This window comes from Bos mutus, chromosome 11 (genome assembly GCF_027580195.1).
Source record: "Bos mutus isolate GX-2022 chromosome 11, NWIPB_WYAK_1.1, whole genome shotgun sequence".
In the NCBI taxonomy this organism is placed as follows: Eukaryota; Metazoa; Chordata; class Mammalia; order Artiodactyla; family Bovidae; genus Bos; species Bos mutus.
The window spans coordinates 43634119-43778297 of NC_091627.1; the positions used below are offsets into that span (position 1 = coordinate 43634119).

A 144179-nucleotide genomic window follows, 5' to 3' on the forward strand; every position below is an offset into this window, starting at 1 on the left:
CACAGCAAGAGAAATATGAAATAGGCTTTCTGAAAGTATCATTAGCACACTCTTAAATGTAGTAGCATAGCCCACACTAGAAATGGAGCTGATTCTTCCCACAGGAGGGATTTAGTGTGTTTCAATCGTCACAGGGTGACCTGGCTAAGGGAACACAGCCTCCCTCCTGAATATCATTATGTCCTGGGATGATGATGCTGGCGTCCTTGCATTGCCAAACTGCAAAGAAGTTTCAACACAATGAGGGGCAATGCATACACAATCTGGGCACTATAGGAAGTGTGTAAGTTGGTTCATTTTCTTAGGTGGACTCAGGATGCAGGCTGACATCATGGAATAAGGCTAAAATCAGAAAGAGAAGAGGCAAGAGGTGTCAGGCTGAGTGTCACAATTACAGTTTATGGGAAGGGTCCCTATCTTAAAACAACAGTAATCAAGGAAAGCCTCCGTATGACTAGGGTAAGCCTTAAGGCTTATTGTTGACTTACTACCTCTCCTCTGAATTCCAGACCACTGTAGGTTTTACTCTGATAATCATGGGGAAAAAATGATCTTGCTCCCTTCAAGACCACAAGTCAATCCTGGGTCTCTCCAGTTGACTTGTCTAAAGAAAATGGATACTGAGTATTCTAAGTGGACTGGAAAATCTTTTTTTCTAGGGATGTGATACGTGATTTGTCTTTCCTTGGTTTTTTAAAGGAAGCAAATGTCATAAATTTCAATAACCTGCAGTAATGTCCCTTGTGGTTAAGAAGGTGGATTTTTGCCAGTGTATTTCTTTTGCCGGCACCTCTGTTCAGGTTCATTAGTGATCCCAGTTACTTTCAAGTACAAGTGCGTGCAGTGTTAAGGTGTGTACAATGATTCCTAGACAGTAGGCAAGAAACTGAGAAAAAGCCGTAGCTCCGGGGAATGAGCAGCGAGATCTAGTAGTGAGTACAAGGTGTCAGGGTCCAAGGTGAGGAGAGTGGGCAGAGAAGTGGGAGAAAAAGAGTAATGCATGCGGGAGCAAGGGCTGGAGGAAGCTGGTATTTACAAGCACAAAACCCACACAGCTTCACTCACGTCAGGTTAAGTACCTTTTCCAGAAACCCAATAAAGAAATGTTATGTATTCAGGAGGTGTTTCAACCTGTCCACACCCTACTCTGACTTCCCCAGAACACAGGGAAGCAAGGAGGGAAATGCCTCCGGTCTTGGCGTCCAGCTCCCTCGGCTCCCGGAGCACAGCCCCACAGAACGTCACACGGAGCTGTCTGCTAGAGTGGGCACAGCACCGACGGGAGGCAAAGTTTTGATCCGATTTACTCCACATCTGTCTGCCACTCGGGAGTGGGGTTTGGCCGCAGGGGCTCCCAGGCACCGCCGGGCAGAGGCTGAGCAGCAAGAGCAGCAGCCTGAAGGCTGAGTAAGGAGCCAGCCTTCTTCATCGCCTCCTCCGGTAGGTGCGGAGTCGGCAGCACAGCCAGTCCCTATCGCTGTCACGCCTTCTATAGCGCGGCCCTCCGCCGCCCCACCCCCCCGCCGCACGGCCCCATCCCTCACACTGTTATTTGCGTGACTGACCTGAACAGGGCGGGAGGGAGGACCCGGGTGCCGGAGGGAGGGGAGGACCTTGGCCCGCCCACTCCTTCCCCTGTGGCTCGGAGCGGCACCTTCTCTTCCTCATTGGGCACACGCTTGCGTCCATCACCCCCATGCGGCCCTCGGATTGGCAGAAGGCGCACTTCTGGAGCGAGGAGAGCTGAGTGACTCCGCCGGTCTCCGGTGCCTCATCTTTCTCTCCACCGCTCCCTCCCTACTTCAACGTCCACCCACCACTCCCCACCCCCCACTCCACTTCCCCCCGCCCGGTTAGCGGCAGTGTCCTTAGAAGACTCATTGGGCCAGGGGCGAAGCCTGCCGCCTATCGAGCCGCACCGTCATTGGCCGACCCCCACGCCCGTCGGAGCGGCGGGCTTCGGCATTGAGTGATTCCGCTTCGCTCCCCGCCCCCCATAACGCCTCGCCCTCTCACTCTCCTCCTCCCCTCCCGGCTCTTTCACAGCCCCCTTTCCCTAGCCGTCCCCACCGCATCTCCCCTGTCCAGCTGGGCGGGGACTGCTTTACGACTCTGTAAAGTCTGTGAGTCACTGCACAACCCATCAATCCAATTAAATGTCTTGAGCTAGCCGAGCAGGCGGTGCTGCTGCCGCGGCCGCTCGCCCCGCCGCGGCCGCCCCTGCTCGCAGCGCCCCTCTGATCCATGGCTGTCTGTCTGTACTTGTTACGGTGTAACCTCCTCCTCCGCCTCCTCCGCCTCCTCCTCGGGAGCCGCTGCAACTTCCCCTCAGCCAGCCTCCTCCTCCGCTTGGGGACTGCAAAGGCATGGGATAGACCTAGAGCCACTTCTGTCACCCCTCCAGACCTCGCTCAGTCTCCCCCCTTTAAATTAAAGTCTGATCCTTGCTTCTCATCGTTTTAGAGGTTTATTTGTCAGTCTTTTTATTTCCCCGGATTTTATTTTCCCTTCCTGGGGCAGGGGGGTCGCAGGGGCCGGTGGGCTTATTTTAGGGAAGGGGCTTTCTCCTCCATCCCCTCGTTGCTCCTCGTCCCTTTTCGGCAGTGACTTGGTTTCCCGGCTCCGCTCCACTCCCACCCCTCGAACTCACCGTCCTGCACTCTAGTGACGCACCGACACCCCCCGCCCACAGCCCAGACGTCCCCTCCCTCGCTGCCACCCCGACCCGTCTCGGAGCTGGACCGGGTGCAGACTTCGCTGAAGGGTGAGTGCTGTGTTGGGTTAGCGGGGGTGGGTGTTGGGGCGGAGGGAGGGTCTGGGCAAATGTAGCGGGTCCACTTTGGGGAGGGCAAGGGATCGCGCTGTGGACTGGAGGTTCCCGGTCCGGCGTGGATTTGAGGTGGCGACTGCCTTCCTCCCTCGCTCCCTCTTCCCCCGCCCCTCGACTCCTTATTCACCAGCCTTGCTGTATTTCTAGGTATTGCCAACGCTTATAAAATGAGCGGTAATGGCAAGCTTTCTTAGTGAGCGGTCATAATCAGCGAATTGAACTGATAGACTCTATGACCTGCAAAAAGTGTCAGACGGCTAATAATGGGTACGTTGTCTTCCAAATCAGAGTTAAACTTTTATTCAGTAAAGGCAAAGCAAAAGGTACGTCTGATTTGAATGAGATAGACCACGAGAAGACAGGTTGCCTAGTGGCATGTCTTGCTGTTTTTATTTTTAAATAGTTTCGTAGGTTCTCTTTTGGAAAAAAAAGAAAAGATAATTCAATATTAATGTAAAGATTACAAAGTCTTTGAACCTGTTGGAGGAAAACGAGGTAAGATGGAAATCCAGTTTGACACTTCATCTTTAGCTCACCTCTATTCTGGCCAGAAATTACAACACAGAATTTTTTATTTCCTGGTCACTGGGCACAGTGGGGTGTGTTAAAAGACAAATAGGGATTTTTTTATCTTTTGATAGCCCTTTTTTGTATACTAGATTGCTCTTGAGCAAAATTTTAATTTGGTTTCTTGGTTGCAGGCTGTTCAAAAGTACACATGCGTGGCCGTATATATGCTTTATAAGACTTGCCCTATGCATCTTTAGTATTTAATTTGAGGTAAAAATAAGAATTATGAGAAATACTTACTGTGAATCGCCTTCTGAGGTTACGTTTGAGAATTCAGCCTGTTTAAAATGGTACTTATTCTTTTTGAATCAAGTTCTGGTCTACTTGTCCACAAGATTCAAATTAGGCCAAACCAAACATCTTTTGAAATATTAAAGTACACGAAAGGCCTCTTAGTAGTTCATTCTCTCCTTTTCTTTCAGACTAACCAGAATAAGTTGTTGCTAAATTTAATTGTAAAGAATAGACTGTTCCTGTACTGAAGTCTGCCAAGTTTCTACAGAAAAATTTCTTTTTAAAGAGGAGCAATGTGTTTATGATCAGCCCAAAGTAGTAAAGTTGACTCAAATGTAAATGCTGTCATAAGGAAATGCTTGTCATAAGCCCCCAAACCTGGCAGAGTGTTTCAGGAAGACTTATACAAAGCCTTTCTGAATTGTTTAATACATTTCATCATGTGGCCTTTTTCATGAGTGTTTAAGACTGAAATCATTCAGAGGCCTTATAACACAGGGGAGCCATGCTGCCTGAGTTTGAATCTAGCCACAGTCACAGGATGGCTGACTGACCTTAGGCAAGTTCAAACCTGGCCTGTGAGGGTTTTCTCCTGTAAATGGGAGGGATGACTTTCCCCTCTAAGGGTTGCCTTAAGGGTAAGTGAGAGGGCACAGGTCACGGAGCACTTGGTGTTAGCTGCCCTACCTCCATCATCATCATCACCACCCCCTGAGAGGGTGTCTGGTCTAGTGGTTAAGAAGGGGACCTCCATAACCAGTCTCTGTAAGTTCAAGTCTCAGTATTTCCTCGTGCTATCTTTGTGATCTTGGCCAAATCAACCTCAGATTCCCCATCTATAAAGTGGGGATTAATAGCAAAATTTTCTTCATAGGGTTATCATGAGGTCAGAATGAGTTTAGACCAGTGTTTAGTGCTTATTTTCAAGTTTAATTCTTTGCTCTGTTCCTAGTACATCTAGAAATGTGAGTGACTGTATTTTTTAGAAGTATGCTTTTTGTAAAGATAAAGAATTATTACTGGCGGATTTACACTTTTAAGTAAAGTTTATATGAGTTTTTATGAAATTTAGTTATTGGATGAGTTGAGCTGATTACTTTTTGATTTTAACTTGCACAACAGAGTATGGATACCTCTATTATAATGATACATATCACGCATTTGCTGTTACATGTGATTTTCTCCTCTACTAAACACAAAGCTCTTTGAGAATAAGAGTAGTATTTCATTCATGATTTAATCTCAGGTGCCTAGCATTGTGCCTGGTACATAACAGTCTTGATAAATGTTGTGGAATGGATTAAACAATCTTGTTCTCGTAGTTAAACGACATTGTAAGTGATATTATGGAGAATACTATTATTTGTGTTGTTGAGTTGAATTTTTATGTTTTCAATTACTATTTTTGTAAATAGAAATGGAATTATAATGTTTTATTAGGAAAATAATTTTTATTTTGAAGATTAAACTTAAAATATTCTGAAAAGTACTTACCAAATATCTCATCTTAATACCTAACATGGTCTCTTTTTTAATTGAAAAACTTTCTGATTCCCAAACTTCCTTTCACTACATTGGATGTTATTATAATTAGTATAGATTATACAAATTAGATTTTGAATGTCCTTAATGATGATGTGATGTTATTATTGGCTTCAGAATTAATAATAATAAAAGTGAACTTATCAAACCAACACTGTGGAAATAAAATAGCATAATTTCCTTAAGGACCTAAGCTTTATTTCTTTTTTCATTCAAGAGTGAAATTCTTTCTCTTGAGCAGACTTAATAAATAATTAGCTTTTCAAATAGTTGTAGTAAATAGTATAACAGGAATCATAAAGAAGGTATATGTAATCAGTAAATAAAACACTTTAAACTTCATTACACACTTAATTAGCATTATACAACTGGGTAATACATATTTTTTCAATAAGCAAAATTGATGGGGCCTGCACCACCTGCTTCATTTATAGACTCATTCTGCTTTACTTGTCAGTAAAACCACTAATTACTGTGCCCTCTGAAAGTATAAAATGCAAGAAATGTCTTTCATGAAAGAGATGTCCTCGATAACAAAATCTGAATGCTCATCTACTCAGAAGTGTTACAGTGTTCATAGCATTGTTAAAACATTTCAAATGGGTGAACTATCTAGCACAATGTGGGTAATTTTATATACATAATCCTTTGTTTAACCAAATAATCAGTTAATCCATTTTAGTTGAATATATTCCATTTTCATTGGCTAAAACAATTAATTTTAAAAACTTGCCTTTTTTGTTCATATACTTTGAAAGCAGTTAATCTAAAATGAAACTTTAAACAATTAATTTATAGGCACTTAGAAACTACACTGAAGCATATATTCTACAGGATGGAAGGTCTAATTTTTTGCTTGACAGATTTCAACATGATTTCTATAGCTCACATCTTTTTCTTTTATTTAACATTTTTTGGTGAGGACAGTTGAGTACTTTTGGTATTTTACAGATATATAGGGTGTCCTCAGCTTTTAAAAAAACAAAGTTTCTGATGAAGAATTGTCTGGAAAGAAGAGGGAAAGAGGAATAAAAATAACCTTTAGGGCCTATCCGTGTCTTTTAGTATTAGGAAAATGGATAACAATATACTCTTGTCAGTGATCAAAAGGAGAAGAAAATTATTTTTGTGTTATGTGTTGCCATACACTTAGAATTAAAGTCCATGGAGGTCTAGACTGAGCCATGTTACCAACTGGCACGTGACCTTGAGCATTACACTTAACCTCCAAGACTCTCCCAGTTCTTTCAGTGTGAAGAGAGAAGGCAGTTGCCTGGCCCTCACTCACAGGGGACATTGTAGGGGTAATTTGTAAGTGCTTTTTAAAAGCACTGGAGAATGACAAAGTGCAAGCAAATACAAAGTAAACATTCACATTTAGAAATGAACATTTGTTTTGTCATTATTAAAAAATTGTGACTTTAGATCTTTTGTCTTAAGCCCATTTTTTCCTTTTAACTTTGTATTTATGGAGACTTCTTATTGGTATGTTAAGAAGAATGAATAAGGTACCTAAAGAGGCGAGGAACTTTGAAAGGGATTTTAAATGCTAACATTAAGTTTTGGTGTATCCTGGGTTGTAGCACATGTTGATGTTCTAAGATCAAACTTTATGTGTCTAGAAGATAATACATTTTATTAAAGATTGTAAAACTTGCATGTATAGGACCCCCTCCTGACGCTCATTTTGTACCTTGAGTACAATGAAATGTGCATGTGTCAGAATATAGTAGCTTAGAGGATTTCATTTATTCCATATAATCTTTTATTTAGGAAGGTGAGTGAAGACACGTATGGAAAGGCTGTATTTTAAGAAACTAGTTCTTTTTTTTTTTAACATCTTGTCCCAAAAAGTGAGTTCTGAGTCTTTAAAAATAGAAAGCCTAGAGTTAGCACATTATATCAGTTTCTTTGAATTCAGCTTTTCCTCTCTATGGTTATTAACAGAAGAGTTGTCACAACCTAATGGTATTATATCACTTTTTAAAGTAGAAATGAAATTCTGGTTTATTCAGAGTAAGACTTTATTAAAACAGGTGGGACATACAAAGAAATATTTCTTTTGTTCCAACTAAATATTAAGTATGGTGAACAGTGATCCTCAAATGCAAGGTTGCTAAGAAGAAAGCAACTTTTAAAAGTATATTATCCTTTTGTCCTTATTGCTGAACATTCAGTTGATGAAAACTCAGACTGATCAGATTTCTTTGCTACTTCTGAATGTATAGTCCGCACTGTTGTTTATAAAGTTTTGTGTGATGTTATGTACAATCCTTTAGTATTGAATGTTTGCTTTTAACTTACTAAATGGCCAAAACAGTCCACCTTTTAAATTTTATCTGATTTTCACAACCTTCTTTGTTTTGTTCTACCACTGTTTTTCAATTTTCTTAATATTACTGCATGAATTTGTCTTTTAACGCTGTGTCTTTCTCATTTTGCCCTTCTTCTCCACTGGTCTTTTTCCTTGATTACTGCAGGTTTTTTTCTTTGGCTCTCTTTTGCCTTTGCCTCTGTTTAAGGCATGGAAAAGGGGTTTTCATCTATTTCATTCTGCTTTTCTGAGACTGAGGCAAAGGCCTTCTATATAGAAAATTTGCTTTGCCCTATCTCAAAAGATGAACTTTCTGATCATCTTATCTACACAAAACTTAAGGAACCATTTTGTAAACCTAAAACCAAGTTTTAACTTATGTGAGGTGATAAAAAGGGACAATAATGATGTGTTTAGTACTTCTTGCTTTTCTGTTAATCTCTTTTTTGGAGAGATACCCACAGAATTTTTTATGTCTACATTACCTTAAAACATCTCAAGCATCCATTGCTTGGCACCCAGCGCCTGATGAGCACTGGTGGCTGTCTGAGCTGTGACTGTGGCCACCTGACTATTTGAAGGGGCGTGCAGGCCTGAGAACAGCACGTGAGACGTGAAAAGCAGGTCCTTTGTTTTGTTTTTAACTCTGTTCAAGCCAGACAGAACCCCAGACTCTGTCCACTGAGGTTTTCCAGGGTTCGCCATTGTTGAATGATTAATGGTTCCTGATGAAGTAACCATCAGCTTTATTGTGTTCCAATAATTTCAACTCAACTGAAATGTATCCCTTTGAGTTAACTTTTGTTTTGATTTTTAAGACTTCTTTTTACTGAGAAAATCAAGGAGTATGAAAATAAATATGTATTTTTAAATAAAAAAATTTACATAAAAATCCTTTGAGTAAAAAGATTTTCTAAGGACCCAAATCCATTGACTTGGAGAGAATGTTTAGTAGTTTCTTAAAATACTTCACATTATTCAGACATTAGTGGTAGAAGACCTTTCTATTTGATTAAATGAAATGAATCCCCCTTTTGATTTACAAAACAAATGCTCCATTATACTTTTATTTAAACAATTCAAATATGTGATTAGATAAACTGCATTTTGGAGTTGGTGAAATGAGACTTTCCAGAAATTATCCTTTGTAAAATCTATGCCTCTTAGAGGAAGTTTGGTCTTTTTTTTTTTTGTACACCGGTATCCCATTCCTGACTTCTGTTCATTTCATTCAACAGATTTATTGAGCATTTATTATGTGCCAGCTACTTTTACGAGGCAATACATTACAGCAGTGAAGAAAATGAACAAATATTATTGTCCTTGTAGAAATTACATTCTAAACTATTTTGATATATATTTAGAGCTAGTTGTCTACTACTTTGAGTAGTCACAGCTCCACATTGTATAATAGTGGTCTACAAAAATGTTAAGATTTCTTCATATGGATTTTATGCCTTTTGACTTAGTGTGAAAGTCTAAAAGTGAATCCTGAAACAACTGCATTCGAGTTGACCATTTTTATTTGAGTTTGAGATGAAACATTAAAAGCATAATGTTGCCGATGTTTCCACCAGAAATCATGAAATTATCCTCGTTTATGAACCCCAGGACACCTTACAGTGGACGTGGTCTGAAATTTCTCCTAGCTTTTCTTTACACCTTTGAAGTTGTTTTCTCCCTTTGCTTTGTTTTCTTTGTGACAGAGCCTGAAAAAAATGTGTAACACTGAAAATTGCACAATGGAAATGTAGTCCTCATAGCTGTACTGCACAGTTTACAGGAAAATCTTAAATTTCCTTTGTCTAGTGTATGTAAAGAACTAATCTTTTGTTTCCATTATTATAAAAACTATATAATTTCCTAAACAAGTAAAACCCTTAGGGTACGTTTCACCTCAAATATTAAAATAGATACATGTGTTTTTACAGTATAACTAGCACTAATCTCGAAGAAGGCAATGGCACCCTACTGCAATACTCTTGCCTGGAAAATCCTATGGGCGGAGGAGCCTGGTAGGCTGCAGTCCATGGGGTCACAAAGAGTCGGACATGACTGAGCGACTTCACTTTCACTTTTCACTTTCATGCATTGGAGAAGGAAATGGCAACCCACTCCAGTGTTCTTGCCTGGAGAATCTCAGGGTTGGAGGAGCCTGGTGGGCTGCTGTCTGTGGGGTCGCACAGAGTCAGACACGACTGAAGCTACTTAGCAGCAGCAGCAGCAGCAGCACTAATCTGAGATAATGACTTTTATTAATTATTTTATTTTTGTTTATAGATAACACTTGTCCCAAGTGCGTGGGGGTTGCTGCTGCTGCTACTGTTTAGTAGCTAAATCGTATCCGATTCTACAATCCCATGGACTGTAGCCCACCAGGCTCTTCTGTACATGGGATTTCCCAGGCAATAATACTGGAGTAGGTGGCTATTTCCTTCTCCAGGGGATCTTCCTGACCCAGGGATCAAACACTCATCTCCTCCATTGGCAGGTGAATTCTTTACCACGGAGCCACTTGGAAAGCCCTAATCAGAGACTGATAGACATGGCACCTGTCCATAATGGTGTTCACGGTCCAGATGGGAGAGAAAAGATCCCCACATGAAGATGGTCTCTTGTGTTGAACAATACACCATCTAACTTGATGGGAAGTCTGGGAGAGGCCACTACAGTAAGCTAGGTCAGATGGACTTGCCTCCTGGAAATCCTGGACAGCCTTCATGGGAATCCATCCTTCCTTTTTTTTTCATCCTTCCTTTTAAGTTTGGCAAAGAGGGCCTTCTTTGTGCATTAGACACCTAAGGGTAGAACAGTCCCTTTTCTGGCCACTGCAGCTAGCTGCTCAGGGAGGACGGAAAGGAAATGGAGCACGCGTCCTAGGCATTCATTACATTTGTTAGCTATCCCCATGGGAGGCAGAAACTGCACCCAGAAATAGAATACAGCTGAGCCAAATTACCGGGGTTCAGCTTCCAGTGATTTGACTTTACAGAGGTGTGAAAGTTCTACACATTCTGTAGAAACTGGAGTTTTGAGTTTTGACAGGTTTTCTGGACCAATGGTATGCTAAACGATGCTCTTGTGATGATAGTCATGAGGTAAGTAACCAGGGTACTTACAACCATTCTGTACCACACAGCCAGTCTGTTTTTCACTTTCAGTACAGTATTCAACAAATTACATGAGATATTTAATACTTAATTAGAAAATAGGTTTTGTGTTAAGTGTTTTTGCCCAGTTGTAGGCCAGTGGAAGTGTTCTCAGCATGTTTAAAGTAGGTTTAGCTAAGCTGTGGTAGTTGGTAGTTTGTTTTAATATATTTTCAACCTAGAGTATTTTCAGTTTACATGTGTCTCATCAGAATGTAACCCTCTTGTAAGTTGAGGGAGATCTGTGTATGGACACATAATGGATGTGGTTTGGATTCTTGAGAACAAAAATTTTTCCATAGCTTTGGGAGGGCTGGTACATCAGTGAGGGTTCTGTACACAAGGAGTGTTCCCTGAAAAATGGAAGAAACACTGAAAGAGGAGAAAAGAAGTAGAGAGGGAAGTTTTTGACAGTTACCAAAGACTCACTCATTTTCCCTCAGTTTTGCCCAGACCAGTCCTGCCTGGGAGATGGGCGTGTCCTGGGCCTAATATGCCAAAATTAGAAAGTCTGTATATTGCTGTAATATGTAGGTGTAATCTTTCTAAATTGTTTTGCTTTGCAGTCAGCTGAAATCCGGATGTGTATATGTTTAAATTCTCAAATATAATGCCTTGTTACTATGGCTTTTGTTTTCATTTTCCTGCACATTTGAAGATACCAAGATTTTCTTTGTTTTTTGAGTATATTTGTTTATTTGGACCTAAATCTAAGCTAGAATAATACAATATGTGCTTATCTCTTTAAGTTAGGGGAAAGAATCTAAAGCTTTAATGTTTATTTTATCTGTTGATGAAAATATCTGGACACTTGTGTGGACTCTTCTTTTTTTTTTTAAATAACAATTCTATCAAGAGTTTCTTTTCCTAAAAACTGCATCTGTGCTAGAACCATCATGTATCTATTTGACTTAAAGGCCACTTGGGATAGTTATGTTCATTATCCTGATTGCTAGTGGTTTCAAGGGTATATACCTATGTCATGACTTATCGAATTATACATTTTAAATATATGTATTTATTGCATATCAATGAAACTTAAAAAACAACCTATGTTGTAAGGTATGTTTTCAAGATAAAAATCTCTACTGTAAGATTATATTTTTAAAGTTGGTCATTTATTTTTTATTTCTTTTAAAATTTTATCTACTGTTTGTTTACTTCTATCCCATACCCAAGACACGTATAGTTTAAGAAAGACAAATGGAACCACGGAGACTCATGTGCCAGCTGAAATTTAGATATAGGACCTTAGAGAGCTTTTTACTCTATGTAATGCTCACTGGAGTATCTTTAAGTCATTTGCACAAATTTGAATTTGGAGAATTGGAGTTGTGTATTTTTCAAGGAATTCTCCTTTCCTTATAGTTTAACAAGATGATGACTCATCCTTGGCGTGGAATAAAGAGCATGATTTTAGTAAGACTTTTTTTTTTTTTTGAGAGGTTAAGTGGCTTAATACTTCTTCTTAAATATTGTTCCTTTTATAAAATTGCATTTTTGTAAGTCAAATTTTGGCATGTTGGACCGTAGACTCTGAATAGATTTGTTTAGGGAATAACCAAGTCTACTGTATTCTTCTTGCCCTCCTGGTCTTGAGCACAGCTTAGGACCCTGATGCTGGGAAATATTGAAGGCAGGAGGAGAAGGGGATGACAGAGGATAAGATGGTTGCATGGCATCACTGACTCGATGGACATGAGTTTGAGCAAGCTCCAGGAGTTGGCAATGGACAGAGAAGCCTGGTGTGCTGCAATCCATGGGGTTGAGTCAGACACGACTGAGTGACTGAACTGAGTCATATAGATCTGTTAAAGTCGTGGTCTAATTTTAATTTAATTTTCCTTCTCTCACTCAATGTATGTTTCTAGAGAAGTTTCTTTGTTGTTGGAATTAATATGTTAACTTTAAAACAGCAACTTTTTTAGGATAAAAAACATTCTAGAAAAAAATTCAGAATTGTTTTTCTGGGATTGGGACTGTCAGGGTATTAATGAGTTGTGACTTTCAAGCCCAGGCTCTTTCTACCATATAAGAGGGCCGCATTACAATCACCCTTCCCCAGGCCACAATCCAGGGTGGGGCCCTGGTTTCAGTATTTTTGAAAATCCTTAACTTACTCCAGTGTACAGCCACACTGTGTTCTGCAGCGCTGTTTCCCACACCATATTCCCCCACACCCAAACTTTCTATTGTAAAACTTTTAAGCCATGTATAAATCTTGAAAGAGTAATTCAATAAAAGACCCATATTTCCTCCACCCAGATTCAGTAATTCTTAATCTTTTGCTATATTAGTTTTATGACTGTTTGTCTCCCTTTCTTTATGTGTATACTTTTTTGTACCAGGTGAAATTAAATTTTAGACATCCTGACTCTTTTACCATTAAATATTTCAGTATGCATCTCCTGAGAATAAGGACATTTTTCCTACTTAACCACAGTACCATTATCACACCTAGGAAAATTAATAATAACTCAGAATGCTCTTCACGGAGAAGGCAATGGCACACCACTCTAGTACTCTTACCTGGAAAATCCCATGGATGGAGGAGCCTGGTGGGCTGCCGTCTATGGGGTCGCACAGTGTCAGACACGACTGAGCGACTTTGCTTTCAGTTTTCACTTTCATGCATTGGAGAAGGAAATGGCAACCCACTCCAGTGTTCTTGCCTGGAGAATCCCAGGGACGGGGGAGCCTGGTGGGCTGCCATCTATGGGGTCTCACAGAGTCGGACACAACTGAAGCGATTGAGCTGCAGCAGTAGCAGCAGAATGCTTTTCAAGAGCTCAATTTCATTTATTAAATGTGTATAAATTCACATTCTACTAAAAATTAAATGCAAATGGAGTGAGAAGTTCTGCAGAATATGAAAATCTGAGAATTTTTGCCAAAGATATGTGCAAGTAAGGTCACTACTTCAAACATTTCCATAAAGTAAATGCCTTTTTAATGTATGTTTGCGGTAAGATCCTTTTTTGGATCTAACATCATTTGATCTTATCATGAGAAAAAACATTTATGAAAGTTCAGCCACAGTGTGGTTTAGTGGAAGAAGCCCCATTTTGGGCCAGAATGACCTTGGCTCATTCTCGCTCTGCCTCTTACTGCAGGTGACCTTGGAGAAGTTAAATTCATGTATCAGTTAGGATGCTTTCAGAAACTACTCCCAAGCTTGTTAGAATCATCAGGAAATTCACTGTTTTACAACAAATCCACAGGCAAGGCAGGCTCCAGGGTTGGTCAGTTCTGAGCTCTGGTTCTTAGCTACGCTCAGCTCCCAGCTGGACTCCTTGCTGGCTCCTGCTTCTGTTTTGGCTCCTTCCTCAGGCTGGTTCACAGCCGTATGTTATGGTATTCAGAAGAAGTCAGAAACCTCCACAGGTGTGGACGGTAAGCAGGGCTGGCTGAGGTTCTCTCAGGGAGAGGAAGGGAGGAATGGATGTTAGGTATACCGCTAACGGTATTCATTACTCCTCTCTAAGTCTCCATTTTCCTTGCTTTTGACTAGAAACAGTGATATCTACCTCTGTGATTATTCCTTGATATATAATAGGTAAAGCAATAAACACATAACTGATTTTAATAAATGGTGATTCCTATTTTTTTCTTCTTTCCATTTTATGGCAAATCCTGTCTGCCTTTGACCCTGCTACACTACATTCTAGTAAGTATATACTAAGTGACTCTCTTTCAACTGGTTTTTTACCTGTCCTCTTACCTCAGTATCTAGGGTGTAGCATTTTATATGAATTTTTCACATTGGTCAGGAATCCTCCATTAATCTATCTTGGCCCTTCTTATTTTTTTCTTATATATTTCAGTTTATATTATTTCAAAGCCAGGGAAGGGAAACTGTCAACAGTGTATGTATGTTCATCAAAATACAGATCTGATGGGAACAAAAATCTCTTTAATTTCACTATTCATAAAAGCAGCAGAGTTGAAATAGATTTTTCCCTCTTTTATTCAAAGAAATGCACCATGTCCTGTGGAAAAATCAGCAAAAGTGCTGTACTTGAAATATAGTATCTTATTAGTTGAGGATGGACCAGGTCTTTGATGTTTTGGGGATGTCAGACTTATCATGGTAGTTTAGCTGCTCTGGTTTCTCTAGACCTTATTTTCTAAATACAATTGTGTCTGATTTACATGTCAGTCTTTTCTGGATTGTTTGGTCTTGAACCCTCTCTTACCTACCATGAGAAAACATCTAAACACATCTAAAGATGTGTTTTCCAGTATGTGTGCATGCTGGAGGGTCTTTGTTCAGGCATGCCCTTCTCAAAATATGTAGAGAAGGATTGTCACATTTTTTTTCCCCTATGGAATTTCTAAAGCACTCCTGAATCACCTATGAAGTCTGCATCACAACCCAATTACCTGGGAAGATCTTCACTTTTTTTTTTCTAAATTTTCTTCCTAAATGATGGGATCATTCTCAAAGAAGAGCTACTGGATTCTTCTTGACCCCTCAAGAGACTAATTGCTGCCAACCTCCATGGCAAGAATAGAAGAAGGGTGCAAGTCCAGTGTCTCTTTTGACTTGAAAGATGCCAAGTTTTGGCCTGTCCCTAAATTTTCAGTTAACAGTTTCTTCACTTTGTCTTTAAGTTTTAGATTTAGTGTTGATGAGATGTCTTATTGCTGTAGTAAGCTCTGTGAATACTGAAACCTCTCAGATTTTGAATCATTCCATCCATAATTCAAAGCTTCTGCTGGCATGAATTGTTTCAGCCAGAGGGATGCTTTTTAAAAAAACTTAAGTGTGTTTTGATGTTTCTTACACATCTCAAGTGAAAGTTCTATAAACTGTAAATTATGAAGCAGTACATTGAATGTGGAACTCTGAAATACATTTTATTTTATTAAAGAAACCAAGAAGGGACATTGTGGCTATAATTTTAGTTAAAAGTGCAAGATTTTGGGGGCAGGGGAGTTAGAGCTTGGTATTGCAACTCCTCAAAATGCTATTGGTTACTTTTAAAAAGGGTGACATAAGACTTTAACTTGTGAAGCCTGGTTTTGTTTGGCCAATTTTTAATTTTAGTACCTTGCAGAAAAGTTTAGTGGGCAAGATTCCCTTTGCTGTGTAACAAATGTTTTTACTGTTTAGCTAAGGTTTGCTCCCGATGGCTCAGAGGCTGAAAGGAAAAGTGAAATGGCTGTTGTTTCCCATCTGACACCAGATTTTGTTTTTATTTCCACTACCCAGTGTTAAAAAAAGAAATGAAAAGAAAGCAAAGATCAAGATCCAAAAGCTCAAACTAAAGTTTAATTTCCTAACTAGAATAAGGCTGGTTTTGCCATGATGTGAAAAGTCATGGGTAGGAAACATTTGTTAATAGCTAAACAGTTGGCCATGCTGATTGCTAAGATGAGTAGTTGGATGGGCATGTATTCCTGTCTACAGATACTGAATCAGGCAGGTAAAAACCAATCAAGGGTAAGCAGTTGGAGCCAACTCAATTGCTTTTTCTCCTTCCCACAGGTAAATGTTTCAACTATGCTTCTTGTCCCTACTCTTTAGTCTCCCTGAGAGGTTGAAACGAAAGTCCGGGTGACAAGTGGGTTGGAGAGCAGTGCATTATCTGTCTTACTACTCAAGACTTACATACTCTAATGATTAGAATAATTGCTAGAGCTTTGTCTTTTTTTCTTTCTTGATTCTATCATTTCTGCATTGCCTTGGAGCTTCTCATGCTGCTGCTGCTGCTGGTGCTAAGTCGCTTCGGTCGTGTCCGACTCTGTGCGACCCCAGAGACACAGTGCATGGGCGGGGTCTAAAGTTACGTGGAGTGGATTCTGAGGTCAAACTTCTTTGTCCCAGCTTATTTATTGTTTTCACTTTCCATAAGAAGTTCTTATTTTAGCTGAAAAATGGCAGTATGACCAACAAAAAATTGTTGACCAGCTAAGAAAAGTGTGTTTATAATAGTTTTGAAAAAATTATTTGGAAAAGAGATTATACTTAGAGAATGATTTTTATTATTATTTCTGAAAGACCCACATACCACGGAGAAATTTTCCAGCCATGAATATATTATTGTATTAACCATTTGTGCCGTTCAGTTTGTGCATTTTTAACTATACACTACATATTTGAACATGAAGCATTTGGGGACACTTCCTGGTCAACTTTGAGTTTTGAGAAATAATTCTTTTTAAATTTGCAGCTGGACAAAACCAAAGGATAGTTTGAGGGTATTATTGGAATTGTATCATGGTTAAAATTTTTTATTTATAGGAAATTTGCCTGTAATAGCCATGAATTTAGCTTTATTCTGGAGATGCAGCCCATCTTTCCTAACTTAGTGTGAAAACCTCGTGGTTCAGGGACTCTCTTGTCTTCTCAGCACTGTTGTCATGTTCTCCTGCAACCCGTGTCACCTGTTGTGGCCAGTATAGTGACTGCTGAGTGGTTAGCACACTAGGTCAGGGGGTTGTTTTTTGCAGTACTTATGCAATAAGAACAACATGATGAAAACGGAAACATTTTCTATTAGGGCTAATATATGATCACCAATAGACACATAGAGGCATTTGAACACTTCCCTTCCTCCCCCAGTTTTGCTCTTACCTGCTTGCTGGTTGGGGAGATGGCCATAGAATCCATGTTGAGAGGGGGTGGTGGAGGAGAGGTGCTTGGTACTGCAGCTTTTTGTTCATCTGTGTAGTAGTCTACTGATCATTTCATATGATCTTTGGCAACTGTTCTGGTGACAAGTTTCACTTCTTTTGAAGGAACTGTGATTTTTATTTTTGAATAATTATATGAGTAAGAAAATGGGTTTTTTCAAAACAGATTTCCTATTTCCTAAAATAAAGTAGAAGCCTTTTCTTTTGTTCTTCTGCTTCATCTTCTATTAGCCATTTGTACACTTATAAACATTATGGTGTGAGAATTTCTCTTTTGAATTCCTTCAAGTTGCTTTTTGGTTCAAGTTATTAACATCCTACCTGACAGTGTCCCTGCTTCTTGTTTTAGGAATACAAAAGGAGATGTACTTTAGATTATTTGTACTTGTGAATACTAGATGTAGGTATTAGTGCAAACTCAGTATGCCATTATGTGATGAGGGAAAAAAAAAGACATGTTTATGACTAGGAAAACATTCTTGGTGAAAGAAAAGTTCTGTCCTGCTCAGTTACTGAAATGAAACTGAGTTTTCTTTTATTATGTGTCTTGAAGTTGCAGTGACTCAGTAGTCATCTACAAGCATTAGAGTAGTAAGTTCTTGGGACTCTTTATACTCCCAAGGAGGCAGTTTGTGAAGCAAATGCATAATGCGTAAATGTATTGTGGCTTTTCTAACTACATGCTATAAGAGCAGATAATGTTTAGACTAGTGGGGAACAGCAGTTAAGCTGCAAGGTGTCAAGTGGAAACTTAGTCCCTTAGCCAATTCAGTTATCAGAGGCTTCCCTGTTGGTTCAAACGGTAAACAATCCACCTGCAGTGCAGGAGTATCTGGGTGGAGAAGATCCCCTGCAGAAGGAAATGGCAACCCACCCCAGTATTCTTGCCTGGGAAATCCCACGGACAAAGGGGCTTAGTTGGCTGTAGTCCATGGGGTCTCGAGAGTCAGATATGGCTTAGCGACTAGCCATCACCACCACTCCTCATATGCCCTCATTTTCTCAGTATGTATTTGTAATTGTTTAAAGTGATCCTATCAATTTGAAAACCAGAAAGAGTAATGGAAACAAAGCCCAAATAGTTGATTCTAGAGTTTTATAGAAGTCTCATAGGGGGAACATATTAAGTGTGAGGATAATCATCAATTTGATTTTTCTTACTCATCCTCTTCCTTATCACCTGGACTGACAAGTTGACTTCTTCACTTTATGTAAAGTTTTATTTCTTCTAAATTAAAAATAAACCTTCATGAACTTTGAACTGTAACAGGATGTGCGATGGGTGCTTTAATCACTGCTCTGTTCAGTCAGTAAAATTCCTGTACTTTTAAAACATTCCTGACTGTCAGACTGTCAGTGTTACTGCATGCTGCCATTTTGTTACCATTGTTTTGCCTCATTGTTGACTCGTGTGATCAGGTGTCCTTCATCACATAAAGGAATGAAGCTGGCAACAGCCATTTTATAATGGTGTGTATAAATGTATAATGTATAATCTACTCCATATCTTTCTACAAGATTTTCTCGCATCTTTTTTATCATTCATGTTTAGGAGGCACTCAGGATGGCCCTTCAGGTTTCTTGATGTGTTTAAGAATGGGTGGCCACTGTTACTTGCTGGAACCAGCCCTGGAAAAGTTGAACTGGTGCCATATATTTCTTGCTACTGTTATGTCTGACTACAAAATGAAGGAAGTGCTAATAACACTTCCTACTTGTTTAGCACGTTTTCCTCCCCAGCTTTCCAAGGAGTTGGCCAATATCAGGCAGGATTCCCAGCCTGTGTTTCTGTTATTTTCTAATTCCTGTAACATAAGGAATAAGGCCTCCACTCATTATCTTTTTTCCTATGTTCTCCTAAAGTTTGGAAAGTAGTATTTGCTAATATCATCCCCACTTCTCAGATGCTAAGAATAAGGAATATTTTGGCTAAGTATTTGACCTGGGATTATACTGTAATCAGCCGCAGTGCCAAAAACAGAGCTTGGGATTCTTCCTCGACTTCATTTTATTACTGAGCAATAGTTTTTCTCCTTCTCAGATGTACATTCTTACAACAGAACCAAAGAAAATACATTTCCAGGTTCCAAAAATATTTCCCACATCTCTTCTTCAGTGTTCGTTCCAATGTTAGGATTTATACTAGATTTATTGTCTGAAGTAAAGTTTCAGCGCCAGTTATAAACATGATCCATTCCCATATTATTCCTGATTTGACTGCTATCCCAGAAGGAACTGGATAGTTGAAGAAAGAGTGTAATGAATGCATCCCCTATTTTCTTTTTGCCCTTCTAAATTTGATTTAATATAAGGTTGCTTTCTGCCAGGAAATTTCATGAATGGGCATATGTTAATAAGCCAGATTTTTTTTTTCTACTATAGTAATAAACTAAACAAAATATCTCCCTGAAGTGGATTTAGTTAAAGTGTGTTAATACTTAAGCAAGTACTTCCTGAACTTACAGGAGGAAGCAACTCCAACCACTCTGAAAATGAAGTTGTTCCTATAAAACTTAAGTTACCGCAGTCTGAATATATTTTATGCTTTGAAGTATATCTTCCGTAATTCTTTTTGTTGGTGAATGTTTGTAGAACTTGAGGGGAAGTCTGTCAAAACTAAAAGAATTGACTGTTCTTGCTTTAAAAATGCTTTTTTAAAAAAATCTAACTGAGGATAAAGTTCCTGAGAGTGGCAGGTTTTTTTTTTTTCCCTTTCAGAGTAACAAAAGTGAAAGTTGCATTTTGATCAGTTTTGCTCGGCCTCCTTAGTGACAACTCCAGGCGCAGAGCGTGTGCTGGTGCACACACAAAGCGGGCTCCTTGTTTGGGTGCCCCGCACGTGAACCACTGCATGTCCACACAAGCCGCGCATAAAGAGTCCATTCTTGCTCACACGCAGCCAAAGGAGGCTGGCCGCTGCCGTCTTCTGCTCAGTGGAAATTGGCAGCCTTTCTTCTCCTGTAAACAACAGCCTGACGTCACCCCATGCAGCAGTGACAGTGAACCCACTTTAGAGATTCTCAGTTGGCAGATCTGCTGAAGGCCTGTCACTGGCTTTGATCTTCATTCACACCTGAATCAGTGCAGTGCAGAGAGATTCGTTTATGTCAGGAATACTAGCATAGCCCTTTAAAACAGTTTGCAAAGTACATGACCTTGAATTTTCACATATAATGCTAATGAAAAACCTGTGTGATTGGCAGGAGAATTGTAGTTATTTCTATTTTAGAAATGAGCTAACTCAGGTCCAGAGAATTCAAAAGTTAGTCAGGGGTAGAATGACTGAAATGTAGGCCTTCTAAACACTGTTTTGTCTCTCTTTTTACTATATTAAATCACTTCTTTAATAATTGTTAATTGTTCTGTTCTGTTACTTCCTCTCCCATCCAAAATGTGTGGGAAGATAATTTATGAGTTTTTTTTTTTTTCCCCAGTCAAGACATCTGTGCATTAAAATCAGATACAGTCTTGTTGCATTTGGGAACTCCCAGACATTACATTAACCCACTCCCTTGCCTCAGACAGAGCCTTTTGAAAAATCTAGCATAAGTCTACACTCACCAGCCTAATTGGGAAGATTTATTAACAAGGTGATCCTGTTCTTCATTTGGCCTCTGAAAGCTACATAAAATCATAATTCTTCTGTGTTGTTAACAGGAAGAGACAAAGCTGACATGAAGGGGCTGTTCTATTAGTTAGAAATCAGGATTTTATTGGGAAGGAGGAGAGAGTTGAGCTGCTGGTTAAAATATAATGTGCTTGTTATATAAATAGTTGTCTTTCTCATGTGCCCACTTCTAGTTTATTTTCAGACAGTTACAAAAAGTGAAAAAGAACAATGACCCTTCCTGATTTATAGTTGCATATGTGGTTTGGGAACACTTGAGGCTGTAGATAACTCTTGGTTTTCTCTTTTTGACTCCGAGTAGGTTTTTCAATGTGACATTGAAGAGTAGGCAGAAGGGTGTTTAGATGTGAGTGGACTATCCACGGTAAATTAGTGGGACCTTAACTTCTCTACTGAATGCCCCAACTTGAGCCAGCTCCCCTCATTTTGACGTGTGTGTTTAGGGAATGAAAATTAATGTTGATTTTAGCTTACCCCTGACAGAAAATGCATTTAAATCCTATGTATTAAAAAAGAAAATATAATTAAAAAAAAAACTGCTTTCTAAAACTGCATTTTGGTACATAGTGGGCACTCAAAAAGGAATTTTAAATGAAACTGTGATAATCAGAAATTAACTGTATTAGCAACCTCAATAAGTCTAGCATCTATATATAGTAGTTGACTAAACTATATCCAAGAAAAAAAAGTGCATTTGGGGTGAAAGAAATATATTTTATTGCATAACTTAAAATGAACCAAAGAGCTGTTTGTTTTGCTTTTTATTTCACTGAATAGAAAAAGTCGTTTTGCCTTTAAAAGACGGTACTGCTAGTTTTAAAAATTATAGCAGTTTGAAGGAATAGAGGGGTAGTACATCAGATCTACTTTAACACAAGTCACTACCTTCTTAGCATCTTTTGCTTCCTTCTATCTGTGACAGTGAATAAGGAGCAAAGTAACAGCTGCCAGTCAGAACCCCTCATTTCTGTTGGGGAGTGAAGTCTCAAAGTCTGGGGGTGCTGGGGGAGTGGAATGGCCAGGGCAGTGAGTGGCTCCCGCAGTGAGGGCAGTGCCAACCAGTGCGGGGCAGGCACCAGTGTGGGACTTCCCCAGTGCTGCCCATGGGGGATGCCCGTGCCCGCTGGTTACAGGAAAGGCCGCAGGGGGTCTGCCAAACCCAGCTTTAAGTTAAAGAACTGATGCCTAAGTGTCCCAGGCTATCACTTAACAGCATGGAGTTTCTCATCTCTGCAAGCGGCTGCTTGTAATTGTGAACGCACAGTAGCAAGGGCAGAGGACAGACGTTAGGTAATGAAGTCAGGGGAGAGCCAAGCTGGCCTTAGATCTTAACTCTTAAGTGATCATCTTGTTATGTGTCCCACAGTGCGTAAAACATGAGCAGAAAACAAGGTGGAATTTGAATTTTAGCCCTCCATAAGAGCACCAGGTTTTTATTTCAGCATTTCAGAGTTGGAAAATACCATTTTGGCAGATTTGGTACAAACGATTATGCCACCTGAATTTGTATGGTGTGTTGCGGTTTGTAATCACTCTCAGGAGCATTATTTTATTTTATTTAGCACCCGCAGCCTTGACCACCTCATGAGGAACTGCCCTTTCTCTTTATAAATGAGAAAACAGAATTCTGAGAGGTTTGACTGGTCAAAGGGCACCTAGCTAGTAGGCAGTACTAGAGTTCAACTGAAATCTCTGGCCTTTGACTCCAGTGTTCCCTTTGTGGAGCTAGGAAGGAGCACCTCGATAGCGCCCAGCTTTGTGGTCTTCCCACCTCTCGCTCTCGCATCTGCACAGAAAACCACAGGCAGCAAATCAAGCTTAGTGACCAGTTCCTGTTGCTCACAGTAAAAGTATATAATCAAAGGGCAGCTTCTTGATTGACTTTGAAGTTAATAATCCAATAAAGAAAGGGGACCCTCGTTATTTCTTACTCAGAATTAGAAGAGCTGTGTGGAGTGAACCGTAGGGACCATTTGGTTTTAATACACATTGTTTTACCCAGAGTAAAGCCCTGTATAAGGAAAGTGAAACTCCAGTTAATTGCAGAGAACTAGAGCCCATTTCCCAAGCCTCAGACCAGGTTGCATTTTCTCTTAAAAAGGACACCTCTTTCAACAGAGACCACAGTTCTCATCCCAGATATTTGAGTTGAGCTTCCAGCAAAAGCATTTATCCTGTGCAAAACCTTGTGCTGGAACCAGCTTTGTGAGAGTTTAGGATCTTTGCGGGAGACTTAATCTGGGTGAGACGCCCGCATGTTAAGTGTTTAGTCATTTAAGAGACTGAGAAGGTCACAGATAGATTCATGGATAACTCAGATTTGGCCTCAGTCTTCTGGAAACATATGAAGAATCCCTTTCTTACATGACCTCTTTGTAAGAAAAATGACAACTGTGGCCACTTTGGAGTGTTTCAGAGTAAGGTTGCCCATCTCTAAGAAGCTGAAGTCTGAAGATTAGAAGTAAATCAAATCGTGATTGTTAGCACTGGATTTCTCTGTTGGCATTGTCCCTAGAAGTTTTGACTGAGAAAATCGTATATTGTGCCTTGTTGTAAAAGCTCTGCTAATACCTTTGAATTCCTTGGCATACATTTTCAAAGAACCAGTGGTGAGTGAGTCCAGCTGAGAGCCTGAAGAGCCCTTTTGAACCCCCTGGTGATTTGGGCAGTCTCCAAGTCAGGCTGAATTGATAGGGGATGCAGAATTGATCAGAATAATTACAGGCTCCATTATGTAAAACTTTGCCAACAAACACGCTCGCGGAATGCCTTTATAGGACCTAACTTGCACCAGAATTAAACTTGTCTTTCTTACTAGTTACTTCCAAAGCCAAACAAACTACGTTGTGTAACTGGATCAGTTGGTGCAGTATTCTGCATGAAATGTTCAAGTGTACACAAAGGCAGCTGGGTTATAAAGGGCAAGTTAGCGTCCAGTATAGGAGGAAGCTATCTTATATTCTTAGAGAAAGAGAAAATTCTCTTTCATATAAAAGTGGCATTCTATAAAAGTGGCATTCAAGTTCCCAGTGTCTTGGCTCAGATCATGCTCACCCCTGTCAGCTTCAGGTTTGGCTCTTCAGCCAACCTCCCTTTACTCTCATGTTTCACCTCTAAGTCCTTGACTTGCACTCAGCTGTGCTTGCTTAAAATCAGGTGCCCCTGCCCTCACTTGGTTCTTAGGGCCTAAGAACTGGATGGAATGATTTGGGTTTAGCTTTTAAAAAGATAAACAGATATCCCATTGACTACAGTCTGAGTAGTACCTTTCTGCTGTAATGTGTTTCACTGCTTCAAATCAGGCCAAAGACAGAGGTAAAAAACTATAAATGGTATGTATGTAAACTTTGCGAAGAGGCTACAAGGGTTCTACCTTCATTTACCACATTTACTCAGAAGCGTCCCTCATTTCATTTAGTATTAAAGCCCAAAATTGAATTTCAATAACCATCTTTGTATATTTGTAGCTTTCTGTGAGTTGTGTCAATTTTTTCTCTTAGGTGATAAATGGTGGTGGTGATAAAGGGAAGTTCCATAAATTTTTAGGCAAGACCCCAACTCATTATTCATTTTGTTAATTATTCATCATTTAAATTTTCGTTCATCGTGTTAGTCCCCAAAACTTTAGGAGAAAAACAGGCGTTGCCTTTTCTGTTTGTTTGACGAAAAGTGTTAGAAACCTGTCAAACTAACTTGGAAAATGGAGACTTCCTGAGACTTACTGATTTGCCTTTTCGCCTGAGCCACCAGACTGTGGGAGCACCAGTACCCCAGTCAGCTTGAATATGGCCAGGACTCTCTCCGTCTTTCATCTCTGCCTGTTTTCTGCATGTTTGTCTCATTCCTTCTCATAGCTAGAGACATGGCCACTGATAGTTTATCTTATAGCTTATGTCACAGAAAAGTTCTCTGGATGCAAGGTTAGGAAAAAAATCGAGCTCAGATCTGTTTGTGTCTCGTGTTCATCCCTGAGTCACTCGGCAGAATCAGGGAAGTAGGGGTCATATAGAAACATGGCGGCACATAATGTTTGCCCATATTACTAAAAATGGATAGTTATTTCCCAGGATAAGAGATGATGGTTGGGAAGAAAATTCCCTAGCATATATATGCTCATTACAATATGTCAGACCACTGGCTTTTAAATATTTTGGCAGAAAACCATAGTGAAAAAAAATACACTTTACATTGAAGCACACATAAACTCACACGTTTAATTGGGGGGAAATGTTGTGAAACCTTATTTACCCTCACTATGTACAAGGCATTCTGATACTTTGTTACATTCTATTGTAGTTCATTTTTAACAAATATTGATCATAATCTACCTAATTGATTTCATGACTCATTCATGGTTAAGATCTGTAGTTTGGAAAATACTGTGCTAGATGTTTAAAAATAGCGGTCCTTGGGCAAGGATATTTGTTCAGTCTTGTTGAAGAAATAACTTACATTCTGTAAAGAGATAGGGTGACAGATATGTGATGTAAATGCCTTATCCAGATTCATGGTGGATGATATGATGGTAGTATTCCTACCGAGGAGAATTCTGGAGCCACTTCCTAGGCCTTTGTAAAGTAAGCAAGGTGAGTGCCATGTGCTGTCAGCTGCACTCCACTGTTTTGGACTTACCTTTTGCTGAGAGATACTGAAATCCTATGAACCTAGAAAATTTCCCGAAGTACTTTCAGTTCTTTCTTAAAACATCAACACTGCTTTCTTAAAAACTTTGTTGTGACAGTCTGAGAGGCAGCTTTATTGATCATGGTAATACTGTAAAAGGATGGATGAAATCTTACTTATCCAGAAGTCAGTTCAGAAACTAAGGCCTCTTATTTTTCTTATTTTCTACTGAAACATTTGATTCCCTAGCCTTTGATCTTTTAAGCTGAATTGAGAAATTCAGATGGAAACTTAACAGCAGTAGAGAAGAAGTCACTCCTTAACGAGACATTTGAAAATGCAGAGAAGAGTGGTGTAGAGTTCCTTCCTGCAGAAGCCCATGGAGATCCTATGTAACAGCTGATTAGCATGTGGTGCTGTGAATCTCACTGTGAGGTGCGCACCCATACAACATTTAGAAGAATATATTGGAGAATATAAAATTAGACGTACAGAGCGGTTTCATAAACAAGATACAAAAAATGCTGACCATCAAGGAAAAGACTGATAAATTTGACAACCGTTGATGAACTTTTATTCACTAAAAAGACTAGGAAAAGTAGATTAGGAAAAATATTTAGAACACACATAATAGACAAAGGACTCATACTCAAAATATATAAAGAACTGTTGATGGGACTGTAAACTGGTATAACCATGTTAGGAAAAAATTTGGCATTATGTAGTAAAGCTGAAGATAAGATACAATGTGATCCAGCAGTTTTGCTCCTACTAGATTTATAACCTAGAGCAATAGTTCCTCAAACCTTCTAATCTCACTTTACACTTTTGAAAATTATTGAGGACCTCAAAAAACTTTTGTTTATGTGGATTATGTCTGATGATATCTACCATATTAGTAAATAAAAATTTTAAATATTGTTTATTCATTGAAAAAATCATTATGTATTAACATGACATTGTTTATGAAAAATAACTAAATTTATCCAAAGCAAAAAAAATTAGGCATTCTGATAGTTTCTATTACATTCTATTGTAGTTCATATAATGCAAAAAAAAATTAGTGGGAATACCTATGGCTGATCCATGTTGATGTATGGCAGAAACTAACATGATATTGTAATTATCCTTCAATTAAAAATAAATTAAAAAATAATTGTTGGGAAGACTGGCATTGTTTTAGTTGTGTAGACCGATTTAATGGCTAGCTTAATAGAAGAGAGCAGGAGTCTCCTATTTGCTTTTGCATTTATCTGTTGTGGTGTGTTGTCTTGGTTGAAGTAGACAAAGACTATATAGCCTCACACAGTAATGTAACTGGAAAAAAGAGGAATATTTTAATAATCTTTTCAAACAATTGTGGATACTATTTGTAAAATCTGAAATCATATCAATAACCGTTTAGTTTACTTAAAATCTGTTAGTACCTTGCATATTTATTGAGTAGATCTTTCACTCATGCCTAATTTTGTAATGTCATACATTGATTATTTGGAAAATACTGTTTCACTGAGCTATGCAGATCTTTTCATTGTTGACACATTTCATTATACAATATTAAAATGTCACATTCTTTAACTTTATTACTGATCTCATCAGAAAAGTATTGAGATGCTATCAAGCATACTGTGGCAGATAAACAGTTTTCCAAAATTCTCATTTTCACTTGAAAGCCCAAATTTTATCACTGGCACCAAAACTCAGTTTTTCTTGAAGCGATAGGCTTCCTTGTCTGCTAGGTATTCAAGTCTGAATACCCACAGTTTGTCTGACTGTCATTCCTTCAGTAAGAATGGTGTCCCATGAAACAAGTGGCTACTGTTAGCTCAAAGGCAAACAATTGCCCAAGCCCTCTCTCCAGGCAACCTTCGTACCTTGGTATGTGGCAGGAGTGCTTTATGTGTACTCTCCCATTTTGTCACGTGGAACTTTAAAAAGGCATGTACTTAAGGGCTGAGATTTAATTGAATTAGTATTTTTCTCTGCTGTAGTGGGTGGAGGTCAGGAAAATAATGACTGCTAGTACAGTTTGGTGCTACTGTGTTTGTTCATGTCCTCCTGAATCCATCCAAGCTTTTCACTGTTTTTCCAATAGTAAAAAATGCAAATAATATCTTAGAATTATTATGAAAATAATTTGATTTTGTGGACGCTCTGAAGGGGTCTGGAGATCCCCAGGGATACTAGAACGTCCTTCCCCATCCAGGAGTTGGACCACACTTGAGAACTGTGCCTAAGAGAAAGCACGGCTCTTGTGTACCAGGACTGTTACACATCTGGGATACATGAGTGTGAGTGGAGGTCAGGTGGGGGCGTATGATCAAGAGGGGTATACGGTAAGGAAGATGCTTTCAGGATGTTGACAATGTTCTGTTTCTTGGCCTGAGTGAGAATGTTTGTTCTATGGTATGTGAATCTGTCCATTTTTATTTATATACTTTTCTGTATGTCTTTTACTTACAAGTCTGATTCTCTGACTTTTTTTAGCATCCTTAGTTAGTGATACAAGGGTGTTGAGAAGGGGAAACCACCCTCCAGTGCTCCCCTCTTTGTATTGTGTATGGGATGTATTTCTTCAGTTTTTTATGCATTTTGGGCTGTGGTTCCTTTGGTGATATTACAGCCGAGGTCAAGTACCTCTGGTGTGTTTCCCTCATCATAGTTTCTGACATGGCTAAGGCAGTGAAAATTATGAGGAGAGAGCTTTTCTCTTTTTTTTTTAATTGAAAACTTTATGTAGTTCTTAGTTATTTGAAACTTAGGAACCTTACTATAGAAGATACTCCCACATTCTTCTTTTCTGGGAGGGAAACAAAGTGAGAAGTAACTCATTAAGGACACAAGTAGAAAATAAAACCACTCCTTCTTTTGCTGTTATTAAATCATGAAACAATGGTGACCATACACGAAATAGGAAGTCATGATAAGATTTTGACATTTCTGGATAATCTTACTTATGGTCATGCTTTGGGAACATTTTCACTATAGTTGTCTAATTTTATCTCCACAACACTGATTTAAGCACAATAGATACTAATACTCCCATTTCATAAGTAAGAAAACTGAGGCACCGAAAAGATCAATGAATTAATTCAGTAGCAAAGTCAGAACTACACTGTACTCTAGTTCATGACTCCTAAGGAATTCAAGATAGTCATCAAAACTTGGACATTTTTGTCTTGGCCTTGTTGGTCCTCCTGCTGTAAACAAAGCCATTCCACTTTTGGCCAGGAAAATCAAGTCAGTGTTCTGATGTACATCAGTAAGTACCATGTACCTATCATGCTTCCTTATGCTCTGATACTTGGAGTGAGAACATTTAGAAAACTGCAAAGACTTAACTGAAATTTCAGTTTTGCTTGTTAAGAGACTGAATCCACTGAGGTGTGCGTTCTACGCTACTAATCTTGACGTTCAACCTGAACCCGTGTGCCATAAGTGAGAGGAGTGTTTATGCTCCTTTTATTAGCTCTCAGGGTAGGTAACTGGAGGGTGGAGGATCTGGAGTGCAGATGAAACCAATTCACTTTGAGATGTACCTGATGTCCCAACAGTACTGTCTTTTTGTTCCTTGGCTGAGGTTTACACACATGGGATTTATGTGTGCAAGAATGTATTTGCACTAACAGAAAAGAATGATCTCAGTTTGGGGCGTTAGGCAAAGATGATCTGGACTCTGGAGGATGTGGAAACTGGCCCATAGAACTGGCTTTGTCTTAAATGGACGAGTGGCAACACTTGTTGGACAAGTGGATCTATATCAGTCCATCTCAGACCTGTCTTTGGGTTTTACCTAGGAATGCAAAGGCACAGAAAAAAGCTGGAAAAAAAAATTTTTTTTGAAAACTACCCTTCCCCCTACTTGAAATTGAATGTCGTTTATTGGGGGAAATTGTTTAAAATAAGATGTTTCTGTTGCAACCTGCTCATAACTGCTGACTCCTCCCAAATTATTTCTAAAAATCTGGCAGTAGAAAGGACTTCTCTGAAAAACCATCTACAGCACTCACTTCCCTGAATCGCATTCTCCCTTTGTCAGGCAGTCTGTCTCATGTCCCAGATAAAATGAACTCTTTGGGAGAATCTGAGTGCATTTCCACTTATGAGCACAGAGAAATAGTTTATTTAGAGATAGGAAGGATTTTGTCATAAGCCAGTCCTTGTAGCAGCAGAGAGCTCCCATCCAAAAATTAAAGAAGGTGGGGATGGTGTGGGGGCACCTCTCCTGGATTTGCCTGGATTAGGCCTAGACTCAGAAGTCTGAGAAGGGACAGTGGTTTATGTTCTTTCCAGTTAATATAAATATGAAGAGTGAGAAGAAAGGCCATTGTTTAATTCTGCCTTAGAAATCAGATTAATTAGGCAGAACCACACATGGGAGAACTCTTACAAAGTTTCCTCCACTATAAAGAAACTAGAAAATTGATACAAATGGTAAATACAATAAAAAGACAATAGAATAATATTATTATAAGAAGTTTTTATTTTAAGAAAGACACATAATAACCATTAAACTGCCATTTTTACTTTTGACATCTGCCTTGTTTCATGTGTGTTTTATATATAGATATAAATAATATCTATACAATGATGTCAGGAATATATATGTATTTGAAATATAACAATAATTTTCTTGTATTTCTATAGCATTTTTATGATTGAAATTTAGTGTTATAAATATTCTATGTTGATAAATCATAGTTTACCAAAAAGTTATCTAATGCTGGGTATTAGATTGTTTCTTGTTTTGAGCCGGTAAAGAACCTGCCTGTCAATGCAGGAGATGCAAGAGACACAGATTTGATCTCTGGGTTCAAAAGATCCCCTGAGAAGGAAATGGCAACCCCCTCCAGTATTCTTTCCTGGAAAATTCCACAGGCAGAGGAGCCTGGTGGGCTATAGTCCATGGAGTGGCAAAGTCAGACACGACTGGGCAACTAGCGCATGCGCGCGCACACACACACACACACACACACACACACACACGCACTGTGTTGTGTGTCTTCTATACATGTGCCTTTTTGCTCTTATTCAACTATATCTCTAGAATACAGTTGTAAGAGTAGATTTATTTACTCAAAGGGTATAATATCTTTATGGTGCTAGTCTCAGTTCTTTTTTGAAAATGAGTACTTTCTATAACTGCTTAACACGCTAATGATAATAAACCTAGAAATATAAAACTTCATTACCACAATTTTGATTTCAGGTTTTTCATCTCAAATTGATAAAAACTATTATTCCCTTAAATTTCAGAAATACAGTTCCATCTGTAATATAAGTTAAAAATAAATTCCATTTGTGAATGTATAATTATCTAAATAAGCTCTATCCTTTATTATCTAAAATAAATCTCGCATATTCTCTTCTCTTTTTTTCAGTATTTCCAGGAGGTTTATATCACTAGTTTTTTAAAACTATAAAGCCCTATAAAATCTGAATTTTTCTTTTTTTTCATAATAATGCTAGATGATTTCAATCATATGAATATATACCTAGTATGTACCAGAATTTGCTTTTTAAAAATTGATGTTTGTGCATGAATGCATGTTTCTTTTGTTAATTTTTAAAAGGAAAAACCTAATTTTAATTTGCGTTATTAGATATCAGTGTGGAATATTAAAATAATGTTTTTCTGCAAGCTGCAAGTCATCTTGTGTTCAGGTGGGTCTTTTTCCGAGGACTTGTTTTCTGTGTGTCTGATATATAGCTGTGTTAAGACTAAAGTAAGCTTTGTGGCTTAGAATAGTCTCCTTGCCAGTCGGTTGCTGCCACACTTTTCTTTCCCCTTCAGTCCATCCTATTCATTACTCCCAGATTAATTTTCCCAAAACACTACTTACTGAAAAACCTCACTGGAAACCTTAATTGACTCCCTGTTTCTAGCTGAATTGAGTATAAACTTTTCACCTTGGCATTTAAGATCCACTACAAAACATGCCTTTGCAGACTTATGAGAACTACCAGCCAGAAGATGAGCATGCTACTGTGGTCCCCAATCCCAGATTTGCCTCATCATAAACTTCTAGATGTGGGAATTTCCAAAATATCTCTTTTTTCAAAGTCCCCCAGGTAAAGCACCACTGGGCAGGGGGATGCCCTCTGCCATTGGCAAAGGGGAGAAACAGATTTACATCCTGTCTTTGTCGCTTAGCAGCCCAGTGATTTCTAGCATGGGTGCAGACCACTACACCTAGACTTTCTTCTCTTTTCTTAAAATGGAGTCAAATAGCATTTTGTGAGAATAATCTCAATTATGCATACCAAGGTTGGTGTAGGGTAAGTACTAAACAAATGCTGGCTGCTACTGTTTATAGTGGCAGGTGTTCAGTCACCCAGTTGTGTCTGACTCTGTGACTCCATGGACTGCAGCACGCCAGGCTTCCCTGTCCTTCCTTCACCATCTCCTGGACCTTGCTCAAACTCACGTTTGTTGAGTCAGTGATGCTGTCCAACCATCTCGTCCTTTGTCGTCCCCTTCTCCTCCTGCCTTCAGTCTTTCCCAGCATCAGGGTCTTTTCTAATGAGTTGGTTCTTTGCATCAGGTGACCACAGTATTGGAGCTTCAGTTTCAGCATCAGTCCTTCTAATGAGTATTCAGGATTGTTTTCCTTTAGGATTGACTGGTTTGATCTCTTTGCAGTCCAAGAGACTCTAAAGAGTCTTCTCCAACACCACAGATCAAAAGCATCAATTCTTTGTCATTCAGCTTTTTTTATGGTCCAACTCTCACATCCATACATGACTACTGGAAAAACCATAGCTTTCACTATATGGACCTTTGTCAGCAAAGTAATATCTGTGCTTTTTAATACGCTGTCTAGGTTTGTCATAGCTTTTCTTCCGAGGAGCAAGTGCCTTTTAATTTCATGGCTGCAGTCACCATCTGCAGTGATTTTAGAACCCAAGAAAATAAAGTCTGTCACTGTTTCCATTGTTTCCCCATCTATTTGCCATTACGTGATGGGACCAGATGCCATGACCTTCATTTTTTGAATGTTGACTTTTAAGCCAGCTTTTTCACTCTCCTGTTTCACCTTCATCAAGAAGCTCTTTAGTTCCTCTTCACTTTCTGCTGTAAGTGTGGTATAATCTGAATATCTGAGGTTGTTGATATTTTTCATAAGAAATATCTTGATATTTCTTAAGATATTTCTCCAAGTAATCTTGATTCCAGCTTGTGATTCACCCAGCCTGGCATTTCACATGATGTACTCTGCATATAAGTTAAATAAGCAGGGTGACAATACACAGCCTTGATGTACTCCTTTCCCATAGTGGCAGTAGTAGTAATAAAAATCAGAAGCTTTATAATCAGGCAGATGTGGACTGAACTCACAACTCTGTTCCTCCTCTCTTTATCTTATCCAGATTGCATTATTCTCTGACCCTCAGACTCCTCATCTACAAACAGGGCTAATAATGCCTCCCTTATTTAATATGAGAAATAAAAAAAATAGGCTTCCCTGTTGGCTCAGTCGGTAAAGAATCTGCCTGCAATGCAGGAGACCTGGGTTGGATCCCTGGTCAGAAAGATCCCCTGGAGAAGGGACTGGCAACCCATTCTAGAATTCAATATCACATTGACACATAGAGGCACAAAATGATAGCAACTGTTTTTATTGTATGTCAGTTGGTGTCCTGGGGAGCTTCCCATGTGGCACAATAGTAAAGAATCTGCCTGCCAGTGCAGGAGACACAAGAGATGTTGGTTGGATCCCTGGGTCGGGAAGATTCTCTGGGGTAGGAAATGGCAATGCACTGTAGTCTTCTTGCCTGGAAAATTCCACAGACAGAGGAGCCTGGCAACTACAGTTCATGTGGTCACATAGAGTTGGACATGACTGAGTGACTGAGCACACACAATTACTGTCCTAATAAGCTCTTTGTGTTTTAACTACTCTTGTTATGAACCTTGTGAGGTGATACGACTATCATCATTATTTTACAGATGAAGAAAGTAAGATGCAGAGAAGTTAAATAACTTGCTTAAGGTCACACAAGCTATGGATTTGGACTCACTCCTCTGACTGCAGAGCCCATATCACCCACCAGGCGTTGTTCCTTCTCATTATTGCATTGCATTTTTATTGACTTTATTTCTCCCCATTTTCCTCCTCTGTGCTGTATCTATCTATCCCTTGTGCTTAATCACTCAGTCATATCCAACTCTTTGCAACCCCATGGACTGTAGCCCACCTGGCTCCTCTGTCCATGGGGATTCTCAGAGCAAGAATACTGGAGGACTGCCATGCCCTTCTCCAGAGATCTTCCCAATCCAGGGATCGAATCCAGGTCTCCTGCATTGCAGGCAGATTCCTTACCATCTGAACCACCAAGGAAGCCCGTCTATCCCTTTGGAAGGTGAGTAATTTTTCTTTATATCCCCTATAGCACCTGGCAAGTACCTCATCTGTAGAAGATAACTTTACAAGCATGTGTTCAGTTGAGCACAATAAGCATACCCATTTATCACATCTGGTCACAGGTGAACTACTCTTGGTTTTAGGCAACTGTCTTCTGGCAGTCTATCTTCCAGCCACAAATCAGGACTCTAATTTGCCCAGTTAGCTGCTTTCCCAGCCTCTTCCCTCTGAGCTTTAAAAATTGCTGTTCTGAGGAGGGGAAGAGGTATCATGGGTCATGGAACTTGGCAGGGACTCTCTGGAAAGAACCAGATACCTGGAAGCAGCTTAGCTGGAGTGCTGGGAGGTAAGAGGCCAGGCTCGGAAACAGGTGTCTCAGGAGCAGGCTGGTTCATATGCCACCCAGGTCTCCCCTCCCCGGTGACTGTGATTGTGCCAGGAAGAAGCTTCCTCCTGCAGTTAATCTTACTCCTCATCCATTGCTGACAGATGTTGCATTCATGTCTTCAAAGTATGACCCTGTTTTGACTTGCTGTTTTATTTACTTATTTTCTGATTCTTTAAACAAATGTTTTATTTATGTATTTATTTTTGACTGTGCTTGATCTTGGTTGCTGCGCGTGGGCTTTCTCTAGTTGCAGTGCACTGGTGTCGCTTACTGCAGAGCACAGGCTCTAGGTGCGTGGACTCAGTAGTTACAACGCATGGGCAGTTGCCTCATGGTATGTGGGATTTTTCCAGACCAGGGATCGAACAGTTGTCCCCTGCATTGGCAGGTGGATTCTTAACCACTGGACCACCAGGGAAGCCAGTGAGTCACTGTTTTCAAGGGTCCATTTCTGAGTTGATCATCTTCTCTGACCTCTTTCCCATTCTGTGGCATAATGAGAGTGTCAGTTACGTTCTTTTTTCATGCTGCTACACTTACTTCTATGGATTTCACACTTACCCCTTAAAGACCCTTTTATTTTAGTTTTTCTCCAAAGGAGAGGTTTAGGTGTACATCTTCCTTTATTTTATTACTTTTATTTTGATTGGAGAGTTCATCAAAATTGCTATTTCTTGAGTAATCTGAAATTATGTATTACAGTTGTGATTATTTTTCTTTGATACTAATGTTTTATCAGGATATTTGATTTCTGTTTTTCATAATACCTACTTTTGAATTTTTATTATTACAAAATCAATAAATATTCATTGTAGGAAACTGTTAAAAATTCAGGAAAGTGTAAGTTAAAATGTACAAACAGTTTTGCATTCTGGTATTGAGTGATATTTATTTTTAACAATTTGACACATGTTCTTCATGAAATTAGCATTTGACTATACATACTATATCTTAATTTTCTTTCATTGTATGATTAAGAAGTATGGTACTTTGACTTGTTTAGGAAAATAATGGCAATGAAAGACAGGGAGATGGTGTACATGGCCAATAATCAGCATTAGGCATTTTTTGCTAATGCATTTCTTGGGACCTAGGCAGCCTTTTGTCCAAGCTCCATTTGGAAGTCTGTCTCCATAGTAAGAGTGACTAAAAGAAAATGAGCTTGACGGGGCATTTTGAGGTGGTTCCCTCTGTGAATTGCCGGCACTGGCCTTTACCCTGCTGTTTGAGTCTTGTTACTGTAAACAAAGCTGGCTTTGGACTGTGCACTACTGTGTGTGGTACTGGGTTCTGTATGCCTTGGTTTTCCATATGCTTTGCCAAATTGGTTTCCTGACCATGACCTTGTAGTTCAGCATTTCCCTTTTCCTCCACCCATTTCCTGCCTTTACTTTGATCATCAGGCTTCTTTTTCACATGACTCCTACGGTAGTAAGGTATAGTAGTCAGACCCATAGTCAGGAGACCACCCCACCCTTGGTCTCCTGAAATTCGTTTTGGAAAAGTACATTTTCCAGGTCTGTACTCAATAATTGTAATTTCAAACTACAACACAATTTCTAAAATGTCTTTTTTGTTCTGTTCTTAGTAGCACATTTTGGAATAGACCATTTTTTTTTTCTTTCCTTTTATCAGTCCTGGCATTGACATTGCTCTTAAGGAGCTTTTTCAACTCTTACCTGTATGCACATGGTGAGTCCTACAGCTTGTTCAGTCCTCACATCTTCCCTCTGCTTCTGTCCTGTATTTCTGTTTACTTTTATTAGGACATCTCCAGTTAAGTATAACATTGTCACTATTTGACCTCATTATCTTGCATACAAACTTGCTTCAACTACCTTTTTTCTTTCCTGTGGAATCTAATACTCTTTCCCTCTCCCAAAGTACCAACTGTTAGAACTAGTAAGAGAAAACAGTAAAGCAGCCAGATGCAAAGTGAAGTATGCAGAATTCAATAGCTTTCCTGTACATTATCAGTGATAATGATGAAATAAGGAAAATATAATGATAAAAGATATATTTGAAAATATAATGAAATAAAGTCTCAATCACTATAGCCATTAAAGCTATATAATACCCAGAAATGATTTTAAATAATAGGTCTGCAAGACTTATAAATTTTTTTTTGCTAAAGGACTAAATATGGACAGAAACATATTCCTAGGTGAGAAGATGCCAGTTCTCCCCAAGATGATCTGTAGATTCAGTGCAGTTACAACCAAGGCCCTGATGGAATTTTTAATAGAATTTGATGAGCTAATTCCAGCATTTCTCAAAATTTGAATAGAGAAGAATGAAAAGCATAATTCTACCAGGTACAAACATCTACCTCAAATTTATAGTTATTTAAACGTGGCATTGGCACAGGAAGAAACCAACAGATCAAAACACAGAATAGAGCCCAGAAAAAAAAATGCAGAACCAAACTGAATATATGATAAATATAGCATTTACAATCAAAGGGAACAGGACAGACTCCAGTAAACTAGAGAGCACACGAACCTAGCAGAGACCCTCAGATGAGAGACCCGTGTGGTGCTTCTGTTGGAGCAAGAGATTCTCTTAACTGGAGAGGAGGAGTAGGGGCAGGAGAAAGAAATGATGTTAAGGAGATAAGCAAGGGTCTTCGTTTGTTCTTCCAAAGAGTTTAGGCCTTTTATTCAAGTACCTTATTCATCCTGCTGCTGCTGCTGCTGCTGCTGCTAAGTCGCTTCAGTCGTGTCCAACTCTGTGCAACCCCATAGACGGCAGCCCACCAGGCTCCCCCATCCCTGGGATTCTCCAGGCAAGAACACTGGAGTGGGTTGCCATTTCCTCCTCCAATGCATGAAAGTGAAAAGTGAAAGTGAAGTCGCTCAGTCGTGTCCGACTCTTTGTGACCCCATGGACTACAGCCTACCAGGCTCCTCCATCCATGGGATTTTCCAGGCAAGAGTACTGGAGTGGGGTGCCATTGCCTTCTCCAACCTTATTCATCCTAGCTTAGTACAAATTTTCTCATATATTTTCTTCTATATGCTTTTATGGTTTGTTTTATTACATTTAGATCTTTACTTCGAATTTATACCCATTCATTATATGAGGTAAGGGTACAGTTTTAATTTTTCCTAACTAAACAGCCAATTATCCCAATTCCATTAATTGAATCTTATTCCACTGCTTTTAAGTGCTGCTTTAAATGTCGTCATATATATTTTTCTGGATTTGTTTCTGAACTCCATTGCATCCCATAAATCTTTTTGTCTGTTCCCATGCCTATATAAAATGCACCATCTTGAATAGTCTTAAGCAGCAGAATGACATGATCAGATTTGTAGAGAGATCCAGAGAGCCGTCCCAGTAAAACTCAAACAAGAGATAGCCTCAACCTGAGCTGAACTGAAACAGTTGGGCTGGCATGGTACATGCTGGAATGTGGTGGGTTTCCAAAGAGAAGGGGATAAGGAAGACGCCACAGTTTCTCACTTGGGAAACTGGTTGGGTAACAGTGATACCTTTCACTGAGAAAGGGCATGAGCAGCAGCGTTTGAGAAGAGGATGAGTTCAGTCTCGGACACGTTGTATTTTAGAAACCCATACGACTTCTCACAGGGGAAGTAGAATCAGGCATTTGAATTTATAAATCTGAATGCCATGAAAGATCTGGATGGAAAATACTTGTGAGGCAGATTGACCTTAGGGAGTAGATGAGAGTGGAGAGGATGTAAGTGAGCAGGATAGTTTTTTGAGTTCCTTTTTTTTTTAAATGGGCATGACTTTACTATACTTAGATGCTGACGGGAAGGATCCAGAAGAGGGAAAAGGAAATAATTGATAAGTCCTGGACTCCAGGGTGACTGAGAACAAGAGCCCCAGAGATGTTGGGGTGCCAAGAAAGAGTGCATGTCTCTGTCACTTTCTTGGAGTGGGAAAAGTTAGGAGATTGTAAAGGCTTCTGTTTTCTCTGTGAACTAGGACTGAGGTTTTCTGCTATAAATAAGGAGAGATGTAGTGGAATGAAGGGTTTGAATGAGGGGTGGAATGCGAAATGTTTGAAACAGCTACTGTGTGGAATGGAGAGCAAGACAGCTAGCACAATGATAGGATTTTGGACATGTAGAGTCCGAATTCAGAGGGACAGTGTCTATGTGAGGTGTGGGTCTGGAGCTGAGGCTTGAGTTCAAGATTAGATCTGGAGATTTGAGATCTGGGATTGTTAGAAATCTTAAATTAAGGGTCTAGAGGAAAAGGAACAGTTGGCAGAGCAAATGGAATCAGAGAAAGAGCCTCCAGTCAAGGATATTGAAGAAAAAACACTAGGAGCAAATAGAAATACCCAGCAAGTGTGATATTGTGGTGGCCAAGGGTTTCAAATAGAAGGGGCAAGTTACTGAATGGAGTCAGTACTGTAGACTGTGGTTCTTCATCCTATAGAATCACCTGTGAAGCTTTAAGTGAGTACCCAGCCCTCTACCAACCCAAGACCAATTAAATTGGATTCTTCAGGTGGGGCCCTGGCATCAGTATTTTCTTCATAGTTCTAATTTGTAGCCAGGGTTAAGAATCAGTCATATACCAAGAGTTTGAAGACTGAGACGTAATTGGATTTGGCAACTAAGTCATCAGTGACTTTTGAGAGCAGTTTCAGTAAAAGGGTAAGCTGCTGCTGCTGCTGCTAAGTCGGCTTCAGTCATGTCAGACTCTCTGCGGCCCCATAGACGGCAGCCCACCAGTCTCTCCTGCCCCTGGGATTCTCCAGGCAAGAACACTGGAGTGGGTTGCCATTTCCTTCTCCAATGCATGAAAGTGAAAAGTGAAGGTGAAGTCGCTCAGTTGTGTCTGACTCTTCGAGACCCCATGGACTGCAGCTTACCAGGCTCCTCTGCCCATGGGATTTTCCAGGCAAGAGTACTGGAGTGGGGTGCCATTGCCTTCTCCAAAAGGGTGAGACTAGACCCCAAATTGTAGCAGGAGGGGCTGGATGAGGATACGGAGTTTTGTGGTAAACATAGACTAAATGGAGGGAATTGATGTCACATGGCCCCCATCTTCTTACAAAATAAATGTTGTCAGCTACTATATGAGTGGGGTGTGGATCTATTTGAGATTGTGTGCAGAGTAGGGAAGAAGGTGAACAGATGCTCTGAGGAATATAAGAGACTGCAAAGCCACAGTAATGGCCCAGACGAGTGTGAATTGCATTTTGTAATTGTCTGGCCTCTATTATTCATGGTTATTGAGGTAACACATGCAGTGCTGATACGTAGCATGGAGTTGCATCTAAGACAGGAGGTATGTTTTGGAGTTAGTATGTAAGGCAAAAAATGCATTTGGTCAAAGTTGTTCATGTAAATCCTTTAGGAAGGTGTGCAGTGGGGACTGCCATTCTGTCTCCCCAGAGAGCCAGTTTTCCCCTAGGAGCAGTGGAATTATCACTGTTTATTCCACTGAGCACCAGATGAAATAGTTGACTTGTATATAAATAAAATTATATAAAAAATGTCTCTTTACACTAAAACCACACTCAACTTAATTAAATATTCTCATTAAGGAGAAGTATTTGGGTCATTAAGCAAGAATACTTAAGTACTAAAATGGATTATGGGTACAAAAGAATTAGTTTCCCATATCTGCCCTGGGCATACAATGAGTAGAACAGGGGGTACTGTCCTATTCTACCTAAATTGTTATTTTCCAGTTTTTTTTTTAAATCAGCATATAGTAGTTGAACTTGCAGAAATTACATATGATAATGTAACTCACACTACTATATTTTTTTATTTCTTGCTTATCCAAAATCATCTTGAAAGAGTGTAATACAATGGTTATGGGCCCCGGTTCCGACCTGGGTTCAAACGATGTTACTGTCACTCACAGTATGTGCGACTTTGGTCACGTTGCTTAATCTCTCTTCTCCTCTGATTTCTTATCTATAAAGTCAGTATGAAAATAATATCTACCTCATAGATATATTGGGAGGACTGGTAAATAAGTCAATCCATGGAAAGCACCCAGTGCTGTTAGAAATTATTACTGTGAGTTGTAATAACAGTGGCGTGTGCTGATTCATAAGTGTGATTCGAAGTTAGGCTAGAGCTTACATCACAAGGTCAGATTTTTTATTAGATCTTAGACTGTGGCCAGGAGATGAAAAAGCTGCTGGCAAAATTCAGATGTTTACTACCAAAATTGGGGGCTGTATTTATGACTTGTAAATACTCAAACCTGCCACAAAAGCATCTCTCTCAAATCTCAAAATTAAACAAATACATCCTTGACTAACAGGTTACATCCTGATAAAACCATTGTAAGTTGAAAATATCATAAATCGAATAATGCGTTTAATACACCTAACATACTGAGCCTGTCTTAGATGTGCTCAGAGCACTTCCATTAGCCCACAGACGGGCAAAATCATTTCACACAAAGTCTCTTTTATAATAAAGAGTTGAGCGTCTTCTGTAATTTAGTGAATACTGTACTTCAAGTGAAAAACACACAATGGTTACAGGGTCCAGGGTAGTTGTATAGATGGTTTCCCCTATCTGGGAGATCTGGCTACCCCTGCCCAGTATCACGAAAGAGCGTATCACTAGCCCAGGAAAAGGTCCAAATTCAAAATTCGAAGTCTGGTTTCTACTGAAGGTATATTCCTTTCACACCATCATAAAACTGAAAAATCGTTAAGTTGAAGCATTGAAGTCAGAGACCGTCTGGACACCAAGCAACACTCAAAATCATGGTCTTTGCACTAAGATAAATGGCAACTATGTTGGGAGGTACTAGATTTCTAGAAATGTGGATTTTCTAGATTGTCTCTGTCAAAACCAACAGTGCTGTGTTTTAAAGACAGACTTTTTTTCTTCTATTTTTTACACTGACGTATAGTTGATTTACAATGTTATGTTATTTTTCAGGTGTACTAAATAGTGATTCAAAGGCACACTCTTTTATGTGAAATAATGAGTTGGATGGATTTTTAGACCTTATGATTTTTTTAAAAATTGGAGAGACATTTTAAAAGACCTTCCCTGTTGAAAAGGAACAATGAAATGATGTCTAATGATGTGTTAATGAAATTAAAGAATGACTAAAAGAAGAATGATAAAGAAGTAAGAAGAAAGAAGCTTCATTTTGATAGAGTGGAGGGATTTTTTGATAGAGTGGAGGGAGAAATGTACATTAAGATTAGAGCATTTCTTAATACAAGGTTTTTCATGTAGTTGAATTTTGTAATGGTCTCTTTCAAATTTGCAGTAATTACTGGCATAAACTCATTACCTCTCTTTTGAAGTATATGTGTCATGTTTGCAGAGATTTTTTTTTTTTTCCAGAATAAAACCTGCAACTGGTAAACGTACCCACTTTCAGAAATTATCTATCTGAGGAAAATAACACCATGTTTTGGCTCAGAAAATAAATAACTAGATTAAGCCTCTGGGTTGGGAAGATCCCCTGGAGAAGGGAAAGGCTACCCACTCCAGTATTCTGGCCTGGAGAATTCCATAGACTCTATAGTCCATGGGATCACAAAGAGTCAGGCATGACTGAGTGACTTTCACTTTCACTTTCAAACCTCTGAGCTCTTTGAAACAACTGTACTATATAACTTTATGAATAACATTTAGTTAATGCAAAGTGTTAAAGCATCTCAAAGGAAGAGAATCATTCACCACTTTTTTAAAAAGTCAGAACCATAATAAGTTGAATTATAAATGCCTTCAGTTCAGTTCAGTTGCTCAGTCGTGTCCGACTCTGTGACCCCATGGACCGCAGCATGCCAGGCCTCCCTGTCCATTACCAACTCCCTGAGTTCACCCAAACTCATGTCCATTGAGTCAGTGATGCCATCCCACCATCTCATCCTCTTTTGTCCCCTTCTCCTCCTGCCTTCAATCTTTCCCAACATCAGGGTCTTTTCAAATGAGTCAGATCATTTTAATTCAGAAGAGCATCATTTACAAGATAAAACAATTTCAATTCTTGGGATGCTTTACCTGGATAAACTGCTCTAGCCTCCATTTTTTCCCTTGGGTTTTATACCTCTGGAATGAAAAGGGGGATTGTATTCCCTATTAGGCTAATATGATAAATTTTTGGTTTACTTTCCCATAATGAAAAGATTAAGATTCTGTCATGTCTTTTGTGACTTCATATTAAATTTAATTCCTTTGGAAATTGCACTAAGTCTGTATATATGAATGTGTATATTGTTTTTATTATTCTGTATGTTTATAAAGAGATTAGATACTTGTTCAAGCAATCCAAAGTATAAAAGTATACCCCCTCTGACTAAAATCCCTCCATTCAGAATCTACTGGCACCATTTTAATGAATAAGCTTCTAATCCCTCCCCCCGGGAGATATAAAGAGATAAATGGCTTCATTAAATAAAGCCACACTAGAAATACTGTTTTGCTTTTTGTTATTTTCAGTCATGGGACTCTTTCCATGTCAATATAGATTATATTTTTAAATAGCAGCATAGTATTCCAATGTGAATGTATATATAATAATTTATTCAGTAAACCATTATTTCCAGACAGACATTTGTACTGTTTTTGTTTGTTCTCTTGGAAGTAGTATGCTGTCGGGAACAGCACTTATATCTTTGCACACCATTTTTCTCAGTAAGATAAGTTGATAGGTATGGGCTTGCTGAGTCTAGCAGCATATTAAAACACATGATAGATAGTATTGCTGATTTGCTCTCCAGCGTCTGTACCAGTGTGTGCTCCTAGTAGTGCATGAGAAGGTCTGTTTTATTACACTCAGTTGCTTCTTTCCTAACTGATTCACTTATTCAAAAAAAAAGTGAGTGCTTACTACATGCCAAGGTATACTAAGGTTTCAATAATGAATAATATAGAAAAGATACAGGATTTGTTTGGGGAGGCTAGTATCTGTTTTCTAAACCTTCACTTCTTTTCTTCTCATTAATTTGAATAGTTAAATATTGCATGTTTACAGACTTATTTTTCCTGTAATTTGTTCTTATTTTATTACTACTTTTAGCTTGTTCTATAGTCAGATCTATCTTTCTATGCAGGACTTCTCTACTCTTAAGACCACAAAATTGTTTGCTCATTGGACGAGCTAAAGTTCTTGGTTGGAAAAACAGAAACTGACCCTGTTCTTCGTAAGCCCAAAATGGTATGAGGTGCTCAGAGAATTGCCAGGAAAGCTAGAAACAGGTAGTCCAGAGGAGATGGGTGGCCTGCAGCTGAGTAAGAGCACATGGCTAAGACGGACTGGTAAGATCAACCTTCTCATCCTGAATCTGCTTCTGCTAAAATAATAATGTCAGGAATATGTAATCTTTTCTTGCTTTCCTTCATTCCTCTCCCCCGCCCCCTGCCCCCCATGGTAGCATCATTCTTAGGTATATTGTCCCCATGTGGTAGTAATGACAGCCAGAAGTGACTGTCTTACCTTTTTAGCATCCTTGGCAGAAAGAGGGCACTTCTTTACCAATTGTTTGTGCAGAAGTCTTGGATTGAATCTCATTGGCCTCTTTGGGGACACGTATGTATCTATGAACCAATCATGAGGGGTGGAATGCTTTGACTGGCCAGCCATAGGTCATGTGCCCTTCCCCTCTACTGGTAGTAGAATCAGCTGGATTGAGGAAAAAGGGAGGAGTGGTTCTCACAGAAACTTGGGGTTCTGTTATGGAAGAAGAGGGACAGATGCAGCAAAGCAGCAGATGTCCTCTGTCATCATGATGTTTGACATTTTCAGTAATACTGCATTCTGCATTCTTTCGGAGGAACAGAATTTCGCTGTGCAACTTATTGTTTCAGAAAATGAAAATTTCTTTTTATTAAATTAGTTATTTCTTATTGTACATCAGTCACTGTGCTGTGCTGTTTGCTTAGTCACTCAGTCGTGTCCAACTCTGCGACCCTATGGACTATAGCCTGCCAGGCTCCTCTGTCCTTTGGGATTCTCCAGGCAAGAACACTGGAGTGGGTTGCCATGCCCTCCTGCAGGGGATCTTCCCAGTCCAGGGATCCAACCCAGGTCTCCCGAATTGCAGGCAGATTCTTTACCAGCTGAGTCATCAGGGAAGCCCAAGAATACTGGTATGGGTAGTTTATCCCTGCTCTGGAACTTCCCGACCCAGGAATTGAACCGGGGTGTCCTGCATTGGCAGGCAGATTCTTTACCAACTGAGTTACCAAGGAAGCCCACAGGAAGAGGAAATATTAAAATCCCAATAAGGAAAGTAAGCTATATCCTTCATTTTAGAGTAGATTGTAGGCTGTAGCCCGTGGGGTCGCTAAGAGTCGGACACCACCGGGTGACTTCCCTTTCACTTTTCACTTTCATGCATTGGAGAAGGAAATGGCAACGCACTCTAGTGTTCTTGCCTGGAGAATCCCAGAGACGGGGGAGCCTGATGGGCTGCCATCTGTGGGGTCTCACAGAGTCGGACATGACTGAAGTGACTTAGCAGCAGCAGCAGCATATTGAATAAAAGACAGCTATATAGAGGAGCAAAGAATTGCTTTCTTTTTTTTTTTTGCTTCTTTTTTTATTATATACATTGAACACAGATCCTTAAAGATGCAAGATTCATATCTGGTGAAGATATACATCTTCCTAAAAATCCGTTTGTTATTGAAATCTGATTTAGTGTTAAAATATGTTTAGAGGTCCAGAAACAAGGAAAGCCAAAGATATAAAACACAAAAGAAAAACACACATACCCTCAGTCACATAGCATGAAAAACCACTGCTGTGTGTTCCGAGACATTCCTGCAGTCATTCAGAACTGTTTCCCTGTTTGAGTCAGTACTTGCTTAATGTGTTTTCTCCCACAAGTGCCAGTAACACACAGAAAATATCAAGAAACAATGCGGAGTAGTGAAGCAAAGAAGGGTTTTGGAGTCAGCCGAACTTGAGTTTCAATCTGATCTTAAATGATGTGACTTCACGCATGCATCCCCATCTGACAAATGATGTAATATCTATCTCATGAGTTTAAAGATTTAAGTGACACAGTTTGCACAACAACAGTAACTATTATTATTATTGCAATTTAGAGTTATTATGTGGGGAAAAGGTAACATGCTTTCAGAAAATCCATTGCGTCAGTTAGCAAATTCAGAGACAGTTGTGTAGATGAAAGAAATACAATGCATTTCCAAATGTGCACTGGAATTTTCTTTTAGAGTGTAGGTATTGCTGTGGTAAACCTTGGGGTGAAAAGATTGATTTACCAAAGACAGGCTCTGATGTGCTGATTTGGATTTTTCTAGTGTTCAGGATCTGTGAGAAACATCCTATACGTTTTCAGGTTCCAGGAAGAACAGCAGCAGCTCCAAGTGCCTGGTGACTATGCCATGGTCCAGCACCCTAGAAACTGAATGACTTATCTGTGGAGTGAGCCCAGTCTGGCCCAGCAGCATTTGAACTCAGGGTCATATTTTACTTTGATTAACACTTTCGCTTATTGATGAGCTTGTTGTTTCAGCACTTTGCAGTTGAATGATTTACACAAAGGCTTTATCTTTTATTTGTTGTCTAACTATGGAGTCTAGCAATAATTTTATGACAGACCACATTTGGCATGCCTAGTTATTCAGGGAATTTTCAAAGAACTGTAGTGGGACTTTTTAGTCACACATCCTCTCTGTTCTTAGTCATCCATTCCTTTTATGGTAGTCATTAGCAAATATCTCTCAACCACTTCTATAATAGTTAACAGTGTAAGCTCTCTGTTGTGTTGGCTGTTTTGAGCTCTGTGTACTTAATTATGAGGCAGTCAGCATATACTTGTGAAAACATAAACTAAATGTTGGTATATTCTCTGCATGGTTTCTTTTTACAGAACTACAGTTGTAAATACACGCATTAAACTAGTTCAAAATCATTAATTAAAAGATTTTTCCCATATACATATTTTTGGGGGTTACTATCTTTTCTCTCCTTCAGTTGTACCCCTTACCTGAGTGTGATTAATTACTTTTAGAATTAAGGAAAAAGAGAACTGAAAATCAGGGTGATTAGAGGTTTTATTTTATTTAATAGGGAAACAGACATTTTGAAATTCCAGGTGATCAGAAGCACCTTTTCCATTTAACTGCTTGACCCTAACGGCCTGGTCAAATTCCAGTGTTGCACAATTGTATTCTACCTTCCCTGAAACCTAGTAAATCTAATTGTTTGGCTGCTCCCTATTTCCTTAACTTTAAAAACTGTTTATAGGCTATGCTCTTATTAATAGTAAGTGTACACCAAAAGCAGAACTTGGCACCTTCTTTAAAAACTTTCACTCCAACTCCTTCTTCCAACCCTCTACTTTCTTCCCAAACTCACAGACACATTTCTCCATACGTACTCAGTAGCGTTCTTTTCTGTACATCCAAAAGACGTTGGACACAAGGTCTGAAAGCTGCACCAAGGGTAATAATTAATTAAGGTGAGAAAAGGAGATACTGGGCAGGACCTTGCTCCTGATGTCAAGAAAGTATTACAAAGTGCTCTTCTTGGCTCCTTGCAGGCCCCTGACTCAGCATATCCTGAGTTAAACTTGCTAACTCGCCCCAGCCTCTGGCTCTCCCGTTATGGCATATCTCTCCATCCTCTTATCGTCTTGACCACATCCCAACTCTTCCTCACACTCCCTATGCAATGCTCTGAGCTCTTGGTGGTGTGGGAGTGGTCCTGGCAAGCCCCAGTTCCCAGTGAACTCATCCAGCAACCAATAAGGGCATCCATTCATGTCAGTTTGCTCCACAGATATCACTGTCTTGATAATTGTGGGTCTGGTTTGAACAAGTTTGGGAAATACCACTCTATAGGATAAAATATTCTCTCCCATAAAGACTGTGCCAAAAATGACCCCGACTGACTTCTGGCTTCAGCTCCTCTGATTTCCCACAAGTGCATTTTATGTTATAATCTCATCAGACAAGTCTCAGTACTCTAGGTACACTTTGCTGTTTCATTCCCCTGTCAGAATTGGCTCATTTTGTAGTTGCTTTTCCTTGTTTCTGCCATGTGAAATTGTGTTCACCCTTTAAGCACAACCTGAATATTATGTCTTCGTCAGCCCACTAGGTGGGATTAATAGCGTTTTTTTCTGTGACTCCGGAGCTTATGCTTTTTAACCACTAGACTGTGTGGGCCAGTAAATCTCTATTGCTTGGAGTCAGACTCCCTGAGTTCAGATCCCAGCTGTACAGCAGCTGCCTGACCTTGAGTGATCACAAAAACCTTCGAGTACTCTTTTCGAGTTTTCTTTTTTGTAAAGGTACATCATAATAGTGAGTAACTCATGGAGTTTCCCAGGTGGCGCAGTGGTAAAGAATCTTCCTGCCAATGCAGGAGATGGAAGAGATGCCAGTTTGATCCCTGGGTCAGGAAGATCCTCTGGAGGATGAATTGGTAACCTGCTCCAGTATTCTTGCCTAAAAGATTCCATGGACAGAGGACACTGGTAGGCTACAGTCTGTGGAGTCGTGAAGAGTTGGACATGACTGAGCATACAGTCACTCACTCATAGAGTTGCTATGAGGATCCTTTCTAAAAAAAATTTTGCCCGTGCAGCACAGCATGTGAGATCTTCGTTCCCCACACAGGGATCAAACCTGTGCCCCCCTTCAGTGGAAATGTGGAGTCTTAACCACTGGACCACCAGGGAGGATTAAGTGACAGGTAATTAGTGCTTAGTAAATGTTTTCTTACAATGATTATTTGAACTTCTGATATATTACTATGGTGCTTCTGATGGTGTGCCCTTTGCTGGGTTGTTAACTCCTCAGAGAAAGGGGCTGTGCCTTACTTTTGTCCAACGTCTGTGATAATGCTTGGTGCTGTTAGTAGTGGCACTAATGGTGCTGGTGGTGCTCTGTAGATCTTCCTTTGTATCAGGTACTATTCTAGGAAGTTTGTAAAAGTATCTCCTTCAGAGGGTTGTTAAGGTCAAATGCCCTGGTAACCACATTATAAGGGAAATTCTATTGAATCTGCTTAACTGATGAGGAAACTGAGGCACCTTGTCTAAAGCTACAAAACTGGTAAGAATAATAACCAGAATTTGGACCCAGGCAACCTGGTTAGATGCTGTGCTCTTAACTGTTACACTAGGCTCCCTAATAAAATGAGCCAATTTGGGCAGGGGAATGTAAGAGCAGAGTGTATCTAGGAGAAGGGGGTGGCAGAGGATGAGCTGGTTGGACGGCATCACTGACAGAATGGACATGAGTTTGAGCACACTCTGGGAGATGGTGAAGGACAGGGAAGCCTGGCTTGCTGCAGTCCACGGGGTCGCAAATAGGCAGACACAACTTTGCAGTTGAACAACAACAACAATACATATAATTGAAGTTTTAAGGGTATGGGGAAAATAGACAAAATACAGGACAAAAATAGCCAACTTTGGTGAAAATGAAACCTACAGACTCAATAAACTAAATGAACCTGAAGCAGAATAAACACAGGGAAAACCACACCAAGCTACATCATAACCGAATTGCTGAAAACCGATGATAATAATAAAACTCTTAAAAGACACCAGAAAAGAGTCATATATACACGGTAAAATTTTCTTAAGTATCACAAACTCCTCATCAGTAACTACACAAGCAGAAGACCGAAACGTCTTTAAGATGCTGAAGGAAAAAGCAACCAATATAAAATTATATACTAGGTGAAAAATCCTTCAGAAATGAAGACTAAATACCTTTAAACCAACAAAAGGTGACTGAATTCATGGCCAGCAGACCTGCACACCAAGAAATGTAATGGGAAATTTTTCAGGCTGAAGGAAAAAGATCCCAGATGGAAAATTAGATGTCCATAAAAGAATAAAGAGCACTGAAAGTGGTAAATAGGAAAGACTTTTCTCCATTTAACACTAAGGGGGAAAAAAAAAAAACCTGTTTAGATAACAATTGACTGTTTAAAACATCGATTTTATTGTGTGGCATGCAGCTTATGTAGAAGTAGAATGAATGACTTATTTGTCAGTTACAAGTTTGGTTATGATCTTTGTATTTACTTCAGAAACATTCCTTTGAAAGATAATTAGTTATACTTAGGGGAACCTCCACAATTTCTATGTTACTTTCTGTATTTTGTCTTCAGTTTTGAAGATTTTTGTATAACGTGGGTGATGAAAAGTTTGAGCAATAATAAAAGTTCCAGGAAGATTTAGTTAAAGATGTTGAAAAATGCATGTTGGACATTTGTAGACTTCATTTGTAAGAAACATTCTTTCATAGTACACATTTGCTGTGAGGTGTTATTCAGTACTATAGATTAACAAATATCTGCCAAAAGAAATAAAAGTGTATAGAAATGAAGTCACCAGCATAGCAAATGATGCACAATTTTTAATAGTTGATTGCTTCAGTTATCTTCCTTGGTGGTTCAGGCAGTAAAGAATCTTCCTGCAATGTAAGAGACCCGGGTTTGACCCTTGGGTCAGGAAGATTGCTGGAAATGAGAATGGCTATCCACTCCAGCATACTTGCCTGGAGAATTCAATGGACAGAGGAACCTGGTGGGCTACAGTCCATAGGGTAGCACAGAGTCAGACAGCACTGAGCGACTGACACTTTCACTTTCACTTCAGTTTTCAAATCCATTGATAAATAATCTGCACCACTATTTGTAGTGTTACTTAGTGACAGAATTTTGATGAAACAAAAGGTAAAAGGTAAAGCAAGGTAAAAATGTGTAAGAACTAATTTTGTCCTTAGGAAAATGATCTTAAATATTTAATTTTATCCAGAGCACAAGATTATAAATCACTTAATTGTACTGTTCAGCAAATTCTAAATACAAGCCCAAAGGAAAAAATAAAATCAAGTAAAATTCTCTTAATCACTAAGTATTTGGTTAATTTATATTCTTTCTTGACTATTCACTATCTGATAGTTTTATTCATGGATTTATACAGATTTTATCTTTTGCTTATAAAACTGTAGTATCAAATGACATAATCCAACCCCCTCCTTTGGCTTCCTTTTGCTCTTCATCTTTTGAAACACCTCAGCGCTTATGAACCTCCCAGATAGGGGAAGCAATACTTAAAACCAAACCAGTCAGTTCTGCCACATTCTAAGTGTTTTTAAAAAGTTTCTTAAGGTGCCGGTGGGGTGGAGGAAGGTTATATAATGGTAAAACCACCAAGATTGAAATTTTAGGCTCATAGGTGAAACTCAATATCAAATTCTAATTTTTAGCTTTGCTTAATCATCTCAGCTTATAATATGCTTGTCCACCTGCTTCTCCAGAATATTTTATTTCTGTTTTTGATAATCTTCCTTCTGAAGTATGAATTTTCACCCCAGGCAAAAGATTTGTAGTTAACAGACTGATAGGGCCGACTCAAGGAAAACTTTTTAAGAATTCCCTTCCTGAGGGAGTTTTGATGGTTTGATTAGATAGGGTGCAGTGCTCAGAATTAGAAGGAAACTTTTTACTGGCCCAGAGAAGAGCCAGTTTTAAGGACGGGAGTATCATTCTTCTGGCCTGTTGTACAGTTTCAGCTCTTAGGAATTCTTTAAATGCTGTGAATCCCAGGGATTAAGTGTGACAGAGTAATAGTTACACCCGTTATTGTTGAGAATTATTTGCACTCTTGTTTCCTATATGCATGTCCTCCTACATTCTTTGAGTTTGTTGTATTTGACAGCTGTGCATCAGCAGAGTTTTATAGTTCAAAATAAATAGAATGTGCTATAGCTGTAACTGTATTTACTATAATTTTCTCTCTTTTTTACTCTCTGGTAGGAGGGTTTGTTTTTGTTTGTTTGGAGCTGTATTTATTTAAAAAAAAAAGAGTGGGAAATAAACACCAAGCAAATTTGAATTCTAAGATCTATTGTTATAGTGGAAGAAGTCTAAATCCATTATAAATTACAAAAGAGATAAAATGACCATCCACACTCTGTTTTTCCTTTTGTTTTAATGAGTGTTTCCTTGTTCTGAGTTTAAGTTCTCTACTTCGGCTTTCCCTCTTTCTTCTTATTATACTTAGGTGTCTCCTCCTGGGTGAGGCAGTTGTTGATTATTTCTTCTTTACATTAAAACAAACAAACAAACAAAGAAGCCATGCCCTTGCTAGAACCTAGCTTTTCTTACTAAGGTTTATTTGGGAGATAGTGTTTTTAAAAATCAATATTGTGAAATCTGTAAAATTTCCAGTAAGATGGCTTTCTATCAGTGGGCACTCATTATTTGTTAAATTAAATTAAATGAATTCTTGCGTTTACATTTAGTGCAGAATTGAGAAATACCAGATGGTAGAAGTCCTCAGAAAAGGATCAATTAATCCCAGGAGACTAAAGACAAAGATTGCATGTTCCAATGGTTTTGTAACTCCGCAGAGTCTGACAAAAGTGAACCCTTAGCTGTTGGGTCACATTGCATAAGACGCTGAGTGTGAACTCCAGCCATTCAGCCACGTTGTTTACCACCTGGAATAAGCCAGGCCTGGCACTGGTCCTGGTATTGATACGGTGACCAGCAAGGCAAAGAAGTGGCACTTACCTTCCAGGTTCCCCAAGAAGGTGGTAGACTAAAAAGGAATCTGGGGATTTTAGTCAGGTGTTCTGAAGGAGAATAAGCTTTGGAAAAATGCCTGCAGGTTAATGTTGAAAGATGGGACTTCAGCCTTTCTTTCCACTTTCTTTCCATCCTGGTCTCTTAAAACACCAAGTGCAAAAAATAGTTGTGCAATTCTGAATATACTAAATGCCATTGAATTAGACATTTTGTATGGGTGGGTTATAGGATATGTAAATTCTGTCTCAATAAAATTGTTGGAAAAATTTATCTGCTGTATTTAAGTTTTTCTAAAAAATGAATCTGGAGAAAAGAAATTGGTTACTCTCTGTGTAAGAGAGAGTTTACTTAGGAGGTGGAATTACCAGAAAATGAATATTTAAATTACTAGTACTTAAAATATTTCCAAATCTGAATATTTATAAGTTTGCTTATTACTATGGGTATCTGTTATAAATTTTATAATACTTTATAAGTGTTACAATTAGAATTCAATCCTCAGTTCAATTCAGTTCAGTCGTTCAGTCGTGTCCGACTCTTTGGGACCCCATGAATTGCAGCATGCCAGGCCTCCCTGTCCATTACTAACTCCCAGAGTTCACTCAAACTCATGATCATCTAGTTGGTGATGCCATCCAGCCATCCCATCCTCTGTCGTCCCCTTTTCCTCCTGCCCCCAATCCCTCCCAGCATCAGAGTCTTTTCCAATGAGTCAACTCTTCGCATGAGGTGGCCAAAGAACTGGAGTTTCAGTCCTAAATTATGTTATAATCAAGGTACTATTTTATTTTAGTAGAAAAGAGTAAGAAGTCATTATGGTATATAATATAGATCATTAGTCCTAAAAGATTTAATAAAATTAATTATTTGGTCATCTTCAAAGACTGATCTGTTAGTGTCCGAATTGCATGAGTGAGTGAGTGAATGTTAGTTGCTCAATCATGTCCAGCTCTTTGTGACTCCATGTACTGTAGCCTGCCAGGCTCCTCTGTCCATGGAATTCACGAGGCAAGAATACTGGAATGGGTTGCCATTTCCTTCTCCAGGGGATCTTTCTGACCCAGAGATCGAACCTGGGTCTCCCACATTGTGGGCATATTCTTTACCATCTGAGCCACCAGGAAAGCCCATACAAATTATATAGCTATAAATGAAATTATTTATTTCTTTCATTTTCACATAAGCACTACATTCAAATTTCTGGTATGTATAAAAGCAAAACTATGAAATGAAATTTATGTGTGACATTTTGAAATTATGTTCTCTTATTGTTGATCTGTGCTTTCAGCAGCTGTATTAGTTACCAACGGCTGCATAACAAACTGTCCCAAAACTCAACAGCTTAAAACAACACACATTTATCATCTTAGTTTCTGTGAGTAAGAAATCCAGGTGCAGCCTGTTTGAGTGCCTCTGCCTCAGAGTCCCTCAGTGTCAGGCAGGGCTGCAGCCTCATTTGAAGGCTTGATGGACGGAGGATCTTCTTCTAAGCTCACTCAAATGGTTGTAAGCAGGATCCAGCTCCCCATGGGCTGTTGGAATGGAGGCCTAGGTCCCTGCTGGGATGTTGGAAGGAGTTTCCTGATCTGTGGGCCTCTGTCTGGAGTAGCTCATGACATGGCATCCAGCTTCCATCAGAACAGTCAAGCAAGAGAAGGTGAGCAAGATGGAAGCCAGTCTTTTTGTAAACAATCTTGAAAGTGACATCCCACCACTTTGCTGTATCATCTATTAGCAGTGAGTCACTAGCTTAGCCTATACTCAGCGGGGAAGGGAACATCACAAGGACAGGAGGCGAGAATGGGTGGGAGTAGGGGGGCGTGTTAGAGGCTGCCTACCACAACATTCCTCTCCGAAAGTTCTACATAATATGTATTATAACTTAGAATTTGTTTTCTTGCTAGGGATATTATGGCATCTCTTGAAATATTAGTAATACTCAAAGGTGTGATGGATTAAGGTCTAGAGAACAGTAAATTAGAAGTGTTACCACATCACTTTCTGTCTTACTGCTCCAGTCTGCTGTGAGCATTACCCTTTGTCCAGGATGGCTCAACACCCTCTGAAAACAGCCATTGGAGAAGGGAAATAGAGTGAGGGGAACAATGCACACAGTCCAGAAGTTGCAGCTCTCATTTCAGCTCAGATTCCATTTGCCAGAATGTAATCACATGGCCACACTCAGCTACAAAAGAGGCTAGGAAATTTAGTCTTTGGTTGGGCTCCATCGATTATCTGGAAAGTTCACTTAGGTAGGACATTCTATAAAAATGATCCTAAAAATAAAGCAGAGGCCTTTCTCACCTTTGTCTAATTGCCACCACATTATATAGGAAAATTCTGAGTTCCATACAGGTTTCTGGTACTAGAATTGTATATTGTCTCAAAGTGGTTGACATTAGTAATTTTTTTTTGTTTTTTAAAAAAATTGTATTAGCCAATCACCATGTATTTCAAATTGTAAACACAAAGCAATTACTCGCCATTCCCACCATCCTGTCGAGTGTAGAACTTTCTGATCACACATAGACTGTTTTAAGTGTAGGATTGTCAAAGAGTTCTCCAGTTCTCATATTTTTAAAACCAACTAGTGTCACTGTTGCCATTCTGATACATTACCTTGAGTGTTCTTTCCCATTTCTCAGTCTGGCAAATTCTTACTCATTTATGACCCGTTAAAGTTCATTACAAAATAAAATGAATTACACATGGAAAGCATGATCCTTAAAAGGAATAATCAATAAATTAGACAATCAAAATCTTAAAGTTTGCTCTGTGAAAGACTGCATTAAAAGAATGCAGAGATAAGCCACAGAGTTTGAGAAAATAGTTGCAAAGAATGTATCTGACAAAGGATTAGTATCTAGACTATACAAAAAACTCTCAAAATTCAACAGTAAATAACAAACAATCCAATTTAAAAAGACAAAAGATATTAAGAGGCATCTTTTTCAGATGTTCAGCCTCAGTCGATTAAGGAAATGCCAGTTAAGTCAGTGAGATATGTATATACCTATCAGAATGGCTAGAATAAAAAATAGTGACAACACCAAATGCTGGTGAGGATGCCAAGGAACTGGGTCACCGGCCCATTGCTGTTAGGAATGTAAATGTTACAGGCACTTTGAAAAACAGCTTGGCAGATTCTTTTAAAAATAAACATGCCACTATCACACAACCCAGACACCTGGGCATTTATCCCAGAAAAATGAAACCTTTTAAGTTAGTACAAAAACCTGTACACAAATGCTTGTAGTAGCTTTATTTGTAATAGCACTAAACTGGAAACAACTCAGATCCATTGATAAGTCAATGGCTAAACTAACTACGGTATGTTCAGCACTGCTGTATGCTGCCGTGCTGTGCTCAGTTGTGTCCAGCTCCTTGTGACCCCCTGGGCTGGAGCCTGCCAGGCTCCTCTGTCCATGGAATTTTCCAGGCAAGGATACTGGAGTGAGTTTCCATTCCTTTCTCCAGGGGATCTTCCCAACCCAAGGATCGAACCCATCTCTTGCATCTACTGTCAGGCAGGCAGATTCTTTAGCACTGACCCACCAGGGAAGCCATGTTCAGTGCTGCTGCTGCTGCTGCTGCTAAGTTGCTTCAGGTGTCTGACTCTGTGCGACCCCACAGACGGCAGCCCACCAGGCTCTGCCATCCGTGGGATTGGCATGAACGCTGGAGTGGGTTGCCATTTCCTTCTCCAGTGCATGAAAGGGAAAAGTGATAGTGAAGTCGCTCAGTAAGTGTCTGACTCTTCGTGACCCCATGGACTGCAGCCCACCAGGCTCCGCCATCTGTGGGATTGGCATGAACACTGGAGTGGGTTGCCATTTCCTTCTCCAATGCATGAAAGGGAAAAGTGAAAGTGAAGTCGCTCAGTCGTGTCTGACTCTTCGTGACCCCATGGACTGCAGCCCACCAGGCTGCTCCACCCATGGGATTCTCCAGGCGAGAGTACTGGAGTGGGGTGCCTTTGCCTTCTCCATGTTCAGTACTACTCAGCAACAGAAAAGAACCAAGGAATGATACATGCCGCAACCTGGATGGGTTGTGCTGAATGGAAAAGCCAGTCCCAAAAGGTTGAATATCATATGATTCCATGTATATAAAAATGGAGAACAGATTACTGATTTCCAGGAGTTAAGAAAGGTGGGGAAGAGGATAAGGGAAGTGGTGTAGCTATTAAAAAGCAACAGAAGGGATCTGTGTGGTGATGGAAAAGTTCTGTGTCTTGACTCTATCAATGTTGATACCCTTCCTTTGTAAGATGCTATCCTTGGGGAAAACTGAGTGAAGGGTGCATGATATCTCTCTGTATTGGTTTTTACAACCACATGTGGAAATACAGTTATCTCAAAATTAAAAGTTTAACTAAAAAATTATGAAGTCCTTAGAATTCCATTGGGCTGTGGGCTCCATGGGGGAAGGAATATCTTTATTTCATGAACAGCTAGTACAGTGCCTACCTAATGAAAAATGCTTTAAACTGTTTGATGAGTTGCCTTAAGGGAGAGAGGCTGAACATATGAATGTAATCATATTAAGCACCCGTAACTGACAGTACACCATCAGATGAAGGTTATTTCTCTGCTGAACTATTTATTTAAAACTACCGAGCATCTACCTTAGCTCATTTGTCTTCTAAGTGCTAGAAATACAACAGGGAACAAAATTGGGGTACAGGGAAGGAATTCCTGCTTTCACGGGACTTACAGTGTAACTGGGTCAGAAGGTAATAAACCCAATACAGAAATTATATATGTTAGGAAGTGGTAAGTGCTAAGAAAAAATTGAGCAGTGTTTAGGGGTTGAGAATATGAAAGTGCAGAAGTGAAATGGATTGTAATTTGTAATTTTAACCACAGTTTAAAGACCAAGGGACAATGTCACTTGAGTAAAGTTTTGAAAGAAGTGAGAGGAAAACCATCAGGTATATGGAGGAGGAGAGTTCCTGGAAGAAGGAGCAGTCAGTGCAAAAGGCTATGAGGCAGAAAGGTGTCTAGCACGTTCAGGCCTAGCAGGGAAGTGAAACCAGGGTTGCAGGACAGAATGAGAGACGGAGAGTAGTTCGGCCCTGAAGTTAGACAAGAACATGGAACATGTAGCGACACTTAGGGTGTGGCAGAGTCGTTGGGTCCTACTTTGAATAAATGGAGAGACATTGGAGGCTTTGAGTGGAGCAGTGAAATGATCCGACTTAAAGGTTAAAAAAGGATCCCTCTGGCTGTTGTGTTGAGAAGGAACAGTAGCAGAGCAAGGTAGAAGGAAGGACGAGAACTTCAGAAGCTACTTCAGTACTCTAGGAAGGAAGTGCTAGTGATGTGACTGGGGTGGTAGCAATAGAGTCCTGAGAAAAGATCCATTTGTGTTTAGATTTTGAAGGCAATGACTGTAGGATTTGCTGCCAGGTTAAATGTGCTTTGTGAAGGAAGGAGGACTCCAAGGCTTTGGAGCTGAGGACTTGGGCAAATGGAGGTGTCATTAACTGAGATGGAGGTGGAATGCAGGAATGGGGGGCACCTAAGGGGGGCACATGAGAAATACGTGTTGAATTTGAGATATCTGAGTAGAGATGTTGAACAGGCAGTTGGATATTCCCATCTGGAGTTCAGAGAAGAAAAGAGCCTGGAGATATAAACTTGCGAGTTGTCAGCATTTCTGTGATATTTAAAACCATGAAACTAGATGAGATCTCCAAGGGAGGAGTTTCGTGAAGTCCAAAGATTGAACCTTCTAAAGGGGCCTAAAAGCCTAAAAGGACCCTTGAGAAGTCAGAGGGAGAGAGATTGGGAGAGACCAGCAGAGAGAGGATGACAAGTGAGAAAGGAAGAAAACTACAGGCTCTTGGATCCTGGAGGCCAGGTGAACAAAATGTTTCCTGGAGTAGGAGTCAGTGATCAGCTGATCAACTCTGTAGGTTAAGTAAGATAAGGACTGAGAATTCACCACTGTATTTAGGAATGTGGAGGAAACTATTGACCTCCATATATCAGAGAAGAATTATTTTAGTCTTCAAACTAATCTGTGGCTCATTTCATGGACAAAGTTAACTTTTAGAAAATTTTGTTTAGAAAGACTGCTTTTGGTTCCTCAAAAAGTTATAGAATTCCCATCAGTTCAGTTCAGTTCATTTCAGTCGCTTGGTGGTGTCTGACTCTTTGCGACCCCATGAATTGCAGCATGGCAGGCCTCCCTGTCCATCACCAGCTCCCAGAGTTCACCCAAACTCATGTCCATCGAGTTGGTGATGCCATCCAGCCATCTCATCCTCTGTCGTCCCCTTCTCTTCCTGCCCCCAATTCCTCCCAGGATCAGAGTCTTTTCCAGTGAGTCAACTCTTCACATGAGGTGGCCAAAGTACTGGAGTTTCAGCTTTAACATCAGTCCTTCCAAAGAACACCCAGGGCTGATCTCCTTTAGAATGGACTGGTTGGATCTCCTCACAGTCCAAGGGACTCTCAAGAGTCTTCTCCAACACCACAGTTCAAAAGCATCAATTCTTCGGCGTTCAGCTTTCTTCACAGTACAACTCTCACATCCATACATGACTACTGGAAAAACCATAGCCTTGATTAGACGGACCTTTGTTGACAAAGTAATCTCTGCTTTTGAATATGCTATCTAGGTTGGTCATAACTTTCCTTCCAAGGAGTAAGTGCCTTTTAATTTCATGGCTGCAATCACCATCTGCAGTGATTTTGGAGCCCCCCAAAAATAAAGTCAGCTACTGTTTCCACTGTTCCCCCATCTATTTGCCATGACGTGGTGGGATCAGATGCCATGATGTTAGTTTTCTGAATGTTGAGCTTTAAGCCAACTTTTTCACTCTCCTCTTTCACTTTCATCAAGAGACTTTTTAGTTCCTCTTCACTTTCTACCATAAGGGTGGTGTCATCTGCATATCTTTGGTTATTGATATTTCTCCCAGCAATCTTGATTCCAGATTGTGCTTCTTCCAGCCCAGCGTTTCTCATGATGTACCCTGCATATAAGTTAAATAAGCAGGGTGACAATATACAGCCTTGACGTACTCCTTTTCCTATTTGGAACCAGTCTGTTGTTCCATGTCCAGTTCTAACTGTTGCTTCCTGACCTGCATATAGGTTTCTCAAGAGGCAGGTCAGGTGGTCTGGTATTCCCATCTCTTTCAGAATTGTCCACAGTTTATTGTGACCCACACAATCAAAGGCTTTGGCATAGTCAATAAAGCAGAAATAGATGTTTTTCTGGAACTCTCTTGCTTTTTCCATGATCCAGCGGATGTTGGCAATTTGATCTTTGGTTCCTCTGCCTTTTCTAAAACCAGCTTGAACATCAGGAAGGTCACAGTTCATGTTTTGCTGAAGCCTGGCTTGGAGAATTTTGAGCATTACTTTACTAGCGTGTGAGATGAGTGTAATTGTGTGGTAGTTTGAACATTCTTTGGCATTGCCTTTCTTTGGGATTGGAATGAAAACTGACCTTTTCCAGTCCTATGGCCACTGCTGAGTTTTCCAAATTTGCTGGCATATTGAGTGCACCACTTTCACAGCATCATCTTCCAGGATTAGAAATAGCTCAACTGGAATTCCATCACCTCCACTAGCTTTGTTCGTAGTGATGCTTTCTAAGGCCCACTTGACTTCACATTCCAGGATGTCTGGCTCTAGGTGAGTGATCACACCATTGTGATTATCTTGGTCATGAAGATCTTTTTTGTACAGTTCTTCTATGATCCAGCAATTCCACTTCTAGGTATATACCCCAAAGAATTGAAAGCAGGAACTCAGATACTTGCATGCCAGTGTTCATTAGCAGCATTATTCAGCCTAACATAAAGGTAGAAGCAGCCCAAATGTCTATCAGCAGATGAATGAATAAACAAAATGTGGTATATGCATACCATAGGATGTTATTCATCCTTAGAAGGAAATGAAATTCAAATACATCCTACAACTTAGGTGAACCTGGAAAACATACTAAGTGAAATAATCCAGACAGAGAAGAACATGACTTTACTTACATATCAGTTCAGTTCAGTCACTCAGTTGTGTCCAACTCTTTGCAACCCCATGGACTGCAGCACTTATATATGTGCTTACATATGCCTGTGTTATGCAAAGTCACTTCAAAGTTGTCTCCAACTCTTTGCGACCCTATGAACTGTAGCCCACAAAGCTCCTCTGTCCATGGGATTCTCCAGGCAAGAAAACTGGAGTGGGTTACCGTGCCCTCCTTCAGGGGATCTTCCTGAATCAGGGATTGAACCCACATCTCTTACCTCTCCTGCATTAGTAGGCAGGTTCTGTACCACTTGCACCACCTGGGAAGCCCCCGCCTAAGTTACCTAAAATAGTCAAATTCACGGAGACAGAATGTAGAATAGAGGTTGTCAGAGGATGAGGGCCAGAAGGAATGGAGATTTAGTGTTTCAGTTCAGTTCAGTCGCTCAGCTGTGTCGGACTGTTTGCGACCCCATGAATTGCAGCACGCTAGGCCTCCCTGTCCATCACCAACTCCCAGAGTTCACTCAGATTCACATCTATCGAGTCAGTGATGCCATCCAGCCATTTCATCCTCTGTCGTCCCCTTTTCCTCCTGCCCCCAATCCCTCCCAGCATCAGAGTCTTTTCCAATGAGTCAACTCTTCGCACGAGGTGGCCAAAGTACTGCAGTTTCAGCTTCAGCATCATTCCTTCCAAAGAACACCCAGGGCTGATCTCCTTTAGAATGGACTGGTTGGATCTCCTTGCAGTCCAAGGGACTCTCAAGAGTCTTCTCCAACACCACAGTTCAAAAGCATCAATTCTCCGGCGCTCAGCTTTCTTCACAGTCCAACTCTCACATCCATACATGACCACTGGAAAAACCATAGCCTTGACTAGACGGACCTTTGTTGGCAAAGTAATGTCTCTGCTTTTGAATATGCTATCTAGGTTGGTCATTTAATGGGTATGAAATTTCTGTTTGGGATGATGAAAAAATCCTGGAAATGGGTAATCATGATGGTTGTACAACAATATGAATATACTTAATGCCACTGAATTGTGCACCTTAAAAAAAGTTGAAATGGCAAATGCAAACCACAATAAAAAAAAATATGGGATACAGATAAAACACTGTATAAAGGGAAACTGATTATATATACCTATATAATATATGTAAATAAAAATTGATGAATGAGTAAAGAAAAAGAAAGCTTTTTTAAAGTTTCATTTCTAAGAAATAAAGTTTTATCTCTAAGCTTGCTTTAAGCATCGTCTATGACTTGACTTTGCTTTGAGATGCAGTAGTACATGTTTGTTATATACTCCTTTCTTAATCGCTCAAGACTTAGCTGTTGCAGTTAAAGAAGATAATGTCCCCTTATAAAAGACATTATCTTCAGCAGGGCAGGGAGGAGTCAATTGTTACAGAGTGATCGAACTAATTAAAATTTTTAGAAAAAGAGTTCATTTAAAAGAAATATCTATATCTAACTATATGTATATATAGAGATAGCCCCTCATTTATAAAACCTTTTTCTCTCATATAATGGTTCTTGAAAATAATATTCCTTGGATGCACATGTAAATAATTTTCCTGCTAAAACCAGCATTTTTGATAATTTAGCAGAGCTGATATGGAGAAAACCTTGAGTACTGGAAGGTTTCGTGGCACAGCATATTTAATAACCGTGACAACTCAAGAATTTTAAGCAGACTCGCCTCCTTGTCTGGGATCAGTCGGCACCAGTGTGTCTCTCCTGGCAAGCCCTTAAATGTACTATTTCAGCCAAAACTGTACTAATGATGGTCTAGCAAATTTTAACAGGATATTTTTAAGACTTGATATTCTCATAATTAAAAAGAAAAAAAAAACTTTCCCCCATTCCTTTCAGAAGCCACTCCTCTGAAATATGTGGCAAATTAAAAAAAAAAAAAAGTCTGAAATTGCTTTACAGCCTTGATGAAACAAAGACTGGTGTGTTGGTGTGGCTGCAGGGAGCTCTGCACTGCTTTTGTATGATTTCAGAGGTGAATTTAGATGGCTGGAAGATAGATGGGTGCCAGATGCAGTGTGACATAGATTCAGGCAGCTGCTCCTGGGCTAGGTTTCATTAGCTGGTAAGTGCGCCAGCAGAAGCAGCAGAGCGAGGCCCCAAATGCCAAAATGACAGTGAGAACAGTGGAACAATACAATATTCACTAAGTGATTTTAATCTCAGAGATTAAATGTCACCCAATCAGTTTCCAGGTTTTAAAAACCAACTTGTATGAAGCCATTAGAGGGCCCAAGTCTTTGTCCACGGGGGTGAAAAGTTTTACTTAAAAAAAAAAATTTTTTTTATTAGTTTTAAAACAGAAAGTGTTGTAAACCCATTTTGGTAATATACAATTAAAAGTCATGTCCACCTCCTCAACACACACACTGCAGAAAAGAAATGTATTCATTATTGCAACCAGGCAAATACTCCTCAATCAATGGACCCAATGTTGGTTTGTTTATCTATCTTTCTTAAAATGAAAGTCTTGGAAGAACTTCCCAAGCCTGTTCCAGCTTTAGGCCCCCCTCCCCAACCACTACCACACCCATTCTTCTTCAAAGAAAGACCAAGATCTCAAAACAGAGAGCGTATATTTATTTGCTTTTGAGACTTTATGATCTGCATAGCTAGTGGTGAATTTGTACCCAGCCACATAATTAATCATGAATTAAAACCATTTTTTTTTCCCTAAAGAATTCCTGCTCTTACTACTTGTGGGGTCATAAGTAATTATGAAGCTGACTCCAGAACTCCTCATGCTTGATTTCAACTCACATGTTTTCTCGGCCGAGAAAAGGATCCTTTATTTAGTATATTAAACTTACTAAACTTATCTTTGCTTTCCTGTAAAGAGTGTTATGATCTAATACATCAGTGATGCAACCATTTTACTTGGGGTAATTTTTAAAATTAAAATGAACATAAAGTAAATAATTGATTGAACATGTACATATTTGAAAACTGTAAATCTAGCCAGTCTCTGCTTTTCTTATTTCGTTTTAGGAAGCTAACGCATCACTTATAATAGCTCTGAGGCATTACAGTGTATTTCTTTTTTTTCTTCCAAATGCATGTGCGCTCAGCTCTCTTAATAACAATAGGTGTTGTATATGTGCTCAGTGGCAAACAGCTTCCATTGTGTTTTAGTATTTTGCTTAGTAATAATATTGTGATACTACTCTTTTTTTAGTCTACAACATGGTTAAAATTTTAGAAATATGCTCTGATTGAGGCAGAAACTCTGAATGTTCAGAAGCAATTATAATGTTAATTAATGGCTATATGATACCTACCAAATTTTAATATATTCTTGACCTGAATATATGGCATACATGTTCTCTGAAAGTTTAATTTGTTTGGGACAATACTTCCATCTGTGCACTTACATTTGAATTTAAGGGAATCATATCTTAGGTTACATGATTTTATTTATTTTTATTTAATTTGGGGGGAGGGGAAAGGATGATTTCTAAAATCTGTTAACATGTGAAATAGCATAGTTTAAAATTTGGTTAGAACTGTTAACCTTACTCATAGAGAATAAATTGATGGTGCCAGGGGCAGAGAGCAGGGGTGCACAAGAGAAGTGAAGGCAGTCAAAATGTATAAACTTCCACTTAAAGAAATCCTGGTGACTGGGATTAACAATGTGTGTATGTATGGGCTGTCTCTTCAGTCATGTCCCACTTTTTGCGACCCCATGAACTGTAGCCTGCCAGGCTCCTCTGTCCATGGGATTCACCAGGCAAGAATAGGTTGCCATGCCTTCCTCCAGGGGATCTTCCTGACCCAGGTATTGAACCTGTGTCTCTTGTAGCTTTCCTGCATTGCAGGCAGATTCCTTACCACTGAGCCACCAGGGGACGCCCATGATTAATGATTTTGTACTGTATATTTGAAAGTTAAGAGAATAGATCATAAAAGTTCTCATCACAAGAAGAAAGTTGTAACTTTATGGTGATGTATGTTAACCAGACTTATAGTAGAAATCATTTTGTAGTATATGCAAAATCAAATCATTATATTGTACACCTACAACTGATACAATATTTATGTCGTGAGAGAAATCACTCAGTCGTGTCTGACTCTTTGCGACCCCATGGACTGTAGCCTACCAGGCTCCTCCATCCATGGGATTTTCCAGGCAAGAGTACTGGAGGGGGTTGCCATTTCCTTCTCCAGGGGATCTTACTGACCCAGGGATCAAACCGAGGTCTCCTGCATTGCAGGCAGACACTTTACTGTCTGAGTCACCAGGGTTTCATTATATCTCATTTAAAAAAAAAAGAACTGTTGACCAGAGTCTGTATTTAGACTACAGTTCAGTACAGTTATTCACTAAATGAATAAATGACTTAGCAATTAGAAAATAAAATGAGTATTTGATGATCAGATAAAAATTATACACATCTGTATACATTCATTGGAGAAGGCAATGGCACCCCACTCCAGTACCCTTGCCTGGAAAATCCCATGGATGGAGGAGCCTGGGTCAGACACGACTGAGCGACTTCACTTTCACTTTTCACTTTCACGCATTGGAGAAGGAAATGGCAACCCACTCCAGTGTTTTTGCCTGGAGAATCCCAGGGACGGGGGAGCCTGGTGGGCTGCCGTCTCTGGGGTCGCACAGAGTCGGACACGACTGAAGCAACTTAGCAGCAGCAGTAGCGTATACATTCGTGGCTTCTCTAATAAGTTTTTATGCCTGAACCTCACTGTAAGTAAACCATGAAATCTGTCTGTGCTGGGTTTTTTAAAAGCCTCTTATTTAAAAAATTGAAGTATAGTTGATTCACAGTATTAGTTTTAGGTGTACAGCATAGTGATTCAGTATTTTTACAGATTATATTCCATTAAAAGTTGTTACAAGACAATGGCGATTATTCCCTGCACTATAGTGTATCCTTGTTGCTTATGTATTTTTTGGTGTGTAAAATACTTTACATTTACTACTTTATTTGCTGTTCATAATAACCATAAAAAGCAATATAACTAGTATTCACATTTACAAAAATGGCAAAATCTTTTTTTTTTTCAATTGGAGTATAGTTGCTTTATACTGCTGTGTCAGTTTCTGCTGTGTAGCAAAATGAATCAGCCATACATATGTATACATCCCCTCTTCTTTGGATTTCCTTTCTATGTAGATCACAGCAGAACACTGAACACCAGTGAGTTCCCTGTGCTATACAATAGTTTCTCATTAGTTACCTATTTTATACATTGTTGTTTTTAGTAGCTAAGTCATGTCTGACTCTACAACCCTCTGTCCCTGGGATTTCCCAGGCAGGAATACTGGAGTGGGTTGCCATTTCCTTCTCCAGGCGATCTTGCTGACATAGGGGTTGAACCTGCATCTCCTGCTTGGCAGGCAGATTCTTTACAGCTGCTGCTGCTGCTGCTAAGTCACTTCAGTCGTGTCCGACTCTGTGCGACCCCATAGACGGCAGCCCACCAGGCTCCCCCGTCCCTGGGATTCTCCAGGCAAGAACCCTGGAGTGGGTTGCCATTTCCTTCTCCAATGCATGAAAGTGAAAAGTGAAAGTGAAGTCGCTCAGTCTTGTCTGACTCTTAGCGACCCCATGGACTGCAGCCCACCAGGCTCCTCCATCCGTGGGATTTTCCAGGCAAGAGTACTGGAGTGGGGTGCCATTGCCTTCGAGGCATGTACATAATTGGTAACATGATTTTGTTGTTGTTATTCAGTTGCTCAGTCATGTCTGATTCTTTGCAACTCCACGGACTGCAACACGCCAGGCTTCCCTGTCCTTTACCATCTCCTGGAGTTTGCTCAAACTCATGTCCATTGAGTCAGTGATGCCATCCAACCATCTCATCCTCTGTCATCCCTTCTCCTCCTGCCTTCAACCTTTCCCAGCATAAAGGTCTTTTCTAATGAGTTGGCTCTTGGCATCAGGTAGCCAAAGTACTGGAGTTTCAGCTTGAGCATCAGTCCTTCCAGTGAATATTAAGGATTGATTTCCTTTAGGATTGACTGGTTTGATCTCCTTGCAGTCCAAGAGACTCTCAAGAGTCTTCTCCAACACCATAGTTCAAAAGCATCAATTCTTCGGTGCTTAGCTTTCTTTATGGTCCAACTCTCACATCTGTACGTGACTACTGGAAAAACCATAGCTTTCACTATATGGACCTTTGTCGGCAAAGTGATGTCTCTGCTTTTTAATATGCTGTCTAGGTTTGTCATAGCTTTTCTTCTAAGGAGAAAGCATCTTTTAGTTCTTCTGAATCCTCAGGAGTTGTTTCATGGTAATCAAAGCTCCACCTTTCACCCCCTTCCCTGTTTTTTCCCTCTACTCCATTGACCTAAATATGGAAACCTTTTTTAGTTTCATTATACATGCTACTCACAAGGACAGGGCTTGCAAAACCTCTTTGATTAGAGGTGAGTTTGGGGTTCATGAAGAGTCTGTTTCAGCACATTCAGTTTTGGTGAACCTATCTAGACTCAGATTGCATTTCTCATGAAGCGCCATTAAAAGCCTGCCTATCCTTTTTGAATTTCCTCTGAGAGGAGAAAATGAAGTCACATGTGTAACATATTTAGCATAGTACTTGGTACAAGGACTCATTCTGTAGTTCTACATTCTGTTTCTTTCCTTTACCTTATACAAATATTCCCTGGAAAATTTCTCATTTAACTTTGTGAGAAATATGGGTAGAAAACATGGAGATCCTCAGAGAAAAGCGCTATGTGAATAAGTTTAAAGGTGTTATGTGGTTATTACTATTAATTACCAACAATACAAAGTTTTAATTGTTAATAATAATTTGACATTTTCCCCCCAGTGAAGTCACAAATTTAAGCCACAGTCTCCTACCACTTATGTCAAATTCTGTTAATTATCTGTGCTATACCTATTCCCATGTTCCTTTATTTCGGTTTTGTTTGTTTGCTTCTTTTGGTGGTAAAATATACATAACCTAGCATTTAGCATCTCAACCCTTTGTAAGTGTACAGTTCAGTGGTATTAAATAAATTCGTATTGTTTGCAGCCATCACCAGCATCCATCTCCATAGGTCTTTTCATCTTGTAAAACTGAAACTTGGGACTTCCCTGGTGGACCAGTGATTAAGACTCCAAGCTGCAATGCCAGAGACATAGGTTTGATCCCTGGTTGGGGAACTAGATCCCATATGCTGTAACTAAGACCCAGTGCGGCCAAAAAAAAAAAAAATTATTAAAAAAAAAAACAAAACTGAAACTCCATACTCATTAAACAATAACTTTCCATTCTCCCCTACCTCCAGCCCCTGGCAGCCACCATGACACTGTCTTTATGATTTTGACTACTTTAAGTACTTCATGTAAGTGGAAGCATGTAGTATTTGTCTTTTTGTGATTGGCTCATTTCAGTAAGCATAATGTCCTCATCCATCAGTGATGTTCATCCAACTTGTGGTGCGTTGCAGAATTTCCTCACTTTTCAAGGTTGAATAATAATCCTTTATATGTATATAACACAACTTGCGTGTCCATTCATGTTTCAACGGATGCTTGGTTGTTTCCACATTTTAGCTGTTGTGAAAAATGCTATGAACATCGGTGTATAAGTATCTCTTTGAAACCTTGACTTTCAGTTCTTTGGGTATACACCCAGAAGTAGAGTTGTTGGAGCATAAGGTGGTTCTATTTAAATTTTTTCAGAAACCACCATAGTCTTTTCCTCAGTGGCTGTACTGGTTTATGTTCTCATCAACAGGGCACAAGGGTTCTGACTTCTCCACATCCTTGCCAGCGCTTGATGCTGCTGTTCTGTGCTGTCAGTCAATTGTGTCTGACTCTGTGACCCCATGGACTGCAGGCTCCTATGTCCATGAAATTTTCCAAGCAAGAATTCTGGAGTGGATTGCCATTTTCTACTCCAGGGGCTCTTCGCAACCCAGGGATCGAACTTGTATCTCTTGATTTCCGGCATTGGCAGGCAGATTTGTTACCACTCTGCCACCTGGGAAGTCACCAGCACTTGATCTTTCTAGGTTTCGTTTCTTTTGTTTTTGATAATATCCACCCTTACAGTTTTCATTTGGATTGCCCTAGTAATTAGTGAATTGAGCATTTTTTCATGTCCTTATTGGCCATTCATATATCTTCTTTGGAGTAATGTCTATTCAGATCCTTTACCCACTTTTTTTTTTAATATAAACTTATTTATTTTGATTGGAGGCTAATTACTTTACAATATTGTATTGGTTTTCCCACACATTGACACAAATCTGCCACGAGTGTACACGTGTTCCCCATCCTGAACCCCCCTCCCACCTCTGCCCCCATACCATCCCTCTGGGTCATCCCAGTGCACCAGCCCCGAGCATCCTCCTTTACCCACTTTTGAATTGGGTTGTTTTTGTTGTTGAGTTTTAAGAGTTCTATGTATTTCTGGATATTAATCTTTCATCAGATACGTGATTTAAGAATATTTTCTCCCATTCTGTGAGTTGCCTTTTCACTCTCTTGATAGTGTCTTCTGATGCACAATATTTTAAAATTTTCATAAAATCCAATTTGTCTGTTATTTATTTGCCTATGCTTTTGGTATTATAGCCAAGAAATTAAGGCCAAATCCAGTATTGCAAAGTTTTTGTCCTGTGTTTTCATCCAAGATTTTTTTATTGATTTAGTTCTTTTAGGTTCTTCATTCATCTTTAATTTATTTTGGTATGTGGTGTTAGATAAGTCCAACTTCATTCTTTTGCATCTGGATATCCAGTTGTCCCAGCACCCTTTATTAAAAGAGTGAGTAGTCTTGGCACCCTTGTCAAAAATAATTAACTGTATATGTGAGGGTTTATTTCTGAGCTCACTATTCCATTCCATTAGTCTATATGTCTGTCTCTATGCCATTACCACACTGTTTTGATTATGGTAGCTTTGTTGTAAAATTTGAAATTAGGAAGTGTAACTCCCTCCACTTATGTTCTTTTTCAAGATTCTTTGGCTGTTCAGAATATCTTGAGAGTTGATATAAATTTTAGGATGATTTTTGTATTTCTGCAAAAACATGTCATTGGAATTTTGATAAGAATTTCATTGAATTTGTAGATTACTTTGGGTAATATTGACAGTTTAATAATATTAAGTCTTCCAGTCCATGAATATGGGATGTGTTTTCATTTATTTATACCTTCTTTAATTTCTCTCAGCAATGTTTTGTAGTTCCCATTGTCCAAGTCTTTTTCACCTCCTTAATTAGTTCCTATTTTATTCTTTTTGATATTATCATAAATGGAATTGTTTCTGTAATTTCTTTTTCAAATTGTTTATGAAAGTGCAACAGATTTAAAGTAATTATTGATAAAAGAAGGACTTCTGTCATTTTGTTATTTGTTTTCTATCTAACTTACAGATTTTGTCCCTCATATTTTGTATTACTATCTTCTTTTTGTGTTGAGTTGAATTTTTCTTTCGTAGTTTAAATGTTTAAAAATGTTTAAATTCCCTTCTCATTTCTTTTTGGGTATATTCTATAGCTATTTTCTCTCTGGTTACCATGGGGATTACATTTAACATACTAAAGTTATAACATTTGAATATAAATTTGAATTTATAGCAACCTAGTTTCAATAACATACAAAAACTCTGCTCCTTTGTAGCTCCTTCCCAACCCCTTTCAGTTATTGATGTCACAAACTTACACCTGTAAGCCCCCTGTGCCCTAAACATAAACTAACAATTCTTTCAAATGCACCAGTCTCTTAAATTATAGAGAAGATAAGATTTGAAGTTAAAAACCAAAGTTACAGTAATACTAGCTTTTACACTAATAATTTTTTTCTTTAAATCTTATTAGTCTCTTAGATCATGTAGGAAACCAAAAGTGCAATTAAAAACCATTTTTACAATAATACTAGCTTTTAAATGTGCCCATGTGTCTACGTATTTCTCCATATGACTTTGAGTTATCGTCTGGTGTCCTTGCATTTCACCTTGCAGGACTCCCTTCAACATTTGCTTTAAGACAGTCCTAATCATCGTGACGGAGAAGGCAATGGCACCCCATTCCAGTACTCTTGCCTGGAAAATCCCATGGGTGGAGGAGCCTGGTGGGCTGCAGTCCATGGGGTTGCTAAGAGTCGGACATGATTGAGCGACTTCACTTTCACTTTTCACTTTCATGCATTGGAGAAGGAAATGGCAACCCACTCCAGTGTTGCTGCCTGGAGAATACCAGGGACGGGGGAGCCTGATGGGCTGCCGTCTATGGGGTCACAGAGAGTTGGACACTACTGAAGCAACTTAGCAGCAGCAGCAGCAGTCATCATGAACTCCCTTAGTTTATGTTTATCCAGGAATGTCTTAATTTCTCCCCACTTTTGAAGGATAGTTTTGCCAGATATAGGATTCCTGGCTGACAGGTTTTTTCCTTTTAATACTTTGGGTAAATCAGCCTACTGTTTTCTGGCCTCCCAATTTCTGATGAGAATTGTGCTGATAATCTTATTGAAGATCCCTTGTATATAATGAGTTGCTTATGTCTTACTGCCTTCAGGAGTCTCTCTTTGTCTTTTGAAAGTTGTATTATAATATGTAAGTCTTGTTGACTTCATTTTACTTGGAGTTTCTTGAGCTTCTTGGATGGTTGTATTCATGACTTTAATCAATGTGGGAATTCCAGCCATTATTTCATCAAATATTCTCTCTTCTTCTGGGACTCCCACAGTGCACGTGTTGGTCCAGTTGATGGTGTTCTACAGGTCCCTTAGGTTCTCTTCACTTTTCTTCAATATTTTTTTCTTTCTCTTCTCAGATTTGATTATTTTCATTGTCCTATCTTTAAGTTTGCTGATTCTTTCTTCTGTGGAAATCTGCCTTTGAATCTCTCTAGTGAATTTTTCATTTGAGTTATAGTACTTTTCAGCTCTAGACATTCTTTTTGGTTTCCCTTTTAGGTTTTCTTTCTCTTTATTGAAATTTCCATTTTGTTCACACATCATTTTCTTGACTTTCTCCACATCTTCCTTTACTTCTTTGTGCAGTTTTGGACATTATGTTAAAGTCTTTGTCTATTATATCTCTATTAGATCTTTTTTGAGGATAGTTTCTGTTGATTTATTTTTTCCTTTTAATGGATCATGTTTTCCTGGTTTTTTTGCATGCCTTGTGGGTTTTTTTGGTGAACACACGACATTTGAATCTAATAGTGTTATAACTCTGGAAATCAAGGTTTCAGACCCTCTTCCTCAAGGTTTGCTGTTTTGTATTGTTTTTGTTGGTCATTTTTGCTTTTTAGAATGTGGTAGCCTGTCTCTGTGCCAAGATCAGCCTGAGGTGTAAATTTAAGGTTTTCTCGGGTCTTTTCTGAGCCTTTCTTTAGGTGTACATTGTTATGTTCTTATTTTCCCTGCATATTACAATTTTTCAATGTCCTAGTCTTTAATGTCTAAGTGTGGTGGGTAGGTGCTGGCCCTTTAAAACCCCTTGGAAAGTCATTTCAGGTGGAAGGGGAGGGGTTTGCAATAATATGGAGAGGGGCAAGTGCAGCAACAATGATTTCCACTTCTTTGTCTGTACTAACATCATAAGAAGCAACAATGAGAGCCCAGACCCCCTAATATTTAGAAGACAGAATCCTTTTTGCTCCCCTAACTCTTACAAGCTTCTTGCAAGCTACTCAGGAGCATGTGCATCCCCAAGGGTAGGAGGGTGGCCAGCTGCTTCTGTGCTAAGAGTGGTAATTGACTGAAAGTAACCAAAACTTACTACAGTTTACCATGGAAGTCTTCCCCTGGAAGTTGGAAGCCTTCAACAGATGCCAGAATTTCAAAAGATTGTGCCAGTGCAATTGTTTTCCAGGTGGAGTCACAGATTCCTGGTGCTTCCTACTCTACTATCTCCCAGAATCCTCTCCTCTTCATTCTGTCTTTAAGAGAGCTCTGATTTTATTTGGGGTAGCTCTGTGCTAAGCTAAAATACATGATATTCTGACACCCTTCTAGATGAAGTGGCTACATTCTGCTCTGTTCTTGTCTGTGAGATATGGGTAGAGGTCCCTGGGGAGAATGCTGCCACATCACTTCAGTCGTGTCCGACTCTGTGCGACCCCATGGACTGCAGCCTACCAGGCTTCTCTGTCCATGGGATTCTCCAGGCAAGAACACTGGAGTGGGTTGCCATTTCCTTCTCCAATGCATGAAAGTGGAAAGTGAAAGTGAAGTCACTCAGTCATGTTTGACTCTTAGCGACCCCATGGACTGCAGCCCACCAGGCTCCTCCATCCATGGGATTTTCTGGGCAACAGTACTGGAGTGGGGTGCCATTGTCTTCTCCCCCTGGGGAGAATATGCCTTCTGAAATAAAAAGACAAAGCCTCATGAAGACAAGACTTTTGAAAAAAAGAAAAAAAAAGACTTTTGAATTTATTCTTATATAGAATGTAGATGAAATAGCTGGTGGATAGCAACTCTCTTGTGACCATGAGCTACCATGAGGATAGTGAACAGTTCCCTTTGAACCATCTTTATAGTCCTGAGCTGTGAACCCCAGACTTACTAACTTCATGAGAAAAAAAATAAACTCTTAGTCATTTCAGCCATTGTTAGTATTTCTTTACTTACGTGGTGGTGATAAGTTGCTTCAGTCGTGTCTGACTCTTTGCAACCCTGTGGTTGTAGCCTGCCAGGCTCCTCTGTCCATGGGATTCTCCGGGCAAGAATACTGGAGTGGGTTGCCATGCCCTTCTCCAAGGCATCTTCCTGACCCAGGGATCAAACCAGGGTATCCTGCATTACAGGCAGATTCTTTACCATCTGAGCCACTACTTACAGCCAAGTAAATCCTAATATACTACTCAAGCCCGTAATCCATCAAACAGAATGGAAGCATAGACCAGTGGAAATATTTATGACTCTGATGAGTGCCAGTATTTTTCAGGGCAATTCAAGAGATTGAGATTTGGGATCTAAGGTTCAGTTGCATACACACATAATGGATATTAAAAAAAGATGGGTACGTCTACTCTTATTGAGATTTAAAGCTTTCTAAATTTTTTGTGTACATTCCTCATTTCTTGGGGTTCACTTGCAAAACATTATTGGCATTTTTTTTAAGTGAAAAAAGAAAGTATTGTAGCCCAGTTACAGCAATGAAAGTAGGAAGGGACATACATGTTGGTCTCTCCCATTACTTATATTTTAAAGCATTTGAAGAAAGTAGCTGATCTTTTCTAGTCTTTATTATGCTTTGTTATGTATACATCTTTCCATCAGAGTATGAAGTGACGAGGAGGAGAAAATGATGAATAATTAACCAGCCAGAGATCTTACTTTCTCCTAGTTCTTTTCTTAAGCTTAGCCTAGGGCCTGACACAGTGGACAGTCAGTAAATGTTTGTTAGACAAAGAAGAAAAAGGTGGAGTTGGTTTTATATTGAATTGCAGGGACAGAGGTACATTTTGAATGCTAGTCAGATGATGAGATTTATTCAATAAAAATGTTTCTTTCCTGTACTCCAGTCTGACCTAATGCCTTAAGTAAGTGGAGCTCCATCTAATCTCCAGTGTGTATCCCAAACCTGTACATGAGATTCATCACGGCTGACAGCAGTGAATGAGGCCTGATGGCGAGGAGCAAGGGAGCTTGCCTTGCAACACCAGGGAGCACTGGTGCAGTATTGAATTTAATGAGCATTATCTAATTAAGTAATTATTAATAACAAAACAGCTATAATACCTTACTTTATCATTTTTTAGAGACTGTGCCAACATCTTTACATTCATAATCTCATTTAACCCACATGATAACACCATGCCATAGGTTCTAATTCTGTCCCATTTTTGCAGTTGAAAAAATTGAGGCTTAAGCAAGTTGTCTAAGGTCAGATCGCCAGCACACAGTCAAGCTGGAACTTGAAACCCTGTCTGTCTCAGGACGATTTGACTCCAGAGTTAGTGTTCTTAGGCATGTCAAAAAATCTTAACTATAGTTTGTTTAATTACATGTTAAATAATCTCAAAATACTCTGTGTTTTGTACTTTGGTTTCTCTGCAAAGAACCAAAAGTTAATGGTATAAAAGTGGTCTAACTCATAGTGAAGACTTTTTTACTGTTAATGTGAAAAAGATGATTTCTGAGGAAGGGTGCTTTTCATGATCTTTTTTTGTTTACTTCGAGTGGGAGGGTGGGTTGGAGGTGGATGAATATGCTTTGCTGGCGTTACAGCAACGCATGGTGGGGGCAGAAGAGCGTGAATGTGCATTACGCAGAGTGCAGCTTCACATCCGATAGGTGTATCACTGAGCTGTATGACTGTGGCAGCCTGATGAATCATGGCATTTTAAGCTCTGTGTGTGTCATCAACGTATGTGGGTTGAAATTGCACGGAAGCCTAGTAGTCCACAAGAAATAAATAAAAGCAAAAATACACCATTGGAGTAACTGCAGCATTTCATATAGCAACTGAGTATTTGTGAGATCTGTACATTTTGAGCTTTTTGTTTTTAGGGGTAATGATTTTATTAGCTTAGATCATTTTAGCATTTTCTCTTTACTTAAGTGTTTAAGATTCAGTCATAAAAATCTCACTCTGAACTAAAGCTGTTTATAGACACTAGTGTGTGGGCATTTTGAAAAGAAAAAGATATATTTTTAAAAGATATGTTAAATATTTGCTGCTTTATAAATAGGTAGGTAGATAGATAAATGGATAGATTACCATACTTAAAATTCCCATATGAATCTGTTTGCAGAAATGTGCTTTGGCAAAGAGTCTTCATTAAATAGTTAAGTGAAGTGATATTTGCAATAACATAAATTTGAAAAAAAAACCAAAACAAAACCCTGCATCTGGAATCTACACTTTGCTGCTTGGTCATTGTGGCATTCTGAGAACATTTTCTTTGAACCTCAACTCCTCAAGTGTAAAGTGGGGTGGTAGCAGCTGGGGCTACTTGGAGCTTTGAGGGATAGGGAGCAACAAAGATGGTGATGTCAACGCACTTCATAATGTGTAAAAATAAGTAATTATACAGATTTAAAGGTGTGGTGTTGTTATCACATACTCCACAGCCAGCAGATGGACCAGTCTAACACCATCCTTCATCCATGAGAGTGACAATGTCAATTTCCGTCTCTCAGACAACACAGATTTATTGAACTCTTATACTGTGTGAGGACTTCCTTCACATGAGCGGAACTTACATTTAGATTTACAACAGCTATGGTTTATACAATGGTGTATTGTTTATTCAGACATTCTGTATACATGCATTTCATAGATGTTTGAACTTTCTCTTTAAGCACCCAAATTTGTTAAATGTAAACCTATTCAATAAAAACATTTCCTTGTATGATTTCCCTGTATTGTTGTTATTATTACATTGTACCCCCAGAAAGCATTGAACATAATGCTGCCTTTTCTCCATGATTCAGGATCATTTAGATTGCTGAAGTATTCCATTAGAATACAGAGCCCTTTAGGACAGGGCTAGTGAGGGGCATGGTGCTATTTGTCTCTATTTTAAATGATCCCATGCACTAAATTTTTTGAGCTCTTATGTCAACATTTTTTAATCCCCCAACCCTGGTTTCCCACCTTTTTCTTTTCCTTTTTTTTTTTTTTGGCAGGGGAGGGGTTACTATCAGTGTGCTTCTTTTAAATCCATTCTCCCCACTAATTTCCATTTATGATCTATTGTGTAGGGGAAAAACAAAATAATCTTTAAACTTAAATAGATACTCAGGGAGGGCATAATAACACATGAGGTTGATGCATGGGCTTTATGATTTCTTCTTTTTTTTCCTCAAGGACTTCTTTTTGCTTGCTTTATTGGTTCTGAGTAACTGGAGTCTCTCTGAATGAATCATTTTGTGCAACACCACCATTTATAGTCTGTATCAGTTTCCTCTAATAGTCACCAGTGATACTTATCTAGCTCATTACCAATTATAAAATTCTTCAGCATTCCTCGATCCTCACATGCTCATGAGAGATAGGCAGGTTGTATATATTTTTAAAAAATATTTTAAGATGATGAATGAGAAAACTAAGGCATAGTTGGAGGTTATTTGGCAGGTTATTTTATCCAGGGGTTGTAGCAGAATGCGTTCTCGAGGCTTATTCACCCAGACATGCATGTAGCCTTTACCTGGATGTTCTTGTTCAGTTGTGTCCGACTCTTTATGACCCCACGGACTGAAGCACGGCAGGCTTCCCTGTCCTTCACCATCTCCCAGAGTTTGCTCACACTCACGTCCATCGAGTCAGTAATGCCATCCAACCATCTGATCCTCTGTCATCCCTTCTCTTCCTGCCTTCAGTCTTTCCCAGCATCAGGGTTTTTTCCCAGCTGGCTCTCCCATTTCACTAGGTCTGGGCAGGACTCGGATTACATTTTGGAAAAACATCCCAAAAATTCTAATGCATAAAGCTTTTCCTAACTCTTGCCCCTATTTTCTACACTCTTCCGCCATCTCTGCTCTTATTCAGAACCACTAGGTTGAGTTTCTATGACCAGTAAGTGATTTATTAAGATGTTTTCACCTGCATGTCAACAAATAGTGTCTTACATTTATGATTTTTAATGGTCCTGTAGTCAACTGAGGGCTTCCCTGGTGGCTCAGATGGTGAAGACTCTGCCTGCAATGCAGGAAACCCAGGTGATGTGGTGAACAGAATAGTGCCCTCTCTCCCCACCCATGTTACCCATAGTAAAAGAGAGTCTGTGAATGTTTCTAAATTAAGGATCTTGAAATTCTTATTGTCCAGATCATCCTGGGTTATTTGTCTGTGCTCCATGTAATCATAAGGGTCCTCATCAGGGGGAGGCAAGAAGGTTAGAGGCAGAAGAAGATGGGACGACAGAAGCAGAGGTTGGAATGGGACATTTGGAAGATGGAAGAAGGGGACACAAACCAAGGGGTATAGGTGGCCTCTAGAAGCTGGAAAAGTCAAGGAAACAGATTCTCCGGTGAAGCCTCCAGAAGGAACACAGGGCTGTCAACACTGCAGTTTTAGACTTCAGAACCTCCAGAACTGTAAGAGAATAAATTTGAGTCATTTTAAGGTACTGGGTTTATGGTAATTTGTTACAGCAGCAATAGGAAACCACTATAGCTGGCAAGTCCAAAATACAGACTCCTAGGCGCTCCCACAGAGATACTGTTTTAGCAGAGCTGGGCAGGGTCTGGGGTGTGGGGTTGAACCATTCCCCCGGTGATTCAGTGGTCTGTGTCCTTGGACCTCACCTGTGATTACAAACGTACTCATAAGACCATGGACTGTCTCCCTTGGAGGTCTGAAGGTGGGTAGTCCTAGCCTCAGTTGTTCTTATCAGCTCATCGGCTCAGTGAACACCTTCAAGGACCCAGGCTCCACCTGGACCTTTCCCTACCACGTTTGGTCCTTAGCCTTCTAACATAGTGCACACAGAATGGCTGCCATAGCTCCAGGGACCACATCCTCCTACAGTCAGGAAGGAGACAAAGAGCTCTTCCTGCATGCCCATATGTCTTCCATTTTTTAATCAGAGAAGAAAAATTCTTCCCCAAGGCTCCCAGCAGACTATCCCCTCTACCCGATGGGCCAGAACTGCACCACCTGGCATTACCTCCAGCAGCAAGAGAGGCCAGACCAGAGTGCATGCGTGCTCAGTCACTTCAGTCATGTCCATTGTGTCCAACTCTTGGTGACCCTGTGGACTGTAGCCGGCCAGGCTCCTCTGTCCATGGGATTCTCCAGTAAAGAGTACTTGAATGGGATATGACACCCTCCTCTAGGGGATCTTCCTCACCCAGGGATCAAAGCTGCATCTCCTGCATTGCACGCAGGTTCTTTACTGCTGAGGCACTAGGGAAGCCCCCTAGACCAGAGTACTGTCTCAAAACGCTCTCCTGTTCTCCTCCTCCTGGGAACCCTTCATGTCCCTCAAAGGGCACTTGCCCCTCATCCACCTGGTGCCTCCCTCCTCCAGAGATGACCCCTTATGCCAGGTCTTTGTGCCTTTTAAAATCACCTCACATGCCACCAGTGGCACTGTTCACTTTGAAAGGAAAAAAAAACAAAACCAGCACATTTTCTTATTTAATCTTTATAACCCTGTGAGGTGGGTAGTATTTTCCCTTTTTTACAGTGAAGAACCAGAGATGGAGAAACATGCCCACAATTCACAGTGGAAATCTCACCGGTGGCCGATCCGCCTTAACTGTGAAGCTCAGGCTCTTAACATCACACCAGCTCCAGCAGTGATTCTCTGCCATGTGCTATTCCTAGTACATCTTTGAATATCAGGGTTTGGGCACAGTTGAAGAGAGTACAAAGTCACAGCAACACTAAACAAATCAGTCATTACAATCCAGTCACCATCACTGGAGGGTTTTAAGAGAGGAGTGAGGCAACCCAACTTTTGTTTTAAAAGGATCCTTGACCACTGTCTTGAGGCTACATGGTTGGGGCCAAGAGTATTGCAGTATTTGCTTCCCATCTGACTCAAGGTCAAAGCCAAAGCCATTGCGTTGGCTTCTAAGGTCCTCTGCACCCTCCCCCCTCTTCCCGTTACCTCCTCTGTACCCATGCTCCTCTCCCCTCCTCCTCCACTGTGCCCTGAGGTCCCTGAGCCCTTGGGCATACACCCCACTGCAGCCCTGCTCACTTTTTCTGTTCCTCTTGTCAGGAAAACTGGTGCTTGGCTTGAGTCTTCTCACCTTCAGATCTTTGCTCAGACATCATTCAGTGAGGCTTTTCTAAAGCACTTCTTCAAAACTGCCCCCCACCCCACACAGACACACCCAAGCACACATTCCCCATCCTCCTTCACTGCTTTATTTTCCCCTAGAACACCTAATTTCTGTTATGCTGTATAATTGACTCTTCTTTCTTTTCTCTTTCCCCTCACTGGAATGTTAGAGCCATGAGAGCAGGGATTTGGGTGTGTTTTGTTTGCTGCCACATTCTCAACTCCTAGAACCTAGGACACAGTGGACATACAGTAAATATGTATTGAATGAGTGTATTCTTTATGCATAGCTCTGATTGGTTCCATGGGCGGTAAATTCCTAGAAATGAGATGACCATAGTACAGGATATGGACCTTTTAGGAGATTCTTGATACACATGTCCAAACTCTGTCTTCCCAAGTTTGGATTCACTGAGAGTTTCATCAGTGGCTATGACAACCTGTCCGCGGTGCCTTCACATTGTTAGCAGTTTTATCTAACTTGCCAGCTTGGTATAGGGCAATTATATTTCTAATGTGTATTGCTTTGATTGGATGCATTTGTACTCGTTTTTCCCCCTGCATTTCTTCCTTTTGTTGATCATCAGCTTGTGTCCTTTGCCAGTTTGTCTAATTTAGTTTCATTTTTTCTTAATGTACTGTAGTATTGGTGTAACTGAGCCATAGAATTAGGTTAGGTTACTAAGTCTCTGTTATCTGTTTGCACATATTTTTCCAGGTTTGTCATTTTTTCTTTTAATTTTGCTTATGGTGTCTCTTGATGTATAGTTTTTTAGTGTAATTCGTTTTAATTTTATAGTTCTTTTTTTGCTTTATGTTTGGAAAACAAATCTTGTCTACCTCTAAGATCAGTTATTCATCTATAATTTTTTTTAGTTCTCTTACATTAAAAAAAATTATTTTATTATTTAGTTAATCTCTTGTATTTTTTCATGTGTGAGGCAAAACTCTAACATCCGTTATTGACCTTAAATCGTTAACTGTTGCACTAACAACGCCATCTTTAGAATATACTAAATCTTCATACTAAGGTCTGTTTCAAGTATTTCAATGCAGATTCATTTATATTTTTCTTTTGTCAGAACTCAACTCTGTTAGTTATTACAGCTTTTTAATACATTCTTTAAATTTTATTGTTTTTCATTTATTGTTTATTATTAATAAATTTTACACTCATTCTGTCAAGTTCTGGAATAGATGAGGAATTAACATCCTAAAATAAAAATCAGATTGTGCCTCTCTCCCATGGGAAGTCTTTTAATGACTCCCCCCCACCTTCAGGATTTAAAGGCCAGACCCTTCAATGTGGCATCCAAGTCCTTCTTAGATGTGCCCAAACTCTCTGGTCTGGTTTATTGCTACTCCCTGCTTGCGATTTACACTTCAGAGCCTCACCCATGTCCTCTGCTGTTTCTCACTTTCCCATTTCTGCTGGTCCATCTGCCTGTAATGACCTTAACTAACCACCATTTAGCCTAAAATCCATCACCACCTCCCTTTTTTCACATGGTCAGTCTCTGTGGCCACTCGTGTGTCTCCATCGTCACCCTACGCATGTCTGTATCAGCATGCAACCCGCTGTGTCACAATGATGAGTTAGTCTACCCTGTGAACTCAGTGAGCGCATCTCTTGTTCATTTTGCATTTCTTGTACCTGGCATGCTACCTGTCATGGCGTAGGTGGTGTAGATGGATTAGAGGAGAATATCTAGGACTGGAAGTCAGGAAATAGATTGTTGCAGTAAGGAAAGTGAAAGATAATATGGCCTTGACCAGGGCAGTGGTGGGGAAATGGAGAGGAGTGGACATATTTGAAAAACATTTAAGAGAGAAAATTGATAGGATTTTATGTCTGGTTAAATGTGAGAGAAAGGGAGAGAGAAGAAACTCAGAATCTTAGATTTCCAACTTAAGACACCAGGGATACCTTATTGGTGGTTGTTGTTTAATTACTAAGTTGTGTCCAACTTTTTTGCTACCCCATGGACTGTAGCCTGCCAGGCTCCTCTGTCCATGGGATTTCCCAGGCAAGAATACTGGAGTGGGTTACCCCAGGGAATCTTCCTAACCCAAGGATCGAACCCTTATCTCCTGCATTGGCAGGTGGATTCTTTACCACTGAGCCACCAGGGAAACCCACCTTGTTGGTACCTTAACCGTATTTAAGCATTCAGAAGGAGGGACAAGTTTAAGGAAGATAAGATTAGGACAATCTTAGATGTGCTGTGAGTTGGAGATGCCTTTATACTACCCGGTGAAAATGTCTAATAGGTAATGAGATAGAAACAGGCTAATTATATACTATTATTGTTAAATCCTGGAGAAGGAAATGACAACCCACTCCAGTAGTCTTGCCTGGAGAATCCGACGGACAGAGGAGCCTGGCGGGCCATAGTCCATAGGGTCGCAAGGAGTTGGACACAACTGAAACAACTTAGCGTGCACATTGTTCAACCTAGGACACTTTTGAGATTGAAACAGGGTGCTGTTACTAAGTATGCCAGGACAAGCATATATTAGGTATGACCCTGACAAACTTGGATATATGTATGGTCTTTATAAAGCTTAGATATGAACCTCAAAGAGAAAGGTCTAGAATGTGATTAATGATTTGTGAATCATTAGCATATAGATGCCCTGAGAGTGGGTGAAGTTGCCTCATGAAAGTTCCGATATCCTAACCAACCATGACCATCATCCACTCACCTTTGTAATCTTCTCTGGTCCCAAATTGCAGTTCAGTTCAGTTCAGTTGCTCAGTCGTGTCCGACTCTTTGCAACCCCATGAATTGCAGCACGCCAGGCCTCCCTGTCCATCACCAATTCCCAGAGTTCACGCAGACTCACGTCCATCGAGTCAGTGATGCCATCCAGCCATCTCATCCTCTGTTGTCCCCTTCTCCTCCTGCCCCCAATCCCTCCCAGCATCAGGGTCTATTCCAGTGAGTCAACTCTTCACATGAGGTGGCCAAAGTACTGGCGTTTCAGCTTTAGCACCATTCCTTCCAAAGAAATCCCAGGGCTGATCTCCTTCAGAATGGACGGGTTGGATCTCCTTGCAGTCCAAGGGACTCTCAAGAGTCTTCTCCAACACCACACTTCAAAAGCATCAATTCTTCAGTGCTCAGCCTTCTTCACAGTCCAACTCTCACATCCATACATGACTATTGGAAAAACCATAGCCTTGACTAGTCGGACCTTTGTTGGCAAAGTAATGTCTCTGCTTTTGAATATGCTATCTAGGTTGGTCATAACTTTCCTTCCAAGGAGTGTCTTTTAATTTCATGGCTGCAGTCACCATCTGCAGTGATTTTGGAGCCCCCAAAAATAAAGTCTGACACTGTTTCCACTGTTTCCCCATCTATTTCCCATGAAGTGATGGGACCGGATGCCATGTTCTTCGTTTTCTGAATGTTTAGCTTTAAGGCAACTTTTTCACTCTCCACTTTCACTTTCATCACGAGGCTTTTTAGTTCCTCTTCACTTTCTGCCATAAGGGTGGTGTCATCTGCATATCTGAGGTTATTGATATTTCTCCTGGCAATCTTGATTCCAGCTTGTGTTTCTTCCAGTCCAGCGTTTCTCATGATGTACTCAGCATATAAGTTAAATAAGCAGGGTGACAATATATAGCCTTGACGTACTCCTTTTCCTATTTGGAACCAGTCTGTTGTTCCATGTCCAGTTCTAACTGTTGCTTCCTGACCTGCATTCAGGTTTCTCAAGAGGCAGGTCAGGTGGTCTGGTATTCCCATCTCTTTCAGAATTTTCCACAGTTTATTGTGATCCACACAATCAAAGGCTTTGGCATAGTCAATAAAGCAGAAATAGATGTTTTTCTGGAACTCTCTTCCTTTTTCCATGATCCAGCAGATGTTGGCAATTTGATCTCTGGTTCCTCTGCCTTTTCTAAAACCAGCTTGAACATCAGGAAGTTCATGGTTCACATATTGCTAAAGCCTAGCTTGGAGAATTTTGAGCATTACTTTACTAGCATGTGAGATGAGTGCAATTGTGCGGTAGTTTGAGCATTCTTTGGCATTGCCTTTCTTTGGGATTGGAATGAAAAGTGACCTTTTCCAGTCCTGTGGCCACTGCTGAGTTTTCCAAATTTGCTGGCATATTGAGTGCACCACTTTCACAGCATCATCTTTCAGGATTTGAAATAGCTCAACTGGAATTCCATCACCTCCACTAGCTTTGTTCATAGTGATGCTTTCTAAGGCCCACTTGACTTCACATTCCAGGATGTCTGGCTCTAGGTGAGTGATCACACCATCGTGATTATCTGGGTCATGAAGATCTTTTTTGTACAGTTCTTATGTGTATTCTTGCCACCTCTTCTTAATATCTTCTGCTTCTGTTAGGTCCATGCCATTTCTGTCCTTTATTGAGCCCATCTTTGCATTTCAGACTTAAAGAAAGTAGGGAGAACCACTAGACCATTCAGGTATGACCTAAATCAAATCCCTTACAATTATACAGTGGAAGTGAGAAATAGATTTAAGGGCCTAGATCTGATAGATAGAGTGCCTGATGAACTATGGACTGAGGTTCATGACATTGTACAGGAGACAGGGATCAAGACCATCCCCATGGAAAAGAAATGCAAAAAAGCAAAATGACTGGGGAGGCCTTACAAATAACTGTGAAAAGAAGAGAAGCAAAAAGCAAAGGAGAAAAGGAAAGATATAAGCATCTGAATGCAGAGTTCAAAAGAATAGCAAGAAGAGATAAGAAAGCCTTCCTCAGCGATCAATGCAAAGAAATAGAGGAAAACAACAGAATGGGAAAGACTAGAGATCTCGTCAAAAAAATTAGAGATACCAAGGGAACATTTCATGCAAAGATGGGCTCGATAAATTGCAGTAAGGGATGATTATTTTTTAAAGTGAAGACCTATAGGTTTATAGGGTAGTAAGAGGAAAAGGAGCCAGCAAAGGAACAAGTAGCCAGAGAGATAAGAACCAGGAGTTCAAGCAGAGTTACTGAAAGAAACAGTTGGAGGCAGTCATTAATGTCAAATGCTATAGATAGGTGTTCAGTCAGTGAGGAACTGAGAAGTCTCCAATGGCTTGGCATTTAGGTAGTAATGGTGCTCTTTCCAGAGGTGGTCAGTATAGTTTTTTTTGTGAAGCCAGAGGAAGTAGGTGGAACTAAAACCATGAAGGGTAACGACAGCAGCTGTTGTTAGTTGCTAAGTCGTGTCTGGCTCATTGCAATCCCGTGGACTGTAGCTCTTCAGTCTCTGTCCACGAGACTTCCCAGGGAAGAATACTGGAGCAGGTTGCCATTTCCTTCTGCAGGGGATCTTTCCAACCCAAGGATCGAACCTGGGTCTCCTGCATTGTCAGGAGACAATGCCTTTACCTCTGAGCCACCAGGAGCCACCAACATTCCTGCAGCATTGAAGCAGGGGAGGAGTGTTTCTTGTTTTAAAAGTGAAGAGGGAGAACACCAAGTCTGTAATTTATTGACTGCAGGAAGGAGCCAGTAGAGAGGGCAAGGCTGAGTGTGTAGGAGAGAAAGAAATACTAGTCTCCAGTCATATTTAAGCTGTTTTACTCAGCCCAATTTTCTTGTCTGGAGTACCTGTGCTGTACTATAGTTGAATGCCACCAATCTGTTCCAGTAGCAGTCACCGAGACTTTAAAAACCATTCATTAGATGTTTTTCTGTTTAGTTGGCTTGGGATCTAGGTTTTTCTTCCTCTTTTTCACTACAGACTCAAGATGTGAGCCTTTGAATACAATATATGTCTTCTAGATGCATTGATTTGCAGAAATGTCACTGGCAAAGTGTTGATAACCCATCCGTTTAGGTTTATGGGTTGATAATGATAGTGTCTTTGTTGATAGATTTAGAAACATACACTGCAGATGAAAATATTCTTTTGGGATGTATATATGTGCATTTATGTGGTATTATATGTATTAGAAGGAAAAGTGAGTTTTACACCGAGAGTTGATTTTTTTTTTTTCCCTCTTGAGAAGCTCCATTAAGGAAAAAAATGTTAAGTTTCAGAATAGAAACCGTTCGTTTTCTGATCTGCTACCTCATAGTAAGAAGTTCAGTTGTAAGGTTAACTTCCTCAGAGAGAAGAAGGCAGGGACAGCAGCAAAAGGAAAAGGAAGGTTTAATTGCTCTGAAAAGGCCCAAACATGCTCTGAAAAGTAAAGATTTCAGGCTTAATGTGCACGGAACAAAAGGCCGTTGTGAGCTGTGTATAAGAGTTGGTGAGAGTTTGTATTCTGCCCCTTTTTTCTGTGGGAGTTATTTCCTGTTGTTGACTAGAGTTCTTTATTTAGAACCACCTAGCTTCAGAATGCCTGCTAAGAGAGCAGAAAAGTGTGTATTTAAAACATAGGCTTATTTCAAGACAGTCTCTGAAAAAAAAAGTTACACTACCCATGTGCTGAGAGAGCACCACCTTCCCAGAGATCAAGAGGGTATGGGGCTTTATTCCTATAACCCTGCATGGAGGGACACAAAGAAGAGAAAATCAGAATGCATTTGGAGTAGCTGTAAATGGTCAACTGAACACCCAGTGGAAGATAGTTCACCAGGAGAGTGTTTTCTAAATTTTTTTAAAAAACAAGATTTCACTTTTTAGGGCTAGATGTATGTTAAGGAAGTCACAGGAAGCCTTACACATTTTGTAAGGAAGCTTTTATCCTTTCTAGCATGGGTGGGCTGCTGTCCGCAGGATCGCACAGAGTCGGACACTACTGAAGCGACTTAGCGTGAATGCATACATTGGAGAAGGAAATGGCAACCCACTCCAGTATTCTTGCCTGGAGAATCCCAGGGACGGAGGAGCCTGGTGGGCTGCCGTCTACGGGGTTGCACAGAGTCGGACACGACTGAAGCGACTTAGCAGCAGCAGTGTGATAGAAGTTAGCCTGACGGATGAGAAATACACCCCCAATACTGGCTTTAAACCTATTCTCTTATACTTGCCTTGTCAGTTGGGCTTCCTATTAAAAACTTCGGTTACGCTAGCATCGTCATTGAATTTTGCAGTCTGTTATTAAGAGAGAGAGAAGGACAGTATGCATGTGTGTGTGTGCTCAGTCGTGTCTGACTCTTTGTGATGCCAGGGACTGTGGTCTGCCAGTCATATCAAATGAGTAAAAGGGATTAGATCATTACTGAAATAATGAAGATAAATGCATGAAATATAAATATTACCCATTGCTTTATTAATAGATATTAGAAGTTGTGGGAAAAAACCTTACAAAGTTCTATTTCATGGGAACCAAGAGAAAGAAAGGGGAAAAAATGTGTTTTTTAATGTCTTGAAATCTAAAACAACACATTTAAATGGTTTACTACAACATATTTGTTTGCTTTTCATGTTTTTAACAAAGAAATTAAATTTTATAGTATCTCTCCCTGATTCCAGTACTCCTCCATTTATGAAAATTAACCACTTTCCTGAATGTTTTTGGTCTGTAATGTTTTTATTCTATAATTACACTCATCTGTATTGATAAACAATATATAGCATTGTTTTGCATGTTTTAAAGTATTTTCTATAAATGATATTATACTGTACATACTTTACAACTGGCTTTATTTTACTGGGCTTCCCTGGTGGCTCAGAGGTTAAAGCGTCTGCCTGGAATGCGAGAGGCCCAGGTTCGATCCCTGGGTCGGGAAGATCCCCTGGAGAAGGAAATGGCAACCCACTCCAGTACTCTTGCCTGGAGAATCCCATGCAGGGAGGAGCCTGGTAGGCCCCAGTCCATGGGGTCACAAAGAGTTGGACACGACTGACCGACTTCACTTTCACTTTATTTTACTCAACATTATGTTTTTGAGATTTAACCATGTTGATATTTGGTAACTTTAGTACTTCTTAACCACCATAGCTTTCAAATGTATTGATTAATTCTCCTTTAGCTATTACAAGCAAAGCTACTATAAACATTCTTCTATGTCTCCATGGGGGATGAAAACAAGAGTCTCTCTAGATTTAGCCCTTATCATCCAGAATTCCTCCAGAAAATTAAGCCCCAGTACCCTAAGGCAAAGGAGGGCATGGCAGCCTACTCCAGTATTCTTGCCTGGAGACTCCTCATGGACAGAAGACCTGGTGGGCTGCAGTCCATGGGGTCGAAAAGAGTCAGACACGACTGAGTGACTAAGCACACGTGCATCGCATCCTAAGGCATTTGTTGTATGTAATGAATTGTCTTCTGTCCTCTAAGTCTAGAATGGTTCACGTTTGGGGATAGAGCTGGAGACTGATACTTGCTCCTAAGAGTGATCACACCAATCTCTTTGTAATTCTTGAGTTCAGTGGGGAGGTTTGAAATCAGCCCTGGTGGGGTATTTACACCACAGAAATCAGCAAATGCTTCAAAAAGGGCTTCTTTCCTTCTTTCCCATTCTCCACCCCCACCCCAACCCCAGCCAGTTGTTAAACATTTACTAGCAACCACTGGTTCTTACCTTTATACCACCCTTGGGAGAATTGAGGAAATAGTCACTTGAATTCTTTTCTGTAGGGCTTATTTTCTCATGGAACCCTCATGGAGAAAGACTGCAGGTATGTGGGCAGGGTGTGTGCATGTCCAGCTCCACTAGCTAATGTCAGATTATCTCCAAAGTGGTCAAGTGGAGAACTGTGAACTAACCTTTTATAATTTGCATTTTTCCTGTAACTGAGGAGATTGAGTATCTCTTCATGTTTGTTGGATATTTGAGTTTCCTCTTTTTACCCATTTTCTGTTGGTTTTATATTAAAAAAAAAAAACTGACTCGGAGTTCTTTTTTACTTCTGAGTATTAATCTTTTGCTGATTATATGAATTATATACTATCACTTGACAGTCTTTCACTTATCTTTATCTTGTTTATATTGTATTTTGTTTAATGGATGTTTAATTTTTAATGTAATCCAAGTTATTGGTCTTTTTCTTTATAGTTTGTGCATTGGCTGTCTTACTTCTTTTCTTTTGTTTTTGACTGTTCCAGGTGGCATGTGGGATCTTAGTTCCCCAACCACGGACTGAACCCACGCCCCTGCATTAGAATCATGAAGTCTTAACTACTAGACCGCCAGAGAAGGCCCTGGCTGTTTTGTTTCTGAATAGTCAAAGTCTCAGCAGGAAACAGTATTCCACTCAAATGATTCAACTAAAGAGACATAAATGAAGGGACTTTTGACAGAGATGTGACAAAACTTGAAGCATGGAAGACCAAGAACTTAGATCTTACTATCCTCAGGTCTACAGGGGAAAGGGGAGGAAATGGTGTTGCTAGAATCTATGAGAGTGAGTGCCCTGGAGAAAGGGTCACCTGCAGAAGCTGTGGCTATGGAGGGATGGGTCCTGCTGTAACAGGATCCCAAAGTAGGAAGGAGCAGGGAAGAAACAGCCCAAGCTCTCTCCCCTCTGACCCACTGTTCTCTTTCGGGTACCTTCCTGTTGAGGAATCCAGCTGGAAGCTGGTTGGCAAAGGAGCTTGGTCCCTAGGGGTCAGCATTTCCAGGCACAGAGCAAAGAAGAGAATGAATCTTAAGAGACTGAGAATAATCACACATTCCTTATTCTGAGCCCATAAATATATTTTCCTGTATTCTCTCCTAATTGTTTTAAAGTTTTGTTTCACATATTTAGACATTAGTCCACCTGAAATATATATATATATTTTAATCTGAGATACTAATTTTATTTTTCATGCAGGTATCCAGGTGACCTTTAGTCATTTATTGAATAGCCTATTCTTTCCCACTGATCTGTTGCCTCACCTCTGTCATACTTTATGCTTGCATACATGTGTGGGTCTGTTTCTGCACTCTGAATGCTGTTCTGCTGATCTATTTATCCCTTGCCAACACCACTCTGTTTTAATTACTAGAGCTTTATAATAAGCCTTGATATCTGTTAGGCCACATCCCCCATCTTGTTCTTTAAACTTATTAAAGCTATCTTTTGTCCTTTGTTATTCCAGAAGATTTCTGGATTTGCTTAAGTTCCTTGGGCAGGGGGAGGGGAGCATTGGGATTTAAGTTGGAATCACATTTAATTTATTGATGTGTTTTGGGGAGACTTGAATAGTATTAAGTATTCTTGTCCATAAATGGTGTGGCTCTCCATTAACTCTTTTCATCTGATGAACTTTTGGAAGGGTTTCTATTTTCTCACTTTTCATTTTTGGTTGTAATGTGGAAATAGTAATTCTGGAGTCTTTATCTTTAGAGCTTTTTTTTGGTTTTAATCACTAAAATTGAAAGCATGATGTCTAACAGTTCTAAAGTGGTAACAAATTAGGATTGAGTGAAAATGAATGTCTACTCATCAAAATTCTTTTCAACCTTTTATAATTTGGGCTTTAATTTCTTAAAGAAAAGTAAACAAATATAAATGATGTTCAAATTACCATTACTATTCCCACAAAAGCTGTTTATCAGCTGTCCCAATATGTACTATGCTGCCCTCTGTGTAATGAGGCCAAATGAATCACTGTAGCCAAAGTCAGGGAATCTAACACTTTTTCGATGAGTTTTTCTTTTTTTTAAATTTGATATGACTCTTTCATATGTATATTTTCTTTTAAAAGAATCATCTTTAGCAACAACTAAATACATGCATTGTTTGAGCAAACTCAAGTTTGTGGAGTGTACATTATTTGTAACAGAACAGAACGGCAGTGGGCGTCAATGCTATAGATGATATTCTCGTGGTATTTGCTGCCATCCCCTCTCCTTTCTAAATTTGGTGTTACAGATTCAACTTCTGTTTTCAAAAAGGGAAGTTGCATATAGCTCATTCACACTATTATTTTCTCCTTAAAAGCCAGTTTCTCTGATAATTGACCATTTAAGGAGTTTCATACACCTCAAACAAGACTTCTCTAAAGACAGCAGTTTTGAAATAAATATTACTTAGAAAGATAATCTTTAATATTTAAAGCATGTTTAGGAAAACCATTAACGAGTTGCACAAATGTATCTAATGTAACATTGCTGTCTATCTGAATAGTTTACCTTGGTTTCTTCCTACTCGGCTTTCACTTTGCCTTTCTGAAATTTTAAATGTAAAAATATTTTTATTTAAAATATATATTTTTCAATTTAAAGCAAATATTATTGTATAGTTAGATAATTTTGGAAAAGTCTTGTTTATTCTGGCAACATGTCTTTAAAGAACAATTCTGCATTGGTGACTAAAAGATAAAGTCTTGCTTAAGTGTTCCCTCTCCTCCAGAAAACCAATAAAAATTCACAGTGGCAAAGTACTGATTCATTTTTTTGTTGTATGCACTGTTTCCATTTAAACTGTGTTCTCTGCCCACATGTTTATTTTTAATGATACTTCATAGTATCATACTTCATAGTCTGAAGTCAGAGGTATTTCCTGGACATCTATACACATTAAAGCTTTGACCTTTTTTTCACATCTCAAAGTAGAAGTTTTATATCTGGGACTTCAAAAAGTGGCTTAAATATGTTATTTACACTCCCCAAATCACCCTAGTTCTCTTAAATGACCTCTTTACTCATAGGTGATTTAAAGGTACACAAGCTTAGATCACTTCTACAACAGATATGAGAATGTGTGTCACAGAAAATAGGATATGAAGTTGGTTTTATATTCTTCCAAACTCCTCTGTGAAGGTAGTCCCCATTGTAGCCACCTTTTCATAGACTCTTAGCTCTGGGAAGGGGCTACAGGAACCTTTGGGCCCTAGTGCCTCATCTGGCGGGAGGTGGACACAGCCCTCTAGATGGAAAGGCCCTGATTCAGCTTCCTTGCTGACTGTGGCTGAAGAACTACACTTGAGATCTTCTAACCAACCACATGTGCTCTTTTCACCAGAACCAGTGCTAATCCTAAATCTGTGATATGGCAGATTAAGAAACTAAAAAGTCAGTGATCACTCATAGTGATTTATTTGTACAAGATCTTCAGACTCCTACTCCAAGACTCAGGCTTGATGGTCTGGAGGCTGTACAATTTCTAACATTCACACAAGTTTTCTAGGGAAGCCAGAAGTGCCGGGTACCTTGAAAAGAAGGTGAATTGCTCAAGAAGGGAGCATGGTTTATGGACAGGAAATCCAAGGTCAACATGCAGATAGGCCAGCATGTAGAGGCCAGAGAGGTAGTGCTGTCTGGGGAACTGAGGACAAGGAGAGAGGTTTCTGAGGAGCACCCACCAGCCGTGGAGGAGCAGCATCTGGCAGGAATGGGAGCACTGAAGAGTTGTCACCAGGGAAGGCTTTCTCTTTCCAGCTGAGAAAAGTTGAAAGCAAAAGCCAGAGTGTCTAAGGAGAGCCACTCCATTTATCAGAGGATTTTACCAGGAAATAGTGGCCAGTGAAGTAGGGAGGAAACTCATGCTCAACAGAAGCCATCTCATCTAGAAATAGAAGGGACTAATCAAAGATGCCAGAAAAAAAGAAAAGGGTTTCAAGAGCGTCTTATTCCAATATCATCATTACGATTTTGTTCTAAATTAGGATTTAAATATTGTCAGATCTTTAAAAGAGAAAAAGGTGTGTTCACTAACAGGAAAATGACTCTCTCTCAGAACACAAGGGGCCGTCATTGCAAAGCAGCCTAGTAACAGTGAGGGAAACTGCGAGAGTGGCTCTTCACTGGAGTTGAAACTCTGCTCTTGTGAAGCATGGCTGCAAGGACAGGCAGGAGAAAGCCTGACGTGAGGAGGTGGTCAAAGAGGTGGAGAAGGCTTTGCAGAGGCAGATGAGTTACCCGGCTCCTTTGGCACCGTCAAGTTTTAGCTTGCTAGAGGCTGAAAAGTTCTGAGCCTGTTCGTGCTGTCTTTGTGAGAGTGTTCATTAGTTTTCCTAGTCATCCTATCCTGTGTCAATTCTCTGATAATCAGTTAGGTAATGTGGGACTTCCAGACTTTATTTTGAAGATTTATTAATAGATTTCAGTGATCAGTGAATGGGAAGTCTGCATTCAGTTAGACTGTCTGTATTTTCCATGAAAAGATGATTTAACCCAGCTGGCTATATTATTGTGTTTAATAACTGAAACATTTATTGGGGGGGGCATAAGAATATTTCCAAGGTATATAGATGGGTGATTGACTGGTATTTCTTGTGGAACTTGAAAGATAAAATGTAATAAAGGAGAAAGGATAAGTTTGCAAACTGTTGTGAAATCTTTCTCAGTTTATATAGCTAGCTTGTCCTTGTGTCAATTCTTTGGTGCATATTAATTAAGTGCTAAAAGTGGCCTTCAGTTAGTGCAGTCATCTGGTTGTTTGCAAGACGTGAGGGTACAGAAACTTTCAAGAGAAGCAGTGAAGTGCAAACTAGTACCCAGAACCACAAAGCAATGTTGAGAAGTACCTCTCTGAAATTAAACTTGTGAGTATTTTTAAAAATTACCATCACAGTCCTATACTTATAAGAGCAGTGTTTCTTTTCTCCCTAAACAGATATGTTCCTGATAGTTAAATGTGGATGACTGGCCTAATTTCTTGTATGTGCAAGTGAGAGGGAGAAACTCTAAATCCTGAGGGTAGGATTATTTTAAATGGGCTTTTAAGTGTCCCAGAGAGTGAAAGTGTGAAAACCATACTCATGTGTTCACTAAACATTTCTTGCTCATTTGCTAGGAATAAACAATATTTTTTTTAAAAAATCATGCATACTAAAGGGAAAGGGAGTTGACTTCAAAAGCTCTGGGAGGGCCTTTCCTTAGCCTCATGGAGTTGGATTCCCAGGGCCAGGCAGGAATTGCTGTGCTGGGCTGAGGGGGACTCGGCCCTAGGGGAGGGGACTGTGTACCACTTGGTGAGGGACCACATGAGCAGGTATTCAAATGGCCACTTCATGCTTTGACTTCATGGTAAAAGATGCCAGAATCTCAAAGTGGGGAAAGTGGGACACATATATAACATAGATACCTGTATATAACATATATAAAATAAGGCATTTACCTTCAAAAGTATGGGAAGGTGAAAAATATTTTACCTCGGAACTCAGATTGCTTTCCTAAGAACTCAGACCTTTACTGAGCACACACAGAATTCGTGCTTTAGCAAAATCATGCATCCACTCTGGAGACACAAAAATTGTCACTTTGATCTTTAGTTCTTCCAGTAATTCATCTGCTAGAAAATATCCACGTGTCACAAAAATTGTGCAAGTCTAACTTGGTGCTCACTTCAATTCATGAATAACAGTTTAAATTTATTTTAAATTCAAGAGAACCTCTGGCCTCTGCTACAGAGATATCACAGTATTGCAGCTTCTATTTCAATGGCTTCTCTTTAAAGTGAGTGGGTTGTTCGGAAACTGTTAGTAGTGTCCTCTCTGAAAGGCAGAATTCTGGAAATGAAAAATATCTTGGCCTCATGGCAAAATGTTTGAATACTGTGCCACTTAGGCACAAACTGAGCAGGATGCGCTGAGGGCCCGGAGCACGACTTCCATGATGAGTAATTTGGAATGCCATTGTAATGAAATTTTCCAAAGATATACACAAATCATTAGCTTTTAGCACTGGCTATACTTAAAAAAAATCTGTGTAACCTTTTAATTATATCGAGGGTCCAGTAAAAAATCTTTTTCATTCCCTTTCAAGATAAAACAAGAAACATTTTCTCCTCTACCAACATTTTAGCCCAGATTTAATTTCAATAATACCGTCAATTTGATTGATAACAAATCATTACTGAACAGTTCCAATAGGTCTCAACTTGTCTTGATGTTAACGACTTATAATCACCTTTATGTTAGGTCTTAAAGCTTTATTATCCTTAAGTATAACTAGTATAGTGGACCATTAAATTCCAAAGAGATCTGAGACAATATTGATTGGGGTGGCAGCCAAAATTTTAAGGTGCCTGAATTCCTTTTCATAACATCTTTAAACTGAATGTGCATGCCATTTTTAAAATAATCATTAATTTTCCAGGGGAGGTCTCCTGTCCTAGGACTTTTAAATTTGCACCACACACACAAGCCTCCCAAAACTAGTATAAATTTTCCTAATAAATATAAGTAGTTCAAAGCAGAACTTCTTAAGGAGAAGGAAAAGGCTATCGCTGTGAAACTGCGCCTAGGTCCCCCCTGCGTCTTCAAGCCAGGCGTCCCTACCTGCGTGGGCTCTGCCGGGTTTGCACCGCGGCCGAAGCCTGCCACGAAGCCTGCCAAGTCGTTTCCCTCCTGTTCCGATAAAGTACTCTTGACTTGGTGACCCATTTCAAGTGTTGGGCTGAGGACACCGCACTCAAGGGGGATTTGTCCCCACCTCCAGCCGGAGCCTTCATCCTACCTCTTGGACACTCTGAGGGCCACTCATATGTCCGGAGGCGCAGGCATCGGAGAGCGTCTCAGCAGCGGACGCGCTGCCCCCGCCCTCCCGGGACGTCTGTCTCGAAAACCCCGCGGGCAGCGCGGATACCGCGCCCCGCGGTCGGATTTTTCTCTTTCCCCATCTACCACCACGGCCCCCCCCCCCGCCCCGGGACCCTGCCTGCCCGGCTAACCGGCCCCAAGTTGCAGAATAGCTGAGATGCTTGTCATATTTGCGGTCGCGCGACTCAGCAGGCTGTGCGCGCGCGGCACTCGTTGCCGCCTTTGTCACTAGCGGCTCCGTCATTTGCATGAGTGGTCTGAGGGGATTACTGGTGGTTAGTTGTGGTCCCCTGGCCGGAGTGTCTCGTTTCCTCTCCCCTTCTCCTTAAGCTTTTCCTTAAGAGAAAATCAAGGGCGCGCCGGCTGGGTAGGGAGCCGTGGGCGGCGCTGCCACCCGGCATCTCGCGTGCTCCGCCTGCCCCTTCCTGCTCCTGGGGCGGACGGGCCCCGCTCGGCATTTATCGCGCCTCCCGGGACCGCCGGGGGAGGGGGCGGGGCCCGGTCGAGAGGGCGGGGCCCGGTCGAGAGGGCGGGGCCTAGCGGCCGAGGGGGCGGGGCGGGCCGAGGGGCGGGGCCTGCTGAGCCCGGGGCCGGGAGCTCGCGGGAGGCTCGCTGGCCGCACGTCACTCCTGCACAGCTAGTGCTGGAGCAGTGGCTGCCGCTCGCTCGGTCAGGGCGCCCCCTCCGCCCGCCTCCGGCTTCCTCCTCCGCTGCCTGCCGCCGCCGCCGCCGCCTCCTCCTCCACCATTGTATAATGCTCCGAGCGCGCAGGCAGAGGACGGCGGAGTCTTAGCTTCGGTCTCGCCTCCTGCCCGCTCCTCGGCGCCACCCTTGGGCCCCCGGAGCGGGGGATTCCGCATGGAGCGGGAGTAGCTTGAGGAGTGGGCAGAAACCCCTCCCGATGTGCTAGTTCCCAGGTGGAGCTGCATGTGGTAAGTTCTCCCGGCGCCGGCTTGGAGGGGATTCTCGGATGCGCGGGGCTCCGGGTGGGTGGGGGCAGCGCTGGGACCTGGCCAGGGCCGGGTGAGCCTGGAGGGCGGAGGAGGGGCGCCGGGCGGCCGCGAGGGTCGCGGGAGCCTCGGCGAGAGGGACCTGGGCTGGAGCAGGTACCGGGAGGAGCGCTCCCTCCCGCTGCTCCCCGGCCCCGCGCCCTTGGACCCCCGGGGCCGGCGCCGGGTACCCCCAGCGTTCTCGGGCAGATCTGCTGGGGAAGGGCCAGGCAGGGGACGGGCAGTCACGGACCGGGGTCAGGAGAGGGTCGGGAGCTAACCAGAGCCTAACGGTGGGGCGGAGGGAGCTTGGAGCTGTCGCTTTTACATTTGGGATCTGTGTGCGTGTTGTGGCGGTTGTGTTGTTGTGAACGTGCGAGACTTTTTTTTTAAGACTCGTATTGCTGGCGCGACGGCTGCTTCACTTTTCAGTCCTGTGGCCGGGTTTGCATCCAGCTTGCTTTAGTGTATTTCTGTGAGTTGCCCTGTGTTTTAACTTAGAAACATCCCTCTCCGCCCTCTTTTCGCCCGTGCCCAAGTGAATTGATTTTGAATTTGTGTGTTAAACTTGATGTCTCATTAGTTTTTTAAGTTAGAAATCTAAAAGTCATCTTAGTGGTGACCGCCTATGACTGAGAGGGAGGGGGCCGAGGGGAGCCAGCTGTCCCAGGCCCTGGACTTTGTACCAAGACGTGGTGCCTTCAGAGCGCCCCTGCATCGAGAGAAAATCATAAATTCCCTCCACCCTGCCTTGGCCAGGAGTTATCTTACTTTTAGCAGAAATAATAGTAATAGATTGAGATGGGAGTAGAATTCTGTGTTTAGCCTTAAATTTCTCAAAAAGATTAGGTATCATTGTCTTAGAATAACTTTTTGCTTCCAAGCTGGTTAGTTTCAGGATGTTTCAGGAGGTGGAGAGTAAGTTTTTACAGGCACTTAATGGGGAAGGGCGATCAGCAAGGTGAGACGTCCAGTCTCAGACTGTACCAGTTTTCATTTGAATTAAGCTGGACAGCCTCCTTTGGTCTTAAGGAAGATAATAAATGTTTTCAAGCTTTGTTCATGAAATATGCTTTGTGATTTCTCAATATATGTTAAGAAATGTCCATAACGTGTGTAAAGAGCCTAGAAGTTGTACTAGCCAATCGGATCCCTGAGGCCTTAAGTGTTCAAAGTAGCCTTTTATAATTAGAGACGAGTCTCTGACAAGAGTGAAGTGGGCTCTTGGCTCCACTCAACCCCTGGAGGACAGTCCACCTGAGAGCCTCTGGGTTGTTTTGCTGATGGGGGCCTGGGGGCAGGGGCGGGGGGCGGGGGGGAGTTGTTCAGCTACCCAGAAGCCATAACTCACCCCTAGAGCTCCTCCCACTCCTCCCCCTTTTTATAGCAGTCTATTCTGATTTGAGTGTGGTAGGGTGTGCTCTGAGGATGAAAATACCCATCCTGAGATCTCAGCTTCTGGCAGGAGCAAGAAGAGCTTGTTCTTGGATCTCTACTTTAATGTTCATTTCAGCTATTTCTTCGTGGAAAAAAAAGAGAGATAAATGTTAGAAAGTCTGCCTTTAACTTTGTTGATTTACTTAGAGATATTATATGTTAATGTAAAGTTGTTTACGTTCTTCATCAAGTTTGAAACCCTTTAAAATAACTTTATTTCTTTACCCTCCTAATTAAAATGTGCATAACCATGTTGCTCTCAGGTGAGAAAGCTTATGAAATGGATCGGACAGCCTTTTTTTTTTTTTTTTTTTAACATTCAGCTCTGTTCTTTGGGTAATTACGATAGGAGACTTAAATTTTATAATACCAACCAAGTGTAGGACATGAATGTCCTAGTGAACAGTTTTATTGTCAAGCGAGTGTCACAGCTTCTTAGGTAACAGCTGCCTGGGCCTGTTTCCCTTAAAAAACTAAGAAAGGGATATTAGCTCACATTTAGAAATCCTTTAGACTTCTGTTTGTTGAACTGTCCCCTTGAAAGCCTTTTATTTAATTGAGAAGCTGAAATATAAACGTTACCCAGTTGCCATGCACTAAATTATTAATAATGAGCATAGTTAAATGGTATTTATTTTGATATTTTAAAACTCAAATTTGTGTAGCAGCAGATAGCTTTTGGCATATGCTATTTTAAACAGTGTTCCAACGGCAGAATGAGTTGCAACACTACTTAGAAAGGTGCACACACACAAAATAGATAAAAAACATATAAGGGGACATTGAAATACATATGTACATATGTACAAATCAAGATTTTTTCTGTCAAAAATTAAACTGATGAAGAAAATAAAAATAAAAGCATACTTCAAATTATCAGTAACAAGTTATACTAAAAGTTTGCCCACAGTCAAAATATTTTACACTTTAGCTATTAAGAAGATAAAAGCTACAACATAAACTTTTAGAAGTTTCTTTTGCTGTGATTTCTTGTTAAAAAACAAATACTAATAAAAGCATGAAGTTTTATTTTTTATTTTGTTATATCAAAAAAATCAAGACAATTTTGTTAGTATTGTAACATAGACTTTAAAAATGTGTAGGTTAATATATTTTGGAGTATGAACTCTAACTCACTTGTAGAATTTTCTAAAACTTTGTTGCTACAGAATTTCATATTTACTGTTACAGCCTATCCTGTAGGAGATAGTTATAGTTGCAGCAGTTTCTTGGCAAAGCAGGGGTGGGGTGGGGGAAGAGAGAGGACAGAGAGGTGTCTCTGATTACTGAGTGCAAAGATCAGGTGTATGCTCAAGGCACCAGAGGGCAAGCTCCAGTTTTAAGTGAAAATGGCCTTGAAATAAGGGTAACACCCACCTTCACGGTCTTTCCATTAATCTGCACTGACCAGCAGAACAGGATCATTTAAAAATGCGGTGGCCACTGCATATGTACAAGTCATGTCTTTTCTACCAACTGTTAATAATTATTCCTTAAACAGCCGACAAAAACCCCCGAGCTAGGACTCCTGCTTAAAGAAATGTGTGGATATTTAATTTAATTCTAATATTCTTTTTTTTTTTTTTTTTTTACTTGGAGGATAATTGCTTTACAATCGTGGTGTTGGTTTCATTGGCATGAATCAGCCTGTGGCAGGTACACATATGTCCCCTCCCTCTTGAACCTCCCTCCCACCCCTCACCCCAGCCCACCCCTCTGGGTTGTCACAGAGCCCCCAGTTGAGCTCCCTGTGTCTTACAGCAAATTCCCACTGGTTATCTACTTTACATATAGTTAGTTCTAATATTCTTGAAGGGAAGAGCAGCTCACCGAAGTTGGCATATCTTTTAAACAAAATGATTGTCTCCAATGGCCAGTGCAGTTGGCGTTAAAGGCAAACTTTGCCCCTCTATACAGATGCTGGGCAGTCCTGTGAGCAGCACTGTCCCCCAGAGCGCCCATCACTCATTGTGTGGAGCAGTGTCTTTCTCTATGAGCACTGTGTGGCAGTTCATTCTTTGTATGAATCTGTGAATGGCATATGTCAGGCCAAAAAGACGACATTCCTATTCTGGGTAATAAATGGACGCCTTGTTGGTTTTTTTTTTTTTCCTTGAAGATCATGAGACAAACAAAACATGCTTGGCTGTCTAAAAATTTTCTTTGAAATAGAAATTCGAAAATAAAAATATCAGAATATCTTTGCAAACATATGATTGCTCATAGGACAAAACAGATGTATGTCATTTCAACAAGCACCCCAGACAATGAAAACTCCCTTTTGGAAGGGAATTCAGCTCTCTTTGTGGTCGGAGGGCCCTAGGAGCTAGAAAGCCTCCTTCGTCTCCTCTCAAGGTCTCCCGTCCCTCCTCTGAACTTAAACGGGGATCCCTGCCTGGAGTCCCAGCAGCCAGTCCCACAATTTGGTGTATCTGTCTTAGCAACCCAGGAGCACAGAAGCCGTGTTCTGCACCCACTGCAGCTTTCAGTTCGGAATGGAGTCGGCATCTGCTGTCTCGTCTGGCCTCCTCTCACACTTGCACGCCCGTGTGTCCAGAGCTGGGCCTGCCCCTGAGCAGGGACAGCAGAGCCAGGGCCGAGTGTGCCCGCTCGGCGCCGCCCCGAGTGGAGTGAGCCATGCGGATGCGTGGGGCGGGGGCCGGAGGGAGGGGAGCGGGGGACAGCGCCGGGCCGACTGCGCAACTGCTACAGCAGGTCCGACTAGTTTTAGGTGCCCAAAGGCAGCTTTGTTTCTCTAGTAACTCCGAGTAGCAAGCAGCAGACCTCAGTTGTGAACACTCATTTATGTCTGGCCTTACTATGTCTCTGTCCCCTTGCAGAAACCTGTAGCTTCTCAGAGTTGCTCTTTAATCCTCAGCTTTTTTTTTTTTTTCTTTCAAAAACCTTCATAGGTGGTTAACTGAAAAGACGAGGCTAAACCAGGCATTTGTGTGCTTCTGAGGAGTTTCATGAAGTAGAACAGTGAAGGGGAAGGGCTTCTGACTCTTTAGGACTCACACCCCCCCACCCCCCCACTCCCCCACTCACTCACTCACTCACTCAGTTGTCTCTGTGAACCTGTTCAACAAAAGTAAAAAGTATTACTTGATGGTGCCTGTGGTCAGAAAATTAAATAATGAAGCATTACTTGCTGCTGATCAACCTTTAGCCCCTTGCTCTGCTCTTCTGGCTGACTGCTTATCATTCCACGCCAGCCACAGCTCCCCGGCTTCAGGCAGGCCGGCTGGCGTACCCCACCCTGGTGTTTAGAAGTGTTGAGTTAAACTCAGGGAATCTGAAAGTCCCAAGGTCATCTCTACACCAGGACAGGTTTGCATAAAATTCTAGCCACGCCAATGAGATAACGAGGTGGCAACTGTTTTAATCTGAACCTGTCTTAGTAGTTATTCCGTTTTTTAATAATACTTGATACAGATTTGCTTTTCAGATTTCTTCCCTTTTCTTGAGGAGGGAACCTCCATGTTTGTGTACTTCTGTGTCTTCCTTGCAGTCACAGAAAAAGGGTCTGGCAGAGGAATTTGAGCACCATGGTCTGTAGCTGATGAAGAAGTTTTTGCACTGCCTCTGTGCTTGTCACGAACCTGGTGATGGTCTTTTCCGAATAGTTGTTTTTTTTTTTAACAGACTACTTTTTAAAATATTTTTATTATGGCCAGAAATAGAAAATAAAATAGATTTTACCAGATGACGGTTGTTAGCTGTCTAGCAGTAGTTGGTTAGCAAATTCAAAACGTGGATTCCTCAAGTGGCACCTGCCTTCTTGCTTTGGAAGCCTCTAAAGATAGGCAGGGTGAACAGAATGTTCAGGGGTGGCAGTGGGGTGGGGTGGAGGCAAGATCTCCTTAAAGGTCCTTGAAGCTCCTACAGGTTGAAGTTCTGAGAGGTAGTTTCCTTAGAAAATAAATATGTATTGTTTTCAGTGTGGTATTCTGATTACTTTTATTATGTTTGAGTGACTTTGAGTAAAGTTCTGTGGGTCATTAGTTATGGATGCTCAGAAATCCTTTGGAAGAAATACTTTTTATCTCAAAATAGCCCCAAAGTAATTATTTTGTTTATTAAAGAAGGGCTGTCATATTTACAAAGTATCATTCACTGCCTTCAAGCTTAATTTGTATCCTCCTTAACTTTTTCTACTCTGTGAATTATTCAAGTGTATGAAATAAAGTTTAAGTTGTCTTTGTAAAACCTTATCAGGAGTCTGCCTAATTTTTAGAATTAACTTAAACATTCTGAATATGAATGTTACTTATATGAAATAGATATTTACATAGTAGAATAGTTGTTTCTTCCCTTTCTGTGTGTTAGTCACTTCAGTTGTGTCCAACTCTTTGCAACCCCATGGACAGTAGCCCACCAGGCTCCTCTGTCCATGGGGATTCCCAGGCAAGAATACTAGAGTGGGTAGCCATTCTCTTCTCCAGGGGATCTTCCCAGTCCAGGGATTGAACTCAAGTGTCCTGCATTGCAGGCAGATTCTTTACCCTTTGAACCACAAAGGAAGCCCTTCCTCCCTCTCAGGCGTCTCTGAAGTATATTTCTTTTACCTTGTACCTTAAATTTTAATATGCTTCCCTGGTGGCTCAGATGGTTAAGTGCCTACAATGTGGGAGACCCGGGTTCGATCCCTGGGTTGGGTAGATTCTCTGGAGAAGGAAATGGCAACCCACACCAGTACTCTGGCTGGAAAATCCCATGGGAGGAGCCTGGTAGGCTACAGTCCATGGGGTCGCAAAGAGTCAGACACGACTGAGTGACTTTACTTACTTACTTACTTAAATTTTAATACTCATATGTCATATTATAGAAATGTGATAGTTTTCTTTTTAGGGATAGTTTTCTTTTGAGGAATTCAGATTTAGACTATATACAATGTTTAGACTTACTCAATGAGTAAGTAAAGAATATTTCTCTGGTTTTTCTCTTTAGATTGCATGTAGAAGTTAGAAGATAAAGTAAGTTCTATATTTTTGAGGAATATAAAGCATATCTTCTTTTAAGTGATTTTTTACAGTATTAAAGCATTCCCAATTTTAAAACAGAGGAGATTAAAAATTAATAATATCCCTTAAAAACACTTTCATAAAAACACTCCCTAATGTAGCATACTTAGTTTTTGTTAGTTTTATTCAGTGACAAGTTAGTTGGCTAACAAAACCTAGAAGGTAGTAATCTTTTGTTTTAATTAAGATGAAATTTTATTTTCACAGATTTGTTCTAGCAAATTATGTTTACCTGTTTTGGTGTGACCGTTTTATGTATCTGAAGGCCTTCTTTAAAAAAAAAAAAAAACACCATCACATACTTTTGGCAAAGCATTTGGTTTCAACCCTAAGCCTTTTCCCCTCTGACATTGTTTATTAAGGGTCTCTAGTGTGAGCAGAAAAACAAGGTATCTTTGGGGAAAAGATAGTACAGGAGAGTTGAAACCAGAATGCCATCCAAGCAATTATAAGTACTGGAGAAAAAAATGTTTTCATTATGCATGGGAATGGGGGTGGGACAAGAGTGGTTGGCCTTTACTGGCATATAATCTTAAGGGAAAGAAATTCAAATCTAAGAATTCCTTCCCTTAATGTTAATGAGGCTTTAGATTCAGCATGCTAAAGCTGAGTTCCTGACAACAAATTAGTGTGGAATAGCATCATAATTTTAATGTCTATAATAATATATTATTTATAAAAATAATATTATAATGGTTCATATTTACCAAGTTTCCTATGGAAAGATTGGTGATAATAGGTCATCTCTTATGAACATACAATATCATAGAACTTCAATACCTCAAACAGTGATGTAATTTGTAATTTGCATAGGGAGAATTCCAGCAAGTTATACAATCAACTTGCTTCATGATCTCTCTAAGGTTACCAGTGTTTTACAATTTAACGGCTCCTCCCCAATATTCTTTATGAAGTTTTCCCAAAAAACTGCCAGAAGCCATTTCTGTTCAGTGTGGAGGCAATTTCCTGTTAATACAAAGCAATTGGATTGTTGAAGGCTTTTCTATCCTAGTAAAATTCCTACTGCTAACCTTGAGACTCATTGTGTTGTTGGAGATCACTTTAGGACCCCCACTGGAAATTCTGAACTACTGGCTTCTCCCAGTCCGCATCTTATGACTCAGGTTGTATGTTTGTTGTGTGTGTTCTTGCTTCAGGAATCCTCCAGGGATTTTAGTCATGGGTTTTGAAACATCAGTGTTACTTATATACAGACAACAACCTTTTCTTTATACAATATTTCCAGATTTTGAACCATAGCATAATATAGTGTGGTCTTGGCAGGGCTCTTGGCTTGTCAAGCAGTGTCCTATGGAGACCTGAATTAGGGAACAGTCTTGGAAATGTGTATACTTTGAGATCTGTAGATAGAAATTGCGGTGAATAATCAGAATTCAGGAGTGCCTGTTGCTCTCCTGCGCCCCCTTGTGGTTAGATGTGATACTCTCTTTCAAAGCTGAAGAGGAGCTCCAACTTGTAGTGGGCATGCTTGTTTACAAAGAGCATTTATAGCTTTCTTCTGTGTAAAATAGCTTATCAAGTTAATATCATAGTTCTCACTGAGGGTATAAATAGTTTATTGTGTTTGACTTTTTTTTAAATTTGTAGAATTTTTAAAATATGTATTGATGTGTGTGTACATGTTTTACCTTTTTATTATGGAAAATTCCAAACACACTCAAAAGTAAATAGAGTACAGTACATCCCCTTGTGCTCATCATCGGGCTTTAACAATCATCAATATTTTGTCAGTCTTGTTTCATCTTCATGGTCTTTTTTTTCTAGAGTATTTTAAAGCATATTCCAGGCATAGAATCTTTTTTTTTTTTTTTTGCTCATCTTAAATTTAGAAACTGTATAATTCGGCTCAGTCTTTTACTTTAGGTGTGCAGTGCTTTTAGTCAAAATTGTTACATAAACTAAGAGAACTGTAAACATCCTCAGTATCTTTGGAAGGTGACTGATGTCCCTAGCTTCCTAAGAGTTAGGTCTAAAACCTATACCAGTAAGACAGGATATTAGAAATATTTTCTATTACTTAACAGTTACATTCTAAAAAACCTGTTTCTTTCCAGATGTTTAGTAACAAGGCCATAATTTATTCCTAAGAAATATTCACTTGAAATATTATCTCTCACGATTTGTTTACTAAATGCAGTTATCCACATTTGAAAATGTCCTTTTCTTTTTCCAAGAGGAAAGGTTATGTTTGACAAACCAGTCAGAAACCGTCTGCAATTTCATAGAAGTAGATAAAAGTCCTAGGAGGGAAGGCAAGAGTTTCTTACATCCCCAAACAGTAAAAGCTGTTGTTTTAATTGACTTCAAGGTTGACTTCCTGGCCGAATTTCGGTTTGTCTCCAGGCTTTAAGACGCTGTCGAGAAAGCCCGGGGATTGTTCGCCGCGGGACCCGTCCGACTGGAGTCTGATCACGGATGCGCGGCCGCGCGCTACCCGCGGCAGAGAGCGCCGCCGGGAGAGCCCGGGGAGGCGCCTCCGCAAACAGTGGTGTCGGGTTACAGCCTCGGAGCCGCGCCGAGCGCGCCTAACTGGCTTGATCTAGTGACTGGCTTCATAATTACATTGCTGATTTGTTAGGGAAGGCTTTGTCTTACTTAGCAATTAGCATGGATGTTACTGCAGGGACCTCATCCTGGATGAGCTTGGGCTTAAAAAAAGAAAGAAAAAAATAGGCTTCCCCGATAGGGGCAGCTTTAGGGGTTCAGTTACTTACCCTCCCTTGTCTTCTGGGAGTAAACACGCAGAGGCTTTCTCCCTGTTGGAATTTTGCCCGTGTTTCTGCCATTCCCGGAGGCCGGAAGCAGTCGCTTTGGGGTCTGCAGGCAGCCTGGGGGAGTGCTGACCCCCGCACGGCCTCCCGGAGGCTCACCACCAGGAATTGGGGGAACTGCACGGGTCACAGTGCATGGAACATCCCCGCTGGCAGATCCTTGCAGGCACCCCACTTTCTTTTTTAAATTAATTTATTTTAATTGGGGGATAATTACAATATTGTGATGCTTTTTGCCATACATCAACATGAATCAACCACGGGTATACATATGTGTGTCCCCCATCCTGAACCCCCTCTCCCACTTCCCTACCCACTCTTTTCCTCTGGGTTGTCCCAGAGCACTGGCTTTGGGAGCACCCCACTTTCTGTCAGCTCTCTCCCAGATCTGCCAGCACCCCCCCCCCGCATGTCCCTTCAGGGTGTCCTCTAAGTCGTGTCCCCCCACCCCCACCCCGCGGCTTCTGCTGTTACCTGGGGGAGGAAGGGTGTCAAAAGCCTACCCATTATCAGATTCCTGAGTGTTGGATGTTGATTAAGGTGTAATATTTTAACAGTGTAGAAAGTTGTCTAAGGGAACCTGGCTTCCCCTGTGGAACAAGGAGGGGGCCTTTCCTTCCTGCCTGGGAGGTGATGTGTGGCCAGCTGACAAAAGAGCTCTTCCCAGAGTTCGCTGGAGGCTGGTGGCAGGCGTCCTGTTCAGGAGCAGGGGCTGCACTTGGACCACCTCAAGAGCAGGACCCAAAGCACACCCTAAGGCAGGCGTCAGAGAGGAGAGATGAGAATGTTCTGTGTTTCAGAAGTTGTCTCATCGGCATTTGTAGCCAGCCTCTCTCCTGCTCTGGAGAGACTGTCACCCACTCAGTTTTGCCAGGGGCAACTTCTTTCTTCTTCCACTGCCCCCGAAAGAAACTGAAAGCATGCGTGTGTTTCCATTTACAGGACTTTGGGTTTGGCGGCTCAGGATGTCTGAGTGAGGAAATAGCCTCTGCTAGCCTGGTTGAAGACACTCGTCACACGTCATAGCTTCTTTTTTCTTCAAACTGGGTAGCTCTATGAGGAAAAGGCATCATTCTGAGTCATTAGCGTTACTGTGAACGCCTCGTTTTTATAATTTTTAGTGTCAGCATGGGCACTTCTGGACCCTTCAGCAGCCAGTAGTCACACCACTTGTCACACAGGACGGTGTGGTTGAGGAGACCCGGGACTCTTATTAGGAGCCTTTCACTTGAGAGCTGTTAACCAGTGACACGGGCATACAGAAACGTGCACAGGTCCTGAGTGTGCAGGCCAGTGACTCATCGAACAGCAGACGCCAGCCTCTTCACCCTGGTGAGGACCTAGAGCGAGACCCGCTCCCGGGGAGCCCAGAGCCCCACTAGGAGCTACCCTTCCCTGACGGCAGACACCAGGACTGAGCTCTGCCCTGTAAACCGACTGTTGAGACAACATGTCACTTAATCGTGAAGCCCGCTATGCTCCTGAGAAAGGAAAACCCTGGATTTCTACTTGTCACTTACTGGTCCAAAAGGAAATTGGAACAAGCTCTTGAAAATGTACACAAGGTACAGACCATCCAGCCTTGAGGTGTTTTAAAGTAATAACTTTCAGGATTCCCCCGTGTGCCCCGCCTCTGTGTGTGGACGAACGAGTGTGTGTGAGCATCGGGTGGTGCGGAGCTGGGAGCCCTTTCCACGTCTGCCTTGGTGTGCTGGCTGCTTGCCGCCCCTCCTGGCTGCCTCTTTGATCATATGGTCAGTCTTACCCTCCCCAGTGATTTCCTCCCTTCAGAAATTGGAACTAAGCTATCAATCCTGACCTTCTTTTAAAACACCTTTTGCAGCATTAATTCCCGTGGTTACTGAGTAGGATTTTCCTTCTGGAGGGTTTTCCTTCTGTTTGGGGTGATAACTGTTTGGGGGGATAAACTGAGTTAAAGTCTTTTGCATCTTTTTTTGACCCCCCCCCCTCCACCCCCACTGAGCCAGAAAGCCAGCCCCCATGGTGGGCCGGGGCAGGCTCCCAGTTTGGGCCTTTCATAAGCCCCAGCGGTGATGCTGCCCTCAGGGGCCACGCACAGCCCCTCCGTGCACCTATCAAGTCAGCGGCCCCCAGGCTCTGGGCCTCTAGGAAGCACTGGTGGCCACAGCGGGCTGCAGGTTAAAGCAGTGGGTTTTGTTGTTAGTGGGGATTACACAAGTGGTGGTTTGCAAAAGTGGATTTAATATTGTTAATTTTAAAATCATAATTAGTTCGTGGGGAACCTGGTGCTCAGCCATTCGTAGACAGCCTTTTGGGCTGGGGTTTTGTATGGAGCAAAGCAGCTCTCTCGCTGCGAGCTATTGAAAGTCAGCCCTCGACAGAAGTGTTTGTATTATTACAATAACCAAAAAAAGGAGGGGAAAAAGAAAATCGTAACATTTATTTTGACAGTTCAAATAATATTAAAGGACGGTGTTTTAAACAGTTTTTCCAAGGCATAGCTGTAAAATAATTGAAAAAACACTGAGTTTAAGAGAACTTTTTTGATTGCTTGTTTTTTCTTTTTTTTTTTTTTAATGTTTGCGTCTTTTTCCTGTAGTGCTTTAAAAATGTAAAAGCTATGAAATGCTCCTTTTAACACATGGGTACTATTTCAGTTTCTCTCAGGACACTGGGCCTCACTACCATTCACTCTGTGATCACGGCAAGAAGAACCTAGGCCCCAGTGAGCTGGTGGTATCACATGTATCAGTCTGAGAAACTGAGATTTATCATTAAAATTGAGCTTAGGACATCTTACTTCTGCATGTAGTCTTTCTTTTTTGATGTCAGTTGCCATCACAAAGCTACTCATTCTTTGTTTCCTTACCTGCTTAGGCACAAATAGGGAAGCAGTTTAAACTCAAGATTTAATTGAGTAAAGGTATTCTCAGGCTTAAATATGAAATAGCTGGGTGGAGAAAAAAGGAAGTCGTGGTTGTCAAAATGAGGTCCCTAGACCAGCATTACCTGGAAACTTGCTGAAAATATAGAGCTCGGTCCTCCACACTAGACCAAATGAATGAGAATCTAGGATAGTGGGGGGCGGGGGGAGCATTCTTTTACCGAGCCCCCTCTGTGAATCTGATGCTCACTCAAGTTTGAGAACTGAAGAATGAGAGAGGCACGCACAGCTTTCTGGATGCAGGGTCCTTGCCCACCCTCAGTGCCTCCGGTCCCAACAGATCTTACCCAACGCCTGCCCTGTACAGCTGTGCCCTCTGAGGTTCGTTCAGACTTCCCCTTTGTCATACCCTCCCTTCACGCCAAGTTTACACCCAGAGCCAAAGACACACATCTCTGTTTTTGTTTTACAGTCCGTCTCTGGCTGTCCCTCAATGTCTTTTCTCATTCTTTCCATTTACTATTCATCCAGTCGCTATTTCTGAAGCATCTTCTGTGTGTCAGGGACTGCCTTACCTTGAGGATACAGAGATGAACAGAACTGTCTAAAACCCTCAGACAGCTTACCGTCTGGGGTGGGACACGTTCACCGAGAGGCAATCCTGCCTTAAGTATAAACCTCAAATCCTATCTCTGGAAGTCTCTCCCCGGTCACCCAGTCTGTACTGATCTCTGATTCCTGACTGTGGGAGTCATTAGAATCTGGAATTGCAAACCCCCAAATAATATCTTTTCCTGCTTCTCTGGTTCTTTCTCTTCTGAGGAATCGCCTAGTGACATGTTACTGTTGACCATCTTCCCTGGGCAGATTTGTAGCATTTGAGGGCAGGGTCTTTCCTAGTGAAAGTGGCTTGACTGAAAGCCAGGTTTGGTATCTGGAGAGTTTTATTCACTATTAAACCTCCTGGAAAACTCCCACAGAGAAGTGTCCATTTGTATTGCTCCCTATGAGTTTTTGTTCTCTCTTTTCAAAACTTAGATTGCTGCAGTTAATACTTGCCAAAATTTATGTTAAGCAAATCAGAATGTTAGGGGTTTGTTTCTAACAAGTTTATTGGGGAGGGAAGGTATTTTACCTTGAACTGTATATTAATAGCCAGTGAATATTCAATCAAAAGAGTGACTGTGGTTAGTTTTAGACCCCTCTAGGTGGGCAGGAAAGGGAGCGAGCACGCACCTCACTCCTCCATGTCAGGGTCTCTAACCACCCTGAAGTTCCGGATCTCCTTTGGGCCTTCTACTGAAAGACTGGATAGAAGACCACGGGCTTTGGGCCTGGGTCTTCACAAGTCGAGGGAGGAGGCAAAGTGAGGTGCTGAGTCTCGGGGTAGCCTGGAAACCAACTTGTCACAAGCTCCTCTTTTCAGGGAACTCCAGGCTACCATCCGGTGTCCAGTTCCACTCCAAGGGGCCTCTGGTGCAGGAACAGCACACACCTCCTGCCACACCCCCACCCCTGTTACCCTGAAGCCCTTAGTGACCTCCAGCTACTGCTCCATCTTCACTCTGCAGCCAAGTGGGGCCTTTTAAAAGGTCACATGCCTCTCCAGTGGCCTGAAGAGCTACTGCTGTTGTCTTGGAGTGCCTGAGGAGAGGCTTTGGGCAGCCTGGCCCTCGTATTTTTGAGAGGCTTGTCTTGTCTTTGAATCGTGTCTGTTCCATGTTCACACATCTCCAAGTGAGGGTCCTTCTCACCTCCCTCCCACTTCCAGGAATTGGAGGCCTCTTCTGAAAGTGGGCAGACAGAACTCTGAACAGCATGTTAAGCAAACTTTGGGAAAACTTTTTTTTTTTTTTTTTTACAAATTTTAAATTAAAAAAAAAAATGTAATGTTCTACATAAGAATGTGGGTTAGATTTTACCATGTCATTTTTCACTCCTTTTTGTAAAAATGTAGCTAGAGTTCAGATTACAAATCAGGATTGTGTGCATTTTGGAATCTTACTGGGTGTGTAGAGCAGTTTGCCTCATAAAACAAAATAGAAAAATGAAGCCAAACCTGCTTTGAGAGATACTCTATCATGGGTCCTTATTTACACATTTGAGAAGCATCCAAGATTCAGTTCATCTATCTGTTCCTGCTCATGGATTTGGCGTACCCAGGTCCTCCTCCTTCCCCTTCCAGACAGCATTACAGATGTCTTATCAGGCTTTCTCTAAATCATTCGGATCCATATCACATCACAGAGCTGTGACCAGCTTTGTTGTTGTCGTTGTTTAGTCGCTTAGTCATGTCCAATTCTTTGCGACCCCCTGGACTGCAGCACACCAGGCTTCCCTGTCCTAAACTGTCTCCCAGAGTTTGCTCAAACTCATGTACATTGAGTCGATAATGACCAGCTGCTGCTGCTGCTAAGTCACTTCAGTCGTGTCCGACCCTGTGCGACCGCATAGACAGCTGCCCACGAGGCTCCCCCGTCCCTGGGATTCTCCAGGCAAGAACACTGGAGTGGGTTGCCATTTCCTTCAATGCATGAAAGTGAAAAGTGAAAGTGAAGTCGCTGAGTCTTGTCTGACTCTTAGCGACCCCATGGACTGCGGCCCACCAGGCTCCTCCGTCCATGGGATTTTCCAGGCAAGAGTGTTGGAGTGGGGTGCCATTGCCTTCTCCGAATGACCAGCTAGATCATTCTAATTGGAAATCAGGTGCTTCTCACAGTGAAGTATCTCTCTGAAAAGTATCTCCATCGATCTCCCTCAGCCATGAGAATTTGGCTAACCATGCCTGTAGTACCACGTGCTTTTTAAATAGTTAAGTTCTATGTGCTTGCTGATTATTTCTAGAGAAATGTGAGTTATTGAAAAAGTCCTGTTGTTTTTTTCCTGGTAACAAGTCTTTAAAAGACAGTTCTGTGTGAATGACTGAAAGAAAGGAAACATCTGCATTGTCTTTCCTGAGTGTTACTTCTCCTTCAGAGAGCCAGTAAACATTTAAAGTAGCCATAAGCTTACATACTTGTTTTGAGGCATGTGTTTGGTTTACATTTTGGGACAGTGCCTCTCAAACTTTCTGTGATGAAAGACCATCTTCTTTGTGTTTTCCTCCTTTATGGACTAATACTTCAGTGAAACCTGACAGAATACTGGAAAAATGAAATGAGTTACACGGATGTAAAAATAGAAGCCTCATTTTAAAAAGTTTTATTTACAAAATATAATTACTCTGTAAATCTGCCATAAAAATTTCTAAGCAGTACAGAATTTCTACTTACCTCATTGTGAACCAGTAATAGTTTGTAGACTGGTTCCATCTATGGATCACACTTTGAGAAACACTGTTTTAAGAGAGAGAGATAGTGTGTGTGTGTGTGTGTGTGTGTGTGTGTGTGTGTGTGTGTGCGTGCGTGCACGCGCACGCACGCACTTGTGTACTCTCACACACACTTGGGTGTATTGGGTACATTCAAATTATAGTGTATAACATAGGTTATGTAACGGCCTTATATGATAGCTAAATGCATATGGTGAGCTCTTTGGTAAAAGTGGGGCTTCCCTGATAGCTCAGTTGGTAAAGAATCCACCTGCAATGCAGGAGACCCCGGTTTAATTCCTGGGTCAGGAAGATCTGCTGGAAAGGGATAGGCTGCCCACTCCAGTATTCTTGGGCTTCCCTTGTGGCTCAACTGGTAAAGAATCCACCCGCAAAGCAGGAGACCTGGGTTTGATCCCTGGGTTGCGAAGATCCCCTGGAGAAGGGAAACGCTACCCACTTTAGTATTCTGGCCTGGAGAATTCCATGGACTGTATAATCCACGGGGTCACAAAGAGTTGGACACGACTGAGCAAGCTTCACTTTCACTTTTTTTTTCCTTTGGTGAAAGTGGAGTTTTTCTGGATGTGGCATTAAATTGTAAGCAAATACAAATGGTATATACTTGAATACAGTTATCTGTTTCAAAATACAGCTGTCTGAGTGTACTTCTGATAGATAAAGTAGCAAGTGTTTTGTACTGTGAAATGAAGTCGCCTCCTCTCTGATTCACACTCAGGTTTAAATGGGCACAGATACTTTAGATAGGAAATGTCCTATGCCGTGTGTACATACAAATGAGACAGCACTGAGCAGAGCAGTAGGAAATGCTGCTGTCATGTGAGGCACTAGATAAACCCTTTGTTACTATCATACACACCTTCTTTGCCTCAGAGAACAGTTAATTATGGGACTGGTCTTTGGTCCTAGTGATTGACAGCCATTTTCTTAATGTTTACGAAGTGGGGGGAAGTGTTTCCTATAAGTAACTCCACATTCTTTACAAGCGTTAACAAAGTCTCAGGCTGATTCTGACTTGATGGATTGCAGTTGTCTTCGTTCTCTGCTGGAGACTGAGCCACATGAAGGCAGCCACCCGGAATGGGACTTGCGCGCCAGGCTCTGTGTCCACCTGCACGTCTGGCCTTCTTCCACAAAGCCGAAGAAGGAAGTTTTATTATGGTTAGCCTTATCCCTTTAGGATGAGACTCCCACTTTAAAATGATAATAAGGTGTAGGAGAAGTTGTTAAGCTCCTTGAAGACCAGGCTTTATTCCTGTGCCGGACGACCCACTTTCTGGCAGAGTGCCCAAGGCAGTGTAAATGCGGGATGAGTTAAAGGATTAAAGGAGGTCATTCAGTAAAAGGCAAGTCACCTTTAGAAAAAAATGCTGGGTAACTGCAAAGCACTTTCTTGTGTGTGACATCATCAAAAAGAGTGAGTGGCCTTGAGGAGAGCATTAACACGCCCCTCTGGGTAAGCATTGTAGAGGGGGAAGGAACAAGCCACGGGCCTAGCTTGATGAGAAGCCCGTCTGCGGGTCTGAACGATGACACAAGGACAGCTTTCTTGGTTAAATCGTTATAAAGTGGGGTCTGTGAGACACAGACCAGTGGACTTGTGATTGCTTGGTTTAGATGCTGAAGTTCTGAGAGGAAGGGCCAGCTGCTCTCCAGAAGGCTCAGGCATTTGGGGGTGTCTTCAATCAGGACAGAGCACAGGAGGAGGCTGCCATATCAGGCAAGGTGGGCAGGAGTTAAAACCCATTCCCCAGTGCTCAGGGTGTGAGATAGGAGGTGGTTGTCTCTTTGAAATCGCTGCAGGAATCACAGTAGGTATTTTAAGAAATGTACCCAGTACTCAAACAGCAATACTTATAATCACAGGAAATTGCTTTTAAATTAGTCCAGTTGCACTCAGGTATGACAGCCTATGATGAAACTTAGCCACGGAAAAACTTGGGTTGGGAAATCCTGCACTTGATTCTTGACAGAAAAGCGATAGCAGCTCCATCACTGTGGTCATTTAATACAGCCTAAGCCCTTCACCACATGTCACCAAACAGTCAGGCTCTGTGCGTGATGGGGAAGAAAGCAGTGTTTTGAAAGCATATGCAGTTCTACTAAAACTGTACATGTTCCCCTTTTTCCAACTGCGTTCTTTTCATCATTCCAGGTGTGTTCAAGCTGTAACCTGTGACACCTTTACCTGTTTAGGTCATAGCATTGTCAGTGTTTTCTTGGGTTTTAAAAATAGATCTGCTTGGTAACAGGGTAGGTAGGCACAGGCACACAAGCGAGAAAGTCAAAATCACGGTTTCCATGGTAATGTTTAACTTGTCTGTGTCGTACACATTTCTCAAGAAATACATTCAACAGACTACCCAGTGATAAAAATTGCTCCACCGCCACACAGAGGTAGATTTCCCAATGAATTCCTCTGTTGTAACCAGCCCTGGTCAGGGAACTCAGGTCCTGAGTCCTGACCTCTGAAATCGGCATCTTTTTTGAAAACGGGAGGGGGGCGGGGTGGAATTCGTTTCTGTAGGATTGATTCCATCTCCTTCCTTTCTCCTTGTTAGATATATGTTGGGGAAAGGAGGAAAACGGAAGTTTGACGAGCATGAAGATGGGCTGGAAGGCAAAATCGTGTCCCCATCAGACGGTCCGTCCAAGGTGTCTTACACCTTACAGCGCCAGACTATCTTCAACATTTCCCTTATGAAGCTCTACAACCACAGGCCCCTCACCGAGCCCAGCCTGCAAAAGACCGTGCTCATCAACAACATGTTGCGGCGCATCCAGGAGGAGCTGAAGCAGGAGGGCAGCCTGCGGCCCGCGTTCCCCGCCTCCGCGCCGCCCGCCGCCGCCGCCGCCGCCGCCGACCCGCTGGGCTCCAGCTCCCGGGAAGCGCCGCCCGCCTTCAGCCAGCCCGCTCCCGCGCCCTGCGAGCTGGGCGGCGCCGCGGCCCTGGAGGCCTGCCTCACCCCCGCCTCGCTGCTCGAGGACGACGACCCGGACACGTTTTGCACTTCGTCGCCGGCCGCCCCCGCCAGACTCGCGCCTCCCGCCCTCCTCCCGCCGGAAAAGGACAGCTTCTCCTCCGCCCTGGACGAGATCGAGGAGCTCTGTCCCACATCTACCTCCACGGAGGCCGCGGAGGCCGACGGCCCGAAAGGGGACTCCTCCTCCGGGGGGCCCGGCGCGCCTCAGAGACCCGAGGGGCTGCAGGAGGGCGGCCGGCCTGAGGACCCGAAACTGATGGACTCCCTGCCTGGCAACTTTGAGATCACCGCGTCCACGGGCTTCCTCACAGACTTGACCCTGGACGACATCCTGTTCGCCGACATTGACACGTCCATGTACGACTTCGACCCCTGCACGTCCGCGTCGGGGACCGCCTCCAAGATGTCCCCCGTATCGGCCGATGACCTCCTCAAGACGCTGGCCCCCTACAGCAGCCAGCCCGTCGCCCCGAGCCAGCCATTCAAGATGGACCTCACCGAGCTGGACCACATCATGGAGGTGCTGGTCGGATCCTGAGCCCCGGGGCCCCCGCACCTGCTCCCCACCCCACCCCCCGCACCCCGACAGCTCTCCGCACTGTGCATGCACCCTTGCTTGCCTTTTTCTGAGAAGAACATTCTACAAAAGGATCACACTAGTTTTTGCTTTGAGCAGAGTTGGAGTGCCTTCATCCAAGTATGACCACTTTTAATATGCTTTTTTTGAGTGGTTCCTCAGAGACCTACTACCCGGGAATAAGAAAGAATACATTTGAAGACGATGTGGCTGTGTTGAATGACAAAAACAGTTCAAGTGAAGCACAAGGAATAAGTTGGGAAAGCTGTAAATTGCATGTGCATATTTGTCTATTTTTTCTATAAGTTTTATTGCAAGAGTTAAAAAAAAAAAAGAATATATATATATATTATTTAGATAATCTCAGTACCTTTTCCGGCATTTTCGCCCTGTATAGGTTGACTTGGCAATTCAGCCTTTTTAGAGGCATTAACTACTCCTCGTAAGTGTTGCATTTACATGGCTGTTTAGAAACTGCTGCCCAAATTTATTTTATATTTTTGTACAGATTCTGCAGTTTATGATATTGTTTTTCTAAAAACAAATGCTGTTTATACATATGAGATAGCTATTTTGATAGGATTTGCTCACATAGTTCCTGCAAACTTCAGATGTACAAGTTGCACTTGTACTTTTATAGAGTTGTAATGTTTTATATGTGTTTGGTGCAAAGAGAAAATTGGATCAAATCAATCCGCAGTTGATGTCCCCAGATGCAAACACACACACACACACACACACACAGCGCTTTAAAAAGGGCCAGGAGATATCACACCCAAATTTCATGAGCACTGACCCCCTGGCATGAACACCCGCCAGCACTGTGACTTCCAAAGCCAGAGCCACGTGTGCTCATCAAGCTTGCATTAAGCAGTTGGCGGGAGGCAGCCATGGAGCTCCGGGTTTACATGATGGTTCTCTTTCGCTCGCTCTCTGAAGGGGAAGGCTACTAAGTATTCTATTTATGCCAAGTCTGCGCTTTTAATTGTTTTTATTTTTTTTTAAACAAAACCCCAGATCTTTCCGTTTTTGGCATAATTTTTATGAAGACCTGAAATTTTACACACGAACAGAATTTTATGAAAAGCGACCAACCTCTTCATGGAACTAAACCCTATTGCAATGTTTAGGGCTCACCAAGAAGGAACTCTTCCCCCGGAAGGCATCCATCATGTTGCTCAGTTGTCTTTTCCGGCTTCCCTTCCCTAGAGCTTTCATTCCCTCTGTTGCTAAGTGCTGAAAATGGCACCGTCACGATCTCCACAGTGAGCCTGACTCTCCTCGGCCCAGCCTGGGATGCACTTGTGTGACGCCCATGGCTCTTGAACCAGGAGTTGGCCCCGTTACATCACGGCCTCTTATCTGGTTGCTTTCTCGAATCAACTGCTTTAACTTCACTTTACAAGGCTGTTTTACCCAAATACACAGGACTGTCTATGCATGTCCCCCTCTGCCCCTACTTTGCCATCCTCTCTCTGCCAGGAGAACTAGCTTTTTATTCCTAGTGATCTACTTTTAATTTTAGAATGTTTGCGATGTATCATGCTTGTTGCCGAAATTGTTTATGGCCTTTCTGTCTCAGTTTTTTCTTTTCTTCCGATGGTACTTCTGCTGGTTACAACCTATATTGTTGAAACGCAGATGGCTTCTTTAGGAGTAACTTTTATATTTATTTAAGAATTTTTAAATTATGGGATTTGTGTTGTTGTTGTTGTCTTTGTTGTTGGTCATTTGTCAATATTCAGTCACCAATTCTGCTCACTTCTTGCCATGGATAAAATTGAGTCTTTCTGGCCAATTAAAAAAAGACAGCTTTATAAAATGGCACTTTATACAAGCCATAGATAGTTTTATTTTTATAATGCACATGGCAAAGCAAATACATTTGTGATGAAGGAACTGCTCATCTAAGCAGAAGATTCATGTATGATATGATTAAATCTTTCTACATTCTGATTTACTCCCCCACCCCAACCCCCCCCCACCTAAATGTGTTTTTAAAGGCTAATTATCAACTCATTCAAGCAGTGAGGAATCGATCAAATTGCACTGTTCTCCTGTAAGCACCCTCCACCAGACACCTCTTACTACTACAGATGTGTCATTCCCTATAATAGGACCAGGGACCACATAGTTAAGGTGAGGGTTTTTGTAGATGCTTCCAGTGTCACTGTGCCTGTCCATTTGAAGCGCTTCCTTTTCCTGTAGAGAACAAGACCGCCCAGACGCCACGCTTCTGCTAGCTGGAGGACCCAGCAAACCCTCCACATGCCGCACACAGACACATTCGTGTCCGTGCACAATAGTGTTCATTATCCCGGACAATAACAGGGTAAGGCAGCTGATTTGCCATTGTTAAAAACTGATTGATAGTAACTTAGAACAACTGTACTTTGGTTGGATTAGCAAATTGTGTGTTTAAACAAGTCCCATATGTTGGGCAGCAGTTCAAATAAGCACTGCGAAATGTTGCCCACACGTGGTTCTCCCACTCTCCCGCATTGATAAGGCTGGGCTTCAGGATCAAAACAAAAACCCCCAACAGCAGCACGCAAGTGCTTTTTAACTCTGGATACCCTTGCCATGAATTCTTGGTATTCAAGGTCTAATGAGGAAGAACAAGGGAAGTTAGTGGCCCTTTTTCGAAAGAACAAAACCACCAAGTGTTCCAGTTATCTTTGTGTCTTATTTTGACAAAGCGATGTCCCAACAGGGAAGAACGTGAGCCTGTGTGTGATCTCCGAGCCCCAGTTCGAGCGTGGGACGTGCGTCCACATGCCACCGGTGGCAGTGCCTTCCCCCTCCTGAAGGACACCACATGGGTTTCAGAGTCAGGCAGGCAATGTGAGGTGCCTTTACGAGAGCGACATGCTGGGTGGGGCTGGGAGAGGACAATTATTGACAGTGATGTGCAATGAAGTGACAAGATGAGAGCAGAATAATAAGAGCTTTGAATTTGAAGTGATTTTTTTCATAAGTTATTTATTCCTTTTTTTTTTCTGTGTAAATATATTTATTTTACTGTGGAGCTCTAACAACATCTGGATGGTAACATGTGCAGAATGTAAGTAGGAATGTATTCTGTAGGAATGTCAATCTGTACTAGAAGGGGGTCTGAGCCAGACCCCTGGGTCTTCTCATCGTATGCACAGTCCACATTCATTTTTACTCTCTTCTCTAAAATATGGGTCTATTTGAAATATGCAAAAGGTATGGATGAGGAATGTTTTAATACCTCCAAATTTTTAAGAAAAGCATCAAAGGGTTGATATTTTTAAACTTTTTTTAGTCGCACTTTCTCTCTATGACAGAAGGGGCAACCATACCACTGACACCCTCGTTCACACCAAAGGGTGAGAACTAGCCAAGCCACCTCCACCGGAGAAGTGTCTTTCTCAATTGTGCTGTTTATTGCCATAGCCCCTCAGAGTGTCCCAACTGCCCTGAGATCAATCAAGGAAAATTTCTTAAATAAATAAACTCCAAAGAGCCAAGTGTCAACTTACGGATCATTTTTAAAGCTTAAATTTATTAACCACCCTTGGTGGTAAATAATGAATTATGAATCTGCAGGGCAGCCTTCTCAGATGACAGATGTTAAAACAACAAAAAAAAAAGAAAACCAACCAGAGAGAGAGACTCTACGTTGTGCAGCGATTGTTATTCTCTATATGAATTGTCTTAATTTCAAAATCTTGCTGTTACAAATTGAACCTTTATACACTTTCTGAAAAGAATTGAAAAGAGCATATTTAACCTTTTCTGGCTGTAAATGGTTAACTTCCTGTAACTGCCAGTGGCAGTGAGGTGTGTGCGTCCTGCTTATGTACAATTGTTTTCAGGGCTTCTGAGAATGAGTCTAAATGGTTCTTGAAAATTAGCCAGGATCAAGTACTATTGCAAACAAAGCCAGTAAAAATTGTGGATGTCTTTTGGGGATAACAAGTTTGGAAGAGAAGTGTGGTCCATACAACCAAGATTTGGAACAGATGTACATAGCAACATGTTTGGTGCATGGTTTTTGAGGAGGGCTTTTGTCAAAAAGGAGGTGTAACCTTTCCCCCACAGACCTGAGAGCTGTGCCTTTTCTATGCAATATTACAGACGTTACATCAGAACCCAGATGGTTGTATTCACATGTAGGTTTGGGCTGTAATCTGAACAATTGGACAGATTAAATGTACATGGAAATGAGCAGTCTTACTTTTGTAGTTTTATATTATACAATAAACAGTTAAAAGATGAGAGAGGTGTGTTTGCAGTTTCCTTCTGCCTGGAGTACAGCCAGCTTGTATGTCACCGTCTGCCCGTGTCGGTGAATGGTGCCCCTCCCACCCCCCACTGCCTCCCCTCAAGTTGGTGCTATCACCGTCTCCCTCTGTCTTGTCTCAGAAGCACTTTTCTCTGTTGGTTCTCCCGCTGCCCCTTGGGTGCTTCTCAAACCTCCTTCTCCAACTCTTTCTAACATTGGGTTTTTCCCAGGGTTCAGTTGTGACTCAGCTCTTTGCTGAGCCTCTACTCTGCTTGTTTTCCCAAGGGTTCCTAATCCATCCAGGACTCTGAAAACTTATTTCCAGCTCCTACCTCTCTCCCAGCTTCTCTGGTGGCTCAGACAGTAAAGAATCTGCTTGCAATGCCGGAGACCCGAGTTCAATCCCTTGGTTGGGAAAGTCCCGAAAAAGGGACTAGCTATCCACTCCAGTATTCTTGCCTGGAGAATTCCGTGGACAGGGGAGCCTAATGGGCTACAGTCCATGGGATCGCAAAAGAATCAGACAGGACTAACACTTTCACTTTTTCACCTCTCTCCTGAGCTCTGGACTTCAGCCAAGCTTTGCCATCTCATACTCAGTACATCTAAAACAGCCTCATTTTCCCAACAGGGCTGGTCCTTCCTCTTTGGGCCTCTCTTTGGCCTCATCACCCTTCTCCTAGGTGTATTCCAGCAGCTTCCTTTCCGAACCTACTACAGCTTCTGCTTCCCCAGCTCAAGCCGTCTTCCCCCTTCACCTCCAATTATTCCACCTGCTTCCTAGCTGCTCTTCACCGCCGTTGGGTCATTTCTCTAACACCCTTGTGGCCAGGTTTGGCGTGCCAAAGCACAAGTGGTTCACAAATTTGTTGCACATCCTCTGGCAGCACCACCCCCCATTTATACAGTCTAGCTCCCCTCTGGCCCCTTCCCCGTCCTCCATAGGGTCGTGGGGGAGACCCAGTGCTATCTCCTTGGCAGCTGGGCCATCTTGGAGGGAGTCATGGGATGCCAGCCTTATCTGCTCTGGGTAGTTTTGGGCCACTCTTGCCAGCTGGTGAGGGAATGGGGCTGGAAAATGAGGGTTCTGGTCAATCAGCCATGGAATATGGTGGCAATTGGGGAGCACTTGAGAGCTGGTATAGGTTGAATTGTGTCCTCAAAAAAAGATCTGTTAAAAATTCTGACCCTCAAGACCTTAGAAAGTGACCTTAATTTGGAAGTAATTTTACTATTTTAACTTTAAAATTTATCAAACTTAAATGAGTCAAGTTGGGTGGGTCCTAATCCTAATGACTAGTGTCCTTATTTTTAAAAGGGGAGATTTTGACACAAGCACAGAGAACAAACACCCTATGAAGATGAAGGCGGAGATCGGGGTAGCATGTCAACACACCAAGGAACACCAAAGATTGCCACCAAACCACCAGAAGCTGGAGGGGGCAGGGGTGGCATGAACAGATTTCTTCCTCAGGGCTCTCAGAAGGGACTGACCCTGCTGACACCTCAGTCTCTGACTTCTAGCCTCCAGGATGATTTCTATCGTTAAGGCCACTCTGTGTTACGGCAGCCCTAGCAGACTCACAGTGGGGAGAACAGGCTTAGCTCAATTCAGACAGCCCGGTGGAGATGCTCATTAGGGCACTAGAAATAAGAGGCTGCTGCTCAGTAGAGAGGTTTGTGTCTGGAACATGAGCATCTGCTACTAATTAGAGATGGGACTTGGGTGACTCGTTCAATTTCTGTGCTCCCGAGGAGGAGATAGTCATGGCTACTAAGTCTGTTGGAAGATGTTGACAGGGCAAGAAAAATGCAAGCTGTGGATGTTGTCCATCCTCTCGTGCCTCCACCTGCACCAAGTGCAGTAAGCACTCAGAACATGTGTTGAATTGAAAAAACAAACAGGGACTTCCCTGGTGGTCCCGTGGCTAAGACTCCACGCTCCCAAAGCAGGGAGCCCGAGTTAGATCCCTGGTCAGGGAACTAGATCCCACATGCCACAACTAAAGATTCTACATGCCACATCGAAGACCCAGCACAGCCAAATAACTAAATAATATTAAACAAACACTGTAGTTGATTCTTCTCTCCAGAGGAGAGAAGCACAAAGCCTGATCTTCCTTGTCTGGGTCCCAGACCCACTCCCATCCGGCCCTCTGGTGGCCCCTGTCGCCAGCACAGCATGCATGCTCTTGCTTGTGCCCCCAGACCTGCTGTAGAAGTTTCATCCATTACCCGCAGGCCAAGCTTAAGTGCCTGCACAGGAAGACTCCTCCTTTTCTGGAGGACTCTGCCTTTGCAAAGACACTTAGCAAGGCCAACTGTGTCTCAGGCTAGCTTCTGAGCTACCCGCTGCTACCTGTACAACTGTGCAACTGTATTTCCTGTACTACCCCCTGATGTTTGGGAGAGCAGTCACCTTGTTGATGTTCATCTCTGACAGAGGCCAGCAAACTTCAGCCCTTGGGCCAAATCCTGCCCGCTGCCTGTTGGTGTGAGTTTTATTGGAACATGGCCACAGTTGTCCGTGTGTATTGTCTGACTGCTGTCCGAGTGCAATGGTCACAGAGACCGTATGGCCCTCAAAGTCTGAAATATTTGCTCTTTGGCCTTTAACAGAAACAGTTTACCAAGCCTTGATCTTTACAAACCACACAGTGCTTAGGACAGAATCTGACCATAGTTGAGGCCAGGCCATAGCCGTTTCATTCAGGGTCTTAGACCAGGACGTCTAGAAAGGGGTCTGGAAATTGGCACAGTACAGGGGTTGGGAGTCAGTGCTGGAGGGGAGGTTTGAGGGTTACAGAGGGCAGGGGAGTCAGAAAAGTCACACAAAAATGGAATCTTCTGAGGGCTTAACACCTGGGGAGGCTTAGATGTGGACCTTCTGGCCAAAGGGCCCCATTTTACAGATGTGAAAGCTGAAACCCAGAGAGGGGAAGTGACTCTTGTTTATGACAAGAGAATGTAGTGTGAGGGTTCACGGTTTTGCAATCAGACTGCCCGAGTTTGAGTCCTGCCTCCATCATTGATGGCCTATATGTGACCTTGGACAAGTTTTCGAACCTGCCTACACCTCAGCTTTCTCATCTGTAAGATGAGGGTCATAAGTGAGCTTATCTCATGAAATGATAGAGATCACATGTGAAGCACAACAGGTCTAGGGCATTAAAAAAAAAAGAAATCCTCAAATGTTATCTGTAGCAAACATGGCAGTGACAAGGCTAAAATCCAGGCCTCCTCTTGATGTGGGGTTTTAGGTCAGGCCTTTAAGCAAACCTGGGGCCTCTTAATATTGAAAGCACGATTTACGGGAGCACCACCATCTCCCTAACACCACACTTGTCATCATGGCATTCAGTTGTGTATTTACTGAGGACACTGTGCTCCAAGCTTGTATGACAATATGGGGTCCCAGAGTCCCTATTGTCTCTTCTGTCTTTGCTTTTAATGTACATTTGCTCATTTGCGAGAGGAATCTTAGCTGAATTGGGAGGTTCGGGATTACCACTTGCTGAGCACTCACACAAGCCAGACACCACTGGGTGCCATGTGCATGATCTGGTGGACTCTGCCCGAGCCCTTTCAGGTTTATCTGGCCACCTCCACTTTATAGAGGAGGGAGTCTGGACTCAAAGAGGCTAAGCAACCTTCTGAAGGTCACACAGCTGGCACATGGCAGAGCCAGGATTGCAGGCTGGGCCTCTCTGACCCTTATAACCCCTTCAGCACACTCTCCTATCACCCATCGTCACTGCTGGTGTCATTCCAGCTAGGCAGGTGCTGCCTGGAGGCTGAGCAAAGTGAGGGAGTCAGGAGATGGTGGCCCAATCAGAACTTCACCTCTGTCACTTGCCTGACCTTTGGACAAGCCGCTTCTCCCCACCTCTTCTCCACAGGGGTATGGCTCCCTCCCAGCACACTGAGGCACTACCCTGAGGGACAAGAGAGAAGGTGTCCCAGTGGGGCCAGAAGTGAACCAGGAGTTGGGACTGCTTTAACAGGGCTGAAGACGCTGTGTGACCTTGGATCGGCTGCTTCTCCTCCCAGGGACTCGGTTGGCTCAGTGGCCAAGGAAGGAGGCAGGACTACGTTCATGCCACATGCTTTGGGCTGTGCTTCTTCCTGGCTGCAAGCTGGAATCATGGGGGCCTTCGCCAGCATCCCTGGGCACAGAGCCCCAGGCCTCGAGAGTTTACAAAACCACTCAGGTGGGAGGAGCCGCTGCGCTCAGTCCCCCAGCACCAGCCTTCCCAGCTGCTGGGTGTGCATGACCACGACCAGGGAGGCGCACACACTGGCGCCATCCCTGGAGCTGGGAACCCCCTTGTAGCAGGCTGGCTGCTCCAGCCCCACAGCCGGCCTGCTGCCTCCTTCCCATCCTCCTCCCCCCCTCCCTGGGCAGGGAAGCCAAGCTGCCAGCTGCTAGCAAGGCCTATTGTTCAGCAGTGACAAGAAATGGTTGCAGGAGCCCAGGCCCCAGGAAAGGCTCGAGACGGTAAGGGGGAGGGGTGGGCCAAGCTGGGGAGATGTCTTCTCGGGGTTTGGCCTGCCTGCCTGGAGAAGCCAGAGCACAAACACACCCAACAGACTTCTTCACACTTGTCTCCTCGGGATGTCATCATCGGAAGAAGTGCGTGTCGCTGTTCCTGTGTGTCAGCGTTGCCGAGTCAGGCTGCCTCTACTCGAGGATTTATGGTCACTTATCTCCCAGCTGAGTGCTGAAAACGGTGCCAGGTGGCCAAGTGCTTTGGAAATGCTGTTGTTCGAAGTCAGTCCAATCCACGTGCTCATGTGGAATGCTGCCTCCTTGGGCCTGGAGAGGTTCCAGGGAAGGCGACAGTCATCCTGGACGTGTGTGTGTGTGTGTGTGTGTGTGTGTGTGCGCAGTTTAGCAGTGTAGGAAGCATTTCACATACATTTGTGCTGTTTGATTCTCAGGACAAATCAGGAGTGGGCGGCAGTGGAGGGAGGCTAAGCTTGCTCGGGAAAACTGAGGTACACAGAGGGGCAGGGGTACCGGCCCAGGCTCTAAACGCCTACCTTTATTACCTTCTGGTGCTTCTGAATTTAAAGAAACTGGCCTGAAAGTTAACTATGAAAAAGAAGGGTCAACAGCCTACCTTGGAGCTTGGAGTCACAAATCTCTTAGAACTTGGTAACAGACTCACTAAGAGCTGCAGCCATTAGGAGCTTCCATTCAGTCCTTTCTGTCCCTGAGAGTCTTTCTCCCTTGCCCCCACTGGCACACACTCTCCCAATGTTGAGGGGAGCAGAAGGGGCTTAGCTAAGGGGGCACCAATGCCCTTCCTCAGTTCTCAGCTATGAGGCTTACCTAACTGTGACTCCTGGAGCCAGCCCAAACACTCAGCCTAAAAAGACCCGCACTTGGAAGGTCAACCAGCTTATGGACAAATGCTGAGTCCTCTACTCGCCCCAAACCCAACTGCCGTTCACAGGCCTTGCGGATGTCGACCTTCTGCAGCAGTCCTGCCCCTGCGCTGGCTTCTCTCTACCTCCCGGGACTCCCCCAACTCCCTCCCACACTCCTCCGTCTCTGACTTGAAGCCTCTCCCTGCTGCCTTCTCCTCCTTTTGGTCTCTCCCTGCCTCCGTATGTCTCCTACTTTACTCCTTGGAAGCCATCTTTGCTGCTGCAAACTCTGCTGAGGACACCGCCTTTCTGCCCTGGAGTCTTCCCCCTCCTCTTAGGTCCAGGGAACTGGGCTCCAGCTTCTGGGCTTTGAGGCAAGCCTAGCGGGATCAGAGGCTCCAGGGCTTGGGTTTCTTGAAGTCCAGGACCTCTGAGTCACCAGGCAAGGGCCCTCAGAGTGTCTGAGCAGGGCTCCCCTGCTGCTCCAGGGCCCTGAGTACCTGGCTTCGCCATCTGGGGCCATCCAGACTCCCAGCTGCGGGTCAGTGGGGATAAGAAGTTTTCCAGCTGTTTTCCAGGTTGGCCTGAGCAGCTCTGACTGGCCTGAGTCCAGCTGGGCTGTGGGTGTGGAGGGAGTCTCTAGGCAGAGAGGAAGGGCTCCCTGGGCTGGCTGAGCTTGTAGGGTGCGGGGGCAGGGGGCCGGCAGAGGGGGGCTGTGATGAAGAGGTTGGGGGCTGTGCCAGCAGGGAGTGGGCAGTGGAAGAGGCTTGGGTCATTTTTCTAAGGGGCCCTCAAACCAACTGTGCAGCGTGGGCAGGGGCTGCTTGGGACGCTGCACGGGGGCCGACAGGTACAGGGAAAACCTGTGCCCACAGGAAGATGGAGGTGGGGCTGCTTTCTTCTGTAAAACACCTTCTCTCTGCTGGACACTGGACTAGGTCTTCTCTTGGCCACCCACTCACAAACTCAGGCAGGGAAACTGAGGCCCAGGAAAGCTAAGCAAGTTGTCCAAGGCAGCACAGTTGGTATGATATTTGGGGTCTGCGTGTACCTACAGGCCTCTGTTCAGCAAGACACGGACACGTCACACTACTGCTGATGGGGGCCTGGGCCACACTGTGGGCCGTGGTGGAGACAGTGCCATGAAAAAGCTTGTCTAGCTGTCTTGGGGCTGGCTCAGAGTGGCATGATCTGTCCCCTAAATCCTAGCAGTCTGCATCCCCAGCCTGCCAGACCCCTCAGTTTGGCTACAGGGAAGAATCAGATGGGCAAAAGAAACTTTGGAGGCCAAAAGAGCTCTTGCTCACTGATATTGTGGGTCATAGCAAACAGAGGAGAGAGCTCTTTATAGCTGGAAGTGATCTGCAAGCTTGTCTAATGGTGGAGGCTGCAGGAAGACAAAGCTGGGGCAACTACAGGTTAGGGAGCCCTTGGACTTTCATTCAATTCACCTTTGTCCACTAGTCCCTCAGTATCCTCATCACAGCAGATGGTGCCTTCATTCCTAACAAGCTTCCGGGAGATGCTGGTTCATGGACCACACGTTGAGTAGCCAAGTGTGCGATTACGTCACTCTTGCGCTCCGTCGACTTTCTTGGAATAAAATCCAAAGTTCTTATCGTGACTTTTGCAGCCCCTGCTACTTCTCCAACCTTACATCTCTCCTCTCTCTGTTCTCTCCTCTCTCTGTTCACTTTGCTCCCACGGCCCACGGCCTTTTGCTCCTACAGCATGCACTGCTTCCTTAGAGGGTGGCTCCCTGTGCTGATTGGGTGCTCGTATCTGGGCTGGAATTTGTGTGTTTTTGAGGCCATATCCCCAGCGCCTGATACAGGGACTGACCCTCCTGGGTAGCTACTTGATGAAGGAATAGACAGACTAGATTCTTCTGGATGTCAGGGCTCGAGGACTGAGCGAAGCAAACTGGCACCTGACCCTCTGCAACCCACAGCCTTGTTCCCCAGAAGAAAGCTGGGATGAACCAAGAAACCCATCAGGCATGGTCAATATTCCTGACTTCTTCCTATGTCTGACCAGGGCTGTTTCCCACCCACTGTCTCACTAACAGCTCAGCAAGGCAGGTGCTGCCATGACCATCTGCTTCTCATCAGACGGTGGGCTTCTGCCTGCTGCTCTTTAGGGCTCCACTTGCTGTCCCCTGGGCCAGTGACCTGAGTGCCTCACCCCTTCCTCTCTCAGGACCAAACCTGGGGTGACCTGTGGGACTTGGAGAAGAGGTCAGCTGCCATGCCCTGTGTGCTTAGGCTGGGGGCCACACCCAGGCCCTGGGCATGTGAACCATCCACACTCCTCGCTCCCCAACACTGAGGTCTGGGAGGGGTGAGAAAAGGGAAGGTGAGGGCATGCTACCTCCAGTTTGTAGGGAAGAGCCCCCAGGGGCATCGTCTAAAGCCAGATAATTGATTGAGATAATGAGGTGCGTGTTGGTCTTGCTGCCAGGTAAGAGGTACTTGCCATTTCCAACTGGTGGAGTTGTGTGTTCCTAGTCTGCACCTCCCTGCCCCATCACCTAAAGGGAGCAGAAATCTCTTTAAAATTATTTTTAAAGATTTTTAAATTAACAGGCTTTTTTTTTTTTTTTCAGAGCATTTTTAGGTTTATAGGAAAATTGTGCAAGAAAGCCAAGTTCCCTTATAGTCTCTTATCCTGCTCCATCAAGTTTCCCCTGTGTTGACTTAACATATAGCTCACAACCTAAAAGTTGAGAATTCTGTTTTATTCAGTAGGCATATGTAGGACTTCAAGCCCGGGAGACAGCATCTCAAGTGACCCTGAGAGAACTGATCTGAGGAGGCAGGGGGCAATGGGCGAAGGGGAGTTGTCAGGTTATATAGAAGTTTACAACAAAGGGCAGGTAGTCTGAACATCAAAAGTATTTTTGTGAATTAAAGAAAACCATCTATCTCAAGTTAAGAACTTTAGCGTTTTTTTCTATGTATTGGAAGATGCAAGAGCCTGGGCTCACTGAAATCATTCCTTTCATAGGCATCTCAGCTATCTGGGGCCAGTATCCGGAGTTTTTCCTCAGTGCTCGCCGTAAGAGTGGTTGCAGCCTGTTGGCTGCCGGATTGCAGGTATTGTTCTTCCTGGTTGCCCTGGAGGGCTGGAATTGCTGGTGACTGTGACATCCTTGTTCACTGACGGCAGGAAATACTCCATTTCTCACCTGTTAGTAACATTTTGCATTCATGTGTTATATTTTTTGCAATTGATTAGCCAATATCGATACATTATTATTACCTAAAGTCCACAATTGATGATAGGGTTCACCCTTTGTGTTGTACCGTTCCATGGGCTTTGACAAATGTCATGTGTGCAACATCATGTGTCATACAGAACACTTTCACTGCCCTAAAAATACCCGGTGTTCCACCTGTTAATCCCTGCCCTCTCCTCTTGGCAATCCCTGATATTTCTAATAACTCCATAATTTTACTTTTTCCAGAAGGTCATATAATTGAGATCATACAATATGTAGCCTTTTCAGACTGGCTTCTTATTAGTAATACACAGTTAAGTTTCCTCCATGTCTTTTCATGGCTGGTTAGCCCATTTCATTTTATTGTGGAAGAATATTCTGCTGTTTGGATATTGAAACCCAGGAGTACCCTCTGGGGCTCCTAGGCACAGAAGCCATTTTTTTGTCCCCTGTTTCTTGTTGGGTCTTCCCTGGTGGCTCAGACGGTAAAGAATCCACCTGCAAGGTGGGAGACCTGGGTTCAATCCCTGGGTTGGGAAGATCCTATGGAGAAAGGAACGGCTACCCACTCAGGATTCTGGCCTAAAGAATTTCATGGACAGTATGGTGTTTTTTGTAGGCATGACTCCAACCTCCATGACCTTCCCTGAATTCCAAAGGGCAGATATGAACAGTTAATCTGAACAGCTAATCAAGGGAGGAGCAGCCAAGAAGCCACCTGAGACAAGATTACAGGGACCAGAGAGCTCATCAAGACTAGGAGACCACCTGAGACCCTGCACATGCCCTAATCTTGTCAGCAACCCCACACCCACACAAATATAACTATTTGCTATAAAAATTCCTCAACATATCCTCCCAGGTTGGCACACATAGTTTCTCCAGGCAGAAGCCTGCTGTGTCCCCCTCTGCCTGGCAAAGCCATAAGGCTGTCTTTTCTGCTTCACCCAAATTCTGTCTCTGAGATTTGATTCAGCACTGAGTTATAGAGAGGCTGAACTTTCGGCATCAATATATGATGTTTTGTGTATCCATTCACCTATTGAAGGACATCTTGGTTGCTTCCGGTTTCTGGTGGTTATGAATAAAGCTATTGTAAACATTTGTGTGCAGCCTTTTTGTGTGGGCATAATATTTGAACTTGTTTGGATAAACGTTGAGCATGATTGCTGGATCATGTGGAATCACCGACTCAATGGACATGAATTTCAGCAAACTCTGGGATATAGGGAAAGACAGGAGACTGGCGTGCTGCAGTCTGTGAGGTTGCTAAGAGTTGGAAACGACTTAGCGAATGAACGTGTATGCGTGCTAAGTTGCTTCAGTCGAGCCTGACTCTTTGCAACCCCATGGACTGTAACCCACCAGGCTCCTCTGTCTATGGGGATTCTCCAGACAAGAATACTGGAGTGAGTTGCCATGCCCTCCTTGGTGGGGATCTTCCCAACCCAGAGATCAAACCCATGTCTCTTATGTCTCCTGCATTGGCAACATATCACTCTGTTTAATTTTCTTCATAGCTTTTTATTATCATGTGAAGTTATGTTTGCTTCCATCTTCTCCTCTTCTTCCTTCTTCTTTTTCTCTCCTATAACATACAAACCTCCTGACAATAGGGACCTGTCTTGGTCAATAAACTCCTCAGACACCAGATGGTCCGGCAACCCCAGATACTTATACCACACTGGGGAGGGGGATGCTAACCAGCAGCCCCTGAAACTTGACTGATGTCATGTTTTCAAGTAGCTCCCTGGTTGGGGACAGGACCTGATTGACCACACAGACAATAGAGAAATATGATATTTTCCCCTGTGTGCTGAGGGCCAAGTTCACAGCCTCCCGGGTGGCATGGAACAGCAGCATGGGTTGTCAGAACAGGGATTCTATCAGAGGCAGAGAAAACTGGGTGGGAACCAGCTTTGCCTCAGTTTACCACCTCCTCCAACCTGCCCCCGCTCAACAACAGAACAGCTTTCCTTACACTCACCGTTTTCCCTCAGCTCCTACTCTGTTGCACAGCCTTTAGTGGCTCCCTATTGCCATGAGGAAATATGTTTAAAAAAAAAAAAAAAAAAAACAACCCCTTTTTAGGCTTTGCAGCCCTGTTTTCTCCCATCCCACTGACTCTTCCCAGGACGCCCTCTTCCCAGCCCCCACCAGGCCCCGCCCACCCTCTGGAGCTCGGCTCACCGCTCACCTCCTCTGGGAAACTTCCCTGACTGCCTGGGCTCACAGGCTCCTGTGGGCCTCCTGTCAGCCCCCGCCCCCGTTAGTTTGCTCAGCTCGCGGGGTTTTGGAGGATTGCTGGGGCCTGTTTCAGAGCTCGGACTCCAGAGGAACAGGGACCGAGTCCAGGGCCTGTGAGCGCCAGCTGGCTGTGGAGTGTGATTTATTGGAAGGGGTAGGAGGGGAGACCGAGCCACCTTGGTGGGGCTAAGATCCCTAAGAGCGCACCAGCTCAGAGGTGGGGCCGGAGCCCTGGAGAAGGGTCCGTGCAGCCGACCCTCCTCCCCTCCGTCTCCTTCCCCCCGTGCGGAGCCAGGCGAGTTGACTCAAGTGGCAGGAAAAATGCTCCCCCCACCCTTCCAAGCTGCTGCACATCTGTGCCCAGACAAAGCCAGCTATTAATCCTAGCTTTTGTGTGAGTGTTTGGGTGTTGAATTCCACTTGGATCTGCCAGCTTTTGGAAGGGGAGTTTGGAGGGGATTTAATGACAACAAAAGGAACCCACTGAGGGGAATGGGAAGGGACCAGGGGGGCTAAGAAACCCAAGTGCATTCACTCTGAGCCTGGTGAGGGCTCCTGGGAGCTCAACTTCGGCCAGAGCCTAGCAGCCTAACGGGGCTCCCAAATTCCCAGGGTTTGAGTCACAAAAAGAGGCCACGCCCCAGGAGAAAAACCCCAGCTTCACCGGCCTACTGTCTGCTCCAGATACTGCCTGACAGGGCCTGGCCACTGCCCCTGTCCCTTTCAAACCAGGGTAGCCCCTTACCCCAGGGACCAAGCCCAGGTCAGGGAGAGCCTTCAAGGCACCAGGAGTCCCCAGCACAGCCATGAGGGCAGAAGGCCTGAGCAGTGGGCTGCCTGATGGCCTCGACCCACCCCTCCTGAGAAGTCATTGAGCACCTGGTCCCGGCCAGAAGTTCCACCTCCAGGAAATCCAGTCCCCACCAACCCTAACTCAGCTGAGACATTAGAATAGCCCAGGACACAGTCCCAGTGTGTGTGTGTGTGTGTATCTAAGAATGTTGGGTAATTCTGAGGGGGGAGGACTTGCCGCCCCAGGCAGGTGTTATTTGACTAGTTTGTGTAGCAGAAGCTCTGCTCTCATTACTAGATTAATAAGCGGCCTGAGGTGTGAACTGAAACCCCCTGATCTGCCCCTGCCCCTCCTGCTTTGTTAATTTCACTTTTTAAATGCATTTCCCATCTGTGGCTGTTTGACTCCCAAAGCTGGCCGAGCTGTTAGGTCACACAGTGAAGTACAAGTGGTTTTAACTCTATGTGGTGCAGAGACAGACCCAGAGCTTCCTCCCGGTTTTTCTACCTTAGCTGAGACGTCTGGTAATATTTATTCATTAATTCAATAGCTGACCAAAGTACTGCTCTGCAGCCCAAGTTCTGCTTTTAGCTGTTGGGCAGGAAACGCACAATGTGGCTGCCTGCTACAACTATGCTTCCGGGCTTAATGAACTGTTTTCTAGTGGCTGTTAGTATGTCCACAGATGTTTTATTCTACCTTAATTAATTCTAGGGCTTCCTGGGTGGCCCTAGTGGTAAAACAAACAAACAAACAAACAAAAAACCCCACCTGCCAGTGCAGGAGATATAAGAGACGTGGGTTCAATCCTTGGGTTGGGAAGATCCTCTAGAGGAGGTCATGGCAACCCACTCTAGTATTCTTGCCTGGAGAATCCCATGGACAGGGATTGGGCTGGCTACAGTACATAGGGTCGCAAAAGAGTCAGACATGACTGAAGCTCCTTGCTGCTGCTGCTGCTAAGTCGCTTCAGTCGTGTCCGACTCTGTGCAACCCCATAGATGGCAGCCCACCAGGCTCCCCCGTCCCTGGGATTCTCCAGGCAAGAATTCTGGAGTGGGGTGCCATTTCCTTCTCCAATGCATGAAAGTGAAAAGTGAAAGTGAAGTCGCTCAGTAGTGTCCGACTCCTAGCGACCCCATGGACTGCAGCCCACCAGGCTCCTCTGCCCATGGGATTTTCTAGGCAAGAGTACCAGAGTGGGGTGCCATTGCCTTCTCTGGAAGCATGGCACAATTAACTCTAGAAATAAAAAAGTAAGCTTGAATCATTCATTCATTCATTCATCGCTTCACTCATTCAGGCCCACCAGGTCCTCTGTACTAAAAACCTGAAATGTTCTCCCAACACTTTCCTGCTCTTTGTGGAACAGGAATGCACGGGTGCTATAAAGGCTCTCTCTTCCCAGCATTGTTTCCCTGGACCTGGTCTCTGACAGCCCACAACTCCAACTGCCCTGGAGGCAGGTGGAGAAGAGGGGGGGCTGCCTCCATGATGATGGCTTCCTCTGGGTCAAGGAGGATGCACAACCCCTGTAACTCTCAGATGGAACCTTCTGGAAACCATAAAGCCACTTTATTCCCAAGGGCATAAAGCCCATTTTGTCAGACAGCACCTGCACCAGTTGTTGAGGGCCTCCCTGAGCCTGGGAGAGAGACCTCAGCCACTCCACTGACTGGGGAACCCCATGCCTGGGGACACCTCGCTCTGCACTAGGGCATGTGGATAGGAGCTCCCCGCTGGGTTGACAGTGAGGGGCTTGCAGGCACAGAGATGGTCATGAGGGTTAAGAGGATGGTGAGCTTTTAATCCCTTTGTCCTACTTCATAAAGGTTGGGGGAAGGGTGAAATGAATCCATAGGTCTTGGGGAGCTCTGACACATCTGCCCATGAGCTGCAGTAAATGGAGTTATCATGGAGGGAAGGAGAGTCAAGACGGACAGCAGTCCAGGCTTCTCAGGATGCAGTGCCAGGGTGTGGAGAAAGGCCGGGGGTCCACACCCCTCATCAAGTGTGGCTCCTGGGGAATCAGTCCATGAGCAGAAGCTATGCAGACCCTTCTGCTGTCTATGGCTCTGGGGCTAGGCTTCTCTTTCTCCAGTTTCCCTCCCAAGATGGTCAGAGGACTTCAGTGAGGGTCACAACCATCAGAGACTCCCTGTGTGTGTCTGCCCAGCCCTGGGGCAGGAAGGGTCCAGCTTCCTAAATCAGAAACAATCAGAAGTGCCATTTATTGAGTGCCATGTGCCAGGTGACATGCTAAGCTCCTTACATGGCATCAACTCAGTGAAGACTTGTAACCATCCATGAGGTCAGCACTACAATTATTCCCATTTTATAGCTGTGTACACTGAGACTCAGAGAAGTTAAGGGCCTGATGCCAGGTAATATGGCTAAATGGAGATGAGGCAGGACTTCAAAACCTGGACTCTTCTCTACTCTGCTGGGGATCCCTCAGACCTCTGGATCTTCTTCTTCCCCAGGGCCACCTCTCTCAGCCATTTCTCAGTCTAGCAATGTGGAAAACGCCTGGAAGACAAGGAAAAATCCAATTTGAGCCGCTAGTTTGTCTTCTTGGTCAAAGGTGAGATGCAATGAAGAAGATGAGTGGTCAGGAGATTACCTGGAGGTTTTATTGCCCCATGATGTTGACCTTTCCCCTCTCAGAAGAAAACAGATTAGCAAATTTTGCTCTAGAAAGTAAAATTTTAAAGTAAAAATGAGGTTTTTTTTCCTTTTGACAAAAACAAGTACGCCCTTTCTATGGCAAAACTAGAAAAAACAGAGACAAAAATGTAAAATACTCCCTTTGTGTTACCCAGAGAGGATGACTGCTAAAACCTTGCAGATATTTTTGTCAATATGCACTTTCTAAGTGCGGATACCGGAGAAGGCAATGGCACCCCACTCCAGTATACTCTTGCCTGGAAAATCCCATGGACGGAGGAGCCTGGTAGGCTGCAGTCCGTGGGGTCGATAAGAGTCGGACGCGACTGAACGACTTCATTTTCACTTTTCACTTTCATGCATTGGAGAAGGAAATGGCAACCCACTCCAGTGTTCTTGCCTGGAGAATCCCAGGGACGGGGGAGCCCGTTGAGCTGCCGTCTATAGGGTCTCACAGAGTCGGACACGACTGAAGCGACTTAGCAGCAGCAGCAGCAAGTGCAGATACATACATACACATACCCCTTTTCAGATTCTATTTTCCTAACAGAGCAAAAATTTTATTATTATTATTTGGAAACTGCATTTTCTTTAACTCAATAATTTATCTAAACATCTTTTCAAGTAGGGACATATTTATTCACCTACCCTAATGTATTCAACAGCTGTTTGGTATTCTGTTTTATGGCTGTACCATAATGATTCATTGAACTAATCTCCTAATGTTAAGTAATTAGGAATTTCTACTTTTTGTTCTTCCTGTGATCAGCAACTCTAGTTAAAATCTCCGTGCATCCTTGTCTAGAATCTTGAAGTAAAACTAAGGAATCAAAAGGTGAGAGCGTGTTGTCAGGTAGCCCTCAGGAAAGATTGTAGGCAGGTATCCTCATAAACAGAGACTCCTGCTCCAGTCACACACACACGCACACACACACACCATTGCTATTCCTAGAATATTCTTTCATTAAAAAAAAAAAGGTTGACAATTTGATACATGAAACACTATCTCATTATTGTTTTATTTAGCATTTCTTTCATTATTAATTGGGGTCAACAGTTTTTCATGCACTTATTAGCCATTTTTATTTCCTCTCTCAATTGCCCGTTCATGTCCTTTGTCTATTTTTCTATCGGATAATCTTTCTAACACAGTTATCTTCTTTAGGTGAGTAGTTCTCAACCCTGGCATGTTAGAATCACCCGGAAGACTTTTTAAACAAAGAATAAAAGTGAGGGAGGGAGGAGGGGGGAAGGAAGAATGACAAGGGAAGGAAGGAAGAAAGCAAAAAGGCTTCATCCCAGAGTAAATATTTGGTGGCGCCTGAGTTTTAATATTTTTTAAAGTGTCCTCGTGCTTCTAATTTGCAGTCATGGCTGAGAACCCTTGTTATAAATTAGGTTTCTCCCACTGTCTGGCTCCAGATGCTTTCATCGCTGAATCTATTTTCATTTCTTTGACACTCAGTTTTCTCTGGTGAAAAATGGGCAGCAGAACTGGGAAGCAACACAGCACCCTCCTCCCAAATTCTATAATCCCATTGAGGAGGCTGGAGTTTCAGGAAAGAGGGTGAGGCAGACGCTGTGGTCAGGCTCTCTGCCAGGTGGATTGGAAAAAATTAAAAATGCTCACTCAGGCAATTAGACTTTCCCTGAAGACAGCCTGAGCTCTAAGAGGAGGGGACGAGGCTGGGGTTTTTCCGAAACTTTGTCTCTCTACGGCACCCGCCTTCAGATGCACAGGAATCTTGCCCTTTCTGGGACTTCGAGGTTTAGAGTTGAAGTCTTATCTGAGACACTTCCTCTCCTTTCAGAGGTCAGCATGAGACAGGAGGGGTATAGCCAAGGTATCAGCACCAACCCCCTGGCTTCCAGGCCTGCCCTGGGCATGGGAGGGCTCTCTGGAGCACCTCCCATGGGCTGCACCACCTCTAATCCACCTGAAGGGTTTATGGCAGTCTCCAAACAAAGTTGAGTACTGTTAAAACTCAAAGGCTCCATCCCTTTCCCCTGCAAGAGCGCAGGCCATGCCGGTCCCACCTGGGGGACAGGATGGGATGAAAGGGTCTTTCTGGTGATTCAGGCAGGAAGGTCCCTGGAAAGCCCCAGGCCGGCTTGGAGCCTCTCCAGGTCAGGAACATGCAGGACGGCCAAACATGGTAGAACATGGTAGAACATGGTTCATCAGCTTGTACCCTGGCCCACTTGGTGCGAGTGTGTGAACCCGAACCTCAGTTTCTTCATGTATGAAATGCTGATGTTTGGGCTGTTGAGAAGACTTTTAAAAAAGCAGTGTATGCACACTGTAGATCCCCAGAAAATGCCTGGAGCGCTCTGTGCCTGTCTCTCCATGGCCTTTCCCTACCCTCACCTGTCAGAGCTGAGGGCAATCTGAGTCCAGCCTGGGAATTTCCATCCCCCTTTCCATCCCCATGGCCCCCACTTATTCCATTTCTCAGGACAGAGGAAGCAGCCCTGCCCACGTGGTCTCCAGGCCCCCAGTGCTAAGTGAAACTGGGCCTCCAAAGCTGTGTCCCTGCACACAGCCTCCCTGCCTTCTCTCCTACCCTCTCCTCTCAAACCCAACAGCCTTTGCACTTTCCCACTCAGACTAAACTAAACCATGTATTTATAACTGTAAACCTGATTTTTATCAAGCACTTTGCCCCAGGGACCAAGCTTCATTTCCAATACCTTATTGTTTACAGGAAGATTTTTATTACCCCATCTTACAGATGAGGAAAGTCAGACTAGTTCTTCATAACTTGCCTAAACCCACAGGGCATTAAGGAACAGAAGTGGATTCTCATACTACCATGCTCTATGTTTTGTATCATATATACTGACTGCCTGTGTGCTTACCCTACGTGTGTGTGCTATACTGTTTCAGTTGTGTCCGACACTTTGCAACGCTATAAACTGCAGCCTGCCAGACTCCTCTGTCCATAGGGTTCTCCAGACAAGAATGGGTTGTCATGCCCTCCACCTGGGGACCTTCCTGACCCAAAGATTGAACCTGTGTCTCCTGCATTGGCAGGATTCCCTGGTGGCTCAGACAGTAAAGCGTCTGCCCGCCATGCGGTAGACCCGGGTTCGATCCCTGGGTCGGGAAGATCCCCTGGAGAGAAATGGCAACCTACTGTAGTATTCTCGCCTAGAAAATTCCATGGATGGGAGGAGCCTGGTGGTCTACAGTCCATGGGGTCACAAAGAGTCAGATACGACTGAGCAACTTCATTCACTCCTGCATTGGCAAGTGGGTTCTTTACCATTAGCACCACCTGGAGAGCCCTGTGCCTGTCGCAAAGAGCTAAAATTCCAGTAGGAGTTCTCTCTCCCTCCCTTGGGCTCCCACTACATCTTGTTCGGCTCGCTCTTCACCATTGATCCCACCCTGCCCAGCACTGGCATTCTCTGGGTACCTCTCATTTCCTTTGACCTTAGGGCAGAAAATGTGTCTTTGTATCTTCATCTTTGAGTCTGGCAGGAAGCTTAGAGAATGGTAGGTTCTTAAATTATGTTTCTAATTCTAAAGTAATGTGTTCATTATAGAAAAAAAAAAAACACAAAAAGTAAGCAGAAAACAAATATTACCTATAATCCCATTACCCAGAGAAAACCATTGCTAATATCTAGGCAAATTTCTTTCCAATCTCTCTCTCTACATATATATAGGATTTGTAGATATATAGTTTTTATATTATATATATTGTATATATATTATATTATATATATTCCTGGAGAAGGAAATGGCAAACCACTCCAGTATTCTTGCCTGGAAAATTCCATGGACAGAGGAACCTGGCAGGCTACAGTCCATGGGTCACAAAAATTCGGATGCGACTAAGTGACTAAACACACACATACACACACACACACACATTTTAACTTGGGCTTCTCTGGTGGCTCAGAAGGTAAAGAATCTGACTGCAATGCAGGAGACCCAGGGTCGATCCCTGGGTAGGGAAGATCCCCTGGAGAAGGGCATGGCAACCTACTACTCCAGTATTCTTGCCTGGAGACAAGAGGAACCTGGCGGGCTACAGTCTGTGGGGTTGCAAAGAGTCGGACACAGCTAAGCAATTAACACCTTCACTTTCATATTTTTACTCAGACAAATAATACACATTTTGCATGAAGTGGACATCTTACAATACCATTTTCTATGATGCTTTTTTTACCTTATGAACAATTCTCATAATATTAGAAATTCTTTGAAAATGGCATTTTTGATGGCTGTAGATTAGAGATCCCACATGTTCTCTCATGTGATTGTGCCCTTCCTGTTTAAACCACTTCCATATTGTTGTAATTCATTTACAGCCTGTTTGATTATTCCTATAGGAGAAATGCCTTAAATGGAATTGTTGGGACAAAGAGAAAGGATATTTCCAAGGCTCCTGACACATCACAGTTAGCTCTGAACAAACCCTTGTCTATCAAACCCTCTCCCGACCCCACCCACCCAGATTTACTTAACTACCAGCTGGAGGGCCCAGTCCCCAGGGTCCACCTTCTTCATTTCAACTCCCCTTGCTTTTTCAAATGGTCAGAAGCAGGGAGGAGGGTCCTGCGAGATGGGACCTGAGAGAACTGGCCAACCTATGCCCAAGTTTCCCTCCATTCTCACCTGAACTCCAGCATCAGAATTACTCCTTTGGGTTAAGGACTCAAAAGTCTATGACTGCAAATGGATGTGTAGTTGGAGACAGCCCCACTAAGCCATGGCCACTAGGCTAAACTTCTTTGTCACTAGATTAACAGCTGAGACTTGGGCTCAGGGGTTGGGCCCAAAGGTATGCATGCTTTTAATTTTATTGAAGACATTATGTAAACATATTAAAGAATATTCTGGGGGAAACAGACAAAATATGGCTACAGCTTTTTCCTTTTTCCACAGTTTTCAAGGTCAGGAAAGTAGTCTCTATGAAATGAGAATAATCTTTAGTGAGCCTTTAGATCAGTATCTTCAGAAGTGTTCCACAGTTAGTTGGATGGGTTTTCATTCAGTTTATAAATGACATCCATAAAGCAATTGTCCTGCTTCTCTAGCACAGGGCTGGATACATGAACCTCCCGGGGCTGTGAGCGTCTCAGAGGCCGAGGACAATACAGCCAGAGTGCTTTTCCCACCTCCATTGTAAACAATTTGGGATTTAATCTAAAAAGACGCTAAGGGGATCAATTATTTGAAGCAATTTGTGTCAATTTCCAAGTCAACTCCGGGTCATCATCCAGGAAAGACAATTTTTAGTACGGAAACCCCGGCCTGCCTATGGGAACAGGTCTTCCGTCTCCCTCACCAGTCACTACTCAGCAGAGGCCGATGGCTGCGAGAAACAGCCGGCTACCTGAGGGCTCCTGGACAGGGAGACAGGATCGCTCCCTCAAGGAGGGGAGGGACTGCCCTCCCTCCGAGCTGGACCGGGCGGTGTCGCTGCTCCATAGCTGCGGGTCTCAGACTTCGCGACCGTGTGGGTCTCCGGCAGGGCCCGTGAACACAGCGCGCGGGGTCCAGAGACCAGTGCTGGCCCGGGACTCTGCCTTTGCAAGTTTAAGCTCCGAGGGTGAGGGAAGCCGCTGCTGCTGGTCCCGGGGCCACACTTCAGAGGGCGGCCGCCCGGGAGCTCGGAGGGAGGGACCCAGGGGCGCGCCCCAGGGAGGCGGGCCAGGCTCACACCCCAGGGCCCCTGGGAAGGGAAGCGGCGGAGGAGGCCGGAACCGCGGGCGGCGGCGCGGCGACTTGGGCCGGGTGACACGGGGGCGGCGGGCGCCTCGGCGGCGGGAGGCCCCTCCGGCCACCCAGGGCGCGGCGGCCGGGCCTCCCTCCCCGGGCCCCGGGGCAGCTCCGGGGCGCCCAGCGCGGCTTCCCCGGCCTCCGCGCCCACCGCGCCGCAGGAAGACAAAGGCGCCACGGGGGACGGAACTGGAGCGTCCCTCCTGACTGTCCAGACTGCCTGGGCCCCTGCCTCTCAAACCCGTCCACCTCCGTGGCTGCCTGTCACTAGTGCTGGGCTCCCCTCCAGCTCACAGAGGGAGGGAAAGCGAGACCGCTCCACGTCCAGCCCCCATGGCCCCTTTCCCCCGGCCCCGCACCCAGAGCCACCGTCTAGAGCCCCAGGGTCTATCTCCGGAGCGCCTTCTCATAGCCATGCGGCCTTTAGCAGCCCACTTCACTTCCCTGGTCCCAGTTTCTCCTTGTGTAAAGCAACTGGGTTGGAAGGGGCAGTTTCTGAACTTCCTTGCCCCTCTAGAGAGCTACCTCGTCCACCTCGACCTGTGAGTGGCAGGTGGTGGGGTGGGGTGGGTGTAGGGAGAAGAGGGTTGAGGCCCTGGAGAGCTGGGAGGTGGTGGAGGAGAGGGGGCCCAAGGGGGCCTCCTAGGTACCTTCGAGGGCTCGCCCCCCCTCCCCCCTCCCCCCCCTCTTCCTGGCCTCCAAGAGTAGGTTGGCAGAGCCCCTACCCAAGGGAAGGCCCCCCGTGGGAATCCCCTGGCTCTCTGGGTGCTGGTTTGCAGCCACTGTTTGCCAGAGGATGAGGGAAGGAACAGGAAGGAACGTGCAGGCTGAACGGGAAAAGCCAGCTGGGCCAGAGGCAGTCCTTACTGTACCTCACACCTGAGGCTGAAGCTTTGCTTGGCTATGTCCCCTGCACCTGCCCTGCTGGACACTGGGGAGCCCCAGTCTGGGCACACCGCTGTCACCAGGCTGAGAGCTCCAGAGCAAAAAGTCTAGTAGCTTTTAGCTTTGAGGCTGCACACATATGCTCCTAAGACTGTGTGGAAATGACATTATTTTCAGCTTAAATCTATCTTCCTGTAGATTTACTCAGTGAGTTCAAAGATGCTAGTTCTTAATTTATAAGCTCGGAGGCAGCTTCCAGCACATTAACCTCAAGGCCTTCATGTCCTCCCCAACCCACTCCTGCTCCCCTCTGCAGGAAGGAAAGCTCCCACAAAATGTCCAGATGGTTCAGAGCAGTATATAAGACAGTCTGGTTGCAAGTGGCAGAAATGCCTCTTAAAGATGTATGTACCTATGAAATATATACATCTAGACAGTATTTCATATGCATATTTTTCTTCAGTTCAGTTCAGTCACTCAGTCTTGTCCAACTCTTTGTGACTCCATGGACTGTAACACGCCAGGCTTCCTTGTCCATCACCAATTCCCAAAGCTTGCTCAAACTCATGTCCATCAAGTCAGTGATGCTGTCCAACCATCCCATCCTCTGTAGTCCCCTTCTCCTCCTGCCTTCAATCTTTCCCAGATCAGCGTCTTTTCCAATGAGTCATTTCTTCGCATCAGGTGGCCAAAGTATTGGAGTTTCAGCTTCAGCAACAGTCCTTCCAATGAATATTCAGGACTGATTTCCTTTAGGCTGCTGCTGCTGCGTCTAAATATTTGGCTTACAGAATCTAAAGAAAGGTTCAAAACTAGTAGGAAGGACAAGGATGTTGTTGGGCCCCCAAAGTGATAGGACTCTCTCATGACCACTTCCAAGCTTAATAATTTAGTCTCAGCTTGACTTGTCTTCAAAAATCTAAGCATGCTAAATTGCTTCAGTCATGTCTGACTCTTTGCAACCCCATGGACTCCAGGCTCCTTTGTCGAGGGGATTCTCCAGGCAAAAGTACTGCAGTGGGTGCCCTCCTCTGGCGGATCTTCCCAACCCAGGGATCAAACCTACATCTCTTAGGTCTAGCTGCATTGGCAGGTGGGTTCTTTACCACTAGTGTCTCCTGGGAAGCAAGGGAATCCTTAGCAAACCTATTTGAGAAGGGTCTGCTGCAGGTCCAGACTGCTTCACCAGTATCTGGGTTTGAGAGAGGCTCCTTTGGATCTAAGTCTGTGCAGGACTTGGGAAGTCTTATTTCCTGGTAATGGCTCCAGCACACAAAGACTCCCACTGCCCAGGACTGATGAAGCCCACATGATTCTCAGGCTGAGACCCACCAGACAGTTCTGCCAGAAATCTGGGACCAGTGGGGTGGGGCCAATCTCCCCGAAGGGCTGGCAACCTGGGAATTTGACCTGTTCAGTGGAAGCGGTCACAATTACCCTGTGCAGTGGTGAGGGTTGTGCACCACAGCTCCAGAGGTGCTGCTGACTCTGTGAAGGTGCCTCCTGGAGTTGTGCAGTGCACACTGCATGTGGTCCTGGAAGCATTCCTGTCATTCAGGACAGCCAGATAGTCTTTTTTTTTTTTTTTTAATATAAACCTGCTTATTTTAATTGGAGGCTAATTACTTTATAGTATTGTGTTGGTTTTGCCATACATCAACATGAATCCGCCACGGGTGTACACGTGTTCCCCATCCTGAACCCCGCTCCCTCCCCATACCATCCCTCTGGGTCATCCCAGTGCACCAGCCCCAAGCATCCAGTATCATGCATCGAACCTGGACTGGCGATTCGTTTCACATTTGATATTATACATGTTTCAATGCTATTCTCCCAAATCATCCCACCCTCGCCCTCTCCCACAGAGTCCAAAAGACTGTTCTATACATCTGTGTCTCTTTTGGTGTCTCGCATACAGGGTTATCATTACCACCTTTCTAAATTCCATATGTATGCATTAGTATACTGTATTGGCAGAGAAGGCAATGGCACCCCACTCTAGTACTCTTGCCTGGAAAATCCCATGGATGAAGGAACCTGGTAGGTTGCAGTCCATGGGGTCACTAAAAGTCAGACACGACTGAGCGATTTCACTTTCACTTTCCTCTTTACTGCATTGGAGAAGGAAATGGCAACCCACTCCAGTGTTCTTGCCTGGAGAATCCCAGGAACGGGGGAGCCTGGTGGGCTGCCGTCTATGGGGTCGCACAGAATTGGACACGACTGACGTGATTTAGCAGCAGCATACTGTATTGGTGTTTTTCTTTCTGGCTTACTTCGCTTGTATAATAGGCTCCAGTTTCATCCACCTCATTAGAACTAACCAGGTAATCTTTAGAAAGAGATTAGCAACAGAGCTTCCTGAGGTACCTGTGCGCACATTGCCTCGTAAAGAGATGCCAGGCAGTGGTATGATGACGTGATTCCTCTGGGGAGGTCACACTGCATTCTCAAGGTGGGGTGCACTGGCCATGGTGGTAAACACAGATGGAAGCCTTCCTTTGAGCTCCACCTGCCCTGTGAACCTCGGGGGCCTGCCTTGCAGTGTCAGGGAACATCCCAAGAGTGTACCAAGCACAGATTTGTAGTTAGAAGCCCCAGGCCGCTGTGACAGAAGAGCCACGTGACCTTGGTCAAGGGTCATTCTATGTAGTAGTTTCCTAGGACTGAGGAACAAATTACCACAAACTCCTGAGCTCCCCTTACAGTTCTGGAGCTCAGGAGTCCAAATCAGGGAGGCAGGAAGGTTGGTTCCTTCTAGAGTCTCCGGGAGAACCTGTCCTGTGCCCATCTCCTGGCCTCTGCTGGTGATCCCAAGTTCTTTGGCTTGAAGACGCATCACTGCGATCTCTGTCTCCATCTTCCCATCACCTTCTCCTCTGTGTCTCTTTTCCCATCCTCTTCACCCTCTTAAAAAAAAATGAGTTAAATTTAAATTTTATTGTGGTAAAATATGTGTAACATAAAATTGACCATTTTAACCATTTTTAAGTATATGGTTCAACAGCATTAAGTACTTTCACACCCATACCTCTTTCACAGAGGCACTTGTCGTTAGACTTAGAACCTACCCTGATCCAGAATGTTTTGTTCTGAGATTCTTAATTACATCTGCAAATATGATTCCAAATAAAATCATAGTCACAGATTTGCGGGAGACATCTCTTTTGAGGGGGCTGGCAGTCAATAGTAGAGCCTCCAAGCCTTGCTTTCCTCATCTGTTAAATGGGACTCCTCATGCTGCCATCTCCACCTCTTTGTAGGTTGGTTGTGGGCACTTAGGTGTTGTCTGTGCTGGGGGGTTGGCAGGGGGAGGGGGGAGCAGTGGGCCTGTCCTCTTTTGTAGTTGCCCTGTGTGTGGCCTTAATGAGCTCGGTCTCCATGTGGCCTGAGCTCCGGCACCATGCAGGCTCCCCATGAGGTGGGGTGCTATCCTGCAGAACTGCAAACAGGCATCTGGTCAAGATCTAAGGAGGTGGTTGGGGTATGGGAGGGCTGGCCAGGTTGCTTCATTAATCTCTCTCTACCCACAGAGCGCATTCCTCAGAGGGCCCCTGTGACTCTGATGCTGAGTGGAAAATGAGGGTGAATATTAACCTTGAGACCATCCCCTCCATCTCTCCGGGCTGGGGCTCTAGAGGGAGGCAGACCGATGAGGGGCTGGGCCAGGACCTGGCCTGTTGGCCCCCAGGAGCTGAATCTCAGGAACACGCTTCTGAGCTGTGCAGCCTTCTGGATTTCCACTGCCTCGGCCCAGGGTGATTTCTTACCCCTCTCAATTCCTCTGGCTCTTCCTTGACTCTGGCCTTCACTGTGGGACACTTGGCCCACTTGCCCAGCCTGTGTCATCACCTGTGGAACAGCGATAGCATAGGAGATCCTTCAGGGGCTGATTGGGAGGCTCCAAGATGATGGCAGAGCTTGGAGGCAATGCATGGATGCATGGATGGGCAGCCAAATCCTCCGGGTGTAAATCTGGTTTGCTGTATGCTTTGGGGCAACTTGTTTAACCTCTCTGGGCCTAGGTTTTATCATGGTATGTGTAAGATGGGATGAGAATAGTGCCTATATCATAGGGCTCATGGAGAGATTCCAGATATGCAGCTCCACAGGTACCATTTGTGCCTCTGTGAAGGCACCCCCTGGAGTTGTGCAGTGCACAGCTGGGGGTTTCTGGATGAAAAAATTTGCTGAACGCCCCCCCTGCTGTCTGCGGGAACCTTTCCTAGGGCACATAGGTCCTTCCTGGCCCTTGCTTTGGGCCTCCCTGCCATGGCAAGAGCACCTCCAGGGCTGTTTCTTTCTCACCCTTACCCCTCCCTACTGTACCTATGCCTTGCAGAGCCCAAAAACTTCTGCTGAAAGCTGGATGAAGTTGGCAATATTTCAAGATATTGACCTTTAGGAAGGCTATTGCGATAGATGAAATGTTTGTGTTCCCCTAAATTCATATGTTGAAATCTTAACACCCAGTGTGATGGTATTAGGAGGTGGGGCCTTTGGAAAGTGAATAGATCATGAGGGTAGAACCCTAATGAATGGGATTAGTGCTGTTAGAAGAGACACAGAGAGCTCCCTTCTCTTCTGCCATGTGTGTTGTCTATGAACCAGCAAGCAGGCTCTCACCAAAACCTAGCCAAGCTGGAGCTTTGATCTCTTTCTTCTGGGTCTCCAGAAATATGAGAAATAAATTTCTGTTATCTGTAAGTCACTCAATCTATTGTATCTCTCCGATAGCTCAGTTTGTAAAGAATCCGCCTGCAAGCAGGTTCGATACCTGGGTCAGGAAGATCTGCTGGAGAAGGGATAGGCTACCCACTCCAGTATTCTTGGGCTTTCCTTGTGGCTCAGCTGGTAAAGAATCCACCTGCAGTGCAGGAGACCTGGGTTCGATCCCTGGGTTGGGAAGATCTCCTGGAGAAGGGAAAGGCTACCCACTCCAGTATTCTGGCCTGAAGAATTCCTTGGACTGTATAGTCCATGGGGTTGCAAAGAGTCCGACACAACTGAGTGACTTTCACTTTCAATCTACTGTATTTTCATTAAAGCAATCTGAAGGGACTAAGACTCTATTAGAAGAAATATAGCGGGTAGAGGGACAAAGCTAAATGACACCAGGAGGAAATAATCAGATAAATCCAGAATGTGGAACATTCTACAACTGGCCTGTTCTCTTAA

The 144179-nt window shown here is 42.6% G+C and overlaps 1 protein-coding gene across 4 annotated transcripts; it reads left to right on the top strand.

Annotated features, from left to right (window-relative positions):
* Window positions 1-1996: 1996 nt before the first annotated feature.
* Window positions 1997-118075, top strand: SERTAD2 (SERTA domain containing 2). 4 transcript variants are annotated; one of them, XM_070379369.1, is made up of 3 exons: window positions 1997-2764; window positions 105015-105637; window positions 112831-118075. In XM_070379369.1, the coding sequence occupies exons 2-3, from the start codon at window positions 105627-105629 to the stop codon at window positions 113789-113791; spliced, it is 972 nt and encodes a 323-aa protein (XP_070235470.1). In that variant the 5' UTR covers window positions 1997-2764; window positions 105015-105626; the 3' UTR covers window positions 113792-118075. The 4 variants fall into 4 exon arrangements, with proteins under 4 accessions (XP_070235470.1, XP_070235473.1, XP_070235471.1 ...); XM_070379370.1 differs by lacking the exon at window positions 1997-2764 and adding an exon at window positions 94423-94762; XM_070379372.1 differs by lacking the exon at window positions 105015-105637 and having other exon boundaries at window positions 1998-2764.
* Window positions 118076-144179: the final 26104 nt, after the last annotated feature.